The sequence below is a fragment of the Trachypithecus francoisi genome, unplaced genomic scaffold, assembly GCF_009764315.1.
Source record: "Trachypithecus francoisi isolate TF-2019V2 unplaced genomic scaffold, Tfra_2.0 Lachesis_group15, whole genome shotgun sequence".
Lineage (NCBI taxonomy): Eukaryota > Metazoa > Chordata > Mammalia > Primates > Cercopithecidae > Trachypithecus > Trachypithecus francoisi.
Genome location: NW_022681460.1, coordinates 69,952,363 through 70,096,541, shown reverse-complemented (window position 1 = coordinate 70,096,541; position 144,179 = coordinate 69,952,363). Strand labels below are relative to the sequence as shown.

The window sequence follows — 144,179 nt, the reverse complement described above, 5'->3', positions numbered from 1 at the left end:
CCGTCTCTACTAAAAAAAATACAAAAAACTAGCCGGGCGAGGTGGCGGCGCCTGTGGTCCCAGCTACTCGGGAGGCTGAGGCAGGAGAATGGCGTAAACCCGGGAGGCGGAGCTTGCAGTGAGCTGAGATCCCGCCACTGCACTCCAGCCCGGGCGATAGAGCGAGACTCCGTCTCAAAAAAAAAAAAAAAAAAAAAAAAAAAAAAGTAGAGAGTGTAGCATGCTAAGCCCTCCTGTACCATTACCCAGCTTCAATAATTATAACCTCATGAATAATCTTGCTTCATCAGCACTCCTTGCTCTGCCCATCTAGATTATATAGAAGCCAATTCCAGGCATCATATAATTTCCTTATGTATCTCTAGAAGTTATTAACTATTTATGTAAATATACCAATAATACTATCACAGCACCTTGAAAATAATAATTCATTATTATCATAAAACAGGTCGGTGTTCAAAAACTTCGAATTGCCTTGTAAAAATTTTTTAACATTGTAAAATCAGAAACAAAATTAAATCAATGTACAACCAATTGTAATTGGTTGATTTGTCTTCTGAATTTTTTGTGAAATGGAGCTATAATTTATACATGGCACTATTCACCCTTTTAAGTATATGATTGTAAGTGTTGACAAACACAGTCTTGTAATCACCATCTCAACCGAGATACACAATATTTCTATCATTCCAAAAAATTTTCTTGTGTCCCTTCCTTGTCAGTACTTCTCCCTACCCTCAGGCCCTGGGAGGCATTAAGCTTTGTTTTTTTTTTTTTGTTTGTTTGTTTTCCTGTCTCTATAGGTTTGCCTTTTCCCAAATGTCATACAAATGGAATCACACCATATAGCCTTTTGAGTCTGGCTTCTTTCACTTAGTATATTGTGTTCATGATTCACCTATGTAGCTGTATGTATTAGTATTTTCTCCCTTTTTATTGCTGAGTAGTATTCTGTTATGTGGATATAACACAGTTTGCCTCATCATCTACCTATTGAAAGACTTTTGGATGGTTTTCAGTTTTTTGCAATTATGGCTAAAAGCTCTCTAAACATTCATGTATAGGCTTTGTATGAATATAAGTTTTTAATTCATTTAGGGAAATACCTAAGAATATGATTGCTGTGTCCTGCCGGGGTCCAGCCCTAGCGTGGCCAAGGTACCCAAAGGGGAGAGGCAAGGTGGCGAGAGACAATAAAGACACCAGACACAACATGCAAGAAGACACAGACAAGACTGCAGCCCCGTAAGGGGCTGACAGCCCCGAATGATTTTTACTATAGGCTTATATAGTATTTTATAGAACAATTGTCAATCAGTAGAGCATCAGGTGATTACATATTATATAGAACAATTGTCAATCAGCAGAGCATCAGGTGATTACATAATTATATATAGATTATCAGGATATTTTCAGAAGTTCATCAAGAACAGTTCTCTTCATGGATGGTCAGTTTGTTCTTCTTTCCTTGGTTACCTTTTTTGGGAATCTTGATCTTCTTTTATGAAACTAGATAAGCAAGCCTTAATGGTTAACATAACAAAGTCTTATTTCAGACTTGGTGGCTCTTGCGGTTACAGGTGCTAAACAGGACTATTGAAGTAAACCTGTGTGGCTTTGAGGAAAAGATTGCAGGGACAATTACAGCAGCACAATTGTTTATAAGCTTTGAACTGACGCAGCAGTTTCTTAAAGTGTATAGAGTGCAAAGTTATATTTTAACATTGATTGTATAACTATGTACAACAATTTTCCTTTCTTTTGTTTAGGGCACCAAGTTTAACATCCTTGTCTTCTTTTTGTATTCCACAAACTCAAATCTTTTCATGGAATTAACCTTTTATTTATTTACACCATTCTTTCACTATATATATATATATATACAATCCCCTGAATATGAAATAAGATGGGAACTTTACCATGACAAATTGTGCATATAATTTCTGCCTTTAGGGGGATACCATATTTCCCTTTCTCTTATGTGTTCCCATCACCTATCCCCACTGGCCATTAACCCTATTGAAGGGACAGGCCCAGGGCCAAATTTTCTGAGGGTAATGTGGTGAGATTTCTCTTCTATCTTTCCAGCTCATGGGTATTGCCTCGTTTTCCAGGATCTGGAGTGGGGTGGGCAGTACTAATACCGAATGAGTAACACTCCCCAGACCTCACCGTGAATCCCCTCCAATAGTTGTCTGCATATATATGATCAACTGAATGCAAAGCAAAATAGCACAGATTATTCCAGCAATGCAGAAGAGCCCATCAGCACCACCTGCTGCATAGGCCTTGGAAGTGGCCTTGCCAACATCCAGAGGGCTCTGAGCCTTGCTCAGGAGCAGCCTTATGCGATCAGGGTCCGGGCCGTCCCTCTCCTGCATGGCCTGCGCCAGTGTCCCATGGTAAGTACATTTTTAGCTTTATAGGAAACTGCTAATGTTCCATCTTCATTCTCACCAGCAGTGTGAGAGTTTCATTTGCTCTGCATCCTCACCAGTATTATTAAACTCAAATGACTGTAACAGATATAAAGTAGTAACTTGTTGTGGTTGTAACTCACATTTTTTCTAATAAGTGATGATGTTGAGCATCTTTTTATGTGCTTGTTTGCCATTTATATCTGTACTTTGGTCAAGTGTCTGTTTGGTTTACTTGCCCCTGCCCCACTTTCTTTGTAAAGAGATGGGGTCCTGCACTGTTGCCCAGGCTGGAGTGCAGTGTCATGATCATAGCTCACTGCAAACTTGAACTCCTGAGCTCAAGTGATTTTCCAACCTCAGCCCCGAGTAGCTAGATGTGCTCCACCATTCCTAGCTAATACTTTTAGTTTATGTAGAGATGGGGTCTCACTATGTTGCCCAAGCTGGTCTCAAACTCCTGGCCTCAAAGAATTTTCCTGCTTTGGCCTTCCAAAGTGCTGGAATTACAGGCATTATCCACTATGCCTAGCTTATTGCTCATTTTTTAAATGGAGCAGTTTTTCTTAACATTCTTTTGAAAATTCTTCATATGGCCTGGATAAAAGACCACTAGTAGGTGTGTTTTACAAATATTTACTTTGTGGCTTGTCTTTTCATTCCATTAACAATGTCTTTCAAGAGTAAATGTCAGGGCCGGGCGCGGAAGCTCAAGCCTGTAATCCCAGCACTTTGGGAGGCCGAGACGGGCGGATCACGAGGCCAGGAGATCGAGACCATCCTGGCTAACATGGAGAAACCCCGTCTCTACTAAAAACTACAAAAAAAGGCTAGCCGGGCGAGGTGGCGGCGCCTGTAGTCCCAGCTACCCGGGAGGCTGAGGCAGGAGAATGGCATGAACCCGGGAGGCGGAGCTTGCAGTGAGCTGAAGATCCGGCCACAGCACTCCAGCCTGGGTGACAGAGCGAGAGTCCGTCTCAAAAAAAAAAAAAAAAAAAGAGTAAATGTCTTCATTTTGATGAAATCCATTTTAATCTCTAGGTTCTCCCTTTCTCTTTTATAATTCCTAAAAATGTATTTGTTGATGCAACCAAGTCGTGGGCCACATATTGCAGTTAGTTGATGTGTCTCTTAAGTCTCCTTAACCCTTCTTCTTCCATCTTTCTCACTCTCTCTCTTTAATCCCTTGAAATTTATTCATTAAAGAGACCAGGTCATTTGTCTAATAGAATTTCTCTCGGCCGGGTGCGGTGGCTCAAGCCTTTAATCCCAGCACTTTGGGAGGCCGAGACGGGCGGATCACTAGGTCAGGAGATCGAGACCATCCTGGCTAACACGGTGAAACCCCGTCTCTACTAAAAAATACAAAAAAACTAGCCGGGCGAGGTGGCGGGCGCCTGTAGTCCCAGCTACTCGGGAGGCTGAGGCAGGAGAATGGCATAAACCCGGGAGTCGGAGCTTGCAGTGAGCTGAGATCTGGCCACTGCACTCCAGCCTGGGCGACAGAGCGAGACTCTGTCTCAAAAAAAAAAAAAAAAAAAAAAAAGAATTTCTCTTAGTCTGAAGTTTACTGATGCCCACTACTCCCGTATTTCCTGCGAAGTGATAGTTAGATCCAGAGGCTTGATGAGCATCAAGTTCAATTTTGTAGTAAGAATACGCATAGGTATACTTCAGCCAGGAAGCACATATGTCTGATGACTTTTGGGAACATTAGCAGCCATTAAGGATTATGGCTATTTATATATTTTTGTCAAGCAACAACAGCTGTAATCAAATACTGTTTCTTCTTGAGACTTTTATTCATCTCTTACTATAATTTGACAAAAAAGTATTATAGCATCTTATAGTGTAAGAAATACTCTTCATATAGTATTTTGTTTGGCCCTACCAACAACTTATTTAATAGACTTTACTGTTATCTCAGTTTTTCCCATTAAGTTACCACAGTTCTGAGACAATAAATAACTTTTCTGAAATCACATGTAACCAGAAGAAAGGGAATTTTATAAACCTGGATCCCATGTTCTTTACATCAGAAAATATTGCCTCCTTATCAATTATATGCCATGGATTGAATCATTTGAAATTTTTCATTGAGCACCTGTTATCTCTTAAAACACTAAAAGTCAAAGTGGTCAGTAAAACTGATATTGTCCCTATCTGCATAGTGTTTACAGTGTAGTTGGAGAGATAGACTTTAAGTAAATAATAACATAAATAAATACTCAATTATCACCTCCTATGATAAATGCTCTCATATGTTTGTTTTATAGGTATTTCAGAACAGCTATTTTATGAAATATTTTTAAATTGTTATTTAGCCTAATTCTTCATCTCCCTATCACCATTTCAGAAGGCTTACACTATTACTGAAATGAATGTTTCCTGCCCTTTGAAATGGAAGGAAAATACCTTCCCCAACACACATATGACCTCTATTCAACACTGAGAAAGTAGTGGAATCTCACGAAATATATATTTATTGGTTAACCAGTTATTTAACTAGTCTTGTGTATACGTTAGTACTTCATTTCTAGGATACTTAATTGTCTTTAAAATATGCCTACTCAGGAAAGCAGCCAATATCCCAGAAGCCAAAAAGGACTAAAATAGATATAGTAAGAACAATCAAAATATGTAAAAATACTCTGAAACAAAATGCACACTTTTTTTTTTCATAGAGGGATTCCATGTAACCATTTAAAACCTAAATTCTCATAAAAATATGAGAATTTTTTGCATACAGTTTTGAGTGTGACTTTTTAATATCTTAACCTACCACGGAGTAGAGGCCACAAATTGAAATATGACAATAGGATTGAAATAAGCACATATACTAAAACCAAGAAGAAAGAATTGCCTGAGAGTCTGGGGGAAGAGGAGAAGGTAGAAAAATGTAAACAGAAAAGCTTAAAAAAAAAAAAAATCACACATCTGTCTTGTGACTATACTTTTCTATCAGTCCTGAGGGCAGTGCTGTAACTGATGTTTATAATAACATTCTGTAGCACATCAGAAAAAGTTGACATGTCCAATGAATTCTGTTTGAAAAAATAGAAGCATGTATATTTATTAAAATTACTATTTAAAATGGTTAAAATAAAAAACACAGCCAAACCATTTTAAAGCTAAAAGAGTAACCCTTAGTTACCTACATTACTTGACTTTTTAGATTTAATTTTCAGAGGTCTGTGAACAGTCAAGTTTTCACTGGAAATTTATATTAGAATAATTTCTAAATGAAACTAATAATTCTTAGCATTATGGTTAATCAACTTGTATTGACACGGATCCTCGAGGACGCTCTCAATTCAAAGTCAAAACTTACCTCTTTTTGTTTTTGTTTTTGTTTTGAGATGGCGTCTCATGCTGTAGCCCAGGCTGGAGTGCAGTGGCATGACCTCAGCTCACTGCAGCCTCCACCTTCTGGGTTCAAGCAATTCTCCTGCCTCAGCCTCCGGAGTAGCTGGGACTACAGGCGTGTGCCACCACACCCGGCTACTTTTTGTATTTTTCAGCAGAAACGGAGTTTCGCGATGTTGGCCAGGCTGGTCTCGAACTCCCAGCCTCAAGTGATCTCCCCACCTTGGCCTCCCAAAGTGCTGGGATTACAGGTGTGAGTCACTGCACCTGGCCAAAATCATCTTTATTAACTCACCTTTATTTCTTCAGCATTGGCTCAAAATGTAGTTTATCCATTTACAAGACTAAAATCCTTTGACTTCCTATTTAAGAGTGATCTGCTCAGTGTAGTTCATTCAACACAAATTTACTCAGTGACTACTATTTACCAGGCTATGACTATTCCTTTATGAGGAATAAGAAAGCAGGAGGTAAAACTGGTTTACTGTTGGATCACTGCTATATTCTCTTTCACATAAATGACAAAAAAGTTAGAAGCAAATTCTGAATTTTTGCATCATTTCTGATCTATTCTAATCTATTGATTTAATAAGGATGCGTGGGCCAAGCTTTATGATTTCAATATAAATAGCAGGCTTTCAATGTGGATTCAGAGACTTTATCACAACACTGCTTGCTAACATAGAGTGATAGGAGCTGATAGATTAATTTCCACTCCTAATTAGAATTAGTAAATTGTCACAATGATTGTATTGATTAAATGCATGTTTTCTGGCCATAGCAAACAGTAAAGGACACATTCTTACAGGAATGACAGGTGGCTAATACCTTAATCTACTAACTAGTGACAGTAAAATAATAATAACATACACTATTTAATAGTAATTATAATTATTACTTAATAATATTATATAATGAAATATAATGACTATTATGTATAATAATATTCCCTGATGATTACCAATTATACTGCAATCCAAACTGTCATTTTGGTGTCCAATTGATGCTTTATAACCCCACTGTGATGAATAAATTATTTAACATTAGCACATGGTAAGTTCCCTGGGATAATTCTTTCATGGCTACCTTATCCAGCAGGCCCGTCTGCATACAGGCTGCTCAAAAAAGAAGTATTCTACAGGCACCATAGATTTCTCATAAGTATTTTTATAGGCATGCATGATACAACCACAGTGTAGGACGTTTAACAGAAAATTGGTTATATTATTACTTGTCTTTCCCCAAATGAATAACTACTTCAAAATTATCTTTTGGTTGCTATATCTCAACTATTAAATTATTATTAAGAATCAATGTAGCATGATACCTTGTCCACTGATCTTGATGTGTACAAATTGTCCTTCTTGGAGGCTATGCCAGCACGTAGTTCAAGCCTTGTTGTTCTCATGTGTTTTATAGGGCTCTTGTTATGTTGAAACAGGCATTCAGATAGGTCACCTTGTAATTTTTTGTCAGTCAAAATTACTGCAAAATTATCTGGAACAGAAATTTGGGACATGATAACAATTTGTTTTCTAAGGATGGTCTTGGTTCTGCCTAGTGAAATTGCCTCACTCACCTCCAAGAGGAAGGTGGATGGCTTCAGGAAAATGTCTTTATTCATTTATTTTTTTCACAAGTTATTTATTGCAACGCTAGCTCTTCCCTGCAGGAAACTATATAATTGTGTGCGTAATTGGCAACATAGAAGAATTGCTAGCTACTTCCTAGAGAATATACTCTCGAATTCCTTGTCACTCAAGTATCTGTTAAAAACTCAACTGCAGGAAACAATGTCCATGGATGCCTTTGGGAAAATTCACATTTTATCTATTATTTCATCTTTTTTTCTCACTTTGTCAAGTAGTAGGTACCCCACAAAAATTGTTGATTGAATACATGAATAAAATATTTCATTGAATTTAATCTCTTAATAGCTGAAACATGTAACTCTAGAATATACTTTTTGGCCCCCTACTGAATTGTTGCTCCTGAATTCTATTTGGTGTGATGCTCTGGACTTGCACAGATAATTTCTCTTTGCAGCCTTCTATGGAAATCATGTTATTCCATATCTCACTCTCTATAAACTATCTCAAAATTTCTTTTCTGGTGCTAAAGTGAGGAAGATAAGCCAGGCTTATCTTGAGAAGTTGATTTGTTTTCATTTTACGGATATTATGAATTGGGTCATCAATAAAATTTCCCTTTTCCCATTCACTCTCACAGAGCAAAATTTGTAGCTCAAAATGACAGTATGATTTCATCTTTCATTTAACTCATTTCTACTCCTAGTTTTTACCCCCATGTTTGTTTTTCCTTATTTATTCTCATAGAATTTGTAGTTTATGATTTATTGGCATATTTTATTTGTAGCTTATTGCTATATTTTATATTGCCCTTTAAAGATCTTAAATCTCTTTTGAAATAAGATAAGGTATTGATAAATAAAATGTTTAATCCATCAATTAAACAAAATATATTCTATCATATAGAAGAATCTGACAGTTGTTAGTCTGTACTTTTAAAAGCCACTGAGACAAGACAATCTTGAGAAGAATATTTATTATTTGTCTACTAACCACCCCTGCCTCCTTCTGAAAAAAAAAGCAACTCATTCTTCTGGAAACTACCCCTCCTCCCACTGCAATTCTGCCTCCTAGAAAGTGTTGAGGGCTCTAAGGATGGGTAACCAAACCAAGCCATTCAAATCAGGGGCATTCCTTGAGTTGTTTTTGTTGTTTGTTGGGGAGTTGGTGTGGTGTGTGTTAGGCAATCTTGTCCTGTGATTGAATTGAGATGTAAAACTTAGAAACTGTCAGTAATCATGTTTCCTGCCACAAAGAGAAAGACTGACTCAGTGTGAGACAAAGTTGGCACAGAGGGGAGGTGGGGAAGAGAGAGAGAGCAAAAGAGAGAGAGAGAGAGAGAGAATGTAAGTGAGAGAGAGAAAGTAAATGAAAGAGAAATCTGGCATCCTTCAAGTTCCTGACACAGTCAGTTCCTGAGACCCAACTCAGTGCTTTCTTTCACATGGTTTGGATACTCACTACTTGTTTAGATTTTGAGAGATAACAAATTCATCTTTCTCAATATGGGTTCAGATTGGGTTTCTATCACTTTCAAGCAGGAGTCCTTAATGATAGATGCTGCTTTCAAGCTTTATTGTGAAAAATTTTGGCCCTAATCCTCATCAACCCCAGTCTACTTTTGTGCAAGGATATAATTTACTCGTCAACTTGGAAAGTCTGTATCTGGCTCTAATTTTCATTTAAAAGAAAACCAGTTTTTCCTCTTAATGATATGTATATAAAACATCTGAATTTTCTTTTGGAAAATAGTAATATTGCAAGCATTTTTCAGTTAACTTAAACTCAAGTTTTTTGCTCTCTTGGTTGTGTCAAAAGTTGGACTTGGACAGTGGTTTTTGGAGATACAGGAACATGATAACTAGCATTTTCCACATTGTTTTACTCTATCTCCATACCAAATCAATAGAAATCTACATGCCTGGATGAGTAGAATGGAAAGAATGTGACTTTAGACCATGAAGACCCAGATTCATGTCTTAGCTTTACATGATCAAGATCCTCAATCTCTCACAGTTCCCCTAGGAAACTTCTAGAAGAACAGTAGTATGTACCTCCCAACATTGTTATGGAAAATATATGTAAAGCTCTAACACAGTGTCAACATATAATAGTGGGAGTTATTGTCACTTTATTGGCTCTCTATAGAAAGACCTTTGAAAACTTTAACAATTTGCCTTCTGCTTTTATTCAGAATTCATAACCTCCCCAACACCGACACGCTGTATTTATGTATCTTCATCCTTTGTACTATTATTAATTACCTAGTCCTCTTTATAGAAATATCCTTACACTATACTCCCTCTTAGAATTTTGTACCAGAGGAAGAATAAAAATATTTCTAAATTGCTCATTTTCTTTTTATGTTGATAAAAGCATGTGAACTCATCCTGTTCCCCCTCCTTGTCTTTTTTCCTTTTTTCTTTTACTATCAGCAAAAATAGAGCTAAATTTAATGCTCAGTTGCATCAAACTAGATTAAACTACCTACTTATTACCTCCTTAATTATTTTAAAGCATTATTGTATTCTTTCATTGGTTATATTGTATGTACGGACTTCAAGTAAGCTTACATATTCTTGGGAGTAGGCATCAGTGTATAAATAATAAATACAATAAAGGCCTACACTATTTTAGCAACCCTCTGATGAAGAATGACTGAGCCAAGAGTGTGAGGGTGGTAGATCTTGTGTTTGATAATTGTTGGACAAAGTGCTCCAGCTCCCTAAAGATCACCCTTCGGGCACCAGTTCTACATTGGCTGCCTCCTATTCTCCCTTCTAGTCAGGCTTTGTGAGAGGTACCCTGTCTTTCAGACTCCATAGTCCATGTAGCCCATTGCCTGCCAGCTATGAAGGAAAACCACAAGGTAAAAACTTCAACTTGAGTCAAATAGTTCACAGCTAAGGGCAACATCAGACTCAGGGAAGGCTATATCTACTGCTGGACATGCAGTAGACACTGGGATAATTTATATCTTTCATAATGACTTGGACTGTCATTAACCTATTCTCTCTGAAGAAGACTTGACCCCCTTTGTGTCTTGGTTTTTATGACACCTACACTTGTTTACCCACCGTCTTTGTCCATTTGCGTTCTTGTAGCAAAATACCACAGACTGGATAATTGGAAAGAACAGATACTTATTTTTTTTATAGTTATGGAAGTTAAGAAGTCCAAGATCATGGCTCTGGCAGGATTGCTGTCTAGCAAGGGCTGCTGTTTGCCTCCAAGATGGCACCTCGCTGTCATGTACTCCAAAATGGAGGAGTGCTGTGTTCTTATATCATGGAAGGGACTAAAGGAGGGAAAGGGGCAAATTTCCTCTGTCAAGCCATTTTAAAACAGAACCAAACTGCATGAAGGAGGACAGAGCCCTCATGAGTCAGGGACCTCGTAAAGGTCTCACCTCTTAATACTGTTGCATTGAAGATCAAGTTACAACATGAATTTTGGATGGGGAAAAACATTTAACGCACACCACCACCTGCATCTCCAACTAGAACAAGACCTCCTTGAGGTTAGAAGCTGTGTCTTACTCTTCTCAGAATCTCCAGCGTACCCAACAAAGCTAGTACATAGTTTACACAGTATGTTGAAGAAATAAACATATCCTCAGCATCGCAAGTTGAAATGCTTAATCATTTGCCACCAATAATAAAGTGTAAATAGAAATTATTCATTACAATGGTATTTTGTTCTCATTTCCAGAAATCAGATTCATGTCTTTTGCAAAGAACGTGTAGTCTCAGGATAATAAAGTTCTGCACTTAAAGGGAGATAATACCTAGATAATCAAGTTATCTTTGTAGATGTTTTGATATATCTGGAAATATCTCTAATAGGAAAATGAAAGCCAGGAAGCTTTTCTGGAACAGTAGGTTTTATGTTGCTACTTAAAATATTCTGTGCCGTTTTTCAACTATATACCAGCCCAAGAATCTTTGAGTTTTAAATATTTGGTCCCTAGAGAACCACTTGGGTTAGACGCTGTCTGGTCACCATCCCATTCTAAGACTGCCCTTTGGGTTACATACAATAGTGCTACCAAGTACTATCCTCATATAGAATTAGAAAGTACGTTCTAGAGGTGAAACATATATACATATCTTTTTAAAGTAAGGTTGAAGAAAACTATTTTATATTTCCAAATTCCAGAGGCTGTTTCTTAACAATTTCTGAGATAAATACGTCACACATTCTTTTAAGTCAGAAGCAGCAAGTTTGAATTAGTCAATGGAATCTTCACCTACATTATTTATCTACATCTTATCATTATATATGTCAGTTACAAGGAAAGAATTGGTATGATTGTTTTACTAGAAAAGTGGTATCTTCCAAAACATGGGGAAACCTGAGCGAAAGCTCAATGGAATTGATTTCTTTATTGGTGTTCTCCCATTTTAGGAAAGGCTCTTAACATGTTAGTAATTTCAAATAACTCTTCATAGGTGTTTCATTTTTTTAAATTATAAAATACATTCTCTCAGCTCCAAATACTTCCTGGCCTCTGACTATTGATAATTGGGGTTTGAAGGTTCAAACAAGATCAGAATAGCTTACATTGGAGAAAGTGACTATCACAGTTAATTTTATGTGTCAGCTTAGCTGGGCCACACCACCTAGATATTTGATCAAACATTATTTTAGATGTTTCTGTGAAGGTATTTTCTTAGATGAGATCAACATTTAAATCAACAGATTTTGAGTAAAGTAGATTACTCTCCATAATGTGGGTGGGCCTCATCTAATCGGTTGAAGGCCTTAAGAGAAAAAGATGAACTTCCTGGAAGAGGGATTTCTGCCAGCAGACTGTCTTCAGACTTGAACTGCAATACCAGTTCTTCATTGGCTCTTCAGCCCACCAGCCCACCCTGCAGATTTTGAACTTGTCAAGACTCCACAATCATGTAAGCCAATTTATTACAATAACTCTCTCTGTATCTCTCTCATTTCATATATTATATATAATCATATAATATATAATGTTATATAGTATATATAATAGAATTAATATATAAAATTAATTATATATAATGCATACATTGTATATGTAAATAATTATATAAAAAGAATTTTATATATATTTTTAAAATTTTGTATATATTTTTAAAATATATAAATATTACATTAAATCTCTCATTATATTCATAATATATACATTAATTATATAATTATATAACATATTTACATAAATTATATATTAATTATATATATTAATTATATATAAATCACATATTAATTTTATATATTTATATCTAAATAACAGTAATTTATATAAAATTATACATTATTTATATATTTATATAAACTGTAAATATTTATGGATAGTATATTAAATATAACAATATTGTTATAATTATTTAAAATATAATAATTAGATAAATATATAGCATATACATATATAATTTTTATATTAATTATATACAGAATTATATGCTATATATAATGAGAGAGATTTATTATAATATTAATTTATATATTATTTATATATTAAAATATATAACATATTTTATAAATATAATATGTAAATTTTCCATATATGTATTTTAATATATATATCATATATTATATATTTATATATGAGACATATGTTCATATATTATATTTTTTATATATGGCATATATCATATAAATATATAATATAAAAATATGTGGTGTATATACACACACATACATATACTATATATAAATATGTAATGTTCCTGTGCACACACATACACACACACATATGTATATATTCTGTTGATTCTTGTTTCTTTGGAGAACCTTGATTAATACAGTGACCTTTTATCCTATTTGGTCAGTGGAATCTGAACGGCTTCAAAAGGTGATGTCAGGTAGACTCTTCATTTTATTGGTCTGCTTTAGTAATCTGTTACAATATATTACAGTCTTCCAATTATAATTCTATTATGTAACTACAATATATTAAACATTAAGAGAAGCTTATTAAAGCTAGTGTAGGTTTGTTACTAAAACAAAATACCACAGACTGAGAAATTTATAATCAATAGACATTTATTTCTCACAGTCTGGAGGCTGAAAAGTCCAAGATCAAGGTGCTGACAGATTTGGTGCCTAGTGATGGCTGCTCCCTGCTTAAAGTAGGCAGTACTTGCTAAATCCTCACTCAGAGGAAGGAGTGAAAAGGGAACAGAGAATGCTGTCTTCCCATGACAGAAGAGATGGAAAGGCAAAAAGGCGCTAGAACACTCCCAACTTCTTTTATAAGAGCATTAATTCATTTAAGAGGGCAGAGCCCATGTGGCCTAATCAACACCCAAATGACCATTTTCTTAATACCATCACTTTGGGCTTTAAGTTCCAACATGAGAATTTTGGAGGGACACCTACGTTTGAACCACACCAGCTAGGAATAATTTTTAATTTATATGTTTCAAAAATTTGGCATCTTTGTTATGGAGCAGGTAATTGTACTTTTTTTTTAGTTTAACAAGTGTGCATGCTTTCCTGCTCACTGCAATTCAAGCTATGATTTTGGGTTGAAAAGCTCTTGTGGTTTGGGTTGTGACTACACCTCACTGTAATACCGACACAGAAGTGATCCCCTGATCTAACTGTTGTTCTACCAGGAACTTGTTTCCCAGGATTTTTGCTGACAAACTTGCATTTCAGTTGCCTGTTTACTCCTGGAAGTGCAGATATGGACAACTGGAAGTGCTGGAAATGCTGGTCCTGGACAATTGGTTTGATGTCAGGCAGCTTCAGTTCTAGGCTTGACTGAGACAACACAGGTGTTTTTAACTTCCCCACCTCTCGCTGCAGGATGTAGTGAAACTAGCAGGAGCAGAACCAGGCAAAGACAACTTTTTATTTTTTCTCCCCTCTTTCTTACCCATCACCATCATGTTTTAAATGAACTCTCTGTTCCAAAGCACATGAGTTCCTTCCCAGAGGCTGATAATCTCCCAGTTCTTCTGGTTAGTGCAGGCCTTTCCCATGGGTCCCAGCTAGGTATGTCTTCCTCATGTACCATGTGCCCATTGTCCACTGAAGTGGGTCTAGGGGAATGGACAGGCAGGGTAAGTGGAAGGTCTAGACAATGGAACAAACCAATGGAGCTGCATTGCTGCTCTGTGCATTTGCAGCTCTGTGAATAGGTTATTATAGGTTCTTTTTATATCTAAGCAGCCAACTGCCTGTTGTCAGAATCAAAGACAAATGTTATTATCAAAACCCATATGTGCAAAACACCCTATATAGGAAGCAGTGGTGTGCACCAATCATATTTCTGATCCAGAAACCAGTCTTTAATTAGAGAAGCTCAAGTAGAGGGAAATAACACTTCAATATGATCAGGTCTATCCAATGAAGAAGGGGTGGGTGAGAAAGCCCACCCTGAAGGCATCAAATCCTGTCTGGGCAGCTCTCCAACCTCTAGCTCTATGGACCTCACTTTCCCACTCACTTTTTGAGTGGGAAAAGCCCATAGTATGGCCCAATTAAGTCAAAACATGGCATCAAATTGTGTTAAAAAATAAAACTCCTTTTAATTTCATAAGGAAGAGATTCCAAATTACACTTTTAGAATGAATAGGAATGAGAGGGAATGATATGGAATCAACTCATATGAGAAAGATTCAGCCTCAAAGATTCTGAGAATATCTGCCTTAACCAGTTGAGAAAGAAGGTAGATTGTTTCCTTCTTTAGTCTTTGCTCTTTCACAACCATGGCAGTAGGGGAATTGTTTAACTTGAGAAATGCCTTTTATACAATCTGTTTGGAAAGGCATTTTGTTTATAATGTGATAACTGTGCCAGTTTTCAGAATTCCTTTTGTTTTTAAGGTCTAACATGAAACACTGACTGTTCCCTGTCTTCACAGCCTGTTCTCCCTCCTCCTGCTGCCCCTGCCTGCTTCTTCTGTGCCTCCAATCCCATAGTCAGCTATCAAAACAATAGATTACAAGTAAACATCTGTTTTTTGAGCACTCATGGAATAAAGGTTTTTTTTTCCTAAGTTGTGTACAGGGATGAATTTGTCAATATTTTATTAAAAGTATCTGAGGTAAAGAAAATTTCGAATGATACTAAGGATTTTTAGCAATAAGCTTGAGAGCTTGGGGTCATACACACAATGACAGGTTCCAGAAAGAGAGACCTGCTTTTTAATTTAGTTAGTTGCCTAAATGTCATTCTGTTTCTTAATTTGTTTTCTTTGCCAGCTGTGTCAGCTAATTAACTTCCATTAAGATATATTATGAACAAAGTTTTGTTTTTGTTTTCACTGTAGATAATATGTTAACTCATAGTTACTTGAATTTAAAGTAACTGAGTCCATTAAAAATGTATTTTAATAGTTTGGTTACTGGGAAAACATTTTGTGATTTTAAGCAATTTGTGTTGGTAGAAGGGCAAGACAATGTTTTCCCTTCTAATAGCATAATAATATATTCTTCAAATATGTAGAAAATATTGTGAAAAAGTGTTTTCTAAAGATGCTTATCTATTTTGGCTACCAAAAGAGAAATATTTTCTGTATTTGATTTGCCTGTGTAGAAGACATCTGCAAGATATTTATTTATTTATTTTTACTTGCTCTGCACTTTTTTCTTCTGGAGAAGCAACCCATTTCCTACTTCAAGGTCAACTAAATTCAGGGTCAATCAACCAGGTCAGTCAAGTGCTCATTATTCCTCTCCAAACTGTGATCAAGGATGTGCAGGTAGCTCAAATCAGGTTGTAATTCTAATTGCCAGGATGGGCGATGTTTGCTTTCACTGTAATCTGCAGCTATAAGAATAATAGAGCTCAGAGGCACTGTTTTGTCAAGACTTGGAAAATCTATATATTAGTCTGTTTTCACACTGCCATAGCAAACTGCCCAAGACTGGGTAATTTACAAAGGAAAGAGGTTTAACTGACTCCCGTTCAGCATGGCTTGGGAGGCCTCAGGAAACTTACAATAATGGTGGAAGGCAAAGGTAAAGCAAGGCAACTTCTTCACAAGGCAGCAGGAAGGAGAAGTGCTGAGCAAAGTGGGAAGAGCACCTTATAAAACCATCAGATCTTGTGAGAACTCACTATCACAAGAACAGCATGGGGGAACCCACACCCATGATTCAACTACCTCTACCTGATCTCTCTCTTGACACGTAGGGATTATGGGGATTACAATTGAAGATGAGATTTCGGTGGGGACCCAAAACCTAACAATATCAGCCTATGAATGAAGAGCACTTCAAGGCAAACAGATCCAGAGGTGAAGAACAGAGCCTGATGACATTGCATGGTCTCCTCAATCTGTTTGTACCTGACCCGTGACAGACTGCCCACTTACTTAAGATGATAAATTTCCTCCTTTCTGTCTGTTTGCTTAGGCTAATTTGAGATATATTTCTAGCCTAACTTTGAGAAACTTCTAATATGCCCATTAATCTTTAATTAAAATTTAGTATCATATAGTCATATTTTGCCTAATACATAATATGATTTCCAAAACCTTGTCTAGATGGGAAGCATACCAGATTTCCAATAGCAAAACTGTGATATATTTAAACTATGCCATGGAGTACAGATCACTGTAAGAAATCTCAACAAAACTGAATATCTGGATTTGTGTCCTAGATTTTTTTTAACTCGTTATTTTCAATACCGTTTATGCCTCCCAACTTAAGAGTGCCTAGGAAAAATTGAGAAGACATGAAAACATGGATTTTACTTCATCAAAAATTAATAATCCTGCTTTCAACACATATCGACTTTCAATGTCTTGGGTATTGTTTCATCTGGCTGAAAAAATGAATTTTGGACAAATGAGAAATAAATGCTAAGGTCCAGTCAGAGTTCAACTATCAATTTTATATTACTTAAAAGCCTCTTCTATCTAGATTTAGCTTAGTATATGTCACAGCCAGTGACAAGTCACTCATGTGGAGAGGACAGTCAAGTCACCACATTACTCAACTGTTGTACAAATTTTGCTCCTAACACCTTGCCAAGTTGTTGGTGACTGCAATTTATACTCCAGAGAAAAATTTTTTGGTCATTTTTACTTGATTAACTTACCCATGAAATTTGTCATTAATAATTTGAATTCTCTGGATCTAATACCATTAAAAATAGAAGCAAGAATCCCAGGATATTACTTCTGTCCAATGAGTCACTTTTTATTTCTGCCAGCGACCCCCTACAGAATCAGTCTAAGGCTTAAATCCTGTAAAAACCATGGATGAATTTTCTAACGGGTGATGCAAATGGGTGTGGAAGTCTATGACTGAGGAGGAACTTGTGAGTTGCAGAATGAGTGGCAAGAGAACACTTGCTATCAACATTCCTCCTCTAGTCACCTTTTAACATTTTAACATACAGGAGACAGTATTATTAATAGCATATGGAACACATTTGTTAAAGAAATGTCAGCAAATCACTTTACTTTTACAAAAAGTACTTTTATATTTTACTTTTATAAAAATGTCAATATAACCTGGTCAACATAGCAAGACCCTGTCTCTACAAAAAAATAAAATAAAAAAATAAAAATAGCTGGGTGTGATGACACATGCTGGTAGTCCTAGCTACTTGGGAGGCTGAAGTGAGAGGATCTGTCACTGGAACCAAGATTTCTGAGATTACAGTGAGCTATGATCATGTCACTGCACTCCAGCCTGGGTGACAGAATGAGGCCCTGTCTTAAAAAAAATTAAAAAAAGAAAATGACAATATTCTTTCTAAGCATGTTTGTTGTGGAGATAAAATGAAGATTCAGAATATAGGTGAAAAGTGTTTGGAAATGGAGGTTCAACAAACATGTCCTTCCATCATGATCTGGTCCCACTTGCCTTTCCAATCTTTCTATTCATCATTATCTGCTCCCATTCTCCCAAACTCTATACTTAGTCCTAAATACTTTCTAATCTCTTGTGCTTCTGGAACCTTTACAAATACTGTTCTGACCCAGTGTTCTCCCCTTTCCCCTAAACCCCACCAGAATCTAGCTACTCTCCTCGTTTTTCAGGTTCTCATTTATATCTTGCTTTCTTCATCTCCTCAAACTGGATTTTAGGTATTTCTTCTTATGGCACTCCGTTTATTATGTTTCGATTGCCAGTCTTCTTATTTCTTCCCTTCAATAGTATAGCTTTGAACATGTCATCAGACCCAGATTAATGAGAAGGATACTCCCAGCTGTGTTCAAGTTGGATTGTTAAAGGCCTAGAATTTGACAAAAATGAATGTGACATAAAAAGTTTAATCTAGGCTTCTTCAGAAATAATATTCCGCATCTTCAGTATTCCCTATCTTCAATTGCTTTCTTGTATAATGATTGCAACATGGGTTTGACTTTTGAAAATCAGGAGTGTAACTGAGTAGATGCTGTATCAACGATGATAGTGATACATCTTCCAGATTAAAAGAGACCACTATTTTATGTCTTAGAAATGGAAATTTCTGGCCGGGTGCGGTGGCTCAAGCCTGTAATCCCAGCACTTTGGGAGGCCGAGACGGGCGGATCACGAGGTCAGGAGATCGAGACCATCCTGGCTAACACGGTGAAACCCCATCTCTACTAAAAAATACAAAAAACGAGCCGGGCGAGGTGGCGGGCGCCTGTAGTCCCAGCTACTCCGGAGGCTGAGGCAGGAGAATGGCGTAAACCCGGGAGGCGGAGCTTGCAGTGAGCTGAGATCCTCCACTGTACTCCAGCCTGGGCGACAGAGCGAGACTCCGTCTCAAAAAAAAAAAAAAAGAAATGGAAATTTCTATCCTATGTGTTTAAAATAGTAGCTCAGAAGATAAACATTCTGGGTCACACCTGGTGGCTCACATCTATGATCCCAGTACCGTGGGAGGCCGAGGTGGGTGCACCACCTGAGGTCAGGAGTTCGAGACCAGACTGACCAATATGGTGAAACTCCGTCTCTACTAAAAATACAAAAATTAGCTAGGCTAATCATGCACCTGTAGTCCTAGCTACTTGGGAGGCAGACACAGAAGAATCGCTTGAACCCAGGAAGCAGAGGTTGCAGTGAGCTGAGATCATGCCATTGCATCCCAGCCTGGGCAACAGAGCAAGACTATGTCTCAAAAAAAAAAAAAAAAAAAAAAAAAAGAAGAGAAATATTCTGTTTAGTCAAATGGGCTGAATTTATTTGACCAGCATGTGCATGCGAGCATGTTGTAGGGAAAAACTAAGAGCCTTCTTACTAAAAACCTTCTGTTGTAATCCCTAGGTCTTTAATGACCCGTCTGGTGGAGGCCCTGAGCCTGATGTATAAAGGGCAGATTAAAGATTGAGAAGGGTGCAAAGCATCCCAATTTGTGTTCAACTGCTTGCTTCCATTTAATCACACTTGCAGGTTTTATGACTAGTTAAACATCTTTTCATTTGTACATGAAGATTAATTTTTTCTAAATCAATCTTCTGTGAGAAGATGGAGGGAAAGACTGGTTAGGTTTTTCTTTATGCTCCAACTTTACACCTTGGAAATATTTATTGTTCACCCCTGGCTCTTCTTATCCAAGGGAAGTAGCCTTGCTCATTCAGGACTCAACCTTAGACATCCTCAAAACCTGTCCTCTCACAGTCTGAGTGAGAAAATGGCCTGGAAAGTTCAAGAACTTCTCCAAGATGGCAGAGGCAGGTTTAGCACCCAGATGTCCTGGGATCTCTCCCGAGTCCCTCACTTTGACTTTTGATCTTTCACCACTTGACATGGTCATGCTGTGGAACTTTATGTCCTCCAGGTCTGTCTTGGAGTTACTGGTGTGTAATTCATCATTAACAAGTCTTTATAATCTGCCAGGATTTATTTACAGCCTCTTAGGGGTGATAAAGATACATATGATGGATATTTGTTATTTGAGGAGGGATTTTACCTTTAAAAATAAACTAAATAATTTAGAGGTAATTTGTGAGCAATATAGGTAACTCTGTTTTTCATTTTTTCCATTAAATGCTGATAAGTGGCTTTAAAACAATAACGCCAGTATTGGTGGTGGCTTAAAAACAACCTCTAAATGTCCTTTCAGAAAAGGAGTTTCAATAAGTTTAAACCGATTTCTTACTTATTTTAATATGTGAAAAAAATCATATCACTTTATAAGTTTTATAATGTCTTCATAGCATTATGATTTACTACCAAGTATAATCTAAATTTCCACAGGATGGTTAGATTTAATTGAGGCATCATCATTCTACAAAGCCAAACTTCTGAATATCAGGATCTTCTAGTTGTGTCTACAATAAACCAAAGAATTTAAAAAATTCTGCATTTGAATTTAGGGTTTTTCTTATGATTGGCCTAAGCATAAATATTTCATATGTTTTTCAAAAAAGAGGCAATTCTAGAATATTTTTTCCTTTCCAATTTGTGTTTGGTCAAGTGGGAAGCATATACGATAAGAAACAGAATTATAGATATGTTTTAGGCAATAGAAAAATTGTACACATTTATATAGATTTATATTTGTGTATGTTCTTATTGGAAAAAATTGTCTTAATTCATTCTTATTGGCATAGTAAAACTAGATAATCCCACTTTGCCAGTTATAGTGACCTATTACTTCTTTTACTTTATGGATCAAGTAGGGGAAAAAAGTTCTTGGCAGTAGCTGAACCTATTTCTGTTTCTGGAACACAGTTCCACAAAAGACCAACATTTAAAGTAAAAATGAATAAAAACTAGTAAACAATATATTTTCATCTTCCTGATTCAACCTAGAAGCAGATGGAGAGGCCATGGAGGCAAGTCCTGTGCTTCTATAGGCCTGATTCTTGTTTCTAAAATTGGATCTAATTCTATCAGTTTATGTCTCCTGGGAAACAGATACCAAAATGTAATTAGAAGAGCAAGAAATTCATCAAGAGTAATTTCAGTGAAAGACAAAGGGGAAAAGGGAGTAGGAATAGACAGGGAAAGACTCAGATTGTGATGTAAGTCTGACCGTTGTGGAAAGGAGATTAGGAAGGAAGGAGGATTGGGTAGGACTAGCCTCAAACAGCAATAAGTATAGTACTGATAAAATCTCGGCCAAGCAAAAGAGACTTCTGGTGCAAACACTGACAGAGGAGGAGCTCTGCATGAGGGACAGATGGCCAGGCCCTGGTACACCATACCCAGGCATTGGCTGGGAGCTATCCAGTCTTCTGAGGGCACAAGAGCAGGAGGCTCTCAACTGACTGCACTACTCCAGGTGAATAGCAAATTCTTTTTATCTGAGGAGTGCGTCTTGACTTCCCATTAGTAGTGAGAGATATTCAAATTTAATATTTACACTTTTCTTGGAAGGCACCTTTAAAGATTTATTCTGTAGTCTGCCTTATCCTTGCAAACTATGGGGATACCTTGGGCATACTGAATAGCATCAGAGTAAAGTTGGGCTTCTGAAGTCAACTTATTCACAGGAGTCATATCAGTATCCCGTGTGCCATTGCTTTCTACTAAAAAGCCCCAAATTGGAAGTTCTATGTTTTATGCAAGATGATGAGGTGCATTTGTAACACAAATTCTCATTGCTAAACTGGAGGAAAAAGCAACACTGTCAAAAGTAGTATGTACTAATCATCTTTTGAATAATTGGAGCAAAGCTGAGATTGTTACAAAACATGATTGGTTGACATGCTACCAGGGACATTTCATGCCCTGTGCAGTTATGTGAAATCAGTTTGGATTGTGGTCTTCTAGTCTCCATTCTCTTTTTTTTTTTTTTTTTTTTTTTCACTAATCCAGCAATCCATCCTCAGTTGATAAATAATTAATTTTAAATCACAGAGGTCATTTATAGCTAGTGTATTAGAGTTCTCCAGAGAAAGAGAGAGAAATTATGAGGAATTGGCTCCCACAATTATAGAGGCTGAAAAGTCTCATAATCTGCAAGCTGGAGACCCAGTATAGCCAGTGGTATAATTCCAGTCCAATTCTGAAGGCCTAAGAACCAGGGGAGTGGAAGGTGTAAATCTCAGTTCAAGTGCAGGAGAAACTGATAGCTCAGCAAGCATGTAGGAAGCAAAAGGGAAAAATTCCTCCTTCCTTCATTGTTTTTGTTTTTTTGGTTTGTTCTATTTGGGCCTTCAACATGTTGGATGATGCCAACATATACCAGTGACAATCATCTACTTTATTGAGTCCACTGATTGAAATGCTAATCTCATGTGGAAATACCCCAGTGGACACAGCCAGAAATAATGTTTACTCTGAGCACACCATGGCACAGGCGAGTTGAAGTATACAATTAACCATCACACCTAGGAACACAGGAACAATCAATTCTGTTAAGGGGATTCAGGGGACCAAGAAAGGAAAGATGACATTTTGCGAAGGAAGGAGACATTTACAAGGCTAGAGGAGAGGGGCATTTCAGGCAGAGAAAACAACAGTAGCAAGTCCTGGTCAACACGGAAGTCCAGGATATACTACTCAGGAAATAACTATTTTTCTGATGTGATAGAGAGAGAAAGAGAGAGAGAGAGAGAGTCTGTGTCTATGTGTGTTATGCATGTGTTTATGTTGTGTGTGTTTTGTCTGGCAGGAAAGAGGGAAGAGGAAGAGTGGGTGGAATGAAATCATAGAGAGTGGCTAGAAGAGCTTTATTTTGGTTCTCACAGGTTTTAATTAGTATCTTACAAAAGCTTTTTTGTGCTGCCCTTTGTGATGGCAAGTGGAAACTTCTCCATCATAGATCTACTCTGCTCAATACAGTAACCTTTAGCCACCTGTGACTTTTTTATTTAAATTTAACTGAAATTAAACTAAAAATTTCATTTTTCAATTACACTATTCACATTTCAACGGTTCAATACCCACGTATGTCTACTGGTTATTGGATACTACAGATATAAACATTTAGATCATCACAGATCATTTTATTAGACAGCACTAAACGGACAATCCACAACTCAGCATTTTGCAATCATTTCTGTCTTAAAACAGACTAAAGAACTTTGGCAAGAGAACTTAATGACAGAATATTGGGCTATACCCAATATTCTCCCTGCATGCATATATGAGTACTGCTGCAAAAATAGTTCAGAAATTTTCTTTGCATCTTCTGAGAAAAATTGAACTCCCACATGCACAGAGCTGTGATAATCCCGATTTTCATATTTAAACAAATTTAAAGGCTAATTGAGAAGGACTCTGGAATAATACTGCTGGGCTCATATTTGCTTCTGTCATTTACTAAGTGAGAGACCTTGGATAAATAACTTCTTGATGCCGTGGTTACCCCACCTGTAAAATAGAAACACAACATTCCCACAGAGTAATTATAGAGATCATATTAGTAAATATATGTCAAGAATTACAATAATGCCTGATGGATAACATATGTTTTTAGCATTAACTGATATTATTACTAATCAGCCCTTTTTGTCAACTAGGCACTAAATAGCCTAGTCTCTGAGCTGGATTTATGCATCTGATTATATCTCATTATGGCAAGCATTCAATATCCATTTATTATTGTTGCTGTTATTATTATCTTTCAAATGGCAGTGTTGCCAGAAGGCAACTAGTAGTATTCTTACAAGGCCCTTCTCCTGATACCATCACTGTGAGAAAGAGGATTCTAACACATAGATTTGAGGAGTACACAAACATTCACACTGAAGCAATATGTTAAATAGAAAATGCTTCTAAAAATCTAGAAAGGGATAAATAAGATTTCCACAAACAAGATTTTGTTTTGCTTCTGTTTTTAGCTGCAAAATTTTGTGACAGTGATTTCTGCTTTCTGGCAAAAATGGAAAAACATGAATGTATTTATCATGCTGTTTGAAACAAATTTAAAAATCCAGCAAAATATATGAAACAATGGTTTTCTGGACAGTGGCTATCAGGCAATGCAGGACAGTGATACCATAGAGAGAGGAAACAAACAAGATAAACATTATGTTTGCCCCAGATTACTTCCTTAAGAGCATTTTCAGGTCATGACACAAGGGTGGGGATCACTGGTAGATTCCAGCAGATTCCCTAGGTTGAGAACAGGGAACTAAGGATCCAAAGATGCCCAAGTAGCTGGAGTTCACAAGGCAGAGTGTTTACAAAAAGAGAGTTGCACTAAAAAAGAATCCAGGAAATCGGCAGCGAACAAACCCTGACTTACAGCAGAGTACTAGTCAGTGCTCACATGTGAGAAAACTACCTGAGGCCAGGAAAAACATTACCTGAATGAATCAGAAAGAACAGTGACTGACATTTGCAATGGCTGAGAATAGTTCATATTTTCACCAGCCAAAGTGGAAATTTTCATAATTCATAGGGCACTGTGTAGAGTACTCAAGAAGGTCTTGCCTCAGTAGTGGGAAATAATTAGACCCTTATCTAGCACTGCTTCTGACATGTCTATCAAATCATAAAAATGAGATCCCCCAAAATCAAATTGTTTTCACGTTATTTAACTGCACCTCAGAACAATGCTCAATTATATTTATAAGAATATAAAAATGCCCAGCTCCCAAAAAGGTAAGACTCACAATGTCTTCCTCCAACGAAAGATATTCTGGCATGCAAAGAAGCAAGAAAACATGACCCTTAATAAGGAGAATAATCAGTCAATTAAAACTAACACAGAACTGACACGTCAGAAAAAACAGACAAAGGTATTTAAAAGGCATTATAAATATACTCCCTGTAGAATGGCATGAACCTGGGAGGCGGAGCTTGCAGTGAGCCGAGATCGCGCCGCTGCACTCCAGCCTGGGCGACAGAGCAAGATTACATCTAAAAAAAAAATATATATATATATATATATATATGTATGTATGTATATATTTACACACACACACACACATATATATATATATATACACACACACACACACTCCATGTCCTTCAAAATTAAGTGGAGACATAGTACTTATCAAAATATTCAAATTAAAATTTTAGGAATAAAAACTACAATTACTGAAATTAAAAAAACACACTAGATAGGATTAATGATATGTTAGACATTGCAGAAGAAAAGATTAGTGAGTTTATTTATTTATTTATTTAGAGACAGAATCTTGCTCTCTCACCCAGGCTGGAGTGCAGTGGTGTGGTCTCTGCTCACTGCAAGTTGTGCCTCCCAGGTTCACGCCATTCTCCTGCCTCAGCCTCCTTAGCAGCTGGGACTACAGGCGCACACCACCACGTCTAGCTAATTTGTTTTGTATTTTCTTTTTTTTTTTTTTTTTTTTTTTTTTTTTTTTTTTGAGACGGAGTCTTGCTCTGTCGCCCAGGCTGGAGTGCAGTGGCCGGATCTCAGCTCACTGCAAGCTCCGCCTCCCGGGTTCACGCCATTCTCCTGCCTCAGCCTCCCGAGTAGCTGGGACTACAGGCGCCCGCCACCTCACCCGGCTAGTTTTTTTGTATTTTTCAGTAGAGACGGGGTTTCACCGTGTTAGCCAGGATGGTCTCGATCTCCTGACCTCGTGATCCGCCCGTCTCGGCCTCCCAAAGTGCTGGGATTACAGGCTTGAGCCACCGCGCCCGGCCTTGTTTTGTATTTTCAGTACAGACGGGGTTTCACCGTGTTAGCCAAGAAAGTCTCGATCTCCTGACCTCGTGATCCACCCACCTCGGCCTACCAAAGTGCTGGAATTATAGGCGTGAGCCACCGCGTCCGGTCAAAGATTAGTGAATTTAAAGACACAGCAATAGAAATTATCAGAAATGAATCATAGAGACTAAAACAAATTTTAAAAATGTAAACAGAGCATCTGAGAGCTGTGAAACAACTTCGAGTGGCCCAGTACAGACGTAGTTGGAGTTCCTGAGTGCCAAGGGGCAGGGAGAATGGAGAGAAAAATAATGGCCAAAATATTTCCAAATTTGAGACAACTAAAATCTATAAATACAAAAAAATGAAGAAACAACAGACACAGTAAATAAATTGTTCAAGACCAGTGATAAAGAGAAAATCTTAAGAGCAGCTCAAGGAAAAAGAAACACTATCCACAGAGGAATAAAGACATGTATAACACATTTCTCAATAGGAACGATTAAGTGAGCAGACAAGAGAGAAACGTCCTGAAAGTGCTGAAAGGAAAAACACCTTTAAACTGCTAGACCTAGTAAAATAGCTCATTTTTTAAAAAGTGAAATTGGAAGAACTTATAGCTAGCAGATCATCACTACAAGAAATGTTAAAATATGTCCTTCAGTCAGACAAATGATATCACATGGTATTATGGATCTATACAAAGGAATGGTAAGCACCACAAACGATAACCCTAAGAGTAAAAACCTAACATTTTTTCCTTTATAGTTATATCTTCTAAAAAGATAACTGATTGAGTATTAAAACTAATTACAATGCATTCTAAAATTTATAAAATGTAAATAAGTAAAATGTATATCAACAATAACATGAAGACTAGGAGGAGAAAAATGAAATATACTAGTGTAAGGCTCTTGTATTGTACATGAAGTGGTATAATATTGCTTAAAGATAGACAATGGTAAGCTATTAATATGCTGTAAACAACCACTAAAACAGGAGCAATAATAACAATGACACAAACCACATCAAAATAACTACACCTAATAAACAAAGAATTTTAAAAATACAATTAATACAAAAGAAGATGGGAAAAGAGACAAGGGGGAACAAAGGACACATGGGACAGAGCAAAAACAAACAGGAAGGTGATAGATCTAGGCCTTACAATACCACCTATCACATTAAATGTAAATATTCTAACTGCCCCACATAAAAGTCACAGATTGTCAGAGTAGAAATAAAAAAATAAGACTATACTTTGCTTGCAAGAAGTGCACTGTTACTCAACCATAAGAAATCAAACAACCCAATAAAACATGTGTACAATATTTGCATAGACATTTGACCAAAGATAAATGGATGGAAAATAAGCGTATGATATAACACACAATATCATTGGTTATAGGGAAATGCAAATCAAAACCACAATGTGATACCACTGTAGCCCTAGTAGAATGTCTAAAATTAAGGAATGACTATACTAAGTTGGTGAGGATGTGAAGAAACTGAAACATTCATACATTTTTGTCTGTGGAAATTTAAAATGGTACAGAATTTGGAAAACAGTTTAGAAATTTCTTAAAAAGGCCAACACACCTACCATATGACCCAGTCATTCTACTCCTATGAATTTACCTAAGGGGAAAAAAAGCTTATGTTTACACAAAGACTTATTCATGCATGCTCATAGCCATTTTATTTATAATAGTCAGAAACTGAAAATAACATAAACATCAACAGATGAATGAATAAATATATTGTCGTATGGCCATAAACAGAAAGTTACTTAGCAATATAATTTTTAAAAAAGATTTATATGTGAAAAAATTTGGATGAATCTTAAAATAAATATACTTACTGAAAAAAGCCAGACCAAAAAAAGTGCATGTTGTTTGATTCTCTTTACATAGACCTCTAAAATAATCTCCAGTGATAAAAAGCAGATCTGGTTGGGAAGAGGGGAATGAGTAGAGGAAAACAAGGGGGAGAGAGATTACAAAGAAGCATGAGGAAACTCTTTGGGGTAATGAATATGTTCACTATCTTGACTGTGGTGATGGTTTCATGGATGTCAAAACTTATCAAATTTAACATTTTAAATATGTGCTGTTGATTAGATGTAAATTATACCTCAGTAAAACTTAAAACAACAATGGTTTTCTGCCGAGTTTTTCTTCCTCTTCAATATTCAATAAATGTGTCACAGAACTACAGAAACCCTAAAGGTTCAAAATGCTAAAGCTGGATGAAAGAATAACCTGGCATACTTTCAACAGGCATAGAGAACTGGAGTGATGTGGTACTTTAGATTTCATGGCTCTTTATGACTTGGCAGACAGAAATGGACTTACTTGTGGTTGATCTAGACTTTGCTTTTCTCATTAGTCTGCATTTTTATGTAATTCATGTCACATTAAAATGATAGTTTGATATTAACAAATATGCTTTTGACTATTATGGACTAAGTATTCTGGATAGTATAAAAAATACGATGCATGCAAAACAACCCAAAATTTTTCCTTGGGAGATCTTTGTATGTACATGTACTTGTAGATGATCAGATAAAAACAAAATGTATGTCTAACCAATTTTGAAGAAATGTATCCCAATTTTAAATTGAGTAGAATGCTAATAACTCAATCTCACCCAATTAACCTGTGATATTAATTGTAATTTTCTGTGAAAGTTTAGTTGTTACATGTCTCTAATTGATCTATATTTATTTTAGAAAGTGTTAAACAGTTCAAATGTTCAAATGATTGAAAAAATCATTGATTTTTATTTAATGTGGCACTGGACATCATTTAGATTTTATAGTTCAATTGCACATTGAACTATACATCATTATTATGTTCAGAATAACTTGTCCATGTAGACAAATCAATGAGTGGAGATACTGACAGCAAATCAGAAATAAAATTGTGTGCTTTACAAAAGGTAATGTTAGAATGCATCAATTTCAAATAATAAAATAAATTTGTAATGCAAAACAAATAAATAAAACAGCAACCATTGTAAAAGATCACAGATCAAGCAGCAGCAAGACTTCAGTTAGAATGAGTAAATGATAGTGAAAATTTACTGAATTTGCTTCTAAATTATGTTGTTTCTGATTCCAAGCCAACGTAAAAAGTTGTGAAGTTGTTGTAACAATGCCCAAGCAGCTTTGTGGCCTGTAGATACCAAGATGAAAAAGAGTGGCAGAATGTGTTGGAATGGCAAGAAGAGGAGAAAGTGCTTTGGGGTCTTGAATTGAATTCTATCTCTGTTCTTTCTGAGTGGCAAATGTGAGTATGTTTTACAGATACATTAATAGTGTCTAAGATGGGTTTTTGTTTAACCTATATTAATCTCTAGACAACAATTAGATTTTTATAATCTAAATTCAAATTTTATATGAATAGAATTGCCTATACTGCTAAAATTATTTTGAAACAGGCATTTATAGTTAATGAATTAAAAGTGTATTTCTTACAACTACCATACTCAGTGGTAAAAACCTGAAAGTTTTTCCTCTAAGACCTGGAAAAAGGCAAGGATGTCCACTCTCACCACATCTATTCAATATAGTATTGAAAGCCCTAGCAAGAGCAATTCAGAAAGGAAAAGTAAAACTATCTTATGTCATGCACATGACATGACCTTACGTGTAGAAAATCCTAAAGATGCCACAAGAAACTGTTAGAACTAATAACTGAACTCAGTAAAATTACATTACAGAATACAAAATTAATATGCAAAAATGTGCTGTGTTTCTATACACTAAGCAATCTATCCATAAAGGAAATTTTAAAAATATTTATAATAGCATCTAAGCATCTACTTAGAAATAAACTTAGCCAAGTAAGTGAAAGACTTGTACGTTGAAAACTACAAAACATTGATGAAATAAAATTTAAAAGATACAAATAAATAGAAGGACATTCTATGTTCATGGATTTGAAGAACTGATATTGTTAAAATGTCTACGGAGTCTCGCTCTGTCGCCCAGGCTGGAGTGCAGTGGCCGGATCTCAGCTCACTGCAAGCTCCGCCTCCCGGGTTTACGCCATTCTCTCGCCTCAGCCTCCCGAGTAGCTGGGACTACAGGCGCCCGCCATCTCGCCCGGCTAATTTTTTGTATTTTTTTAGTAGAGACGGGGTTTCACTGTGTTAGCCAGGATGGTCTCGATCTCCTGACCTCGTGATCCGCCCGTCTCGGCCTCCCAAAGTGCTGGGATTACAGGCTTGAGCCACCGCGCCCGGCCAGGCCAACTGATCTTTGACAAGGATGCCAAGAATACACAATGAGGAAAAGATAATCTATTCAGTAAATAGTGTGGGGAAAATTTAATATCCATATGTAAAGCATGAAAGTGGGACCCATATACAAAAACTAATTCAAAATGAATTAAATACTTACATGTAGAACTGGAAACAATAATAGTCTCAAAATAGAGGAAAAAGCTTGCAGACATTGGACTGGGCAATGATTTCTGGGATATCACACCAAAAACACAGGCAAAAACCAAAAAATGAACAAGTAGGATTACATAAAATGTAAAGCTTTTGCTTAGTAAAGAAAACAATTTAAAAAATGAAAAGGCAACCTAGCGAATGGGGGAAAAATGTTTGTAGACTTTAATACCTACAACTCAATAGAAAACCATAACAAATAACTTGATTTAAAAATGGGCAAATACTTATCTAAAGAAGACATACAAAATGATCAAGAGGTATGTGAAAATGTGTACAATATTACTAGTCGTTAGTGAGATGTAAATGAAAACTACAGTGAGATATCACCTCATACACTCTAGACTGGCTATTACAAAAAAAAAAAAAAGGACATCAAGTGTTGGTGTAGAGAAAAGGAATTCTGTACACTGTTGGTGGGAATGTAAATTGGTACAGCCACTATGGAAAACAATATGGAGATTTATCAAAAAATTAAAAATAGAATTGCCATTTGATCCAGCAATCCCACTTCCAGGTGTATATCCAAAGTAAATAAAATCAGTATCTTGAAGAGATATCTATCCTCCCATATTCGTTGCAGCATTATTCACAGTAGCCAAGATATGGAAACAACCTGTGTCCATTGACAAATGAATGGACAAAGAAAACATTATATATGTGTGTGTGTGTGTATATACACACACAGACACACACACGTATATATAGATGTAGATATAGATACATACACATACACACATTGGGATATTATTCATCCCATAAAAAGGAGGAAATTCTCCCATCTGTGGTAATATGGATGAACCTGGAAGACAGTGTGTTAAGTGAAATAAGCCAGACGCAGAAAGACAAACATGGTATGATCTCACTTATATGTAAAATGTAAAATAGTCGAACTAATAGAAGCAGAGAGTAGAATGGCAATTGTCAGGGACTGGGGGTGGGAGAATGGGGTGATGTTGGTCAAAGGTTGCAAAGTTTCATTTATGTAGGATGAGTAGATTTTGGAGATCTACTGTACAAAATGGGGCCTATGAATAACAATACTGTATTGCATATTTTAAAATTTGCTAAGATGGTAGAGCATATGTTACATGCTCTTACCAAAAAGGAAAAACAAAACAAAACAATAAGAATGGAGGAGGAAGAAACTTTTGGAGGTGTTGGTTAAGTTTATGGCATTGATTGTGGTAACAGTTTCATGGGTGTATACTTTTCCCCAAACATATCAAGTTTACATAATGGCAAATATTGTGTCTTGTTTTTACATTCACAGCATTTTGCATAGAGCTTGGCAGTTACATAGTAGATGTTGAACAATTTCTTCTGTGTTTCAGCTGTCAAACTCTGTTCTGAATGTATGAGGTACTGTATTTATCTTTGAAACAGTATTTTCATGTCTGTGAAGTGCAGTTTCCTGTGTTAGACTAATAAAGAAGTACAACCCTTATTTTCCTATTTTTTAAATCAAATTCTCCTGAGTGTCTTAGAAAACCCTCTCACATGCAAGGTATAAGATTACTTCTTTTTTTTCTGGATTTTAGAACTAGGTAGGTACGATGTATTATTAGTCTTTGTATTCCCAATGTCTGGCATAGTATGCACTCAGTTTATTTTAGTTGAAAGATTAAATGAATGATTAAGAGCAAATTGTGTAGTGTCCAGTGTCACTGGACAGGAGTTTGAATATAAGGATGTCATGTATTGAACAACAATTATGTATGAGACTCTGTGTTAGAGCTGAGGATACAAAGGCGAATACAGGAATCTCCATCCAGCCTGAAAAAGGCACATATGCAAACAGATCAATTATATATCTTATTGCAAGTGCTGTATCCCAAGTATGAATGAACATCTATGGAATTACTAGTAAAGGAGACTAGATGATTCTTGTGGTGAGACTTGAAAATGAGAGACTTGATTGCAATAATTTGATTTAAGCTAATCAAGGACAAAAAATCTTTATGAACTTAACCAAGCCTCCCTGTAAAAGGGTAAATAAATAAGACCAGAATTCCAAAGGAATGGATGGATAAATGCAGATATATTGCCATACCTTTCCTGAGTTTAAGTTGTATAATTCCTTCAACAAACAACTATTTTAAGCGATGTGGATAAGATTGACAGTAGTAAGTTATCATTTTGCGATAGCCCATGTTATTAAGAAGACAAAGAGAAAGGAGAGCATTCTGAGTAAAGACAATAGCTTATGCAAAGGTGCATAGGAGTTGAGAGGACAGCGAGCTTAATGTGACCAGAGGTTTTAGGGGAGAGTGTCTGAGATGGACTGGGCTAGTTAATAAAGGACAAATTTTTCCCTCTTTAGGAGTTCAGGACGTTGTCAGTGTCAAAGAGGAGCCAGTAAAGGTTTGTAATTAGGGAACAGACATAATCAAAGTGTTTTCAGGAAAGTAAATTTCACAAGCAGCATCTTTTGGCAGCAGCTTTCTGCTGTCCTTAGTAATTCATTAAGGAGCTGGCTGAGCTCCTTAATGTCCTGAGAAAACAGGACTGAGACTTGGTAGAATACAAGTCAATGAAGAATTATGATTATTTATAGTGTATTACTAGCAAATTGTTGCTAAATAGGTTTTGTTAAAATCTCTTGTGATATGTGCATATCTATTATTTATCCACATAAGTAATTTGCATCATGTGAGTGTCTGGCTTGTGCTGTGGTCCCAGCAAACCCGCAAAGCAAATCATTGTATGTAAACTTACACTTCTTTATGTGAGTGCTTTATTCTTTCATCTTGTTGACAAATTAGATCACCTGCCCTCTCCTTGTAGTATGACCATAACTTAAGACAAATCTCTTAGGTCTATCATCTATATTCTCACTTCCTCATTTCTTTATTCTTCATGTTTCACCTTTCCTTAATTTAGACCCTAATTTGGGTGTCTAACTGTTTATTCCTTAGAGACATTTATTATTGAAGAAGCCCTGTTATTTTCACTTGTGCCAAACATCTGTAAACTGAGAACGATTCTAAAAAAGAAATCAAACATTTTTTAAAGTAAATAAAAAAGAAACTCACAAATCACCAAATCTCTCAACTGTAGAATGGCAGTTGTCAGGGACCAGGGGTGGGAGGATGGGGTGATGTCACAAAAATGAAATACCACCCGTTCCTCAAAAATCCTATGAAAATAAAAAATTTAAAAAGAAAAGTAAAAACAGTAACAACAAAACAATAAAGCCTCTTGGAAAGATACAAATCTGGTACGATCTGGTACAAAGAAAGAATTTTTTTTTTTTTTTGGTAAGTCACTTAGCTTATGAACAAAATAATAGCCCATGAATGAAATTTTAAAATGTTTGGAGAATAAAGCTAATGTTAAAAAAAGAGAGAGACTGCATTCTTTCCAAGCAAAAAGCCCAAAGGGACCAAAGTTTGATGATGCCCTAGATTCTGTGACAGTCTACACTGAAATAATTATTTGTTCCTTTTGAATTGCCAAGTTTTAGGTCATTAGTAGTGAGCAAATGTATTAATGCCACTATCATTTTTTTTGCTAATGTTCTTCTTCCTTCAGCCTAGTAAGTCCAAACTATCAAATAAAATGTATACACACACACACACACACACACACACACACACACTTTGAGACCATGGTGCCTTTCTATTTATTTCTAGTATGGAACATTCAGAAACATAAATTGTAACATTTTTGTAAACTGCTATAATTTCATTATTTTGGATTGAACATCTTCTTGTCCGTAATTGTGACCATCTCAGGTCCCCAGCTTAAGCACGTTAGTTAGTTCACATATTGGCATTGCTATAGACGGAATTATTTCCCCATGCAAATTCAACTATTGAAGTCCTAACTCCTAACGTTATGACATTTAGAGATGGGGCCTTTCGGAGATATTAGATTTCAATGAGATTATGAAGGTGGGGCCCTCATGGTGAGATTAGTGCCATTATAAAAAGAGATACCAGAGAGGTTTCACTTTCTCTTTCCCATGTGAGGACATAGGAAGTAGATGAAAAGATGGTTGCTAAAAAGAGTTCTCACCGGACCTAACCATGCGACATCCTGATCTTGGACTTCCAGCCTCCAGAACCGCTGAAAATGGATGAATAAATGAATGAATGAATAAAATCTGTTGTTTCCACTGAGTCTATGGTATTTTGTTATGGCAGCCTGAGCTGACTAAGACAGATGGCCTTTGATCCTGCTTAGGAGATTCCTGTTAGGATTTAGAAGCAGACTTTTAATTTCCATCCCAGTTCAAGCTACTATTCCAACTGCAATGAGAAACAACATGCATTTCAGCAGTTCTGAAGCTGGCTTCATTTCAGGAGTTGTGCCTCAGTATGGGCAGAGGCCTGGGCAATCTCTCCAAGAGTCGGGTTCAGCTGCATCTTGGCTTACTGGCTCCCTCAGTGAGCATTTCTAAACAAAGCAGAATAGCAGGAAACCTCTGACCAGTTTACCTTTTATGCTTTCATTTCCTATTTTTTTTTTTTTTCTTTTTGGTAACTTTCTTTGACTTAAGGTGACAAAAGAGTACCTTTTTCAGAAGCTAGGACAATGTGGTAGAGTGAAACAAACCTGAATTTGGTGTCAGAAAATCTGAGATTCACATCCAGGCCCTATTTGGAAATCTATGCATTTATACATCCTTCCTCTGGTGATCTGATTCCATGGAGCTATTTCACAACTCTTTGTTGAACTTACCTGATAGTCACACAAATTCTGTCCTGTGTGCCACAAGCTGTATTGACTTCCCTCTTCCTCACCTTTATCCCCAAGGGGGAAAAACAGTTGCTTTCATTCCCCATTAATTTCAACATTCTTTTATGACATATAAATTTGTGCCTCTTGACTTCTTTTTTGAAATGGTTATAACATCTGTCTGCTTCCCTCACTGAATGTGTTAAACAAAATCTTTAACATCTATTCATTTTTATATCTGTATGAAAGTCACACTTTAACCTTTTTCTGAAAAATGTTTTTAACACCCATCTTCCTCATTTGGAAAATGAGGATAATAATAACTCTCTTATCCTCCTTTCTACATTTCTGGGATTAAAAGAGTTATAATTAACTGGATTGAAATGATCCGTAAGGGTGTAATATGTGTCTTATCTACTTTTGTTTTCCTAACACCTTGGAAAGAGAATCTGCACATCAAAGTGCTCTTTATGATAAAATACCAGACAATTAGGACATGGTTTTATCATTATCAGACATTATTAGCAGCATGAGAGCCAGCAACCTCTGACCTCATTTTGAAAGTGGCCAGAGAGTTCATGTCAGGTATCATTCAAAGAGCCAAAGGTGCAGAAGTCTCATGCTGGACCAACGGGGACGTGGATACTCAACAGTGGTTTCATTCTAGGGAGGAGGCCACTTATGAAAGAGAAGGCTTAAAGGAGACTAGAAGATTTGCTTCTTGATTTCTGGGTCCTTTGTCACCAGAGATTTGTGGGGCAAAAGTGCTTTCTCCTTCTCCACACATACGTTGACTTGTCTAGCACACAATCACTTGTCACTTTTTCTGGCCTTTGACAGAGAGGGGACAGGGGTAACATTTTTGGTATGCAAAAATCTTACAGTGAATATAAAGATTTGTCAACACCCTTCAAGGTTGCCAACAGATTGGCCAGATCTGTATTCTATGTTTTTTTATATTCAAAGCACTTATTTCAGTTCCAACATACAAAATCTAAAACTTTTAAATGAGAAGTTAAAGCTCAAATTTGAGGTCACTATGGGGGAAATATTCTGTGCTATTTTTACTGTTTCAGTATTTTAGTTTCACTTTTCTACTCTTCGTCACTCCCTGATCTCAAAATGAACAGGTGCACTAAACATCTTGTTCATGAACATTAACAACTCACAGGAACGCAACTTCCATTCATTAGATGAGTATCCAAATTCATCCCTCTATCACACCGTAGTAGACTGATTAATGACTCCAGAGATATCAGGTCTTAATCCCTCCCTGTACATATTATCTTATATGGAAAAATGACTCTTACAAAAGGAATTAAGCAAAGAATTTGAAATGGGGGGAAATTACGCTGGATTAACCTGGTGGACCCTCCATGCAGTCACAGGTGTCACTATAAGAGAGAGGCAAAATGAAACAGGAGGATCACTTGAGTCCGGGAGGTTGAAGCTGCTGTAGGCTGTGATTGCACTGCTGCACCTGAACCTGAGCAACAGGGTCACACTCTGTCTTTAAAAAAAAAAAAAAAAAAAAAGATAGAGGTGAAGGAAGATTTGACACAGACAGAAGAGGTAACCACAGAGGTAGTTTGGAGTATGTCACCATCAGCACCAGAAGCTGCCCTGGCAGCACTTTGATTTTATCCCAGAAAAACTGATTTCAGACTGCTACTCTCCGGAACTGAGAGAATTAATTCCCGCTGTTCTAAGCCACTCAGTTCATGGGAATTTGTTACAACACCCACAGGAATTAAATACAGATACCTCCACAAAAACTCTCTTGTAGACTAAAAACAAAACAAAACAACTTTGCCAAGTATATTAGTTTGCTAGGGCTGCCATAACAAAATACCACAAACTGGGTGGCTTAAACAACAGAAATTGTTTTTCTCACAATTCTAGAGGCTAGAAGTTTGAGGTCAAGTTGATTTATTTTAGGTTGATTTCTTCTGAGGCCTGTTTCCTTACCTTATAGATGATGCCTTCTTCCTGTGTTCTGACATAGTTTTCTCTCTGTACCTGTCTGTGTCCAAAGCTCCTCTTCTTGTAAGAATGGCAGTCCAACTGGATTAGGGTCCACCAATATGACCTCATTATACCTAAAATACCTCTTTAAAGGCCTTGTCTCAAAACATAGTCATATTCTAAGACCCTGGGGGTTAGGACCTCAACATACAAATTTTTTGAAGAGGAGATACAATTCATCCCATAACGCCAAGTAACATCATCTCTGTTGTTACCCATGAGGAATGACCAAAGCCCACAACTTTGCTTAACATCACGCAGCTGATAAGTTGTGAAGCTTGGATTTAAACCCAAGTTGTTCTGACTTCATACCTGAGTTCTAAAAAAGAATATTTGGGGGTAGAATTAACTTTTGTTGAATGTTATTTTTTATTAGGAAGTTTTAATGGGTCACTTGTTTTCAGTCCAGCTAAGAGGAGGTTATCAGCATTAAGGTAGGATACAGGAAGAGAGTCAGTGAAAATTAAAGAATCAAGAGAAGATAATCTAGCTTTCTTAGAAGAATATTGTTTTTTATACTTCACCCCTCTAGTCTTTTGCTTAGTATATTCAATCTAAAGCTGAAGAAGGATGTACAGCCTCAGCAGTCAATTGTTGCAATATAAAAAGAAGTCCACTGTGAAACAATCATTCTAATAGTTGATTTCTTGAAATATCATTTTTGGGACAAATATAAACATCTACAATGAACCATTTTTTATTTTTAGGAAAAAGTTAAAAATATTGAATTATAATAGTTTGCTTTATTATTCTTAACTAATAATGTCTCTCATATTTATTTCAAGAGGTATGAGTATGTTTAGTTTCGTAAGAAACTGCTAGACTGGCTTCCAAAGTGGAGGTACCATTTTGCATTCCCACCAACAATGAGTGCTTTACATCCTCACCAGCGTTTATTGTTGTCAGTGTTTTAGATTTTGGCCATTCCAATAGGTGTGTATCAATATCTTGTTTCAATTTGCATTTCCCTGATGCATTCGCCATCTATTTCCTTTTTTGAGATACTTGTTAAGGTCTTTGGCTCATTTTAAATCAAGTTGTCTGTTTTCTTATTGTTGAGTTTTAAGTATTCTTTATGTATTTGGATAACAGTTCCCTATCAGATATGTGTTTTGAAAATTTTTTCTCCATTCTGTAGCTTGTCTTTTCATTCACTTGACAGTGGCATTTGCAGAGCAGAAATTAATCTGAATGAAGTATAGCTTATCATTTGTGTTTTGGATTGTGTCTTGGGTATTGTAGTCAAAAAGTCATTGCCAAACCCAAGGCTATCTAGATTTTCTTCTATGCTATTTTCAAGGAGTGTTATAATTATGCATTTTAAATTTAAGACTGATTCATTTTGAGTAAATTTTTGTGAAGGGTACAGATTCAGTGATTTCTGTGTGGATGTCCAGCTGTTCCAGAACCATTCTTTGAGATGATAATCTTTGCTTCGTTGTATTGCCTTTGCTCTTTTATCAAAGATTAGTTGGCTATATTTATGTGGATCTATTTATGGGTTTTCTATTCCTTCCATTGATCTAGTTGTCCTTTCCTTTACCAATACCACACTGTCTTGATTACTATAGCTTTATAGTAAGTCTTGAAGTTAGATACTATCAGTCTTCTGAGTTTGTTCTTCTCTTTCAATATTGTTTTGGCTATCTTGGTTTTTTTTTTTTCTTTTTTTCTTGCCTCTCCATATAAACTTTAAAATTAGTTTGTTCATAGTCACAAAATAATAGGTTGGGATTTTACTAAGGATTACAGTGAGCCTATAGATCAGGTTGGGAAGAACTAACATCTTGATAATATTGAGCCTTGCTATCCACAAACGTGGTCTATCTCTCCATTTATTTAGTTATTCTTTGATTTTTCTTCAGTGTTTTGTAGTTTTTCTCATGAAGATATTGTACATATTTTGCTAGGCTTATACCTAAGTATTTCATTTTTGGGGGGTGCTAAGGTAAATGGTATTACATTTTTTATTTTAAATTCTACTTGTTCATTGCTGTTATATAGAAAAGCAATAGACTTTTATATATTAGTCTTCTCTTATAACCTTTCTATAATCTCTTATTAGTTCCAGAAGGGTTTTTTTTGTCAATTGTTTCAGATTTTCTACATACATGATCGTGTCATCTGTGAACAAAGACAGTTTCATTTCTTTTTTCCCCAATCTGTATACCTTTTATTTCCTTTTGTTGTAGAGCATTAGCTAGGACTTCAAAAACAATGTTGAAAAGGACTGGTAAGAGGGGATATCCTTGCTTTTGTCCTGATCTTAGTGGGAAAGTTCCAAGTTTCTCACCATTAAATATGATGTTAGCTGTAGGGTTTTTGTAGATATCCTTTATCAGGTTGAGGAAGTTCCTCTTTATTTGTAATTTACTAAGAGTTTTTATGAAGAATGGGTGTTGGATTTTGTAAAATGCTTTCTTTTTGCACCTACTGATACGTTCGTGGAATTTTTTTCTTCTTAGGCTCTTCATTTCATGGACAAAAACCACATGATTATCTAAATAGATGCAGAAAAGGCCTTGGATAAAAATCCTCATTCCTTCATGTTAAAAACTCTCAATAAACTATGTATTGAGGGAACATACCTCAAAACAATAAGAGCCATTTATGACAAACTCACAGCCAGTGTCCTTACTGAATGGGCAAAAGCTGAAAGCATTCCCCTTGAAAACCAGCACAAGTTTGCCCTCTCTCCCAACTCCTATTCAACATAGTATTGGAAGTTATGGCCAAGGCAATTGAGCAAGAGAAAAAAATGAAGAGTATTTAAATTGGAAAAGAGGAAGTCAAACTATCTTTATATCTAGAAAACCCATCGTCTCAACTCAAAAGCTTCTTAAGCTGATAAGCAACTTCAGCAAAGTCTCAGGATAGAAAATCAAAGTGTAAAATTTGCTGTACACGGACAACAGACAACAGGCAAGCCAAGAGCCAAATCATGAATGAGCTCTGATTCACAATTGCCACAAAAAGAATAAAATATCTAGGAATACAGCTAACAAGGGAAGTGAAGGACCTCTTCAAGGAGAACTACAAAGCACCGCTCAAAGAAATCAGAGATGATGCAAACAAATGGAAAAACATTCCATGCTCATGGATAGGAAGAATCAATATTATGTAAATGGTCATACTGCCCAAAGCAACTTATAAATTCAATATAAAGCCATTAAATTACCATTGACTTTCTTCACAGAATTGGCAAAAATTATTTTAAATGTATATGGAACCAAAAAAGAGCCTGAATACTGAAAGCAATCCTAAGCAAAAAGAACACAGGTGGAGGCATCAGGCTAGCTAACTTCAAACTATACTGCAGGGCTACAAAATAGCATGGTACTGGTACAAAAACAGACAGATAGACCAATGGAAAAGAACAGAGAATCCAGAAGTAAGACTGTACACCTACAACTGTCTCATATTTGACAAACCTGACAAAAACAAGCAATGGAGAAAGGATTCCCTATTTAATAAATGGTGCTGGGAGAACTGGCTAGTCATATGCAGGACGTTGAAACTGGAATCTTCCTTATGCCTTATACAAAAATCAACTCAAGATGGATTAAAGACTTAAATGTAAAACCCCAAACTATGAAAACACTAGAAGAAAACCTGGGCAATACCATTTAGGATATAGACATTGGCAAAGAGTTCATGATGAAAACACCAAAAGCAATTGCAACAAAAGCAAAAATTAGCAAATGGGTCTAATTAAACTAAAGAGCTTCTGCACAGCAAAATAACTATCAACAGAGTAAATAGACAACCTACAGAATGGGCAAAAATTGCAATCTATGCATCTGACAAAGGCCTAATATCCAGAATCTATAAGGAACTTAAACAAATGTACAAAAAAAAGCAATCCCATTAAAAAGTGGGCAAAGGACATGAACAGACACTTCTCAAAAGAAGACATACATGTGGCTAACAAACATGAAAAAAGCCTTCACATCACTAATTATTAGATAAATGCAAATCAAAATCACAATGAGATATCATCTCACATAATTCATGATGGTGATTATTAAAAAGTCAAAAAATGATGGATGCTGATGAGATTGTGAAGAAAATGGAACACTTTAATACTGTTGGTGGGAGTATAAATTAGTTCAACCACTGTGGAAAACAGTGTGGTGATTCCTCAAAGACAAAGAGGCAGAAATACCATTCTACCCAGCAATCTCATTACTGGGTACGTACTCAAAGGAATATAAATCATTTTCTTATAAAGACACATGCAGACACATGTTTATTGCAGCACTATTCATAATAGCAGACATAGAATCAACCTAAATGCCCATCAGTGATACACTGGATAAAGAAAATGTACATATACAACATGGAATACTATGCAGCCATAAAAAGGATCAGATCGGCCGGGCGCTGTGGCTCAAGCCTGTAATCCCAGCACTTTGGGAGGCCGAGACGGGCGGATCACGAGGTCAGGAGATCGAGACCATCCTGGCTAACACGGTGAAACCCCGTCTCTACTAAAAAAAAAATACAAAAAACGAGCCGGGCGAGGTGGCGGGCACCTGTAGTCCCAGCTACTTGGGAGGCTGAGGCAGGAGAATGGCGTAAACCCAGGAGGCGGAGCTTGCAGTGAGCTGAGATCCGGCCACTGCACTCCAGCCTGGGCGACAGAGCTAGACTCCGTCTCAAAAAAAAAAAAAAAACAAAGAAAAAAAACAAAAACAAACAAACAAACAAAAAGGATCAGATCATGTCCTTTTGCAGGGATATGGATGGAGCTGGAGGCTGTCATCCTTAGCAAACTTACACAGGAACAGAAAACCAAATACTGCATGTTCTCACTTATAAGTGGGAGCTAAATGATGAGAATAAATGGACACATGGCAGGGAACAACACACACTGGGGCCTGTTGGAGAGTAGGGGTAGGGGAAGGGAGAGGATCAGGAAGAATAGCTATTGGATAATGGGCTTAATACATGGATGATCTGTGTAGCAAGCCACCATGGCACATATTTACCTGTGTAACAAACCTGCATATCCTGCACATGTATCCCTGAACTTAAAATAAAAGTTGAAAATTAAAAAAAAAAAGAGTGATTATGTCAGGGACTATGTGGTAGCTGCGGAGATGATGAAAAGTGTTCAGAGTCTAGATGCATTTTGAGGGTAGGCTTGATTAGCTGGTGGATTAGATGTGAAAGATGAGAGAAGAAAAAGGCACTAGGATGACTCCAGAGTTTTTGCCTTGAGAAAAAAAAAAAAAAGGAAGAATGCCATTTACCGAGATTATAGAAAATAGCCAGTCTGTTTATTCTTACACTATTAATTGACACAATGTCCAGTTAACAAGTTTATTTTATTTTCTGAAAGTTACAGGAGAAGACTTTACTGGTTATGACCTTATATTGCTTTAATGGTCATCTGTAGCCAAAATCATGGACATAAATTCTGGGGAGGGTTCTTGGTAAGCCTCCCATTCCTGCTATGAGAGGAAACCAGCATGCTCATGCTTCCCAGCAGCATACTGTAATTGCTAAGTGTCAGTGGGGATGTCAGTTTTAGTGTCTCATTAACAGTTGTTAGAGGAAAGAAGGAAGGAAGGAAGGAAGGAAGGAAGGAAGGAAGGAAGGAAGGAAGGAAAGAAGGGAGGGAGGGAGGGAGGGGATGAAAAAAAGAACGAAAAATTAGAAACTACGTAGTCCCAGCCTCTAGAAGGCAGAGGCATGAGGTCTACTTAGGGTCCTCTTGAGACAGGTGAAGACTTCTCAGTGTCACAAAATTAATATCACAAAGTGATGTTATGTTAGTATTATGACATCAAAATGTGTGGGCAGGCTGGGCGGAGTGGCTCATGCCTGTAATCCCAGCACTTTGGGAGGCTGAGGCAGGTGGATCACCTGAGGTCAGGAGTTCAAAATCAGCCTGGCCAACATGGGGAAACCCCATCTCTACTAAAAATACAAAATGAGCAGGACATGGTGGAGTAAGCCTGTAGTCCCAGCTACTTGGGAGGCTGAGGCAGGAGAATCACTTGAATCCAGGAGGCGGAGGTTGCAGTGAGCCAAGATCGTGCCATTGCACTCCAGTCTGGGCAACAAGAGTGAAATTCCATCTCAATAATAATAATAATAATGTGTGGGCCGATGTCATCTACATCATAGTTTCAGAGTACAATAAATTCACATTTAAAAACTTTGAAGTACACTGTATCAAAACTTTACTTCATCTTTCATTTTTATGTGATTCAGTTGATAGTCTGGAAGGACAATGAAAGTGAGTTCTATCATGCCACCTGGTGTCCTTAATGATAAAGACTTAGAGTGTATTTGCAAACCCTCAGTTAATGACAGTATTTTTTTTTTAATTCTGAGCTTTATTGAGGTATAAGTGACATACAAAAAAAGTACATATTTAAGGTGTATAATGTAATGTTTTGATATACATATACATTCTGAAATGATTGCCAAAATCAAGATAATTAACACATCCATCACCTCATAGTGATCCATTTAGCAAATCCTTTAGTAGGTGGCAAAATTGATTTTAAAATCACATTTTTGTCCCCTTGAAATTATTTCATCTGTAAATGTTCAAGGGCAGTCTTTTAATAGAATACAAACAGCTCATTCCTTCTGTGGCTCCAAGCTGGCATTTCAGCATTGGGTTTAAACTTTAGAGCAACATATGAAAATCTCCTGAATAAAGTTGTCAAAGATTATGGTCATCAAAACGTAGTATGATCAAGGAAACTGGTTTTTACATAATATTCTGAATATTTAAACTCCACAGAGCTTTAATAAATGATGTATAAATTAAACATATCAATTTTTTTCTTTTGGTACATGGTGTATGTTATTGCAGATTAGCATCCCAAACCCAAAATCACAAGTTTGAAATACTTCAAACTCTGAAACATTTTGAGCACTGATATAAGGCTCAAAGGATATGCATTTTGGATTTAAGATGCTTAACCAGTAAGCATATAAAGCAAATATTCAAAAATCTGAAAACCAAGACACTTCTGGTTCCAAGCATTTTGGATATGGGATACTCAACCTGTACCATGGTAAATGGTTAGTTCTTCCGTGGCTTATGCCAGTGGTTCTTGATTTAAGCCCCAGGAGATATTGGAAATATCTGGAAACATTTTTGGTTGTCAAAGCTTGGGGATGGAGTGTGTTTCTGGCATCTAATGGGTAGAGGCCAGGGATGCTGCTCAATCTTATAATGCATAGGACAGGCCCCAGAAGAAAGAATTGCCTGGCCCAAAATATCAATCAGTAGTGCTGAGGTTGAGAATTCTTCACTTAGGCCATAGCCATTCCACAGCTCAAATCACAGTTGCATTCCTTTAGTTGAACCTTACAGTTCAGTTGTTTTACTCAATATTTGAATGCTGAAGGAAGATTGGCCCTCTAGGGTTGTATTTCTAGAACAGGGAGAATGTACTACTTTGAGGTTGCATGCTTTAGAATTAGTCATTATGTGAGTTGGAAGACCATATGATTCTTTATTAGAAGTTGGCAAGTGTGCCAGATTAGACTTTCACCCAAGAATATCATGAGGGTTAATGAGAGGTTTTTTGTTTTTGTTTTTGTTTTTTTTTGTTTTTATTATACTTTAAGTTCTAGGATACATGTGCATAACGTGCAGGTTTGTTAGATATGCATACTTGTGCCATGTTGGTGTCCTGCACCCATCAACTCGTCAGCATCCATCAATTCATCATTTATATCAGGTATAACTCCCAAAGCAATCCCTCCCCCCTCCCCCCTCCCCATGATAGGCCCCAGTGTGTGATGTTCCCCTTCCTGAGTCCAAGGGATCTCATTGTTCAGTTCCCACCTATGAGTGAGAACATGCGGTGTGTGGTTTTCTGTTCTTGTGATAGTTTGCTAAGAATGATGGTTTCCAGCTGCATCCATGTCCCTACAAAGGACGCAAACTCATCCTTTTTTATGGCTGCATAGTATTCCATGGTGTATATGTGCCACATTTTCTTAATCCAGTCTGTCACAGATGGACATTTGGGTTGATTCCAAGTCTTTGCTATTGTGAATAGTGCCGCAATAAACATACGTGTGCGTGTGTCTTTGTAGTAGAATAATTTATAATCCTTTGGGTATATACCCAGTAGTGGGATGGCTGGGTCATATGGTACATCTAGTTCTAGATCCTTGAGGAATTGCCATACTGTTTTCCATAATGGTTGAACTAGTTTACAATCCCACCAACAGTGTAAAAGTGTTCCTATTTCAATGAGAGGTTTTTAAAAGATAATAGTTATCTTTGTTTCATATTTAACAACTTTATGCATTCTCTGGTCATTCCAGCTCCATGGAGAGCTCTTCAGTTGAGTTTCAATTACAGCCCACAATTCCAGATGCTACAACATTTTAACTATGGCTGCCAGCTATCAGTAAGATTCACAGACCTGGAGTACAACATTCTTTACAACGTGTGCTTCATATTTTGAAGACCATCTGTCTCATTTTCATCTACAATTGGCTCTGCCAAAGTTTTGCATGCTAAATGATATTTTTCAAAATAAGCTTTTGTGCTACTTTAAAAATATTTCAAAAATATCTTTGAGACACAATTCATATACCATAAAATCCAGCCATTTAAAGTGTACAAGTCAATGGTTTTTAGTAGATTCACAAGTTTGTGCAACTATCACTACAGTCTAAATTTAGAACATTTTCATTACTCCATAAAGAAACCCCATGTCCCTTAGCAGTCACTCCAGTTCCTCTCCTAGTCCTAAGCAACTACTAATGTAATTTCTGTCTCTAAAGATTTGCCTGTTCTCACCAGGAGTGGTGATGTATACGTGTAGTCCCAGCTACTTGAGGAGGCCAAGGCAGGAGGATCGCTTAAGTCCCAGAGTTTGAGGCTGCGGTGAACTATGATACTGCTACTGCACTCCCATCTGGGTGACAGAGTGAGAACCCATCTCTAATAAATAAATACATAAATAAATAAGTAAATAAATAAAGATTTGTCTATTCTAGACATTTCATATAAACAGAAATATACAGTATTTTGGGACTGTTTTTTTCCACTTAGCATAATGTTTTTAAGGTTCATCCATTTTTTTTTTGTACAAATCATATTCCATTAGAAGTATAACCATATGTGGTTTGTCCATTTATCAATTGATGGGCATTTGGGTTGTTTCCACATTTGCCTACTATATATGATGCTGCTATAAATACTCACATATAAGTTTTTCTATGAAGACATGTTTTCATTTCTCTCCGTTATTATTATAGGCTGAACTGTGGCTCCAAAATGAATTCCTTTGACTCTATGCCTCACATCCAACTTCACGCTCTGCCCTTGTGGCTTTGTAGGACACAACCCCCTTTCTAGATGCTTTCATGGGCCTGTATTGAGTGCCTGTGGCATGATGCAAGTTGTTAGTGGATCCACCATTCTGCACTCTGGAGGATGGTGGGCCCTCTACTCACAGCTCCACTAGGCATTGCCTCAGTGGGAACTCTGTGTGGGGGCTTCCACATATTTCTCTTCTGCACTGCCTTAGCAGAGGTACTCCATGAGGGCTCTGCCCTGCAACACATCTCTGACTGGACATCCAGGTGTTTCCATACATCCTCTGAAATCTAGGAGGAGGTTCCCAATCCTCAGTTCTTGACTTTCGTGCACCTGCAGGGCCAACACCATGTGTAAGCTGCCAACACTTGGGGTTTGCATGGGGTCTGTAGCCCCATCGTTTTGGTCAATTTCTTTCATTTGGAATGGGTGTATTTACCCATTGCCTCTGAAACAATGGCCTGAGCTGTGTGTTGGCCCCTTTTGCCATGCCTGTGACATAGGGCACCAAGTCCTGAGATTGCACAAAGCAGCAAGGCCCTGGGCCTAGCCCGTGAAAACATTTTTTTCTCCTAAGCCTCCAGGCCTGTGATGGGAGGGGCTGCCATGAAGATGTCTGTCATGTCCTGAAGACATTTTCCCTATTGTCTTGGTGAGTAACATTTGGCTCCTCATTACTCATGTAAATTTCTGCAGCCAGCTTGAATTTCTCCACAGAGGTTTTTCTTTTCTATTGCATCATCAGGCTGCAAATTTTCCAAATGTTATACTCTTTAAAACATAAGTTCCAATTCCAAACCATATCTTTGTGAATGAATAAAACTGAATGCTTTTAAGAGCACTCAAGTCACATCTTGAATGCTTTGCTGCTTAGAAATTTCTTCCATCAGATACCCTAAATCATTTCTCTCAAGTTCAAAGTTCTGCAGATCTCTAGGGCAGGGACAAAATGCAGCCAGTCTCTTTGTTAAAGCATAGTAGGAATCACCTTTGCTCCAGTTCCCAATAAGTTCTTCATCTCCCTCTGAGACCACTTCAGCCTGGACTTCATTGTCCATATCACTATTAACATTTTGGTCAAAACCATTCAACAAGTCTCTAGGAAGCTCCAAACTTTCCCATATCTTCATGTCTTCCTCTGAGTCCTCCAAACTGTTTCAACCTCTGCCTATTATCCAGTTCCAAAGTTGCTTCCAAATTTTTTGGTATCTTAATAGCAGTACCCCACTCTACTGGTACCAATTTACTGTATTAATCCATTTTCATACGGCTATGAAGAAATACCTAAGACTGGGTAATTTATAAAGAAAAAGAGGTTTAATGGACTCACAGTTCCACATGGCTAGAGAGGCCTCATAGTCATGGCAGAAGGTGAGTGAAGAGCAAAGGCACATCTTACATGGTGGCAGTCAAGAGGGCATGTGCAGGGGAACTGCCCTTTATAAAACTATCAGAATGAGACTTATTCACTATCATGAGAACAGCATGGGAAAACCTGACTCCATGATTCAATTACCTCCCTCTAGGTCCCTCCCATGATATGTGGGGATTATGGGAGCTACAATTCAAGATGAAATTTGGATGGGGACACAGCCAAACCACATTATTGTTCTTCAGCACTTTGTCAAATGGCAAATGTTGACTTGATTCTAAGTTCAGTGTATTTTGAAATTCTCTTTTATGGGCTGTCACAGTGCAAAGATATATCTGACTGAAACATAATAGGTGATATGGTTTGGGTGTGCCTCACCCAAATTCCATCTTGAATTCTAGTTCCCATAATAATCTCCATGTGTCATGGGAGGGACCTGGTGGGAGGTAACTGAATCACGGGGGCAGCTTTTTGAATAAGTCTCAGGATATCTGATGGTTTTAAGGGCAGTTCCCCTTCACAGCTCTCTTGTCTGCTGCCATGTAAGAGGTACCTTTGCTCCTCCTTCACCTTCCCAGCCATATGGAACTTTCAGTCCATTAGAGCTCTTTTTCTTTATCAATTATCCAATCTGGGTATGTCTTTATTAGCAGTGTGGGAATGGATAAATAAAATAGGAATGTAGTTATTAATAATGGGTGTAAATTTATATTTCAGATTTTCTTGATAATCCAGAATTTTCATTGTATGACAGCTTGACAGATCTGATCAGTCTTCATTGTTTTTACCTAGTCACATAGCTAACAGAACTCAGTAGTCAGTTGTAAAAGTATTAGCTGTGCTATTATTTTGTTGTTTTCTGGCATTATTACTATTATCTTTGATACAAGGATTCTTTGTAGGAGCAATCTTTTAATGTCACTTGTTCGAGAAAGTGAGTTTAAAGCTAGAGAGTATAATCTGCAATTACTCATGTAATCATGCACATGGAAACAACAATACACTCGGAGTAAATAAATGAGAGTCCAATTACTCTCCTTTCTTAGTGATTAGCTCCCGTCTCCATTTATAGGTGACATGTGACTGATAAGTGGATGAGAATAAGGGTATTGATCTGCAGATTTCATAAGAAAAAGCTCATGAAAGGCATCACATGGCAGCAAAAAGCAGAAAGCAAGAGATGGAGAGAGAGAGAGGAGGAAAGTGCCAGATTGTTTATACAAGCAGTTCTCATGGGAAATAACAGAGTAAGAACTCACTCATTATCACACATACGGTAACAAGTCATTCATGAGGGTTCCAACCCCATAACCAAAATCCTTCCACCAGGCACCACTTCCAATATTGGGGATCGAATTTCAACGTGAGATTTGGAAAGGACAAATATCCAAACTATATCACCCACCCAAGGTTTTTTTTTTTTTTTTTTTTTTTTTTTTTTTTTTTTTTTTTTTTTTTTTTTGAGACAATCTTGCTCTGCAGCCCAGGCTGGAGTGCAGTGGCATGATCTAGCTCACTGCAGCCTCCTCCTCTCGGGTCCAAGCAATTCTTGTGTCTCAGCATCTGGACTACAGACATGGGCCACCATTCCCAGCTAATTTTTGTATTTTTAATAGAGAAAGGGTTTTCACATGTTGGCCAGACTAATCTCAAACTCTTGGCCTCAAGCAATCTGCCCACTTGGGCCTCCCAAGGTTCTGGGATTCCAGGTGTGATGTGAGCCATCACGCCTAGCCAACCTCTCTTTCTCTCTCTTTTTATTTTCACAACCTTTATTCTTTACGTGTTTAGGTCATGGCTAAACATTTTTGGGTATTTTTTTTTAGAAACATTATAGTGCTGTTTAAAAGTGGCAGCATAAACAGTATCACCATTTGCTGAGCAAAAATCTGGTAGTTTGGGTACCTTCTTTTGTACATTTGAAAGTCTTCCCCAAGGGTGGTGTACCGGTCACAATTCAGAGAAAAAAAAAAAAAACCAGTAGCTGCAATAAATTAAGGGATCTATCCCAAAGAATTGGCTTACATAATTGTAGGAGTTGGCTAGACAAGTCTGAAATCTGGAGGGCCAGCCATCAGGGAGGGCAGGCTGGCACACAGAGGAATGAGCTGAAGCTGCTGTCCATGGGCAGCATTTCTTCTGGGAAGCTCCACTCTGTTACTAAACCCTTCCAATGACTGAATAAAATCCTCCAGGTTATCTAGGATTATCTCTCTTATTTAAAATAGGCTGATTAAGGATGTTAATCACATCTACAAAATATTTTCTCAGCAACACAGAGATTAGTGTTTGATTGAACAAATGGATTACAGCCTTACCAAGTTGATAGATAAAACTGACCATTACAGGTGACAATTATCTCTTTGGTCACAAAGCACAGAACATCACTGTCCACTTTACGTTCATATGGAGACAGGGTTTGGTTTAAAAAGCTACCATACGCAACCTTAACCATTTAATTTTTTTTTTCAAACAAAGCATAAGGCGCAAAATTAAATCAAACTCCTTGTTATACTAAGTCCACCAGATTTCCCCTCCCTTCCTCCCTCCCTCTCTTCCTCCTTCCCTCCTCCTAAAATGAAGTGATCCTCCCACCTCAGCCTCCTGGTAGCTGTGATTACAGGCATCCGCCACCATGCCCAGCTAATTTTCTTATTTTTACTAGAGATGGGGTTTCACCATGTTACCCAGATTGGTCTTGAGCTCCTGGCCTCAAGTGATTCACCCACCTTAGCCTCTCAAAGGGGTGGAATTACAGGTGTGAGCCAATGCACCTGCTGTGGGTAGATTTCTTTCTACAAATGTGCATATAGCACCTTGATACAAACTTGGCTGGAAAAAATTATGCCAATTCCTTGCCTTGTTCTTGATGGAGAGAAACTGAAGATGATACAAGCGATCAATGTTTCTCAAACTTTTGGGGCTCAAGAATACTTTATATGCTCCAAAATGATTAAGGACTCTATTAAGACTTTGCTTTTGTTTATATGGGTTATATCCACAATTATTTACCTTATTAGAAATTAAAACTAAGCAATATAAAAATATTAACTAGAAATAATAAACCTATTACATGTTAACATATAATAACACATTGTGAAATGAAAAATAACTATTTTCTAAAATAAAACAAAGACTTAAGTGAAAAGAATGGCATTGTTGTACAATTTTGCAAATCTCTTTAAAGTTCCCAACTGAAGGCAACCAGCTTTCATATATCAGCTTTGTTAATAAATGTGTTGAGTATGTTGTTTTCGTTGACACATATGAAGAAAATCCTAGGGCCTTTCAGACTGCTTAGTCTTGGAGATCCCTAAGGATCACACTTGGAAACTGATGGTCTATGGCAATGGGTCCTTTTAGGCCTTGAATCCCTTTAAGAATCTGACAGACAATATGAAACTCTGTCTCTAGGAAGCTGCTGGACGGTACACAATGTTGGGAGTTTGCCCTTTGAAGCTCACCTGTGGACCTTCTTTCCCTCCATAAGTCCACTGACTCCAGTTAGGAATGCTTGGGCAGTGGTCTGTTAAGTGTCCTTTTTATGTAATGGTGGATAAATTGCTTTTTCCAATGTCTACACATACAGTTTCAAAACCAAAGAGGAAATAAGATTGAAGAAAAGGAAATAAGGAATAATGGAAGAAAGGAAGGGAAAAAGAGAGAGAATTAAAAGGTGGTTTATTGTAATCCCAGCATGTTGGGAGGCCGAGGCAGGTGGATTGCTAGAACCCAGTAGTTCGAGACCAGCCTGGGCAACATGGCAAAACCCTGTCTCTACAAAAAGATAAACAGGTGTGGTGGTGCATGTCTGTAGTCCCAGCTACCCGGGAGGCTGAGGTGGGGACATCACCTGAGCCTGAGAAGTTGAGGCTGCAGTGAGCTGTCATGACACTTCACCCTGGACAACACAGACTGTGTCTCAAAAATAATAATAATAATAATAATAATAATAAAATAAAAAATAAAAAAGGTGGTTTACTCAGTAGAGATCTTTATCTTGCTTGAAAGGCCAAAGCCATTTTAAGAAGGAAACTTGCTATATCTTCTGCTGTATGCGTAAAGAGTAATCCCTTAAAAATAAATCACTGCGTAAACGAGATGACTGCTTGAGTCATCATTAACAACTTATTAAAAAGACAGAAGTGCCTCTTACAGAGGTGTAAAGTTTTACTTGCACCCTATCATGCTGGTAGAAAACCTGGGAAGGCAAATCTGAGTGCAGGGTAGAAAATGGTCAGTTGCAGAATATAAACATTAACATGATTATAATTATGGACTTGAGAAGTGAAAAGCACTGGGGAAGTTTTAGGTAAATACAACATTCCACACTGATGCTTTCACAGTTTAATAGCGGAATCACTTATAAACATTCTGATAAAGATCAGAAACTAAAATGCATTCCTGTTTAAAACACAGATTTGCATTTACTAAAGAAGACATGATTCTGGAACAAAGGAAAAATACACTCAACGTTATCAACAGGCAATGATGCTCTCAGTCAATGGAAATTTTTACAAAGGCTCTGGAAAAATAACTGGAGATAGCAGTTGTTTGATTATGGGAAGTCAAGAGAACAGAAGAGGCATGAGGTGCCTTACGAATCTGGGTAAAGAATTAGGGACATGATGCGGTAAATGTTAAATAGTCTTGGCAGAAAATGACCACAGGTAACTTCAGTAAGTATATCCTAAATAAATAATAAAATGTACAGAAATGATTTCTAAGGAAATTTGAGCACAAATGTTTGCTCCTTAGAACACTGGAAGGGTCAGTGATCAGAACTGTGCGCACATACAAATCACAGGTCTGGAAAGACCCCATAGATCAAAAATGTGTCTTTGGACAAGTCACTCCTCTAATATGCTCTCTAGGCAGGTGTGGAGCATTAAAAACAAGTTTATTGGAGAGACAAAGATAACAATAGGGTTTGGAAAGGCAGACCATTTAAAAAAGGCTGATTTTTTGATAGGGAGAGAAAAAGTTATTGATTTAATAATAGTAGTCACCTATACAAAGATCATTATACAGATAATGGAGGCTGTTTTTTTTTTTTTAATTTCTGTTTTGCAGGAAAAGAAGCATAAGCTGCAATAAAAATTTGGTTTCAAGATAACAAAGTCAGTCCCCAAAAATCAGTATTGAGAGTCACTGCCATTAAATGAAGAAGATACAAGGATGGTGTGGGGACTTTCACACTGACATTAAATGAAGAAGATACAAGGATGGTGTGGGGACCTTCACTCTTCAAAGATGAGCTATACATGCCCCTGAAAGGCTGTCTGAGGGCAGGAGAAGGCTGGAGATGACAACTCTGGCCTCTGCCAAGTACTTGTGCTATTTTCTGGATGTGATACTATCTGTTTTGTAACTTAGAGGCAACACCACATACCTAGCACAAGGCTCGAACCCCCTTTGGGATTATCAATTATTTACATAGCCTTCCTCTAAGGGAAGGCTTGCAAATGGTTCATATTCAACCCTTACATGTGATAAGCATTCATGTGGGCTTCACAATGTAACAGGTACACAGGGATTCTTGTAAACAGAAAATTTTATAAACAGTTAACTGATCTCACTTTGAAGAAGTCTTAATGACTAGATGTCCTTTATCAGAGTAGACAGGCTTAAAATGCATTGCTTGTAGTATTCTGTTGTAATGCCTTTTTTTTTGTTTTTGCATTGGTTTTTAATTCATGTAATTGGTTTAAATTCTTTTTTTTACATTTCATTTTTGCATTTGTATGCCAGTTAAAAAGTATGAAATGGCACACTGTGGGATTTTGTTTACCTAAATTCTAGAAAGATTGAAAGACACCTTTTATTTGAATTAAGTAAGCCTGAGGTTATTCAGCATGAGTGATCTCTGCATTTCTGAAAGGTTATCTTGTCGTTTAATAAACACAAATAACTTAAGCACACTGGAAGAGCTATTAAATGAGAGCAGGAGATTAAAACGACATGATTTCTTACTTTGTCCACCTGAAAGGAGAGCTTGCGTTGGTGATTAATCTTGCACTGTTAAATTCAGTTCCTAAATATTCAGATAAATAGTTGGTCTGATCATTAGTTGTAAAGTATTAGTAGTTGCATGTTGAATTATCATGTTAAGATTTTTAGTTTGTTGTTCATGTGACATGAAAGATAACAATTCCTAAAACTGAATGCATGGCTTATTCAGCTCAGGTCACATACAAAGAGAAACACTGATGCTGCAATAAACACAGTAAAGTTATCCTGGTTTGAAGCAAAATGGATGTGAAGTAAGGTATATATACTTTACGTTGTATATATCTTTTCAGTTCTAGTAAACTCATCTGGAATCATGTAACAGAAAATGATTCTCCAGGTCCAAACACATTTAAGTTTAATGACTGGGGCTATTCTAACAATTGTGGCTATCTCATTTTTTCTCACTAGTTCATTAGCACAGCACCCATTTAAGAACAACTACTTATAAACATAGTAATGTTTCAGAGGCTATAAAATAATAGAGGAAGAAAACTTAAAAAATCCTTTGTTTGTAGCCAAGAAAATGTGAGGATCAGATTTGTATTTGTTTTGAACAACTGGAAACTGTCACAATTGTTTTTAAGATGTAACAAATGTATATAAAATATGGGATTCTGTAGTATTAGCCATTTTGATATATATTGTTGAAAGAAAAAATCAAAAAACCCTATATGTTCTAAGGCTCAGAAATCAAAGAATTCCACAATTTTCATTTCCACTAAAATATTTATTTAATTGATATCTTACAGAAATAAATAAAAACAGTTTTTGTCTAATACAGATAATTTTTATATATATATGTAATTTGTTTTTACAAAATTGAAGCATATCAAATTGTTTTCTCTAAAACATAGCTCAGAAAGGAATAGTAGAAAATAAACACAAAGGAATACTGAAGTAGTCTCATTTTTAAATTATAAGCATGGGCCTTCTGAATCTCAGTATGACATGTTATTAGTAAAAGAATGTAAGATATGGAGTCAGGGTACCTGGGCTCCACTGTTTACTTGCTACATGTCCTAAGAAAGTTTCAATGTATCTGAACTTCAGTTCTCTACCTTTAAAACAGGAATGATATTAATTGTATCAACTTCACAAGATTGTTGGGCAAATTAAACATGTAAATGTACAGGAAAGCTCTTTTTAATATGTAAAGAGCTATAAAAATAAGTTTGATTTAATTTCATATAAAAGAATCAATGCATACCTCCTTTTAACTGAAGAATAAGCACCAAAAGCATGTGTGTGTTTTCTTCAGTTGAATTACATCACGCTATAAACCTAGAGTAAGAAAATGCACCTTAACTGAGCACCAAAGCCTCTCGGACAAATGGGATCCAGGGGGATGGTTCTATGAGTTTGCCAGGCAGCTAACTAGGAGCTAATAAGTCCTGAGGGTCAAAAAAGGTCCTTTAAAACTCTGAAGGCTCAAAGAAAAGGAAGCCAAACAAGAACATTTGTATTACATTAAATGGCTAGGATATAACAAGCTACTCCTTATTCAGCAATTTCAAAGTCCATTAATTCCTCACAGAAGAAGAACACTTGGTTATTAGCACTTGCAACGATTCGCTTTTGTGAACATGGCATTCTCTTGTTCAAAAGGTCAAAGACTCGTGCTTTGGGAGGAACTTATTGTGCTTAAGGGAGGAACAACTGGAGTGAAATAACAACTCTACCATGAATTCAGATATCACTGGCTAAAAAGTTCTAGTTACACAAGAACATGGGAGAGAAAAAGAATCCAAGACATCAGTATAATAATGATTGAAACAAAACCCTGCCATATTTCCATGTTATAATAAAACAAAATCATAAAAACTGCAATATTTACAGATACATCAACCTTACAACATATAAAAACTTTAACAATAAGAAAAATTAAGAGTAGAGAAAGCAGATAATTTTAAGGTAATCATTAATACATTAAAAAAATCTATTTGGAGTTAACTGTCTACACTAACACCACTTTACACATAATAGAAATATGAATATTTTCATTGTTTTTGTTTTCAGTAGCAAGATGCAGAAGAAAGAAATAACTGTCTAACATTAACTTATTCTAAGGAGTTGTATTATTGCAAAATTACTAGTTGTAAAGTTATGGTATAAGCCTACTCAAAAAATGAGTTAATGTAATTCACCATCTACTTAAAATATTACTAACAAGATACTGGTGAATCATGTGCTAAAGATACTGAAGGCCCTTCCAAAAACTGAGATCTATGTTGGTTGAATATACCAGGTCATATAAAACTAGACTAGTTTACTTTCTTATTCCAACTCTTTTTATGACTGATCTTATCATAAGAAAAGTACACATTACCTCTCTTAATTCCCTTGCATCGTCAGATATAGATATTATTTGGGACAAAAAATAAATATTTTATTAGGAGTGTAAAATTAAAAATCTTTATAGATCTTCTGAAAACAGTATATTGAAAAGGACTCAGTAAGTACTAGGCCACTGTATAACCAGAACAAGAAACAAATTCATTCAACTAGAAACAGTGGTAACTGTTATCTACTGGGTTTTTAAAACTTGTAACTTTGCTCTACAGCTATGAAAGTTTATTAATACACTAAAGTCCATGGAATGAATCAAGTGTAGTTCATTCAAGCTCTTCAGTTTCTTTGGTAAACAGGTCTGCCAGGTCAGCCACGGTCAAGACGGAAGCCTCTGAATGCTTCACTGATGAGTTCGTGTGACTGCAAGGTTTTCCAAATGAGCACAGTGAGTAAGAAACCCCAAGCCATCAGCGATTGTATTTGTAGTAATACGAACTAGACACATATTTTTTCTTAAGTTTTTGTAACTGGGTTATAAGAAACTCCCAGAGGAAAGCAAGTGATAAGATCATTGTTATACCTTGTCAAAACTAGTGAAGACTTCTATATATTATGTTTAGGGTTTGTCAAAATGTTTTTTTCTCTGTGCAATTAACAGAACAAAGAACAAAACTCTTGACAACTGCTACTAAGGCTCTCACCTTACAAATTACCTTCTTACCACCTAAAGTTAAATTGTTTCAAGAGAATTTCAAACAACTCATAATTGCTATTTTATTAAAACAACCTAAATAAAAATCACTGAAGTCTGATACACAAGGAAACAAGAACTTTAAAAAGCTTTCATGTTTTAGGTAAAAAGGCTCCTGTGGAAGCCTCTTTCCTTCCCAGAAACCATCAATGGAAGAAAATTTGTGGTTTCAGATTGCTTCTTTGCTATGTGACAATCCCTTCTAAGGCAATCATCTTTTCCCTGGGTACCTTCCAATCCTACCTACCTCCTAAAGATGTAGAAAGATTTATGTTTTCAAAAATATTTAAATAAATTATAGCATAAATATTAGAGTGTTCTATGATTCCAGAGTCAAGCCTTTAAAATTAAGACTGGTTTGGTCTCTCTGCTTTTGTTCTGTCTTTGGATTGACACCACAATTAACCTTAACCAATCAAGTTTTTTTTTTTTTTTTTCCAGGGACACAGTCTTGCTCTGTTGCCCAGGCTGGAGTGCAGTGGCATGATCTTGGCTCACTGCAACCTCCACCTCCTGGGTTCAAGCGATTCTCCTGCCTCAGCCTCCCAAGTAGCTCAGACTATGGCGCGTGCCACCACGCCTGGCTAACTTTTGTGTTTTTAATAGAGACGGGGTTTCGCCATGTTGGCCAGGCTGGTTTCGAACTCACGACCTCCGGTTATTCACCTGCCTCAGACTCCCAAATTTTAAATTTTACAGTCAAATTTTAAAGTTCAGATATTTATACCTGCACATGACTAACAAGTGTGATGTAGAAAGTAGCAATAAGAGTTTAGTTTACACATATGAGACTAAGGCTTATGTCAGGCATAAAGATATATTTTGTTTAGAAAGCGATCCAATGTGGCAAAGAAATGTAGTATAGTTTGTATTTATGTTACGATTAATACATTAATTCAAATATACAAAGTCTGGAACACTGACTGGGAAACAGTGAAAAGGCAAAACGTCAGACCTTGCTTTTAAAAAGTATTTGTGTTGTATTTTTTGTCGTCATCTAAGTGAAGAAGTTCCAAAGATACAAACTTTTAACAGGAAAACCTTCCCCCTTCTACTTGTCATAAATTATTACCTACCTCCTCTCAGCAGTTTTCAGCATTGCCTGCATTCTTTCTTCTATTGTTGCTTTAATTAAGAATCTGTGTACAATAGTAGGTCTAAAAGGTACAGAAAAATTTGAAGCTTAAAAACACAGTAAAACAAATCAGTACAAACTGACTTCACATTTTACATGCTATATTCATCAGTCAGTTGGTGCCCACTTGTGGCAGGTGCTAGGAGGGGTTGAGCAGCAAATAAAATGAACTATTTAATCTCCTGACGGCATTCTAATGAGAGACAGACAATAAACACATGAAGGAGTAAGACAGTTTCAGGTAAATATAATGCTGGGAGGAGGCTGACACGCAAACTGAAACAACAGTGATGGGAATGAGGCCAGTAGGCAAAGGAGGAGTAGGAAGAACATCCAAACGGAAGAAACAGCACATTCCCCGGGAAGGGAACATGCCTGGAACAAGTCTAACATGTTCAAGAGGCCAAAAGAAGGCTAGCACGGCAGAAGCATCCTGTAAGCAAGAGAGAGAGGTGAAAATAAGGGTGGAGAAGTGTGCAGGGGCCAGGTCACACAGGGCCTTCCAGGATGTGACCAAGCATTTGAATTGTATTGTGGTTATAATGGGAAGCCCTTGGTGAGTTTGTATGCATGATTTGATGTATACCTGACCGTACTTTAGAAATCCCTTTGGCGACTGTGTGGAGGATGTACTTCTTGTTCAGCAAGAAGAGCACCAGAGAAGTCAGTTAAGTTCTGTAGTCATTTGGGTAAGTAAGGGTGAATGCACTATGGTTGTGTCAGTGGAGATAGCAGTCAAGTAGAATTGGAGCATCTTTTGGCGGCAGAACTGACAAAACTTAAAAGATGACTGGGATGTGAGATGAGAAAACAAAAATATAGAAGAGTCCTAGATTTCTGATCCGGGCAGGAACAGATGACAATGCCAGATTATAAGATGGGGAAAGCTCAGGGTGGGAGTGAGAGTGCAGATGCAACACAGTTTTGTTTTGTCCATGTGAAACCTATCAGATAACTATTAGACAGGTATCCAAGGTGAGTCCAGAGAAATGTGTGCAGAGCTAGAACTGGATATATGCACCTGGGACAGGAGTTATATGGGCATGTCTGGGCTGGGGAATATATACCTGAGAGTCATCAATCCGTAAAAGCTACCTAAAGCCCTAAGACTAGAAAAATTCATCGAAGGGGTGTAGACAAAGAACCCTCAGACTACTGGCAAGAAGTAGGTCACTAAAAAATGTTATAAGCCTCACTTCAGTGATATGGTGGAGAGAAAAATAAACCAGACAGTTTGACAGAGAATGGGGGATAAAAAAGTAGAGATGGAGGTAGGATATATCGGAGTGTTTTTTTCTTTTTAAAGATGGATAATATTAAGACATATTTATGGGGTAATATATGACAGGTTGAGTATCCCTAATCCAAAAACCCAAAATCCAAAATGCTCCAAAATCCAAAAGTTTTTGAATGCCAACGTGACATGTGGAGAATTCAACACCTGACTTCATGTGATGAGTCACAGTGAAAACACAGTAAAAACTTGCTTTCGTGAACAAAATTATTTAAAATATTACATAAAATCACCTTCAGGCTATGTGTAGAAGTTGTATATGAAACATAAATAAATTTCATGTTTAGACTGGGGTTTCATTCCTAAGATATCTCACCATGTATATGCAAATATTCTAAAATCTGAAAAAATTCTAAAGGCAAAACACTTAAAGCATTTCAGTTAAGGGATACTCAATCTGTACAAGGGAAATGTATACCTGTCCTTGAAAATACGAGAAAGAATGGAGTCCAGGACAAATGAATGAGTGGCTTTTGAAAGAAAAGGGATACTTCTGCTGTAATAAAAGGGAAGGCATATGAGGTACTTTCCTGCTTATTACTGGATGACATATCCATGCTCCTCCCTCCACTTCAGTGTTCCATCCCGTATCCTCTTGGCTACTCAAGGACACTGTCAAGCATTCTCCCTGTTCTCCTCCTTCACTAGTTTTTGTTGTCTCTAATGAATCATTCTCTAATTCTCCCATTTGAAAGGAAAAACAAATACTTCTCTTGATCTCATTCTCTTCCTTTTCTCTGCAGCAAAACTCCTCAAATACTAGCTGTACCAGCCACACAGAAGCAGCAGTGCACTGTGGTTAAAGCTTGTACTGTGAAGGCAGAATGGCTGTGCCTGAAATCTGCAACTGCTTCTACTAGTTGTCTGACCATGGGCAAGTTACCTAACCTCTCTTTGTTATATAAGTATTTGTTAAATAAGAAACACACAAAATCCCATTTTCTCCAAAACTGAAGTCAGACTGTCACCTCTACCACTTAACCTGATTTTGATCTCCATGTTGCTAAATCTAATGATCAGTTCTCAATCCTTATCTTCCTTGACATTTTTCACAGCACTTGCAACAGGTGATCATATCCTCTTCTTTGAGGTACATTTTTTACGTGGCTCCTAGGACACCCGTCTTCTGGTTTTCTTCTAACTCACTGCTTGATCTTTGTTACCTTTGTTGGTTTCTTCTCCTCTCCTACAATAGTTGAAATTTGGTGTCCTGGAGTTCAGTCCATGGTCCTCTATCTAAATTCTATCACTATCTAAACTCACCCCTAGGTAATCTCATTCAGTCTCGTGACTTAATGGACTTGTACATCTAGTTACAGAATAGAAATCTCCATTTGAATGTCAGTTCTTCTCTTACCAAATCTGTTCTACCCTGTAGACTGCTCCAGCTCAGCTAAAGGTTACTTCATCCTTCTAGTTGTCCAAGCCAAAACCCATGGTGTTATCCTTGACCCTCTCACACCCCATGTCTAGTCTGTCCAAAAGTACTATCAGTTCTATCTTCAAAACATATCCAGAACCTGACCACTCCTTACCATGTGCACTGCTACCGCCATGGTCAGGTCACCTTCAGCTCTCACCAGGATGACTGCAATAGCCTCCAAGACTCTGCCTGCTTCTACTCTCCCTTGTTCCCCTTCACTCCCACCCCATCATAGCACTCAGAATGATTCTTTTAAAACTTAAGATATGCCAGGCCTCTGCTCAAAGCCTTCCAATGGCTCCCGATTTCACACAGGGCAAAAGCACTGTCCTCACAGTGGCTTCCTGGGCCCAATATAATCCCTCTCTCCACTGAGCGCGCTCACTTCAACTCCTGCTTCTCTCCCCTTTAGCAACTGTGGTTCCTTGCTATTCTTCTAACATACCATACTTCTGACTTAGGGCCTTTGCACCAAATGCACTGTTTACTTGAACGTTCTTTTGCAAGACAGCTGTATGACTAACTTTCCCATTTTCCCATTTCTTTCAAGTCCTTGCTCAGACCTTCTCAATAAGGCCTTGCATGCCTTCCTGCCCAAACACTGCACTCTTACTTCCTCACCCTGCTCTACTTTTCCAGCTCTGAACATAGTCTAGATTGTACTTATGTTTATTGTTTACCACCTTTCTGTCTACCAACCCCGTTACAGCTAGAATTGCGCTCCATGAGGACATCTCATGTTCCTAGAACAGTACCTGGCACACAGAAGATACTCAATAAAAATCTACCAAAAAGCATGTGAGTACTGATGCAGGCAGACTGTTCAAGTTGATGATGGAAAGATGAGGTACTTCTAATCTGATTGTATATGTTTCCCCTGTATGAGGCAAGATTGCAATGGTGAGAAAGAAGACAGACTTAAGACAGACTCCTCAGAAGGTAGAAAAAAACAGATTCACTTGGGAGGCATAGTAAGATTGTTGGGTAATGCTGAATGGCCATTTGGACTTGTGGTTTTAAATATGAGACTAGTCCAGCCTATGCTTTAAAAGAACACTGGTAGGACAAAATATCAGTATTTAAAAACACAGAAGAAAACCAACAAAAAACAAGTAAAGACGTGACTGCATTTTAAATGACACTTGGTGGTAAGTTAGAAGAAGCCTGCATTTATTACAGTTACTTTGCCCTATTTGTTAAGGGGTTTAATAAACATGTCTCTTCCCTGTTTACAAGTAAACCCTTTATTTTCTCTCCCGCTACTACTTACAGGACAGTCTACATTTCTGAGTATGACACAGAAGACTTCATTTCCTGCCCCTGATCCCTTTCTCATACTTTCACTGCAATAGTTCCAAACTCCTTACAGTCCCTAGAAATGTCATGTCATTTTCCACCACTGTATTTTTGCATCTCTAACTCTCTTTGGCTGTGTGACTACCCTTTTCCAGCCAACTTTGAAACAATTATTCCTTCAAGACTCAACATCATAAAGCCTTTCCTGACCCTGTAGGGCTCGAGTGATCATTACCTTCTTTTGTTAACACAGTCCTTTTATTATTATACTTTTGCACATTCTACCCAACACTTTAAATCATGCTTCCTGTACTACACAGTGACCTACTTGGGGAAACAAATTATGTATCATTCAATTTGAATCTTCAGTATTTAGAATAATGCCTGACATACAGTAGGTACTCAATAAATATTGATTTAATAAGTGCTTATTACCGATGTGTGTTTTTTTTTCTTTTTTAAACATCGAAGATATTTAACATTTCTAAATAAAAAAGATACTTCTTTTTTAAACATCCAGAAGGTAACACATTTAGCAGGCCTTATCAAAGATAACTGTCTATTCTGATATATGAATAAAGCTAATACATGCCATATAATAATATTCACTATTAGGTTTGCTTTGGGCCTTAAACTGAATCTAATGATCTCTTGGAGCTGACCTAGGAGGTGTCTTTTCTTAAGGTTAAGAATTTTAAAAGGAGTCATTTATTTTCAGTCACGTACAAGGTATGTCTTCTTTTAAACACGGGACTACTTTAGACAAAACTCCATTCTCCTCAAAGGCATGATGGATGCCTTCAACTTTGTAGCTGTCTTAAGCATTTTTAACAATTTTTTTTTGGATAAAGTGATAAGGTTTTTGTGGGAGGGAAAAGAAAAATTTGGGACAATTTGGGGGTTTGCTTCTTGGAGAGAAGGGAGGGTTGGAAATCTCATGCCTTTTAATTAAATAATTAAAAAGTTATAAATAAATTATAAAATAAATAAAAAATGTAGTATCTAAGGAAGTAATTAAAAACAAGTAGGATATGATGAACATAAATGAAGAGTCTAAAGACTGATTTGGTTTCTCAGAAAACTGAAGCAAATGTGACTGATTCTAATTTTAGTCCTTACTTTGTCTGTCCAATTCGGTGCACCCTCCCTATGGCCTGAAGCTCATGGGCAGGGTTCAATATGGGCTCCACCAAGAGAACATGAGTTGCTTCAATGATAGTTAATCCATTAGAACCTGTGTGCAGGGGCAGCAGCAAAATATTGATTTGGGGATCACGTTTAAATGCTGAAAGGTTCTCCTAAAAAAGAAAGGTACATTTTAATTTTAGCTGGATCAGTTAAAATAAGAGCAGTATGTAATAGCTCACTTTAAAGACGTCTAATGCTATCTATTACTATTGTGAAAGGTAACAGCTAAGAAACTTAAATGCAAAATAACCAACTTTAGAAAATGTAAACTTGTCGCTTGATTTTAATTATGAAGAAATGTATCATATAAGCTCTCTTGTTCTTCGTAATATCTAGAGGAATCACAAGACAGATGCATGTGATGCATGCAAATTAAACTATTGAGGTTAGAGGAAAAAGAGAGAAAGAGAAAGAATGTGCTAGAGTGAATGTGAGGTAAGAGACATGAATCTGTTAAATTTTCATTTGGTCTCTGTGTGTGCTTCAGGTCATACGTCTGTCACTATGCTGAGCATGATGTAAGGATAATTGTGACCACATGCAGTTCTGCCTGACAGTGACTTTAGAACTTAATCCTTGCAATGCGAGGACCCTGTCCATTCAACAGGTATATCATAGGTAATCTTTTCCTGTACTAAAAAAAAAAAAAAAAAAAAAAAAAAAAAAAAAAAAAAAAAAAAAGAACCTTAAGTTGGGAGATCTTTAAAAAGCCAATGGTCTTGTTATATACAGGTATCATTACATAGACTGAAAATACCTAGAGTTTCTCTGCTTCTAAATGTTCACTTAATAATTAATCAAGAAATCAGATGCTGTTTATGTGGCTTATGTGACACCAGACAATAAATGTAACTAAGCTAGTTAACAGCAGTTTCAATTTGCAACTGTATCTACTACAAAAACCAGGGGTAAAATCTTAACATACCTGAAATGTCTTAACACGACTGATTTGTGCAAATTCCATGTTGTTGTCAGTGAGAGCTTTTGAAATAATATCTAATACATCTTGCCACTAGAACACATAAAACAATTAGAAAACCAATATTTATATGTAGCGTTTATCTAAGGGTATCTGAAAAGTAATTAAATCAAAATGACTTTTATACTGGAGTTAAGCAAATAAAACCAAAACCAAAGCCCTCAAATGTAGTACTATCAATATTATTTAGCTCTATCTGAAACAGTATTTTTTTTTTGCATCAAATGCTGGTTTTGAAAATGGAATTAAGAGAAACAAACAGTAGAAAATACATAATGGAGTGCACACTGGAATATAGTTACTTAGTTTTCTAAAATGAAAACTAGGGGTTTTACTCAACACTTTATTCAGTAGATTTTCTTTTTTTAACCCAAATTCTTGTGAAATGAGACTTTCAAGGTCAGAAATTCCAATTTTAAAAATATTAAACTAAGAAAATCCTTAAATGAAACTAATAAAAAATCATGAAATGTAGCATACAAATTGCCTTGTGAAGCATCATCACATTTCTCTAAAAATAATTCTATCTTATGGATTTGGGAAAAAAATCAAAGAGTAAACATTAAAAATTAGTTCTCAGCTGCAAACTGATTAGTGAGGGAAAATCAGTTCGAGTTAATATTGAGGATGAAAATGTTGATTATACCGTTGAGAAAACGAGTGCTTTGGCCCCTGGATCTCTAAGCTGTATTTTCATCAGAGTTCTGATCACAGCTTCCACTTTTGTAGAATGGCTGCCCTTTGAACACACACAAAAATTACACATTACTACTAAATAAAATCTAGTTAAGAATAGAAAGGAAAAGCAATATAAAATACTTTTTATTATCAAAGCTACAAATGCATCAAAACAAATTATCAGGTGTGTTTACTCTTTTCCATTTTGTGTTTGCTGGAAATGTTCTTTAGCTTTGAAATGTAGAAGTCATTAAATTTACACCCAGACATTTGAATGTAAAAGAATGTCAGAAAGTCATTCAGTGCTATGACCCTGAAGATAATATCTTTTAGTTAAGTAGTCAGGTTTTATAGTTACAAAATTTTGTTACATTAGATTAGCAGAAATGATATTTTAAAACACTCTTCATTTATTCTTCCTTTCTTCAGATATCATGTCATTAGAAATGTTAAGAATACAATGAATCAAAACTCCCAACTTAAGCAGTGAAGGATCCAACCAACGGAGAACGTTTTCTTGCAAGGGTATTACCAAAAACAATGACAGAGGTACAAATGATGCTCTCTTAGAATGAGACAGATTCATACAAAGCTAGACACTTAAAACTGTGGTTTTTTTTTTTTTTTTTTTTTTTGCATCTTCCATAACCATTTCTATCAGACGAGGATGAAAGTGAAAAAATGATTTTTAAAATGGAGAAATAAGAAAGTGAGGAAAATAGTGCACGTATTTCTGCAGCCCTCAATGAGAAAGTTTTCCTTCTGAGGTACTCTCAGAGATGGTATGACAGAGAAATTAAGGTTATGAGATTTTGAATGAGACAAATTTAAGTTGAACTCATAGTTCTGCAACTCACTAGTTACAGTTTCTAACCCTTTGTTTCCTCATCTGTCAAACAGGGCTGAATGATAATTATATCTCTTTCCAAAGGTAGCTGTGATGATTAAATGAGCAAATGTATACAAAGTATTTAGCCTAACATCTGGTAAAGAGTAAACACTCAAGAACTTACTATCTTTCTGAGATATTAAATATGAGCACTATAATGACCTAGATTATACCACGAGGGCAGATTTAACCAAAAAGAAAGAAAAATATTTCCACAGCAGCATAACCCTCTCCCTCAATCCTCTCAACACACTTTTACATGAAGACACATTCAAAGGTAAAAATACAAACAAAACAAGAAAGAAAGCTATACTAATTTTAAGTCAGCAAGATAGAATAATAGAAAAAGTTTTAAAATCCTCATGCTAAAATCATGATTCTACACTTATTTTCTCTGGATACGCAGACTTTCAAGTATACTTGCAAGATTAGAAATGTACTACAAAGAACCTATTTCAGTCTAATAATTATCTCAAATAAGAGCGAAGAGAAAATAGGAAATTAGTGTAAAGGTGATCATTTCAGAATTTAGACAAAAACATCCATGTTCCTTGCAAGTGCTTACTTTCAAAAATATTTCAAGTGAAATACCAGGATAACTATGAATCCTTCCACCAATTAATGTTTCTTACTAAAAGTTCAAAAAAAAAAAAAGTACAATAATTTTTTTATAACCAACATTCCTAGCACTGTAGTGCTATCTCTATGGAGGAAAAGAACAGAGCATTCACTTTTATCAATGACTGGCCAGTTCAGTGGTAGCGCTCAATGATCCCTTCCAAATGCTACAGTTCTGAACCATTTCGTCCTAGTCTAGTTACTTCCTACTTTCCTAGCAGAAAATGTTAGGTTACAAAACAAGTCTTGAAAACAAATTCAGACTGAAATTACGTCAAGTATCTTCTCTGACAATCGAATGAAACTAGAAATCCACAATAGGAGGAATTTTGGAAAAATAAAAATGTAGAAATTAAATAACATGCTCTTGAACATTCAATGGATCAATGAAGCAATTAAAAGGAAAAATTAAAAATATCTTGAGACAAATGAAAATGGAAATACAACATAATAAAAGGTATGGGAATTCAGCAAAAGCAGTTCTAATAATGAAGCTTATAGAAATAAACAACTACATAAAAAAAGAGAAATGTTCCAAATAAACAACTTAATGTTGCACCACAAGGAACTGGAAAAAGAAGAGCAAAGTAAGCCGAAAGTCAGCAGAAGGAAGGATATAATAAAAATCAGAGCAGAAATAAATGAAACAGAGAACGGAAAAAAAAATACAGAAAAGACTAATGAAATTCTTAGTTGGTTATTTGAAAACATAAACACAATGAACAACCCTTCAGGCACACTAAGAAAAAATAAGAGTGAAATTAAAAAAATTATAAATGAAAGAAGAGACATTAAAACTGATACCACAGAAATACAGAAAATCATAAGAGGCTTAGGAAAAACTATATGCCAACAAATCAGGAAATCTACAAGAAATGGATAAATTCCCAGAAACATACAATCTACCAAGACTGAATCACAAAGAAATAGAAAATCTGAATAGACCAGTATGTAGTAAGGAGATTGAGTTGGTAATAAAAAGTCTCCCATCAAAGAAAAGCATAGGAACTAGTGGTTTCACTGGTAAAGTTGAACAATCATTTAAAGAAGAACTAATACCAATCTTTCTTGAACTTTTCTAAAAAACTGAAGAGAGAATATTCTTAATTCATTTTACAAGACCAGAAGTACTCTGATATCAAAGTCAGACAAGAATACTATAAGAAAATTACAGACCAGAATCTCTGATGAAAACATGCAAAAATCCTCAACAAAATACTAGGAAGCCAAATCCCACAACACATTAGAAGGGAGCACTCAACATGATCAACAGGGATTCATCTCTGGCATGCAAGGATGGTTTAACATATGCAAAACAATAAATGAGATACACCACAGAATAAAGGAAAAAAATGATCATCTCAGTATTTGCAGAAAAAATATCTGATAAAATTCAACATACTTTAATAAACTCTCAACAACTTACGTATAGAAGGAACGTACCTCAAAACAATAAAGGCCATAAATGACAAGCCTACCAGCCAGCAACATACTCAGTGGTGAAAAGCTGAAAGCTTTTCCTCTAAGATCAGCAAAACACAAATGCCCACTCTTGCCACTGCTAATCAACATAGTATCGGAAGTCTTAGCTAGAGTAATTAGGCAAGGAAAATAAATAAAAGGCATTCAAATTTCAAAGAAGGAAGTTAAACTGTTTGCAGATGACATGATCTTATATATACAAATTTCTAAAGATTCCACCAAAAACCTGTTAAAAGAAATGAATTTAGTAAAGTTTCAGGATACAAAAGAAACTCAAAAATCAGTATCATTTCTATAACTAACAATGAATGATCCAAAAAGGACATCAATAAAAAATTCCCATTTATAATACCGTAAAAAAAAAAAAAAAAAGTTTAGGAGTAAATTTAATCAAGGTGAGAGATTTGTACACTGAAAACTATGAAACATTGAAACAATAAAAAAATTAAGAGAACACAAATAAATGGAAAGACATATGTTCATGAACTGAAATAATTAATACTGTTACATAAATATTAATACAATCTATAGATTCAATGCAATCCCTATTAAAATTCCAATGACATTTTTCATGGAAATAGTGCTATGATTTGAGTTTGTCCTCAGCGATATTCATGCTGAAATTTGATACCCAGCATGGAGGTGTTGGGAAGTCGGGCCTAGTGGCAGGTGTTTTGAGTCATGGGGGTGGATCCTTCATGAATGACTTGGTGCCATTCTCTTGGTAGTGACTAAATTCTTTCTTGTGCAAGAAGAATTAGCTCCTGTGAGGGTGGGCTGTTATAATGTAAGTTTCCTCCTCCTGTTTGTTGCTCTCTCTTTGTACCCGTCTGCTATCCCTGTAACTTACGCCGTGTTATCATGTAACAAGGAAGCCCTCACCAGAAGGGCAATCTCCTTCAACTTCCCTGCCTACAGAAAAAGGAGTACACTTTCTCTTTTCTTTTCTTCTTTTTCTTTTTGAGACAGGGTCTTGTGCTGTCACCCTGGTTGGAGTGCAGTGGTATAATTACAGCTCACTGCAACCCTGAACTCCTGTGCTCAAGTGATCCTCCCACCTCAGTCTCCTGGGTAGCTGGGACTACAGGTGTGCACCACCATGCCTGGCTAATTTGAAATTTTTGTTTTCATAGAGATAGAGTCTTATTATGTTGCCCAGGCTGGTCTTGAACTCCTGGCCTCGAGTGATCTTCCTGCCTCGGCCTCCCAAGGCACTGAGATTATAGGCATGAGTCACCATATCTGGCCATAACTCCTTTTCTTTATAAATTACCCAGTCTCAAATATTCTGCTATGGCAACATAAAACAGACAAAGATAAATAGAAAAAAACAATTCTAAAATTCATATGGAACCATGAAAGACCTTGGATAACAAAAGCAATCTTGAGCAAAAAGCTAGAGATATCACATTCCCTGATTCTAAAACACATTATAAAACTATAGTAATAAAAACAGTATGCTACTGAAATAAAAACAGACATACAGACCAATGGAACAGGAGAGACAGCCCAGAAATAAACCCACACATACACAGTCAACCAATCTTTAACAAACATAAGAAGATCACACAATGGGGAAAACACAGTCTCTTCAATAAACTGTGCTGAAAAAACCAGTTATCCACATGCAGAAGAATAAAACTGGACCCTTATCTCACCCCATATATAAAAATCAACTCAAAATGGATTAAAGACTTAAATGTAAGACCCAAAACTACAAACTACTTGACAATGATCTTGGTAAAGCCTTTTTGGATACGACCCAAAAAACACAAGCAAGAAAAGCAAAAAGATAAATAGGATTGCATTAAAGTAACAATCTTCTGCACAGCAGAGGAAATAATTAACAAAGGCAATCTACAGCAAAGGAGAAAATATCTGCAAACCACACATGTGATAAGGAGTTATTATCCAAAATATATGAGAAACTCAAAAAACTCAAGAGCAAGAAAACAACCTGAGTAAAAAATCGGCAAAGGACCTGAAAAGATATTACTCAAAAGAAGACATACAAATAGGTAACAGGTATAGGAAAAGGTGCTCAACAACACTAATCATCAGGGAAATACAAATTAAAACCACACCGAGATACACACCTCATTCCTGTTAGAACGACAATTATAAAAAACACAAGAGATAAGCATTGGTGAGAAGGTGGAGAAAAAGGAAACCCCTGTACACTACTGGTACGAATACAAATTAGTAGGGCCATTTTGGAAAACAGTAAAGAGGTTTCTCAATACATTAAAAATAGAACTATCACATGATCCAGCAATTCTATTTCTGGGTATATATGCAGGGGAAATTAAATCAGCATGTGGAAGAGATATCTGCATTCTCCAGTTAATTTCAGCATTATTCACAGTAGCAAAGACATGGAATCAATGTAAGTGTCCATCCACTGATGAATAAATTTTAAAACAGGGTATATATACACAATGGAATATGTTTTTACCCAAAAGTAAATCAATCCTGTCTGGTGAGATAACACCTATGTACCTGAAAGACACTATGCTAACTGAAATAAACCAGGCACAGAAATGACAGATACTGCATGATCTCACTTACATGTGGTATCTAAAACATTGAACTCACAGAAGCAGAGAGCACAACGGTGGTTACCAGAGGCTGGAGTTTGTTGGGGAAGGGAGTGGGTTAAACGGTACAAAGTTTTAGTTAGACAGAAGGAACAGATCTAAAGATCTACTGTACAGCATGATGACTATAGTACACAATAATGTATTGTTTACAGCTGTCCCTTGGTATCCATGGGGAGTTCTAGGATTCCCACTGGATATCAAGATCTGCAGATGCTAAGTGCTTTACATAAAATGGCAGTGTTTACATAATAGCCTACACACATCCTTCTGTATACTTTAAAATCATCTCCGTATTACTTACAATACTTAATACAATGTAACTCTTATGTAAATAATTATAGTGTCTTTTAAAAATTTGTTTTTTAAATATGTTGTATCGTGATTTTTTATTGTTGCTGGGTTTTTCTTGAGTATTTTTTATCTGCGGTTAACTGAAACTGCTGATGCAGAGTCTGCAAATATGGGAGGCCAACTGTACTTGAAAACTGCTAAGAAGGCAGATTTTAAATGTTCTTACCACAAAAATTGGTTAAGTATGTGAAGTGATGGATATGTTAATTAGTTTGATTCAATCCTTCCATAATATCTACATATATTAAAACATGTTGTATACTACCACAAATATATACAATTTTTCACTCGGAGTTAACAAAGAACTATATGAGGAACTGGATGAAAAAACACACTCCCTTGTCTCCAAATACATAATAGTCTAACGCGTGTTACAGAATATGGAGAAAAACATATAATAATGGTTTATCTGTTGGTTTGGCAATTGAAATGAATGCTTTATACTGCCTCAATGAGCACTACACACATTCTACTGCTCTTTCTCATGTTTCTTCTATCTTAAATATGTAAATAAACTTGGGTTCAAATCTGCCAGCTTCTGAGAAGACTACTCAATGCGGTTACTGCTACAGAAAGTAAATATTCACATTGCTAAAAAAAAGTAAGATTAACACAGGAAAAAGGGAATGGGTTACATACAGGCAAGGTTGCTTGCAAAAAAGCAAAAAAGTAACAAAAGGAAATGTGGATACCAATCTATTCCTGTATAAGCTGTTAACACAGTATGAACATTCTCAAGACAGGTAAACTGGTAGCCTCAGGCACACTCAGTATTTAGCTACAGCAGTAAACAGATGCAAAGTTAAGCTTTGCTTATGCATTAGGGATGCATACTATGTTATGCATTAGGGAATGTCATGCATTAGGGAAGAGTGTACATGGGAAGAGAAATCCCACAAACCTGCTAGATAATCTCTTAATATATTAGGCTGATAAAGCTGTACTTAACTATAAGCACCTCTGTCCTCTTCTGACATTATTGTCCCTTTCCTTACTCCCATCCTTTCTTCTTAGTCTCTTCAGCACACACACATACCTCCTAATCCTAACTTTGTGCTTAATGTTTGGTTTTCCTTCATGTTTCCGAAACATTAATGACCAAGGCCCAGTTCTGGAGTAAGGACACAGCTTCTCTCCTGTACCCTCACTGACTGTATCTTTGTCATTCTTCTCTCCAAGGCACTAATTCTCTCTAAGGTCAACTAGAAAACTGGGATGGGAGACATACAAAGTGTTCCCAGTCAGCTCAAGGCTGTTATCTCTCCTGGTTTTCTACTCAAGACACAAAGTCAGCAGCCAGGAGAACTAAAATGTTTAAAAATAAAGAAGTGAAGTAAAGTGAAGTCTTTCACTTTCTGGAAAATAAAGTGCAAAGTTAAAGCTCCAGAATTTGGGGCAGGAAGTCAACACACTGAAAAAACAGTAGAGACGCAATAGCACCAAAGGCCAATAAAGAATCTTTCCAATGAAGTTTGGCCTGGAAGTCACTTAGTAACACAACTCAAGATCAGAAATGTCATGCGGCTTCTTATCTGCTCTAACAGGTGCTACTAACTTGTTTTTATCAGAGTTAAGTCTCATTGGAATAAGGTGTTCTATAGTTGCAGCCTCCTGTTGTAAAATGTGGAGAACGTAACCTTTGAATTACAAGTTGTTAAATGTGTTAAAATGACAGAAAATTCAGTTTTGTTTCTTTGCCGTATGTTCAGTAGACTGAAAAAATTCTTCTAATAAAGTAATCAAGTAGCATCTGATCTAGATTTTAATCCTCTCCCCTCCAGAATGAGATGAACTATTTTACTGATGCAATTTCAAAGGGATGAAGTGCTTTTCATGCACTGAAGACTTATTATTGGGGAAAAAAGAGGGTGCAACATTAATAGTGAAAATCTGAGTACTGGTGTAGAAAGATACACTGTAGCTTAGCTTTACTCTATTTCGATTCATGTCCATAACCTATCTACTGAGATTCCTTACTTAAGGGAGAAAGGAAAGGAATGAGAACACATATGAGAGTTCTCTGCTGCAGCAGCAAAGGGCTACTTGCACTTGATTTACACATATAAAAGAAAAATAACGCTCAGTGACTAGGAAGGTATTGTTGCTTTGTATTTCGCTTCAATGACTCTATAAGAAAAGTGAATACTGGAGCACTATCTGAAACAGGGCTTGGCAATCCATCACCCTGAATCAAGAGCTTGTCACTCAATATATCCCTTTGTCACCAATCTAGTTCTTCCTTTTCCTTTGCCATTTTCTATTTTTTCTATTTACCTCATCTGCCCACATCTTTCTGCCACCTCTTTTTCTGTGCAGGAACTGTGGATTCCCATGGTCATGCTTAGCTCCACTTGTAAAATTAAGAGCTAAAGTCACTGCTGACTCCTCAAGAATATCAGAGTAAAGTCAATGCAATGAAGATGATGAATACACTCAGTCTTATTTTATTTATTTATTTATTTTTTGAGACGGAGTCTCGCTCTGTCGCCCAGACTGGAGTGCAGTGGCCGGATCTCAGCTCACTGCAAGCTCCGCCTCCCGGGTTCACGCCATTTTCCTGCCTCAGCCTCCCGAGTAGCTGGGACTACAGGCGCCCGCCACCACGCCCGGCTAGTTTTTTGTATTTTTTTAGTAGAGACGGGGTTTCACCGTGTTAGCCAGGATGGTCTCGATCTCCTGACCTCGTGATATGCCCGTCTCAGTCTCCCAAAGTGCTGGCATTACAGGCTGGAACCACTGCATCTGGCCCAGGCTTATTTTTTTAATCAAACAAAAGAGAGAACATTCTTGTTTGGAGACTACTTTATGTCAACAAGCAGGCTGTATCTTTAGAGATTTTATATATATTAATTAATATATGTATTCATACATATGAAATACACACAAATATATAGGAAAAACTTCCAAAAAAGTTTCCTATTGAGAGGACTGTTAGTTAAGTTATTTCCTATTTTGGTATTGTCTGACTTCTGTTACTTTTATTCTGGACTTTTCTTTTTGAAATAGAGCTAACTCCTTCAATGTGTGTGTGTTGTCCATAGTAGGTTCAGCTGAGTTAAGATCAGTTAACATTGTTTTATTTCTGTCTGCACCTGTTGACCATGCTAAAAACCTATACTGGTGGCCACAGATACAATTGAGTGCAGTTATGAAGCTTGTATGATTGGTGCTACAAAGGGGAAATACTTTTCAAGCACATGCGTAGGGCAGGTACTGGGTTCTTCAAGCATTCACATGATATTTGAATAAAGCTCAATGGAAATTATGTCTAGGCTATGGAAAATCTTACAAGTGTATTAGGCCACAAAAATATTATCCTGTTATTTTAAACATTTTGCATAATTATTTCAAAGATGTAAGTTAGCAATGGAAAAAAAGTTAAGAATTTTATTTGGATACAAAGGCTCTTAGGGTTACCAGGTATAGACTATTCAATTGTTATCCATCCATGCATTCAAATACTTACTGAGTGTCTATTATATGCCAGGTATTGTTCCAAATGCCTCATATAAAATAGTAAATAAAACAACATCCCTACCTCATGAAAAGTCCTCTACCTTTTAATGGAGTTTACACTCTACAAATGATGTTTTCATAAAGATAATTTCATAAAGATAACTTTTAGTTTATATCTTAGAAGTCTCTACTGTGTGTTCAATTTATTGAAAGCTATAGATAACTTTAACATGAGGCTAACAGTTCAGAATTACAAGTATTAACTTGGCCAGTGAACAGAAAGAGAAATGGTATTTCTTTTTTGTAATTATATTTAGTCATAACATATTTTAACAAAAAATATACAACTGCATTCCAAATTTACCAGTTAATGTTCATGTTATATAAAACTTGTCTTATATAAGAATATTTAGATAAATATATTTAAATATAATCACTTCTGGATTATATTTACCAAATTATTTTATTCCTATTTTAAACTCAGTCAGAATTTCATAATCCGTTTTTTTCCACTCAGATGTTTATTTTAATTATATTTTAAAAGTGTGAGACAGATGTCACAAATGATCTTTAAATTAACTGAACAAAAATTCAAATTAAAAAAGAACAGAACAGGATTCCACATGTAGAATTCTACACATAGTATGGCCAGGCTTCTCTGTGAGTTGGAATGTAGAGATACAGTTTTTTTTCTACAAACAGGCCATATAAGATATCTCTATTATTAAGATATTTGCTTGCTAAAAATGCAGATTTCTGGACCACATCTCAGGTCTAATGAGTCAAAGTTTATGGAGGTAGAGAATGAACAAAAATATTTATTTTAAAAAGCAAGCCAGTTGATGGTCAGATACTTAAAAGTTTGACAAGAGAAGCAATTGTGTAGTATGTGGTGGGTGGAGAGGGTGCTGTATTGCTGTCACTGTATCTACATAGTGGTTATGTCTATTTTCTCCCGGACAGAAATTTCTTATTATTTAAGACTCTTGTTCATTATAGGGTCAGGGTTTCCACTGGCAAAACGCTTTGTATGAAACCTAGCCAAACATAGGACACAGGGAACAAGACACATGGGCCATATGTTCTGCCAGGAGGCCCACTTCACCATCCAAAATGCCTAGCAGTTGTCAGAACTTGCAAGGGGAATTTTGTTTACTTTGTGAGATGCCCACTAGGTTCCAAAGGTCATTTAGGAATACTGTCACACTGTTGCTGGGGAAGAAATGGTCTTCAACTTAAGTGTATCCACCAAACAGGACATTTGTGATCCTAGTATTCATTTTGTATCTATGGTCAATCAACAGCATTCCTTACATTGTAAAATCTCTTCTTTCCAAGAAATACTATTTAAAAATGTCTACTACTAATAAATAGTAGTTTTATGTTTTCCAAATATCTTTTATCCACAAAACAGCTATATGATTAAGCATTATGCATGATATATGGTTTGCTATGTCTGAGAATCTTGACATAAATACAGTGAAATAACCATTTCAGAAATAAATTTCATATTTCAGAAAATATAAACATTTCAATTAAATAAAAATTACTTCTCAGTATTGTTTGTTAAAGCTCAGGGATTTAAATAGTTTAGAAATAATTAGAACCAGTAGTTCTAAAATTTGAAAATAATGCCTTAATTATTTACACACAGCCATCTTTATTTACATACAAATCCAAAATAGGCAATATGACCTTTTATGTGGAAGTTTCAAAGAGTCACAAGAGAGGGGTGAATTCTCAGAATATAATAAGCAGATGTTTCAAGGAGGACATGACAGACAGCAGGGCAGAAATGTGACAGAAGTCAGAAGAAGAGACAGGAAGCACAAGGCAAATGTGGCAGACACAAATGGTAACAGAAACAGCAGCGAAGAGCCAACCTAAACATGGCATGAAGCAATGTGAGGACGTCGAGGAGGGATAAAACTTGCCCGCACAATGATACAATATTCAGTCTTATGTTCAACAAAAGAAAATGTAATTACATGTGCATCTTTTTATCAAAGGGAAATTATCTTTAGTAAATTCTATAATCTTAATTTTTTTTAAAGATGCTTCAGTTAATTCACATGTTCATCAATACCCATGAAAGACAGCAAGAAGTGAGAGCACAATAAACAGTATTTATACACTGATATCCCTGCTCTAACAGCACGGCACATGTAACTGTGCCAGTCTCTATCCTGAGTGTCTAGGAAAGTTGCCATAAAATGAACAGGTGTTTGGATTTGATGGGCTCAATGACTCAGTTTCATAGAGGTTGTGCTGTTTACTGGTAGCTAGAGCAATCACTTCTTTAACCTCTCTGCACAAAACCTGACACAGCAGTTCTTTCTTATGCCAGTTCCTTGTACTGTGATGCATGCTTTTACCTAAGGGTGAGCCATCTCTTCTTAGCCACAAAGGCCATCTGTGGCCCTTGAGATGCTGTGGCCAGAGGAAGAGAATGAAGAGAAAAAAGGAAGGGCTAAGAAAGACTATCTTTATGGGAAGGAAAGGAGAAACTATAGGAGTGGGAAGAAAGGCGGAGAGAGGGACTGGGAAGGAGCGTAGCTCTCAGTGTTGCAGGCAGGATAAAGAGTAACTGTCAAATGCCTCAGGGCTGCACCGTAAGTCACCTACTTCTTCATTCAGTAACTCTTAGGCATTTGCTTTAAAAATACAGTCCTCCCTCAGTATCTGTGAGGGACTGACTGCTTCCAAAACCCCTGTGGATATCAAAATCCCAGGATGCTCAAGGCCCTTGTATAAAATAATGTCGTACTTACATATAACATACACACATCCTCCTGTATACTTTAAATCATCTCCAGATTACCTCATGTAATCCCTACACATCATTTCATTTGCGTGGATTCAACGTAAACTCAGCATGCTGCAAATTCAAGTTCTCCTCTTTAGAACTTCATGGAATTTTTCCTTTTCTAAATATTTTTGATCTATGGTTGGCTATATCCACAGACACACAGGGCTGACTGTAAAATGTATTCAGGGGATTCACCGACGGGGAACAGGACTAGATGATCCTTAGGTCATGATGCTCTCATGACGTATCCTTGCCTATTCTGTTCCTCCCATACTGTCCTGCACTTCCTTCCTGTTTGTTCACCCTCTCACTTTTCTTCTTTCACTGCTGGACCTTTCGCTGGCGCCCCCTGGAACTTGTATATCATGAAACAAATTGTTTCATATTTTCTACCTCTTGTAGAAATATTGCTTTTCACTTCCCTGCTCTAATTAGAACCTGGCTATCCTCTAAACATACTGGTCTCTCAGCAGCCCTTTTGAAAGAAGGATTTGAGTGTTACATTTGACTGCTGGTACGCAAACGCAGGCTTCAGAGCATTAGTTCTCATTGGTATAACAACTTCCATTTTTTGAGCCTCCTGAAGCCCAGTTATCCCAACTGTACTCTTTGCTATAATTTACTGAACCCTATCCTACATTCACTAAGAACTTTGGTGCCTAATTTACTCTATACCTCAACTCTAGATATTACATACCATCTGTCTGGACAACTCATCCAAAATTCAGGTCTCACTTTAATCTTCTAGCATCTTTTCTTCTCCACCTCACTTGAGTTACCTAACTTCTACAGTCACATCTGGCAGACCTGTCCTCTCTGGAATGACTATGATTTCCCATTCTCAGATAAGAACATTTATGTTTATATCTTTTGTGCTCAATAGATATTTGACTTCAAAGAAACCTCTACTTTCTATACATCAACATTCTCCTTTTCAAGAAACTTGTATTACAAATTATCCTTTCTCCTATATCTTCAGTCTATCCTTTTTTTTCACGGGAGATTAAACACGCTCAAGAATCTTTTGTCTTAAACAAAACAACCAAAAAAAAGTGATGTCTTTCTGTACTCATATCTTCTGGTTACAATTCTGCTTCTATTTCACAGTTAAATTTATGAAATAGTTGGGCATTTTTTGTACTTGTTGACTTCCTGCTCATCCCTCAATCCCTCCCCATCTGCTTTCTGCCTCTACATTTTTGTTAAAAGAGCTCCTTCTAAAGTCATCAGTGACCTCATTAGACAAACTAGTCCACACTGTAGTTGATCCACCTTCAGAACTACCGCCTCCTTACCGAAGCAGAGCTTCCCTGTGGCCTTTGTTGCCAGCATACCCCACTGGATTGCCTGTCCCTGGTTACTCCTTCTCATTTTCCAGCCCTCCCAACTTGATTCAATCTTTTAAAATTAAGGACTTCATAGGATGCGATCTGAAGTAAACTTTTCTGTTAGTGACTCTGAATTTTGTATCTCCAGCTCCACATATCAACACTTTCCTGGATAGTTCTACTTGGATGTCTTAGGCACCTTAAATATGGTATGTCTAAATGTATCTTCTTCCAAATGCCTTATATCACCCACCTGCTTATTCACATCAGAAACCAGGGGTGATCTACGAAATCTCCTTCACTAATGCTGCCAACATTCTCTTACTATCTTTACTTTAAACACGTCTAGAATATACGCACGTCTCTCCATTTCTACTGCCATCACCCAAATCATTGGCTGCCATCCGCCAAATCATCTGCTCCATTGGCCTATATGTCTGTTTTGGTACCAGTACCATTCTGTTTTGGTTACTGTAGTCTTGTAGTACAGTTTGAAATCAGGTAGTGTGATGCCTCCAGCTTTGTTCTTTTGTAGTGCTTATCACAATTATAACATATTAATTATTTGTTAACATCTGTGCTTCTTGCCCTAATTAAAACTCCTTCACCAATCTCCACAAGAGTAGTAACCATATCTGTTTTATTTATGTGTATGCTGCGTCTATGAGGCCTAGCACACCGCGTGTGTGCTAGTGTGTGTCCAATATATATGTGTGGAATGAATGGATGAAAGCTTATTCTAACTGGGATTCTGCTTATCCCAATAGACTAAAGAGCAGTATGACTGATATTTTCAGGTTTTACTCAAATAACAGTGAAAAAGAGCAATTAAAAGTTCTTTAATGCAACTACAGTTTTCTTGGGAGAAGGGTACCCTAATAACTGCCTAACTACTGGTAGTGAATTTCAACTTATAGCTGATTCTGCTTACAAAACACATTACTTAAAAGTGAAAAGAGAGTATCAAAAACTCAGAAGAAGGAATAAAGAATACTTCATCTTGCTTAAGAGTCAACCCCACCATTCTCTAATTCTCATTCTCTAATTATTCCTTAAAGCCTATATTTGCTACTACATTTAGATACTGATGTGTCTTTTGTTTAAGTCTGGTTAGAAAAAAAATATTAAAAAAGCATATTTAAGGAAAAGAAAGAACAAAATAGTCTTGACTTTTTATTAAATACCATAAAAGCAGTAAATCCAATTACAGATCTCGTCTGGATATCAAATTATAGTAATTTTCTTAAAATTCTGAATGAAACATGGAAAAAAATTAGGAAAATAAAGCCAAAATTTGGCTTTACCCTGAAATAGCAATCCATGCTGTTTAAAAAGCACATTACATCTATCTTGTAGTTGTTTTCATTAGCCAATTTATTTTATCCTTCTGTTTAGACACATCCTTTTTTCCTTAGATCCAGGGCTGAGTAAAAGAATGAGGAAAACTCTTACTTTAAATAAATCTCTAATGTAACCAGACCTCTATCTACTTGTGGTGGATAGTAATATTATAGAGGATGATAGGAAACTGGAATTTTAGCTGTTACATTTTAGCTACAGTGTACATGACTATCGCTATTATGTTTGAATAAGCGTTCTGTGTTCCTCCCACAATAAAAAATTAGATGGTTAAGCTGACGCTTTCAGGCAGTATATCTATGGACAACAGTGGCATCTACCTATTCACTGTCATGCTTGTTCTGATGTTCATGCTTTCTTAATCAGATACTGCTTCCTATATTATATTGCCTTACCTATGCTTCTACGTGTTCCTGACCTACTTTACCTTCACAGGGATGTCCTCCTCCTGGTTTGCTTTCTCTGAGGTGAAGACATATGAGATTTCTTTGTGAGATGTGGTCTGGCGGCAGATTGCACACTTAATGGAGCTTCTGTGAGATCCCACGCTGTATTGTTCAATAATTATAGAAATGCATTCATTACAGAAACAGTGACCACAGGTCAGTACTGCCCACTAAAAAGAAAACAGAACAAGCCTTAGTGCTATCAAAGATGCCTTACAACTTAGAAGTATATCAAAAGGAGAAGAGAATCACAATTTTTCTTCCCAAAGATTTTATGACATTAATATTCTTTGTCATAAAGCCAAGTTGTGCCTTTAATTTTTTATTCCAAAGTAAGCTTTCATAATCTTCAGTTGTGTTCATCCTAAAAGTGAGCATGATAGTCACTGTAGAAAGGTGGTGTTCTCATTTCTGTATTTGGGAAGAACGTAAATCAGTCCTTCAGCACTCTAACAACAGATATAACAGAGGGACTCAGAATATTAATTTGGAGATAATATCATACTCGACATATTCTATTTAGTTTAAAAAATAGATTTATATTTTCACAATTAAAGCACTTATATAGAAAATAATTATGGGTTAGTTAGTATCTCACATTTATTTTGAAAGTGGTTCTGGTTATTTTTTTAAAAATACAACCAAAAAGAAATTATTATTATTTTTTAGACAGTCTCGGTCTGTCACCCAGGCTGGAGTGCAAATGACGCAGTCTTGGCTCACTGCAACCTTGCAACCTCCACCTCCAGGGTTCAAGCGATTTTCCTCCCTCAGCCTCCCGAGTAGCTGGGATTACAAGTGCTCGCTGCCACGACTGGCTAATTTTTGTATTTTTAGTAGACAGGGGTTTCACCACGTTGACCAGACTGGTCTTGAACTCCTGACCCCGTGATCCACCTGTCTTGGCATGGGATTACAGGTGTGAGCCACCACACTTGGCCAAAAAGAAATTTTTAAGAAACCCCTTGTCCTATCTGGGAAAAATAAAATAATCCTCTCTGAATCTTTGTAACATACCATGGAGACTTTTGCCCTCTTTGGCAATGAGAGATGTAAAAGAGCAATAGATTTAGTCTAGGTGTAAGTTCTAAAAGCTATGGCATCTTAGAAATGTAGATTTAACTTTTTTTATCTGGTAAAAACAATAAGAAAAACTGACTGTCTTTTGAGTGACAAAACTTTTAAATACTTAAGCTAACTTTTTTTTTTTTTTAGGATTTGCACATGTATGGAAAGAAAGTATGAGGCTGGCCCACTTGAGGTTCTTTGCTGAATCAACTAAGATGCTCTTAGGAAAAGAATTCACATTGAAAGAAGAGAAAATTGAGGTATATAAGCTTGGTTTTAAAACCACTATTTTGCCTATTATCAGCTAATACTATTCCTACTGTTCTCTAGCTGCACCTCTGCCAGAGTCCATAGGAGTTAAGACTAATGAAACCGAAGAGCTGTTTTACTAGCATTTTTGTATGACACAGAGCAGCACTATATCATACTTTATGTACCTCTAGCGCCACTGGGGTACTCTATTAGAAAGGAGTTTTGTGACTCAATGGAGCTCAAAATGGACCAACTAAATGTCAAGACAGGTCCACCTACATGTGCAATGGAGAAGAAGCAATGAGATACCTGGCACCTGAGCATTAGGAGTGACAGGAAGCTGACTGACCCAAACAGAAGAGACAAATGGCAATGCCTCCAGGGGCATCAGCTGGTATATATGAGTCATCTCTGATAGATTCTAATTTAATAGCTCTAAATTAGAAGAAGGGGAGAACTGGGGAGCCAAAAAGGAAAAAAATATACAGCTACTCTACATTGTGAGTATGAACAGGGCTTGAAAAGTAGTTTTGTTACTATTATTGAAATCCAATATGGTCTTCTAGGTTATGCTAGAATTAAATGAACTAATGTATATGAAAGAACTTTAAAAACTGAAAATGTTTAAGACAAAATGAAATAAAATGTCTGAGACAGTCTAGTTGCATAAATCTTATCAAAACTAAAAGCAAAAAAGACTACTTTATGTCATGATTTCTTCCATTTTTATCACAACTTTTATCACAGTTTCATCACTGACTTTTGTCAGAAGTCAGCATTTGTACACTACTATTTGCTCAGTTTCCAATGTAGCATCTTTCCTTTTAAGATGTATTACCACATATTCCTGTGATCTCACCTTCTCCACCAATCTTGGAAACTAAAAGGTACTTTCTTCTTGATTATTACTGGTCAGAATATGGAATGCATATATTTACCTTTCAACTCTCGGTTCCATAGAAAAAACCAGCCAAGAATATCTCTACTTCTTCAACAATAATAGGCTTATCTTTCAAATTTTCAAGGGCAAAGAATATTCTGATATAGATATACAGATTTATCATAGAAAGCAGAAACTTGTATTTTCATAAATTGCAGTTCTCCTAGAGGAGAATATGTTTATGAACATTATGTATACTAATATTCACAAAGAAATCTATTTAAGTGGTCTACCAAAATCACATCTAAATTTCCGTAGGGGAGATTAATTTGTACTCTAAAGTACAAGTATTACGAGATATTAATACTGGCAAGTAAGAACTATATTCTATACTAATGTAATACCTTAAGTAAATCTATGTGCGTTATATTACATTTCTGTATAATTACTGAATAACTATATTAACCTGACAAAGTCAAATTACCAGACACAACCTTGTGACTGGAAACAATGTTCGAAACTATGCATCTTTAATGAAAAAGATGGGGTCATTCTAGAAATATTTTTTCACTTCCCATTTCAGAAAAGCATTGCTCAAATATCTAACCCTAAGCATGTCACCTAACCTCTAGTGCTATCTTTAAGATGACGGTAATACTTGCCTTTCATAGAAACTGTGGTGGGAAAAACGAGAGAGAGCGAAAGAAAAATTTTATGTAGAAACCTTGGAAAACCATAAGGTATTTTATAAATGCATCTGATGTTTATTATAATTTTACCTGTTTTCCCAGCTGTCGAGCACAGATTGGACAAGGTTCTGGATTAATACCTCCTGATGTTTTGTCTTGAGACTATTCAAAAAAGAATTTAAAAATACATTAGTTACATTTTTACATATAAAATCTGATCCATGTTTTGTAACTCATTTATGGAAATGAATACCGGCAATTACAATTTACATAATCTAACAATGTAGATGACCCATCAATATATTACCTAACATTATTATTCCTGAGACTTACTTACAAATATCATTTATTCAAGGAGTGGAAAAAAAAAGAAAACAATTTTAAACATACAGATTGAATAACCCTAATCCAAAATCCGAAATCTGATGCTCCAAAATCCAAACTATTTGAGTGCTGACATGACAATCAAGGTAAACGCTCATCGGAGCATTTCAGGTAACAGATTTTCAGATAAGGCATCTAAACAAATTGAATCAATGAATTATTCTTTTCCTCTATTAATTATTGATTTTTATAAGTAAATCAATAATGTATGTATATATTTTACAGTTCCATAATGTTCATTTGATCTTACCATATAGAGTCCGTTTCGTTTTACTATGTTGTCCAGTTTTCCTTTTTACATATAATAAATCACCTACAAATTTAGTGACTTAAAACAAACATGTTTCCCATGATACTACAGGTGATTTGGGGATGGGCTGAGTTGGCTGGGGTTGGATGGTCTATGAAGGCCTCATGCTCATGTTTGGCAGTTGGTAGGCTATCTGTTCTGCAGGGAGGGCTGAGCTGAGGGTTCTGCTGCTCAAGAAGGTAAACTAGGCTTTTTCAGATAGTCTCACCGAGTTCCAAAGGGCAACAAGAATGGAAGGGTCATTGCTGTAGCACTTTGTAAATAATCTACTATAATTCACAATAGCTATTCTTTTCCAATATATCAATAAAGAGTTGACATTTATATAAACGGTGAGATTATAAATATTTTAGGCCTTGTGGGCCATATGATCTGTGTTGTAACTACTCAATTCTGCTACTGTGGCATGAATGCAGCCACAGACAATAGGTAAATGAATGAGTGTGGCTGTATTCCGATAAAACTTTACTTACGAAAAAAGGTAGTGGGATGAATTTTTCCCATGCATGATAATTTGCAGATCCTTAAGTTAAACAAGTTATAAATTTTCCTCTAAGCACTGTCATATATTTTTACTTTCACTCAGTTCAGAGCATTCTCTAACCTCCATTTTGACTTCTTCTTTGACCCATGGGTTATTCGGAAGTATCCTGTCAATTTCTAAACTTTTAGGGATTTATCTAGTTACTTTTCCATTACTGATTTCTGGTTTAAATTCCTCTTCAGTCAGAAAACATGCTCTCACATACTTTTAAGAGCTGCTTTTTGAATTAGCATAAGGTCTATTTTGATAAATGTTTCATGTACACCTAAAAAATATGCATTCTGAAGTTGTTGGGTGTAGTGGTCTGTGTCAATTGGGTCATATTTGTTCATTAGTGTTCAAACGATCAATAGCCTTATGGACTTTTTTGACCATTCCTCTGGAGCAATCTTATAATAGTTTACCTCTGCTTACCTCCTTCCTTTGTGCTACTGACAAATATTTTAGTTCTATATATGTTGTATAACCCATAAGACAGCATTGTTGCTTTTAAATAGTCAATATCCTTGCATATTTATCCACGTATTTAAGCTTTTGCTCTTCATTCCTTACTGTAATTGCATCCTTCAATCTGAAATAATTTTCCTTCAATCCAAAGAAGCTCCTTTAATACTTATTGTGATGTGGGTTTATTGGAGATGACTTCTTCCAGTTTATGTTTGTCTGAAAATATCTTCATTTCACTTTTTTTAAAAAAGGAAATTTTCATTAAGTATAGAACTTTAGTTTGGCTGTTTTTTTTCTTTTAGCAGTTTGAAGATGTTCCAATGTCAACTGGTTAAACTATGGAAACACTGAAACATCTCTAAAGGTGAAAAAAAAATATCTCTATGTAGTCACCAGTTTTATTAGTGCTCCTTTGTTAAGTATTAACTGTTTTATCTCTCAACTTTTTTTATTTCTATTTTTCATTATTTTTGGTTTCCAGCAGTTTGACTATGATGTACCTAAGGCAGTATTTTGTTGTCTTCTTTACTTATTCTGCTTAGTGTTTCTTAACTTCTTGAATCTTTAAGTCATTTCTCATACTTTTATCAGTTTTAGAAAATTCTCAGCCATTATCTCTTCAAGCTCCTGTCCTATTCTCTTCCTCTTGAACTTCAATTACAAGTATGCTAGATCTATGAAATTACAAGTATGCTAGATCAAATAACTGTGTCTCAAATCTCTTTTGCCCTATTTTGCTTTTTCTATCTATGCTACTTCAAATTGGGTATTTTCTATTGTACTGTACCTGAGTTCATGAATCCTGTTTTTTTCTGTGTCTGGTTTCCATTCAAAGAGTTTTTGATTTCAGATACTGTATTTTTACAGTTCTATAATGTCCATTTAATCCTACCGTGTAGACTCCAGTTCATTTTATCTATGTTGTCCAGTTTTCCTTTTCCTTTCCTTCATATACAGGTTGAGCATTCCAAATCCAAAAATCTGTAATCTAGAACACCCTAAAATCATAAACTTTTTGAGTGCTGATACAATACTCAAAGGAAATGCTCACTGGAGCATTTCAAGTTTTGGATTTGAGATGTTCAACCTACATAAAATTGTTGATAGATATTGTTAAAATGCTTTTAGGAAAAGCTTATATAAATTTATATTTCCATTGGTAATGCATAAAATGCATCCATTCCCTGCCCTTTTTCATCACTGGGGTGTGTAATCATTTAAAATATCTGTGCCTACTTATTGGCAGAAAATAGCACCCGTGTAATTTGATTTTTCCATCATTATAGGTTAAATGTTTTTTTCTTTTATTAATAGCCAAATGGATTTTCTTAGGTAGATTATTTATATCCTTAAAATTCTAGGTTTTAAAAAATATTTTAACATATAAACAATGACATACAAGATAACTCTTTTTATTTTGACTATTATATTTAAAGTATAGAAATCTTACATTTAAAAAACTTATGCCCAGGAATGTTGAGACATTTTTCCTTAGTGTTATCTTTTTTTTTTTTTTTTTTTTTTGAGATGGAGTCTCGCTCTGTCCCCTAGGCTGGAGTGCAATGGCGCGATCTCAACTCACTGCAACCTCTGCTTCCCAGGTTTAAGTGATTCTCCTGCCTCAGCCTCCCGAGTAGCTGGGATTACAGGTGTGTGCTACCATGCCAGTAATTTTTTGTATCTTTAGTAGAGACGGGGTTTCACCATGTTGGTCAGCATGGTCTCAAACTCCTTGGCCTCCCAAAGTGCTGAGCCACCACGCCCAGCCTAAGTGTTATCTTCTTAATGTTAGCAATTTGCATGAAACTTTAAAATTTTTTTCTTCTTTTTACCTTTCAGAATAAGTGTTGGTAATCATAACAATAATAAGGATCTAAATAATATTAATAGCAGCAAAAACCGAGAAAGTGCTTAACAGAGCAGAAACTACTCTGGCATTTTACATATATTAATTCACATAATCCTCAAGACAGCCCTATACTATAAAGTAGTGTTGATATCATTCTCATTTTACTGATGATGTCAGGAAAAGTGAATAACTTAAATAAAGTCACATATCTAGAAAAAGGTGGAGTCACGATTCAAAATTGGGCTGTCCAGATCCAAAGTCTATCTTCTTAGTCACCATGTTATATCTATAATGAACGTCTAACTTTTCATTTTGTCTGAGATTTACTGATTCACTTTAAATATATGTTACGCCAGTTTTCAGAAGAATTCAAATCTATAGCTTGTCCTCACTTGCCCTATCCAAATATTTACTACCCTATCTTGCCCCTAGAAGGTTCTCTGTCAACTAGCAAAATATGAATGCCTGCAATAAAATGAAATTATATTTAATCAATGACCCACCAATTCATCAGTGTCCAATATAATACTTAGATCACAACTCAGAACATGTTTTGAATTATACTTAATATTTGAAGTCTACCTTTATTACCATGTACTCTGATCTAGTAGCTTTCCAAACACACTTCACAGTTTCAAATAACAAATTACAAAATATTTTTGTATTTACAAATGAATGCATGTGTATAAATTGTATTATGCTATTTTCACCAAGAGATACGTTGTAATACTTTTACTATTCAAGGCTTTGAACTATAGTCCATTTACATTGTTCTCTACTATACAGTGCATGCCTTCTACATCATCTGCATAATATAATTTCTATAGATACAATATTCTTCTGTGATCTCTGTAGCTATTGTAGAGACACAGTGTTCGGACTCATATAACACAAAATATTAATTTAAAAAAATTGCACCATTATGAAAGGAGTCACTAAAATCATTTATGATAATACAGCATAGGAAAAAGTAGCATGTCTTAAAAACAATACCTTCTCCAAATTAGTTAGGTAAAGAAGCTGCCCAAGTTTTTTCTGAAGCTGTGATGTAGCAACAGCTTTATCATTTAGTAGTTTTATTCGGTTTTGTTCTACCTAAAGAAAATAAAAATAAAAACTTCTTTATTCTTTCAGAAAGACAGTTAAATTATATTAAATATGAACAATTCTCAATTCTCCAGTAATACAAATGTATTTTGTTTTTTAAAAAAACCCATTTACATTCTAATTAACAAGTTTTCAAAATAGATACTAGATAATATATTTCAAATGACTTTTTTTTCCTTTCAAATAGGAAATGTCCCTATGTACCTGAAGTTAGATAAAAACAAACTCAAATTCTATTATGTACCATTTTTTTCAGTAATACATCCATGGAATAAAGAAAAGTTAAGTGATTTGTTGCTCTGGCCTCAGTGATTTCATGAAATCCAGGAAAGAATTTCTCTGCCCTTCTTTCCTTTGTCCCCCTGGTAGAATACAGCAGAGAAGGAACACTCAAACAAGAATTTATTTTCTCAGAAAAACTTATTCAGAATTCACATTTAAGTGAGATAGTATATAATGAATATATCTAAATTTTTCCAAGTTACAGTCTCCAAGCTGTACAGAAAGACTTAAAGCACTAAACAAATAAGAAATAATAATGAATTATAAAGGAAATAATATATTTTAATGGAGAATAAAAAAGATTGGTGGAGTAATGTTTTTAAACCTGAGTTACAAAGACAAATTTATTAGAAGGTAAAGTTGTTAATATTAGTTCATCATTAGCAAAAGAAACACTGCAAAAGAAAAGGTTTCAGTTGTTTTTAAGGAAGATTTTTCTACTTCTGATAAAACTAAGGTAACAGAAAATGTCTACAAAGTGACTGAGAATATCTATTGGTCTTAATAGCACATACAAGGTTTTAAACTCAAAAACAGATGAACGTGCAACCTGGAGAGAAACAAGATGCACCAAAATGCTAAGCATGTATGAGATACGAAATTGCTCATCTTCGACCATTTTTTATCTACAAATATAATTTTCTATGGGTCAAATTAAAAATGGAGATTAAATACACACTTACAGTAGAGCTCAGTGCCCTGATTCTGCCTCTTCTATGGGTCTCTGATATCTGTGATATCTGCTTGCTGTTCCCTATTCTGTGATTTACTTGCCAATTACCTCGTGTGGTTCAATGATATGTAGAACAGGCGGATTAGGCTTTGGCTCCCTAGGATCACGCACTCTTAGTCGTTCTGTAGCCATTGCAAGTTCATCAACAGCAGACACACGATTCCTCAGAGCCATCCAATATTCATGAAGCAACTGAACAGAAAAGACAAACACAGTGGTAAAGCATGTAATTAAAACTGGTTAAAACCACCAAGATGTGCCTTAAGCAAACATCTTCAATGACATCTCACATTTTTTCGCTATGTGTCTAAAATAAGTAGTTCCTGGGGTCATTGTTAGAATGAAATGTGAATGAAAAAATCTCTATAGGACACCGCCTCTTTAGATTCTCAGGAACAGAATACAAAGATTTCTTGGTAGGACCAAAAATCTTTATAAAGTCCAATTGTAGGCTGCCAGAATCTCTTCTCTGTTTCATTTTTTAAAAATGTTTTTATTATAACATATTTCACATATTCAACTATGTATAAATGGTATGAAGAATACTAAAATACACAATCAAGTACCCACCATCTAATTTAAGAAAGAATAAATATGAATTCCTTAGAAAGGCTCTGCATGTTCTTTCTCAATTGTATCACTCTTTCCTCACATATCCCTCCTTCAATACCCAACCATGGAGCAACCACTATTCTGAATTGTACTTATCCTGCTACACTTTTCACTGAACTTATAGTGTATGAAACGTATTCTTAATAATTCAGTTATATATGTTTCTGAAATTCACAGAAATGGTATCAATCAGTATGCATTTTTTGACAGGCTCTCTTCACTGACTTTACATTTTCAGGTAGATCTGGTGGATATGTATAGCGGGACTTCATTCAAGTAGCTCTTCAGTGAAAAGGTCTATCAAGTTATGCACAAAAAAAATGTACCAAGACCTGGGAGAACTGCACAATAAGCTCTCTTCTGGACAAAGGGCATGTGGCCAAACTGATTCGAAAGGAAGAATACAAGGGAAACTGCACATCGTACCTAACACTTCTTCCAAGGCTTACTGTAATTAAGTGTGTTAATCTGCTTTGCATTCACAAGAGTAATGTGTGAGAAAAAAATTATTATAAACCAATGATTTCAATGCTATAAAAGTATTCCCCAATTTATGACATATGAACTGAGAGTACAAATAACTACCTTTCTGCATAAAAATTTTTATCCTACTTTAAAAAAGTAAAACTTTAAAAAAAAGAAATTGAATAAAAATATGTCATTATAAATAAAACACTTATTTCCTTCCTTTACCTATCTCACCTGCAAAGCAGTACAATGGATAACTAATCCAAATAAAACAATAATTGAAAATTAATGAATTATGAAATCTCAAGTACAGAGTTTTAATATGATGGAATCATTAAAGTACAAATATGAAAGGGCATATTGGTCTTTATTCATTGGAATGGTTTCCAGACTTAAAGGATGAGAAGTATTTACTATGTTCCCCAGTCTTTAAGGTAGTTGGTGCCTGCTTCTTATTCACAGAATGAAAACAAAGCTCTAATTTCATAAAATAGCAGTGGAAGATCAAGCTAATAATAGAATGAAAACTTTCATGGCTAAACAAAAAGTTTCATATAAGTTCCAGTTTAATAATGATTTTCTTATAGTAGTTTAATAAATAGAATGTCTTTGAGTATTATGGTATTTGCTATCCTTTATTACAACAACTACATTTTAGGCAAAGAGAAATTATGCCACTCCAATCCAAAAAGAAGATTTTAAAAAACTAGAGAGAGAGAAAAAGTAGCAGTCAAAATTGATGTAAAAAAGAGGAATTTTTAATTTTGGAAGGAAGTTTTAAAATACTATACCTTATATTCCTTCTTCCATGCTTCAAAGAGATCCATTGAAGTGCTTCCTTCATCAACAAATTCAATATCAAACCTATGCGATTTTGCAAATGATAGTATTGCTTTCATAGATCGCTCCGTCTCACTTATTGCCCAGAGACCCCGGGTGGTGGTAGGTGCTCGATCATCCACCAGTCCTTCTTCATCTTCTATCATCTCCTCAAATATTGCAGTCTGGCCTTTGACTCTGAAAACATAACAGAACAAAACAACAGTAACTGCTATCAGTGAGTGAAAAGCACTGTAAATGAGCTATATTAGCAAAGCAAACACAGAAGCAGGGTCAGTAACTTTTCAACAACAACTTTCAATGTGAGTTCTAAAAGAACATGTTTGGAAGTCTTTGGAAAAAACAAAGCAACCTTGGAAAAGCTGAAAACATCATAAATTTGGCCAGTTTTTTTTTTTTTTTTAATTCTATCATGTAGACTGTAATAAACAAAAAGACTACTGATTCATTTGCCATAACACAACACAAAAATCTTGTTTTCTTCCTTCACATGCAGAAGTGAATGCTTGGCAAGGAAACATGTGGGGAAAATTTCTATTTTAGAGAAGTTATATCTGTTGGAGATGAATGAACAGAATTTGGATAGAAACATGAAGAAATGTATTATTTACTTCAGTAATTACAGAAACAGATTTGACCTAAAACAGAATAGTAACATACCTGGATGAAAGTGGACACATTTATTATTCTAACAAGCTTCCCTCTGAGAATCCAAGTGTTTGTGACAATGTTTACTTATGGTTTTATTAAAGTAATAACATATTTGATTGTGTCATTCTTTATTCTTGAAGAAGTTATGCCAGATACTATAAGTTCTACCTTGAATAGCAGTAAAATGCTAGTAAAATCTGTATAATTCAAACCCATTGGACTCTAGAGTCTGGGATTTTACCACTCCCCAAAACTGCACCTCAATTAATTATATATTACTACACTATGAACATTTAGGGGGTAACTTCTGGATAGGTAAAACTGGGCATATTAAACAATCAAAATGCCAAAGGTGTACTAATCAATTTAATTAAAGAAACAATATAATAAAGGTTACTGTGGGGGAAAATATAGCCATATAAAATACTGAGTCTTGAAAAATGTTTCATTTTCTTGACGGGTAATAATCAAATAGAGAACTTACGTGTTGGAAAATAGCTTTGATTCATACTCTGTGAACAATTCATCAGCTTTACAAAAGACACAGCTGAAAAAAAAAGATTAACAGAGAAATATTCACAAACATAACCAGCAATCTGATAATTTTAAGGAGAAGCTTAGTATTTTAATTTCATATCTCTTTCTACTAGAAACGTCATTTTAGAAAAAAAAAAATTACATGGTTTTTCACACCTTGTCCTTGAGACTTTATTTTTTTTAAATTAGATTGATAATCTCTTTCTACTTCTGTCTCAATTAAAACGAAAAAACCTTTACTATATGAGTCAATTGTTTCTTCTCTAAGAAATCTAACTTAAAGAAATGGTATCATTTCATTGTATGATTTCTTCCATTACCTACCAGTTGAGAGGAAGTCTGGCTGGTCGGAGGTGGCAGACTGTTGCAGACTCAATAACATTACGAGATGGAGGTCCCTCCAGGTTTTTTACAGCCTCTCTTACTAGCTTCTGGCATTTATTTAGCTCTTCCATTTGTGTTGTAAGTAAGAACTGAAGACCTCTGCAGTCACGGAACCTGATTCCCACATCAGCACCACACACAACACAAAGAAAAGAATAATAGGTCAATTTCCTCAAATTCAGAAAATGGTTGCCAAACAAAGTGTTAAAGAAACTGTTTGTTGTTTGTTTGTTTGTTTGTTTGTTTAACCAGCAACATTTGACTGAGTTTTCATACAGTGTATTCAAAGTATAATATTGGGCTGTCTACTGTAAAAGACACCAAAAAAATTTGATAGTCCTGTGATCAGGAACTGAAAAAGAGCAGGAAAAATGTATGTCTCTGTCTCAGATATCTTTGAAAGTGTACGACTGCCACATTCTTCCGTTTTAAGCCTGACTACAGATAGCCCTCCTGACATCCTTCCTCTATATGAGGAGGTGCCTGCAGGATGAAACATAAAAGCAGAAAATTGGGAAGAAAGAAGAAAAATGGCTAAGAGTTATATTCCTTGGTTGAATATATATATGTATATACATTTAATTAAATCTGTAATTACACACTATACACGAGGCACTTTGCCAAGCACTTTTCCTGTATAATTTCTTTCTTTCTTTTTTTTTTTTTTTTTGAGACGGAGTCTGGCTCTGTCGCTCGGGCTGGAGTACAGTGGCCGGATCTCAGCTCATTGCAAGCTCTGCCTCCTGGGTTCATGCCATCCTCCTGCCTCAGCCTCCCGAGTAGCTGGGACTACAGGCGCCCGCCACTTCGCCTGGCTAGTTTTTTGTATCTTTAGTAGAGACGAGGTTTCACTGTGTTAGCCAGGATGGTCTCGATCTCCTGACCTCGTGATCCGCCCGTCTCGGCCTCCCAAAGCGCTGGGATTACAGGCTTGAGCCACCGCGCCCGGCCTTCCTGTATAATTTCAATAGTTACTAATGTGCTCACATTATGAAGTGTAAAATATTAAAGTAACTAAAGTAACAAAGGTATGTGGCAGTTGTGAGTTAAACCCAATTATGGTACCCATAAAAAAAGGCTGCAAAAAAGAAGTATGAATGTGTGTGTATAAGTTTATGAATGGAGAAAAAAAGTCAGTAATAATGAAAAATTAGAAACTAAAAAATACAAGGATTTCTTTGCTTTCAAAGTTATGATAGACACTTTTTCTTCCTGTTTTCTTACTTCTCTGACATAGAAAGCTTGCCAGTTTGTTGCTTGTAGTTGCTGGTTATTTCATTTAGCACTCGCTGAACAAGCTCCTCATCAATAGTAAATTCTATTGCTCTGTGGATCACATTTAGCCACCAAGGAGAATTAGAATGAATCTGTAAAAAAGGTAGCAGTTAATCAATTATTATTTTTTTTTTAGTACTCACAAAGCTTCCATCAATGGGCAGGGTGGTGTCAAAATTCAAAGAAAGTAATAAATGCTATTCTCAAAGGGACTATCACAGAGGGGAGATGAGTATACATATTCTATGTACAATGCTCGCTTCCTCTTTTGAAAATATAATTAAAGAGAAACCCCTATTTCCTAGCTACTCTGCATAAATGAGAATTTGTTGTATGCATTTACATAACAAGGCTGTAACTAAAAAAATTATTTACACCAAATGAAAATTCAATAATGGCTAATGTGAAAAGGTCACAGGTCTCTTTATCAGCGTAAGAAAGCCTTCATTCTAATCTTTAACTAATTGAACTAGATTCTACTTAATGAATAATCTACAATAACTAACAAAATTATATCCCAGAATACTAATTAATAAATCAGAAAGACAAAAATTTGCAACACCTGATTTAAACATTGAAAATAAAAGTGTATTTGTGTAACCTCTTTAGATTTTGCTACTGATTTCATAAAAGTGAAATTTTAGAAATGACAAATGGTATAAATTCTGCAGGAAAAATACCTGTGGTTCTAATGTTTTAACATTTTAAAACATCTCAGAAACAAGATAAAAAGGAGGGTATAGAAGTCTTTACTTTCTTCAAAAGACAACTGCTATATACACAAGGTCAGAGAAAACCCATGAGTTCAAAAGAAAGAGAACTCAAATAGTTGACTTATTTATGCATCTGTTCATTCAACCAATAATCATTGCTAACAGTTAAATAAACTTGTATTGTGGATCAGGCAATGTACTAGGTGCTAGGAATTCCAAGATGTAAAAAAATTCAAGTTTTTCCCCACAAAAAAACCAAAACCCAAAATGATATCTGGAGACAAATACAAGTAAGAAATACTGCATTTTGGCATACCTTTCTTTGAAGCTCATGAATAGTCTGCTGCACAGGATATAAAGCTTGCTGGGCTTCAGCAACTTCTGTATTACACTTGCTCATATAGTGCTCTCGCAGCTGTTTGGCCTGTGTTGAAACAGAGAATATAAACTGTCACTCCCAATCCAGAATATAATTCAGTATGATGTTTCAAGAAGAATGGCTCATTTTATATATTTAAAGCTACTTAACTGCATTTAAACATGTTAAGTGCAACTACACTGTAGAGAACATAAAAGTCACGCTAAAAATTCCTTATATATGGAAGTTAACAAAATGTACCTGTGCAAGTAACAAAATTTAAGAAACACCAAAGACTTGTCTGCCAAATTTTTATTTAAATTATTTTTTTAGTTAGAATAAGCAAAGAGGGGAGAAAAAGAACAGTAATATTTCAAATGATAGGCAAAGCAAAGACACCTTTCTAAAACTTGGCTAATTGAGTTATTAAAATTTCTTAGAGTTACTGTGGTTTAAAAATAATCCTTGAGAATATATAGTAATATAGGTGTTAGGGACTAAATTTTGTTTCCCCAAAATTCATATGCTGAAGTCCTAAGAAAGTAGATTTTAAATGTTCTCACTACACACACACACACACACACACACAAACACACAAATAAAAATAGGTAATTGACATGTTAATTAGTTTGACTTAGCCATTCTTTTTTTTTTTTTTTAATTACAAATTAAGTTCTAGGCTACATGTGCACTACGTGCAGGTTTGTTACATATGTATACATGTGCCATGTTGGTGTGCTGCACCCATTAACTTGTCATTTACATTAGGTATATCTCCTAATACTATCCCTCCCCCCACCCCACAATAGGCCCCAGTGCGTGATGTTCCCCTTCCTGTGTCCAAATGATCTCACTGTTCATTTCCCACCTATGAGTGAGAACATGTGGTGATTGGTTTTCTGTTCTTGCAATAGTTTGTTGAGAATGATGGTTTCCAGCTGCATCCATGTCCCTACAAAAGACACGAACTCATCTTTTTTTATGGATGCATAGTATTCCATGGTGTATATGTGCCACATTTTCTTAATCCAGTCTGTCACTGATGGACATTTGGGTTGATTCCAAGTCTTTGCTATTGTGAATAGTGCCGCAATAAACATACACGTGCATGTGTCTTTATAGCAGCATGATTTATAATCCTTTGGGTATATACCCAGTAATGGGATGGCTGGGTCAAATGGTATTTCTACACTGTTTTCCACAATGGTTGAACTAGTTTCCAGTACCACCAACAGTGTAAAAGTGTTCCTATTTCTCCACATCCTCTCCAGCACCTGTTGTTTCCTAACTTTTTAAAGATTGCCATTCTAACTGGTGTGAGATGGTATCTCATTGTGGTTTTGATTCGCATTTCTCTGATGGCTAGTGATGATGAGCATTTTTTCATGTGTCTGTTGGCTGCATAAATGTCTTCTTTTGAGAAGTGTCTGTTCATATCCTTTGCCCACTTTTTGATGAGGCTGTTTTTTTTCTTGTAAATTTGTTTGAGTTCTTTATAGGTTCTGGATATTAGCCCTTTGTCAGATGAGTAGATTGCAAAAATTTTCTCCCATTCTATAGGTTGCCTGTTCACTCTGATGGTAGTTTCTTTTGCTGTGCAGACGCTCTTTAGTTTAATTAGATCCCATTTGTCAATTTTGGCTTTTGTTGCTGTTGCTTTTGGTGTATTAGACATGAAGTCCTTGCCCATGCCTATGTCCTGAATGGTATTACCTAGGTTTTCTTCTAGATTTAGCCATTCTAGTATCTACATATATCAAAATATCACTCTCTACTCATAAATATATAAAATATTTGTTAATTAAAATAGTTTACCAGGGCCCCTCCATCCCCAAAACCACCAGTTTTAAAAAGGCTGTGCATATCTCATTTTTTATCTTGTTGACACAAATAAAGGCTCCATTTATAGGCTCAATACATTTCAAACATACCTCTTTTGATTTAGCTCTTTAATGTTTAACAACAGCAAAAATCCCTGGAAGAATGTGCATAATAAGCTATTAACAATTTATAGTAAAATAATTTATAATATCACTCTTCGATGTCATTCTTTTCAAAAACAGGCAACACTTTTTGTAGAGGAAACTTCTTTGAGAGAACTACCACCAAAAATTTGACTTTATTTACCCCCTTAAAAAATACAGAGAAAGGTGGAGAGAGTGCAAAAGTTTGTATATTTACTAAGCTACATCTTTTGTAGATCTGCCATGAGATCAAAGTTTCCTTTTTAAAACTCATTTATTTACCTCCCATTCTGTTGGCTACCAACAGCCATATCTACAACAAACATTTATCACATAATTGCAGGTAGATCAGCAGAGAAGCCAAATAATACGTACTGCTGCCATTCTCTGCTACCCAAAATCACGACAAAATTTGAAACATCAAAGTAACAGGAAAACGTGATTACACTTATTCATACGTTGTATGTCCTAGGATATATCAACTATATGGAGCATAAAGTTTGAAGAAAATATACTTTCATAGAAAGAATGAAAAAAATAATAATTACCTCTTCCTCAAGTTGGCCATCACGCAAGGTAGGCGGTATCCCTGGATGCTTGGCTATCAACAATTCCATCAAGTTATGGGTAGCATGAAGTCTCTACAAACACATCAAAGGCAATAATAATGACAGTCAATGAAGAAGACTCTGAAGAGAACCTAATATTTATATGGCACACAGAACACTAACACCACATTAAGATCATATCACTGAATACTTTTCCTATAAAACAATCTGAGTACTACTACTTTGTTTTCTTTACTCAAGAGCAGGGTGTTAAGGTCTAGGACCTACCTGCCTTTTGTAACCTTTATCCATGCAGAATATAAGATTTATATTTAATTTTTCCTCTCCCTCCACTTTTTCATACGTTCCTCTAAATATCCACTCTGTGTACTTGTGAACATGTTAGTCAGTCCCAAGGTCAATATTCCGAATGGTAATGACATCTTATCTGGGACTCAAACCTGAACTTGCCAAAATTAATAAACCCATGCTCACTTCCTATTTAGCTACAGAGCCTTGTTTATATGAGTCAATGACAGATCCAAGAAGTCAATGACAGATCCAAGGGAAGTGTTATAATTAATATATCCAAATCTCCCTAATGACCTCTAAAAATTATCATTAGATAGGTTTTATTGCTTAGTTCCTTTTCTTTTTAATGAAAACCATGTGAATATGTTGATATTCATATGCAAAAGTGATAAAACTGACCTACTCTTGGAAGTACAAGTACTCTGAGCTATTTTTAAATGTAGCTTATATAGACTTACCTTGTCAGGCTTGTGTCCAAAACATCCCTGAATGGAATAGAATAGTAGTGATTCTCAAATAGTGTACACACAAATCACCTAAAATGCTTATTGAGAAGACTGAATCCCAAGTTTCATCCAGTGATTATGACTGTTTGTTACCATTTATCCTCTTAAACGTTCAGAAAAATTATTTTGTTAAAAAAACAAACAGAATACATATGAAACTGTTTAGTCTTTACTTACTTGAAGTGAATCAGTTTTGAGTTTTCCTTTGTGTTCCTCCGAGGAGCGCAACACTTCTCTGTACAATTCTGCTGCCAAGGCATACTCACCTAAAGAATTAAAATGTATTTAAAGTATGAGAGTCGGCCGGGCGCGGTGGCTCAAGCCTGTAATCCCAGCACTTTGGGAGGCCGAGACGGGCGGATCACGAGGTCAGGAGATCGAGACCATCCTGGCTAATACGCTGAAACCCCGTCTCTACTAAAAATACAAAAACTAGCCGGGCGAGGTGGCTGGCGCCTGTAGTCCCAGCTACTCGGGAGGCTGAGGCAGGAGAATGGCGTAAACCCAGGAGGCAGAGCTTGCAGTGAGCTGAGATCTGGCCACTGCACTCCAGTCCGGGCGACAGAGCGAGACTCCGTCTCAAAAAAAAAAAATAAAAATAAAAAAAAATAAAGTATGAGAGTCACATATTTAGCTCCCAATGTCATCTAGTTGTCCATTATTTAAGAATACTGTAAAAATAAAATGTAATGATTATAACTATTTTAATAAAGAAATCTGACTTGGTATTAATATGATTGCCCAAGTTTTAAAAAAGGCTGAGTACAGTTCCTTTTTTAATTCCATGGAATATAATGTTCTTATATTACATTTGAAATATATAAAATTATACTGAAATATGTTTATAATCAAACCTGTCTGTAATGTTTTGAGATTATGCTACTGGATAAACTTTTAATTTAGACAAAAAAATCTCCTCTTGCTGAAGTTAAAGGGTGTCAATCACTAGTCATTATGATGTTTGAAATTAAGGAAAAACTTAAGGTAATTATAGACTATTTATAAAAAAATTTAAGACACTCCGACCAACCTACACATAATGATCAGAAAAATATACTATTCTTGGTAGTTATTATTGTTCTTGGTATTAGGCCAAATAATTTGCAATTAAAAACTTCATGTCAGAAACTTAGGGATCTCACCTCTACTTCTGGTCACACAAATCAGTTAGTCTGAGATGTACGCTGTTTTCTACTATTAATAATTAGCACCTCATTCAAATAAAGCAATTCAAAAAGTATCGATCAAAGCACAGGCTGGCAAACTATGGCCCACGGGTCATTTCTACCCTCTGCCTATCTGTTGGGCCCACCAGCTTAGAATGAATTTTACATTTTTAATAGTTGAAAAATATTTTTAAAAAATTTGTGACATGTGAAAATTAAATTTCAAGGTCCATAAATAGTTTTATTAGAACCCAGCTCTGTTCATTTGTTTTTGTACTGCCTGTGGCTGCTGTTGTACTACAACAGTCAAGCTGATAGTTGTGCAGAGATCTTATGGCTTGCAATGCCTATGTATTATCTACTTCTTTACATAGGAAGTTTGACGATACCTCAATAAAATAAGAGATGAACATTTTTAATGGCTTGAATAATAGAATCTATCTTAATTGCTGCTTGGAAAATAAAAAACAGGTAAATTATAAACACTATTAAAGCAAAAATCTAACAGTGGCAAAACCATGCAATCAAATACCAAAAAAAGGTACACAGATGTTCTAGCTCTTATTTGCTGAGCAAGTTTTTTTCCTAAGTATCACACATACTCCTTTTTAAAAAAAACTTCAAGTTGGTTTGATGAATATCATGTAATTAGGACCATGTTCATAGTTACAATGAGATATATATATATATGCAAACCTTTGTAAATTTTGAAGTCGTGTCTTTTTTTAGCTCATATATAAGTTTATACACATATCTTAATTTTGGTAAAACATATATAACATTTACCATCTCAGCCCTTTCTAAAGTGTGTAGTTCAGTGGCATTATGCATATTCAGTGTTGTGCAAAATACCTAATTTAAAAGAAATTTTTGGAATAGCTCTTATACTACTGCTTTACATCTAGTTCTATTAGTTAGCTAATACAAAGCTTTCTAAAACACACATTATCAAAGAACTGTAGTCAGCCAATTTCTATTCCCTTTAAATAAGCGAGAAGATTATTTTCACAATAATAAAGTTACATTATAACGCAGGCATTAACATTCAATTATCTTCACGGTGAGTTCTTTTTTAGTTAAGAGTCTTGATTAAAGCTTTTCAAAGGACATTATGAATTCTATCAGTGTTTATACTATCATTTATAGAGAATAATTCATTTAACAATTTTCTCTTCATAATTACCACACCTTTTAAAGAAGGTATAGTGATTAGACTATAGTGTGAAGCAGCTGAATTTGACCTATTCACTATAATACCCGGTTTTTCACGTTTATTTTAAAAAAGACATGCTTTCTGAGGAAGACACAAAAATACCCATATTCAAAGTTACAAAGGTTTAAGTCAAATTTGGAAATACCCATTCTTAGCCACTTGATGGCACTAACATTTCTGAGTAAACTGCAGTGGATTTGATATTGTCAAGTTAATTTTCTCCAAAAATCATCTGCAGAAAATACAATGTTCAAAATTGGAATAATAAAATGTGTTTAATACCAGTCAAGGAGAATCTCAGAATATGAATTAATGTATCACATGTATTTATTTACATATAATATAAGCAAATATTTTTAGAGTTTGAAATTAATTTTAGATTTCTTTGAGAAGTCAGACCTTCACTGTCCGATCTTCACATTAGAAGAATCTAATTTATGTAAGTTATATATGTAATGTTACTTTAAAAAATGAATATTGTTTAACACATCACTATGAACTTAATAAAAACTAAAAGCAGCAAATCTATTAAAATTAAGTAGAAAATTACAATTAGGCCAGGCGCGGTGGCTCAAGCCTGTAATCCTAGCACTTTGGGAGGCCGAGATGGGTGGCTCATGAGGTCAGGAGATCGAGACCATCCTGGCTAACACGGTGAAACCCCGTCTCTACTAAAAAAATACAAAAAACTAGCCGGGCGAGGTGGCGGGCGCCTGTAGTCCCAGCTACTCGGGAGGCTGAGGCAGAAGAATTGTGTAAACCCGGGAGGCGGAGTTTGCAGTGAGCTGAGATCCGGCCACAGAACTCCAGCCTGGGCGACAGAGCGAGACTCCGTCTCAAAAAAAAAAAAAAAAAAAGAAAATTAAATTACAATTAAATCAGAAGGAATATATCCTTTATTAATGGACTTTCTGGTAGGGGATTTCTCTTAATAATAAACAATACACTGCTAGCTAAATTGAGGACTTTCTAGGGAATACTCTAGAGGGGAGATTTGTCCACCAAGTTACATGCACTATATGTGAACAATTTAATAGGAATATATAATAATATGCCTTTTTCTATTAGATATTGATAACAGAATTTACATTGTGAGTAGGTTGAAAGTGGTAAGAATCTGAGGTAACCTTCATATTACCATAATCAATAACATCATTCTTCATCTCTATGTTTTTATAAAGTTTTCAATGTGCTTCCACATTTTGTATTAAGAACAATAGTTGAGGTAAGTAAAGCACCTGTATATTTTATTGACAAAGACACTGAAGTTCGGAAATCTTGACCAATATACACTATTTCATAGGTTCCAACTGCAGCATATAAGAAGGCCCATCCTATTCAGTTCTTGTCCAGAGCTATTTCTACTAAGCTTCTGAGAATCCTTATAACTCTACCCAAGTATCTAGCACAATAAGAGATACTTGCCATTTCTGGTTCTATTGTGCTAAAGAGCTAACCACTACAGATAGGCTTCTCAAAGAGGCTTAATGTAAGAGTATTTCCTTATATTCTATAAAAAGCAAACATTTCTTTGAGCAACTGATTTCTTTGTACTTCATTTGCTCTTGTTTTAAATTTCTTAAGGTAGCAGTTGAAGTCTCCGATATGAAACTTTTTTCTTTTCTAGTACATGTTTAATGCTATGAATTTCTTTTTAATAACTGATTTGCTGCACTCCACAAATTTTGGTATTTCATTTTTATTCACTTCAAAGTATCTCCTACTTTCCCTTTTATTTTTTAACCCAAAGGTTTAGAAGTGTGTTTTAATTTCAAAGTATTTGGGGACTTTCTAATTATCCTTCTGCTATTGGCATCTACCACTGTGGCCACAGAATATACTCTGTAGGCATGAATCCTCTGAAATTTACTGCCTTGTTTCACAGACCAGAATATGCCATATCTGCATACACATTTAACATGTACTTGAAAACAATGTATATTCCTCTTTGGTTGGGTAGTCAATAAACACTGATTTGGTCAACTGGTTGACAGTGGTGTCTGAGCTATGTATGCCCTCACTTATTTTTTACTTATTCTATATATAACTGAGAGAGGGATGTAGAAATCTCTGACATTACACACTTGTTTATTTCTCCTTATAATTCTATCAGTTTTTAGTATTTATTTTGAAACTCTTATTTCAGATACATTTAGAATTTTTTTCTCTAGTGATAAAGTAACACCCTTTATCCTTGGTAATATTCTTTGCTCTGAAATCTACTTTAGAAGCTCCAGTGGTACAATCAGTTAGTAGGCAGTATTAATAAGAAATCTATTTTACGTGACAGAAATATAGTGGCTTTATCTTTTGATTAGTGTTAATGTATCTTTTTTCATCCTCTTACATTTGCATCTTTAAATATAAAGTGGGTTTCTTATAGAGAACATATTGATGGTTATTGTTTGTTTTTAATCCAGTCTGACAATCCAGGCCTCTTAATTGGGATATTCAGACCATTACAGTTTACGTGATCACTGATAAGCTTGTGTTTAAATTTACCATCTTGCTGTTTGTTTTCTAATCATCTCATTTGTTTTTTGAACCTTTTTTACTTTTTGCTTTTTTTTTGATAGAAGATTTATTTATTATTATTATTTATTTTTTTGAGACGGAGTCCCGCTCTGTAGCCCAGGCTGGGGTGCACTGGTACAATTTCGGCTCACTGCAACCTCCACCCCCAGGGTTCAAGCGATTTTCCTGTCTCAGCCTCCCAAGTAGCTGGGACTACAGGCGCCTGCCATCACGCCCAGCTAATTTTCGTACTTTTAGTAGAGACGGGGTTTCACCATGTTGGCCAGGATAGTCTCTATCTCCTAACCTTGTGATCTGCCTGCCTCGGCTTCCCAAAGTGCTGGGATTATAGGCACGAACCACCGCGCCTGGCTGATTTTTAATTTTTTTACTTTTATCTACTCTTTTGGATTATTACCTCTAACTCCTTGTTGTATTTTGAAGTGGTGGCTGTGGGGTGCACATTCTTTGCCTTGTCACAATCTACCTTCATATAATATTATACCTCTTTATATACAGGATAATAATCTTACAATATTATACATCTGTGTCTTCCCACACAGACTTTGTATTATTGCTTTTGTACATTGTACAATTACATGATATAAAACCCACAATATATTTCTTCCTGTGTTTTTCTTTTTTTTTCTTTTTTCCTTTGGGTACTCCACACATTTATATCAGACCATGTGAAGTAGTCCACAACCTCACTGGTGCTCTTTTCAAAATTTTCAGTCTTCTTCATTTGTTTTTCATGTTGGATAGTTTCTATCACTATTCTATACTTTAGACTTTATTGATTTTTTTCTTAGGCCGTGTCTAATTTATTAAGTCAATTTTCTATATTAGACATTGAAATTTTGATTTCCAGAAGTTTGAATGTTTTCAGTGTTTCTACTTAACATGTTTCATCTTTACTCTTGAACCTACGGAATACAGTTTTAATGTTTCTCATCTTTATATGGAAAGGTGTGTCCACATGGAGCTTATTAAAAGTGCCAGTTATATAACTTTGCTTCCAGCCAAGGTAGAGTAACAGAGAATGGATTTACTCTCTTTCCTGTAAAAACTAGAGTAACAGGCAAAATACATGAAATGACAGTTTGTAAGATATTAGACCTAACGCAAAAAGAGTGATCCATGACAGATGGAGAAGTCACTAATATTCATCCATGTAAATATGTAAATATAAGATGCTCTTTCTAACCTGCTTTAATTTTGTGCATAATATAGAACACTGTAACTTTACACATATACATTTTGTGTCTGTGTGGGAGGATGTGTGTGTACTTGTCACCCTCTGTAAGAATTTAAGGTCTGCAAGATCAGAGAGTTACTTTATTTACCATATCATCGTTACCTAGATGAGGTGTGGCACACAAATATTTGCTGAAAAAATGATCCTACAAATAATACTATTTTTAAATCAATGAACAATATCCCTTTAATGTGTCAAAATTTAACCATTTTTCTATTTCTAATTATTTTGACTACTTGTTTACTATTAAACTATTAAAGACTAAGATTAACAACTTAAATACAAATCTGTGTATCCTCATTTCCTCAAAAAAGAACTAAAAATGGAAATGTTTGGTTAAATCATATGTAAACTTCAAAGGTTTTTGAGACGTTCTATGAAACTGCTCTCTATTAAGTTGAACCTATTTAAACTATATCCAGTAGTGTGTGAGAGTATCTTTTCGGGAGGGATTTTGATTTTTTCTATAATAAACTTTACTCGGGAAGTGTTTGGAAGAATCAGAGATAACAAAGCAATCACCTTCTACCTTTAATAATATGAATGCCTGCTAAGCCATTGAGAGCACAAACTAGCTGTCGATGTGCTTCTTCACATTCAGTTCCACATTTCTTCTGCAGAGATGTCAGCAGCTCTTCCATTGTCATGGTGCTAAAAGAAAAGGTAGAGTGTGAAAACTACAAAGAAAATCCCAAGTGTTACTCCAGTTGGGAGTGTTATATCACAAATGATCAAGAGTATGAGACTCTTGCAGTTTTTGTGATATCTCTAGCATTTGTTTTTTGCTTCCATTTTTACCATTATTTTTTCCCATGTAAGTACCTTTATTTGATCACATCATTCTTTAAGTTTTTCCCATTTCAGTAAAGGTAGAACGAAACTAGAAAAATCTTCCTCAAGAACAAAGTACAACATGATATATTTAAACATTACAAATATTAAAATGTAAGACTGACTCTGAATCCCAGCACTGCAACTTAATTAGAAAACCTCTTTGAGCCTGAATATTTTTTTAATCAGTAAAAAATGAAGATCCTCAAAGGTTAAATGCCATTCCACCGAAAGGTTGTCTAACCTTAACCATTCACATATAAATTGTTTTTGGACTCTAACTGTACATAGCAATTTGTACATATACCTTTTGAAATTTACCATGTTCACTTCATAGTTTAGAAATCTGTAATTTTCATCATTTCCCTTATTTGTCTACAACCTGCTTAAAAGCAAAGACAAAATTGAATCCTCTTTCTATCTCTTATAGCCAAAGGCCAATTCCTGAGTTGCAGTCTGATTCACAAAAACTTTCTGGGACAACAGAGTATTATGAACACAAATTTCTTAATGTTCTCAGAATGAATAATGGGAGAGATAGAAAATATTTAATGGTAATCTAATTCCTTGATGTGGGAACTATGAAATAAAGTAAGAGCAAAAGCCTTTCATATCTGGTGTACAGCCAAAACCCTAAATAACAAAATAATAATTTTTAAAAAACCTCAACAATAATCCTAATTTTAAAAGAAATGTTCAAGGCCAGGTGTGGTGGTTCACGCCTGTCATCCCAACAGTTTGGGAGGTTGAGACAGGAGGACTGCTTGGGGCCAGGTGTTCAGGATCAGCTCAGGCAACATAGCAAGGCCCTGTCTCTACAAAAACATAAAACAGGTGGGGCGTGGTGGCTCATGCCTGTAATCTCAGCACTTTGGGAGGCTGAGCGGGGTGGATTACCTGGAGATCAGAAGTTCAAGACCAGCCTGACCAACATGATGAAACCCCACGTCTACTAAAAATACAAAATTAGCTGGGTGTGGTGGCACATGTCTGTAATCCCTGATACTTGCAAGGGTGGGGCAGGAGAATCGCTGGAACCCAGGAAGCAGAGATTGCAGTAAGCTGAGATTGTGCCACTGCACTCTAGCCTGGGCAACAAGAGTGAAACTCCATCTCAAAAAAAAAACAAAATAAAATAATATAAAATAAAATAATTAGCTGGCTGTAGTAGTGTGCACTTGTAGTCTTAGCTACTTGAGAGGCTGGGGCAGGAGGATCACTTGAGCCCAGGAATTTGAGGCTGCCACTGTGAGCTATGATCACATCACTGCACTCCAGCCTGGGAAAGAGAGTGAGACGCTGTCTCAAAAAAAAAAAAAAAAAAAAAACCAAACCCACTGCAAAAGAGAAAAGCTGAAAACCATGAAAATAATTTTGATATAATTCTCTGTTGCAAATGAGGTTCCACACCAAAGAAAATCCTCCACACCATTAAAAATAACTGACAACTCAGTTACACATCTCTGAATGAAACTATGGGCTAGAAATATTGTCTATTATGATATAGCAACTGCAATATTAAAAAGTTGATAATAAAACCTTTTTTGGAGTGGCAAGAACTCCCCACGAACAGCCTGTGGGTGACAGCAGGCCTGTCTGAGCCTCAGCAATGGATACAGGATAGAGGTGACAGTCCTTCTGTCCAGCCTGCTGAGCTTCAGAGCCCAGTCAGAAATCTTCCTGAGTTTTACCACCACATCCTGGCAGCACACCTCATGCTGACGGTGATAGAAATGCCTTTCCACTGGAGAAAAGTGGAGCCAGTGTATTTCTTCGGTTTGTGGTGGTATTTGGATCTGTAAAAAGGAGCAGAAAAAAAAAAAAAAGATGTCACCTAAAAATTTAACTTTCTATCCCAGTTGTTTCTTTTCTCTTATAGTAGCTTTATCAATAAAAACTTATTGTACTGACTTGGTCAATCACATCTTTCTTTGCAGACCTCCACAGTATCTTGGCAATAAAGCTGTAGAGATGCTGAGGATTATTCTTGCAGTAAGGCCGATAGAGAAGTCGAACCCACCAGTGTTTGACACAGTAAGGTTCAATACCAAGAAAGACCACTAACCCAAAAAGATCTGAAAAGAAAAAAATAAAGTACATTGAGAATAACTCTATTACTTCATTACTAGTTTGCAGAAGCGTTTCTACAGACATTACACGCACATAGAACTTTCCACGAATTAAAATACAGGCCATATAGGCTCTTAAATCTGAAATTCAATTCCAATTCCATTTATATTTATTGAGCATCTATTCTGCCCTAGGTTTTGTGCTAGGTGCTAAAATAATGTTAGGTTTATGGAATCATTCATTACACAAAGCTTATACTTAATTCAAAAATCTGAAATTTCTATCAGAAGTTAAACCAAAAAACCACTCAACTGAATGTACTTGGTAAGACATACGTAAGAAATACCATGCTCTGAAACCAAAAGACGCAAGATTTGCTGGATTGGAAAAAAGAATTTCTAATCACACAGATGACATGAAGAATATTCTCTGATGCAGTATTCCTCATATCCTTTATCTAATAATTCTCCTAGAAAAGGCTAAGAGAGTAATAAAAATATATAGATAAGATTTACTTACACAGTGATATTCACAGCAACAATATGTTGAAAAATGACTCAAATAAATAAATTATGGTAATCCCATAAAATAGAACTATTTTTCATTTCTGATTCAGCATGCCTTGTATCTGTTAGCTTTAGAGCATGGGACTTCTTGTGTATCTCTTTACTGGGCACACTCAATTTTATATTCTATTCCCCTCCACCCGCCCACTTAACATATCCTAAACAGTTTTCCATATATTTATCTGTAAGGAGTTAAGAAAAACTGCTTTGGATATGATGCTAAGTGGAAAAAAATAAAGGAATATAAAATTGTGCAGGCAGAATAAGCTCAAATATATAAACATCTACATAGAAAAGATTCGATGTGGTTTTGTCTTCAAATGAAGACTATGAGTGTAATTTTGTAATTTTTTTTTTTTTTTTTGAGACAAAGTCTTGCTGTTGCCCAGGCTGGACTGCAGTGGCACCATCTTAGCTCACTGCAGCCTCAACCTCCTGGGCTCAGTGATCCCACCTTAGCCTCCTGAGTAGCTGAGATCATAGGTGTGTGCTACCATGCCTGGCTACTTTTTTTATTTTCTGTAGAGACAGGGTTTCCCTATGTTGCCCAGACTGATCTCGAACTCCTGGGCTCAAGTGATCCTCCCACCTCAGCCTCCCAAAGTGCTGGAATTGCAGGTGTGAGCCACTATGTCCAGCTTGTAATTTTATTTATACTTTTATGTACAGTTCAAACTTTTTCACAATGGGCATATATTCTCTTCAGAAGCCATAAAATAATAATACAAATATCCTTCCCACACCTACAACACTTATTCTGAAGATGATCAACAAATATTTAGATTGAATTAAGTTACCTTGATGGTTGCTGGGAGTTAGCAACATCTGAAAGAACCAATGCATCATTGCTATACAAAGGTTCACGGATTTATATTTTCAGCTCAAATAAATTCAATTGCTATATGCTACCTCTTCTTTGAGGTCCCAAAGCCATCTCAAACTCAACTTGCCAACATCTCAAATTCATAATCTTTTTGCACACGTGCTTCTTTTTTTTTTCTTTTGAGAAAGAGTCTTGCTCTGTCGCCCAGGCTGGAGGGCAATGGTGCAATCTCGGCTCCACTGCAACTTCCACCTCCCAGGTCTCAGTCTCCCGACCAGCTGGGATTATAGGCGCCCACCACCACATCCAGCTAATTTGTATATTTTTAGTAGAGACGAGGCTTCCCCATGTTGGCCGGCTGGTCTCGAACTCCTGACCTCAGATGATCCACCCGTCTCAGCCTCCCAAAGTGCTGGGATTACAAGTGTGAGCCACCGCGCCTGGCCCATGTTTCTTTTCTGGTAGTATTCACTGGGGAAACCAGTCACCATTCACGGATTTATGCAAGTCAGAAATCTTGGTATCTCCTGATCTGTCCCTGAGGCTTGTTAATTTTGCCTTATCCACTTTTTTCTGTACCTTTAGGACAAACCTAGTCCAAATCAAGTGTCAGCACCACTTGCCTAGATTACTTCTTATAGACAACCAATTGATATCCTAACACCCACTCTTCTAAACCACTCTCCACACTGCAACTTGAGTGATCTTTTGAAATACAAATCTAACCACAAAATGACCCCCAACCACTGTGTTTAAATTGTTTCAATAGCTCCTACTACTCTTAAGAAAAAAAACAAAATTCTTTAACATGGGGAATAACATCCTCCATGGTCCCATCTCTACTCACCTAGTCTCTCCATCTACCATCATCTCCCTAGCTCTTTATATTCTAGCCACACTATTTCTGCCACATGATCTATTTATATTAATATTTTCTGTTTCCTCTACAATAGAGGATTTTTCTTTCCTCTTTACCTAGCTTATGTTAATGTTTCAGATCACAGCTCAGTTGTCAGTTCCTTCTGCATCCCAATTGTATGATGTTACAGAATAGGATTTTTTTTAATGAAACCTGTTATAGTTAGAATTTTCCATTTTTTTCATTTGTGAAAGTTATCTCAATTGCAATTTTGATATTTATCTAAGTATTTAAGAAATATTTTAAGAAATATATGTTCTCCTCTAAGCTGTAAGCTCAACAGATCAGGGATCGTATGTACTTTTGCTTATCATCTGTTATGGTTTGAATATATCCCCCAAAAGTTCATGTGTTAGAAGCTTAAACTTCAATGAAAAATGTTAGGCAGTAGGGCCTAATAATATGTGACTCGTTCATGAGGGTGGAACCCTCATGAGTGGATTAATGTCATTATTGCGGGAGTGGGTTAGTTATCTCAAGGGCTGGTTATCACAAAGTGAGTCCAGCCCCTGATGCTTTTCTCTATCTTATGTACTCCCTTCCACCTTCCACCATGGGATGATCCTCGCCAGTTGCCAGTGTCATGCTCTTAGATGTCCCAGCCTCTAGAATTGTGAGTTAAATAGACTTCTCTTTTTTGTAGTTATCCAGTCTGTGGTTTCCTAACAGCAAAAATCTGACTAAGATTCTATCCTACCTCACAAAGAAATAAACGAAACACATAAATAATAATAAATGAAATAATAAATGCATCACAAAGTATTTGTTATTTTAAAGTCAACACTTTCAAAGACACTAAAATACATAAATGACTACATAAATGGAAAATAAAAACAACAAATGCAGAGGTAGAAGCAACTATCATTCACTGAATATTTAATATTTGCTAGGTACTGTGCTAAATCCTTTGTATACTTCATCATAATTCACCTTTAAAACACCTTATTTTACAGATAAGAAAAATAAGGACTTAAATGTTTAAGGAATTTGTTTATGGACAAACAACTAATAAGTCAGGATGTAAACCCCGGTTTTTATATTCCCCAAAGCCAATGATTTCTATATACAAATGAATACATTATGTAGACATACAGTGTAGGGGATGGAAAGTGTTAGGAAGCGTTCTTCCATATTTGACATTCCAAGTAGATGACATTATTTTCAGGCTGGCAATTTCTGAAGACATTTCTGGGTGTCAGAATTGTAGGAGTGCTACCAGCATCTAGTGGGTAGAAGCTAAACATCCTAAAACATACAGGACAGTTCCCAAAGAACTGGCCCCAAATGTCAATATGGTCAAAGTTGAGAAACCCTAGTTTAGCACAAAAAGAAAAGAAATGAGACTTCCATGTCCAAATACAACACAGTAAGTCATGAGTAGGCTAACATTCCTAGTGTGACAACTAGAAAAAAACCATTTAATTGCAAGAATCATATTGCAATCAATTGCAAGAAAAAAAACATTTAATTGCAAGATACCAGAGAGATATGGAGGCAAGGAGGAAAGACAAAATTCTAGAAAGTCTGGAAAAGTTCTTTTGGAGCTGACACGGAACATGAGGAAACTTGCCTTATTGCGCAAATATATTCATGGCTATACATACATGTCAAAACTTTTCAAATGTGGTAATTTGGTTATATTCTACGTCATTCATACCTCAATGAAGTTCAAAGATATAAATAAAATAAAGCTGGTTTTTAAAAAATTACTCAAGAATTTGTTGAATGGTGACAGGTGCTCAAAACACTTGCCAACATCTTATATCTCCAAAAAAACCTACCCAGGAACTAAGAAATTATTGCTCATATTCTCTCAATATTAAAATGAGAAAGAGTAACTCTGATAATCATGTACTCTTTTCTATATCCTCTCAGCTAACTTTTGAGCTGAGTAAGATCTTAGACCTTATTAATGCCTATTTACAATTTCGACAGTTTCCAAACATGAAAGGAGACCACTAAATGTGGTCCTTTACTGAACCTGATATGATTCTATAAATATGTATCTAAACGTAACATTTAAGTTATGCAAATATTTAAATATATACTAGAAAATATTACTAGAAAACCTTTTCTTCCTAAAAATAATCATTGGAAAACATTGCTTTTAAAGGTCAAAGTAACAGATGCTGAGATTTCTGTTTTAGCGGGGTAAGTTATGCTGCTGAACACAAACACACGAAAACTTGGGTTTTCAGAAAGATAAGTTTTGAAGATGAGTATTTACTACAGAACTCCAAGTATGTTTAAATTTTGTAATTTAACTACACTTTAATAACAGTTTTTAGGGAAATACATAAAACAAGATTTAGTTAAACTTTTCATTTTAGATATTCACAACTTGAATAAAGGTTTTAGAAATGCAGTGTCTGTTCTACAGAAAAAGTGATATTGAATAAGATTAACGTAGAAGGATAATTTCAATGTATGTGTGGAGAGGAGGAAAAAACTAGACATAATCTAAATGTTCAAGAAAAGGAATGGTACAAGGAATAATGGTATATACATATAGTGTGACATTATGAGGCTATTAACTTCTATAATTACTAAAATTATGGCCCTAGTATTCATGGGTTCACACAATAAAAACTATAGTCTCCATTTTCACAGACACAGTCAATTGAAATTAACTCCCTTTCTCTCTTTTTCTGCCTCTCCTCCTCCCTGCCTCTACCCTTTGTTTCTTTTGGGTTAGATTCTTTCTGTTTTCTACCTATGACTTTGGAACTCTAATTTTAATTCAGACATATCTATGCTGTTTAGGCAGGTACAATAATTGTTCAACTTAAGGCAAAGAGACCTCTTAATATATATCTGTCCTCATATACATAAACAGAAAAATCACCTGAGTCCCATTTAAAAAGATAAACGCTTGAAACTATTAGGAGTCAACTATAAAGATATGAATCATCACGTCAATAAGGACTTCAGCAAAGGTTAAGCATAACAATACTTTTCTCTCTAAAAAATGTAGCTTTCCAAGTGCATGCAATATGTGAGGAAACCATACATTACCCTCTAATCCTCTCTGTACTGGAGTGCCACTGATACACCACCGATTAATCCCGCTCAAACGCTGGGCCATTTCTGCAGCCTGATGAGAGAGAAAAATGAAATAAAAACAAAATCCAGAAAACCAGAGAAAGAACACAGAAGTCAGTCATACTCATGAAAAATAGCCCATTAAAAGCTACACTTCCGGTGAGATGTACCTGCTTTTATTTAACAGTTATCACACTTAATGTTGAATGTCATATTCAATGGACCATCTTCCAGTACAGTGGTTCTCACTAGTGGGAAGCTGCCACGCAGTCCCCTAAAACAGAGGGGTAGTTCAAATACAGAATGAAAAAGCCCCCTGAATAACTGATCCATGTCCTACATCACTCTATCCTCCAGATATACTAATAGACATGATTCATATATTCAGTTCAGGTTATAGACTGGCCAAAGACAAAAGAAAAAAGACATATGACATTCAAAGGCTGAATCAAAATTCTGTCTCTAAAGTAGTATTTTCTGCTACCATTTGGTCTCTGATTTAAAAGACTGTCAAAGTCAACTTTGGTTCAAAGCTATCTGAGGCTACATGACGAGCTCCCAGTTAGCAGAAATGCTTATAGAAGTTCCTAAACACAGTTTACTTTGATTTGCATTATATATCAATTGACATCTTACTGAGAAATATATATTTCACATAGAGCAAAGATTCACAGAGTATAAAATTAATTTCAAAGGGTTATGTAGTTAAAAGCACAAGAGAAAAGCACAAGTAGTGTTTAATAACAAACTTTTGACCAATATCAGTACTACATGTTAACTATGCTTAAACTATTAAACTACTCAAGTTCCCCTAATTCCATTTACCACTTCTTCCCCAGTCCTCAAAAGATTTTGCAGAAACTCTCACTTTTACTGCGGGACATTCAACCATCTGAGCTTCATCAAGGCAGATCCTCCACCACTCCACAGCTACTAGGGGGCTCGGGATAGCCATATAGCGCTTCTGGTTCCGTAGTCGACGCCCATCCTCACTATTGCTATGTGGGATATCGACATAATTTAATTCTGAACGAAGTACATCATAGGTGATAATAACTATATCCTGTTCTGCCAAAAAATGAGGTTGTAAAAAGCCATCTTTCTTCACTCCTTGATATACCTAGGAAATAATACAGGCAGTTACTGCAAAAAGGCTCACTAAAGGCAATGAAATATTCACTCACTTATACCTTTACTAAGTCCTCTCTATTTTCTTAGGAGCATTCATGCTATGAGACAGATCCCATACCTGTTTAGAGAAAGATATGTTTTAGTGTGAAAGATGAATTACATAATTGATGTGCAACAAACTGTAATAAATGTAAACATGACAGCATCACAGTGGAAAGACCAATTCTGTAGCAGAGAAGGTGAAATCACAGAGGAGTTAAAACCTGAGGTATATCTTAAAGGTTCTCATAGGTGGCAAAAAGAGAAAAGGGCTATATGTAGGTAGGAGGACGGAATCAATAGCATATGTGAAAGCACAATGGTATGAAAAAGTAGAAAAATAAGAGCTATTATTTATGAAATGTCTTTTATATTTCAGATACTGTGCTAAGCATTATCTCCAAACTTCAACAATAATTCTGTTGGTAGTTAACATTCCTATCCCACACATAAGAAAAATAAAGTGACTTGCTCAAAACTGATAGAACTAAGACTCAAAGCTTTGCCTACCCACACAGAACAGAGCTTCTTAACAGCAAAAATTGTTTTACTTATTACGGTATTCTCCATGCCTATGTAGAGTGGATGAAATATAAAAACCTTCAGTAACACTTGCATGGAAAGAAGGAAGAATGAAATTAGTGATGGGTATTAATATTAGGAAACAATAATATTACTATGTGCCCAGTACTTGATGAAATCATATAATCTTCACAAATGACTGGATACCATTTTTAAAACTCAGCACAGTTCCTGGCACATAATAAGTGGTCAATAAAGATTTGCTGTATAAGTAAATTCTTATTTTACAGCTGAGGTAACTGAAGCTTTAGAGGATGATTCTGGAGCTAAGAGATGGCAGGTCAGATAAGTAGCTCCTATAACACAGTGCTGCCTTTGAATTGCATTTCTCTCTGAAGACTATAAATGCTTATACCAAGATTTTTTCATTTACATACTCAAGAATTTTAAAAAAGTGTTCACATCTTTATATTCAGAATGCTTAAACTGCTGAAATTCTGATGTTAGAAAAGAATAACACTGTACTGTTCTAGTTCTTAGTCTCAATTTTTTTCTTTAAGCTTTAACATTACTATTAACTCATTCAGTTAGTTTTGAGGGTAAACAACAAAGAAACAAAGATTAGGAAACTATCATGAAGAAGAAAAACTTCACCTTTTCCTCTCCCTCTAGTCCAAGTGGCCTTACCAAGACTCGAAGAGATGATGACCTCACGTGCCTGTTGATCTCATCCACCCACTGGTGACAGATGGAACTTGGAGAGATGATCAGAGTTGCTCTTGTTGACACTGGCTCCATTGCAACAAGGCAGTGGGGGCAATAAAAAGGCTTGATCTTCAGATTTTTCTCATCATAATTCACGCACGTTGCATGCTGCCACAGGTGACACTTCAGGCACTGAACACGAGGCTTACGATCTATCTGATCAAGTTCACCACATATGCACTCAAAGCGATAATCAGAGGTGTTAAAGGGACTCATGGTATTAGAAGGTGGTACATCACTAACAGCAGGATTTAGAGATTCAGCACAGTCCTCTGTTTCATTTTCTTGGTTGAATTCAGAGATACATGTACTTTTAGACATAGCAACATCAGTTATTCCAGAGTTGCTAGTAGCTGGACAGAGACCTTGTGAATGGGGATTGATAAATGGTTGACTTTTTCCTTTTTTTGTGGATGGAACAGGCTTTTTCCTCAATTTACTACGATTTCTCCTGGACTTATAATAATAATAGTAAGGATCATCATCATCATCAGAGGTGTTTGATGGCAAGTATTCAGAATCTGTGTCCTTATTCCCTGATTTTCTAGATTCTTTCTGAATTTTCCTTGGACTCCCTACTGCCTATGAAAAAAAATATTTAATTAATTGATTTCAACATAGATGCACTTCTGAAATTAAACTCCTGACTTTATGTAAGTACTTCATATAAAAATCTACCCTTTGCTACCTTTTTCCCTGAGGAGAATCACTCTTGATAAGTGGCTTCCAATCTGCCCTCTGTAAGGACCCTCGCTTTACCTCAAAACAAAAGGAAGGCTCTACAAGTGTAAGATTTGAAGTGATGAAAAATCAGGAAGATAAAGGAAGCTACTGATATTTTGTTATTAACCTACTATGATTTAGTCTGCCTAAATCAATACAAGACTAGTACTTTCAAGTACATAAATACACAAATTGAGGCAACTACAAAAATACCAAGTACTAAAATATTGCATCCAAAGAAAGTAAAAGATAATCCACTGGTTACTGCAATTAGCAAATTGATTGCTTCTTTCCTTCCCTTTTCTACATGTGTCCTCTCTTACAATTACTTATTAAATGCCAGTTCTGTGCCAGTAGTTGTGTTAGACGCTAGGGACACAAATATGAACAATACTTGGCCCCGGTCTCAAAGGGGTCTACTGGAAAAGTGAGAACAGTAAAAAGTAAAATGATGCTATAGGAATACCTAAGAGGGTTGTACAACATAGTGGGAGTATGATAGGCAGGTAGGTAACAGGGACAGCTTCCTCCAAGTGATATCAGGGCTGAGGTTGAACAGGGGAGTTAAGACACAACATGTATTCAATGGCATTAACTGAGGGAAATTTTCTAGTTTTGGTGGTAGCAGGATTACCAAAAGCACAGTTGATTGCTGTCTTCAATGCTACCCAAGGACAATACCAGACTTCCTACTCCAGGAAATAATTTTTTTTTCTTGGTGGTCAAGCTGCTAGTTCCACATCTTGACTTGTTGTCATTAGTCTTTATTTATGATTGCAAATATTTTAACTATTTTCCTAAAAGCAAACTGAAATTACTGGCCCAACAGAAGCAGTTTTCTAACAAAAAGCAGAAATTTTATAAGATAATAATATAAAGAAAATAAGAATTTAGTAGTTCCAGACCTGCCTGGGCAACACAGTGAGAACCCCATCTCTACAAAAAATAAGAAAAATTAACCAGGCATGGTAGCATGAGCCTGTACTCATAATTACTTGGGAGGCTAAGGCAAGATGATAGCTTGGCACAGGAGTTCAAGGCTGCAGTTAGCTATGACCACTGCATTCTAGCCAGGGCAATAGACAGATGCCTTGTCTCTTAAAAAAAAAAATACTAAAAATAAATAATACAGAAGATGCTTTAGACTCTATAATAGGCTTAGCCAACTAATTTTATAATTCATTCAATAAATATCTGAGTATTTGTTATGTGCCAAGCATTATCCTCTGGGTTTAATGATAGCCAAAATAAAGTTATTCTCATGGAGTTTATATCCACAAAGTAGAAAATATAAGTTACAGACATAAGTACTCTTCCTATTCTGTTTTTTATCTTCAGATTGTAAGAGTTTCAGTGTCAAGGTGGGATCTGTCAATGTACTCGGTAAGGTATCACATAAGTGTACTTAATATGCAGCTTAACTTAAGCTCTGTTACCTGCTTTTTTGTTTTATCACATATATCCTCTTCCTTATAATTCTTTCCTAATGTAAAAGTCCCAGAAAAACCATGGCCTTTGATCTGTTTCACGAGACCTTCAAAAATTAAACATTTCAGCATCCGTTTCAAAAGACTCCTGTTCCGTTGAACATCGTATCTATATATAGAACTGACATACTTATAGATGGAAAGGATGGACACTCCTTTTTTTCCATTCATTTCCTTCACAGCTGTCAGGATCATCACACGTGTAGCTAAATGTAAAAGGATACGCTAATTCAGTCAAAATAATTAAAATGAAAAGAAAGTAAAACTTGGTTAATCTTAATCTGCATGAGGACTGAGTTAAGAAAAAAATAAATCAAAGATTTATTACAACATAGTGTCATTTTGAAAAAATATGTAATAAAAATGTATCTCAGCATATTAAGAAACAAATTAGTGTAATACAAATAATTGAAGGAAGAATTACTTATATTGAATTGTTAATGTTATAAAACAACAATCATTCAGAATTATAAAAGAAAACTCTCACAATTATTTAAGTATACGCTACGATTAGTATGCGAAACGTTCATTTCCTAAAAGATAAATAAAGCCTGGTTTAAACTGCAAGCTAAAGAGATTTAAATACAACAGACTGAGCAAGAACTACCTGGGCCAAGTCAAACAAAAGAATACATCTTTACTTTTGTTAAGATATTATGACTTGTAATTGAATTTATGAAAAGCATACATAACTGTAAAAACAATTATTTATAACAATTACAAGATATCTCTAAGGATTGCAAGAACTTTAGCAGAGATCACTACAAAAAGGTATTTCCTTTAAGAGATGTCATACTTACGAGGGCACTGAACTTTTTCTTTTGGTTCAAATTCGATATTCTGGATTTCTGTCTCTTTCAGTTTTCCTCCAAAATAATGTGACGGAATAAAGTAATTCACCACTTTTCCCTGATACAAACAACAGTCAGTAGTTACACAGTGTTTTGCTCTCAGTATTCTGAATTGTTGATTGAAATTAACTTTCCTTCTTTATGGAAATGCAAAACAGTTATAAAAAACTTGCAAGAGAAAGGGCCAAATAGCTGTAGATACATACATTGTTTTATTTCTGAGTTTACAGCTAGCTATCACTTAAAAAAAATTGCATATTATCTTAAATTACTTAAATGTTATGTGTGGAACCTCTGAAATTAACTTTTTTTTTTTTTTTTTTTTGAGTCTCGCTCTGTCACCCAGGCTGGAGTGCAGTGGCGTAACCTCGGCTCAGTGCAAGCTCTGCCTCCCGGGTTCACGCCATTCTCCTGCCTCAGCCTCCCAAGTAGCTGGGACTACAGGCGCCCGCCACCACGCCTGGCTAATTTTTTGTATTTTTAGTAGAGACGGGGTTTCACCATGTTAGCCAGGATACTCTCGATCTCCTGACCTTGTGATCCGTCTGCCTCAGCCTCCCAAAGTGCTGGGAATTACAGGCGTGAGCCACCGTGCCCGGCCTGAAATTAACTTTTAAAGGTATATTTAAATATAAAATTAACCCATTGAATTTATAATAATATGAAAATAACTTGGAATTAAAAGAGTAATGAGTAGGAAATCTCAGAAAGAAGTTACTGAGCTAAATCAACATATTCCAAGTCACATTTCTACAAAGAAAACATATTTTTTTCTATTTCCTACTCAAATCTAAAAGGCTAATTCTGCAAACTTGACCCTACTGAAAGATAACATAATGCTAAAGCTGTGAGACTGGTGAATCCTAGACATAATTAATTATAATTACACCTTTAACTACTGACTTCATTTCAGCAAGATTTAATGTAAACGCTGATTTTGGATTTCATTACTAGAAAATATGAGCTATATACTATATTTGCCTTAGTGGATTTTGTTTCTGTAACTCTAAAATTTATATTTTTATACACAATTATGTATTTTGGGACAAGGACTTGAAATTTGTTTCATTTAGCAATCTATTTACTAAGCTACCTGTTCTTTAACAAAGTTCTAATTATTTAGTTCTAACATTTATATATCTGAGATTTATACAATATTTTTAAATAGCTCTTAAAAATATTTAGTAGTAATATGGAGACTTTATTAGTGACAAAACATTTGAGGAGTCAACAGTACTTTTGTAAAGGAGTTTCTCTGCCAACTAGAAGGAAGTTTAGTAAGTGACTGCAAATTCTCTTCCAGGTTGGCCAACATTACTTAAAAAATAAACTTTCTGGGTCACAAACACCCCATTCTCTCTGCCCACTTGAAGTTAACTAACCACTAATATAAATCATTACCCACAGAGTGAACAGAAAGTGTTGACTTAAGTGCCAAGCAAATGTTTAACATATGATGCTTTTCGAGAACATATGTCCCCTGCTTTTGCAAGCCCTACTGTACCCCTCCTACCTCAGGAAGAGTGAGAGCATCTTGTTTGACATCTTGTCGAGTATGTGTCAGAATCAGAGCCAAAACCTCCACTGTCTTTCCAAGACCCATCTCATCTGCTAAAATTCCACCAAGTAACTGCAGCCCAGAATTTGGGTACTCACGAATGATGCTAAGGAAAAATAAAAAATAAAAAGATAAATCACATCACAAGAATGTGAATACAAATTATACTTTTCCTAAAGAGAACTGGAAGCAATGCATAAAGTCTAAGTTTACTGAAACTATATTTTAGAGCAAAATAATTCAAATCTTAGATTACGAACATAAGAAATGTGATAACCAAAAAAACTGCCTGAGCTGACAAGTAACTCCGCAGAAATGAGTGGTAGTCAAAAGAGAACATGTCTGCCTTCTTTCTATGACCTTTATGAATCTATGAATAAAAAGAAAAATACAAAGGGCAATAACTACTGATTCATTCATGATGTTTAATGATTACTAAGAAAAAAAAAAAAAAACTGGCCCTATAATAAATAAGATAACATTTTTACTTAGAATAATAATCTCTTTAAATCTTGATAACTAAGCACCTTATGTCTATTATTCCAAATTCATTCACTGAAAAATGACAAGTGCTATTAAATCTAAATCTATCCTATCCATAGAGATGTCTAATAAGACTTCACCTTTGACTCCTTCATGAGGTAAAGCCAAAGTTACAGACATGCTAACAATCTCAGACAGTTTTTCATTATATTTATTTTTTAAATCAAGCATATAAGTAAAATTTTGCCTTACCAGCCTGTATATGGATTATAGTAGAGTTTCAGACCCTCAGATGTAACAATCTCTCGCCATAAGAAGTGCAGGGCACTTTCTAAAGAAAAATATAATCATAATAACAAATTTTTGTTTTACCTTCAGTCAGATAATCACATTAAAATAAGAATAGGTTAACTGTGAGGATACTCTGACATAGTGATACCCATATTCTTGTGAAATCTCATTTTGGAAAAGCCACATACTTAACATGTGAGTAAAAAGCTAAAGGTCCCTCAATTTCCTTTCTTCTGGTATTACTCTTTAGCTCTCTTTGTTTTGGGCACAAATCCACATCAGCAAATAATGGGACAGAGAAGCAAACTGTAGCTGATTACAGAGAATTAACAGGAAAACTAATACATATAACCAGTTCCTACCTGATAAATTAGTCTTTTTTAATAAATCTTGCAATAAATTATATGAAGTCTTTGAATAACTCAATAGACATATGCCAGCTGGTTAACACATTTACCCAAATCAGACCTGACCTCTTCTATGGGTCTGAGAGTGAGAAGAAAGGCTTACTTAACTGGGAAAAAATATCAAAAACCGTAACTCAGAAGTGCTGAGTTTGTTTCTACCAGAATCTTCCACTATCCTTCCCCTTAATATTTTAACTTATTTAAACCAAATGCCAAATAAGTAGCATGTCTCTACCCACCAATGAAACAGCAAGTAATTTTTAGTTGGCTTCTTTAGAGATTAATAGGTATTTTACATTTTTATCTTCTAGAATAAAATGGCCATTAAAAATTCAAAAATCTATAGATGTTGGCACGAAGGCAGTAAAAAGGGAATGCTTTTACACTACTGATGGGAATGCAAATTAGTACAATCTCTATGGAAAACAGCATGGAGATTTCTCAAAGAACTAAAAGTAGATCTATCATTCACTCCAGAACACTACTGGAACTTGTTCACCAAAGGGAAACAAGTCACTATATCAAAAAGACACCCCTGCTCACATGTTTATTGCAGTACAAATTCACAACTGCAAAGATATGGAACCAACTTAAGTGTCCATCAATCAATGAGTGGATAAAGAAAATGTGTGAGTCTCCAACTCCCAGCGTGAGCGACACAGAAGACCGGTGATTTCTGCATTTTCAACTGAGGTACTGGGGTCATCTCACTAGGGAGTGCCGGACAATCGGTGCTGGTCAGCTGCTGCAGCCTGACCAGGGAGAGCTGAAGCAGGGCGAGGCATCGCCTCACCTGGAAGCGCAAGGGGGAAGGAAATCCCTTTTCCTAGCCAGGGTAACTGAGACACACAACACCTGGAAAATCGGGTAACTCCCACCCCAATACTGCGCTTTAAGGAAACAGGCACACCAGGAGAATATATCCCACACCTGGCCGGGAGGGTCCCACGCCCACGGAGCCTCCCTCACTGCTAACACAGCAGTCTGCGGCAATCTATCAGCAAGGCAGCAGCTAGGCTGGGGGAGGGGCGCCCGCCATTGCTGAGGCTTAAGTAGGTAAACAAAGCCACTGGGAAGCTCGAACTGGGTGGAGCTCACAGCAGCTCAAGGCAGCCTGCCTGTCTATGTAGACTCCACGTCTGGGGACAGCACACAGCTGAAGTCCAATAGGGGAAGCAGCGGGGGCCGGTGCAGACGCGAACGACTCTGTCTGACAGCTTTGGGGAGAGCCTTGGATCTCCCAACGCGGACGCTGAGATCTGAGAACGGACAGACTGCCTGCTCAGGTGGGTCCCTGACCCCTGAGTAACCTAGCTGGGAGACATCCCTCACTAGGGGCAGTCTGACACTCCACACCTCACAGGGTGGAGTCACCCCTGAGAGGAAACTTCCAAAGGAAGAATCAGACAGGTATACTCGCTGTTCAGCAATATTCTATCTTCTGCAACCTCTGCTGCTGATACCCAGGCAAACAGGGTCTGGAGTGGAACTCAAGCAATCTCCAACAGACCAACAGACAGTCCTTCTGACCGTCAGACGGAAAACTATCAAACAGGAAGGACACCTATACCAAAACCCCATCAGTACGTCACCATCATCAAAGACCAGAGACAGATAAAACGACAAAGATGGGGAAGAAGCAGGGCAAAAAAGCTGGAAATTCAAAAAATAAGAGCGCATCTCCCCCTGCAAAAGAGCGCAGCCCATCTCCAGCAACGGATCAAAGCTGCCCAGAGAATGACTTTGACGAGATGAGAGAAGAAGGCTTCAGTCCATCAAACTTCTCAGAGCTAAAGGAGGAATTACGTACCCAGCGCAAAGAAACTAAAAATCTTGAAAAAAGAGTGGAAGAATTGACAGCTAGACTAATTAATGCAGAGAAGATCATAAACGAAATGACAAGAGATGAAAACCATGACATGAGAAATACGTGACAAATGCACAAGCTTCAGTAACCGACTCGATCAACTGGAAGAAAGAGTATCAGCAATTGAGGATCAAATGAATGAAATGAAGCGAGAAGAGAAACCAAAAGAAAAAAGAAGAAAAAGAAATGAACAAAGCCTGCAAGAAGTATGGGATTATGTAAAAAGACCAAATCTACGTCTGATTGGGATGCCTGAAAGCGAGGGGGAAAATGGAACCAAGTTGGAAAACACTCTTCAGGATATCATCCAGGAGAACTTCCCCAACCTAGTAGGGCAGGCCAACATTCAAATTCAGGAAATACAGAGAACGCCACAAAGATACTCCTCCAGAAGAGCAACTCCAAGACACATAATTGCCAGATTCACTAAAGTTGAAATGAAGGAAAAAATCTTAAGGGCAGCCAGAGAGAAAGGTCGGGTTACCCACAAAGGGAAGCCCATCAGAATAACAGCAGATATCTCGGCAGAAACTCTACAAGCCAGAAGAGAGTGGGGGCCAATATTCAATGTTCTTAAAGAAAAGAATTTTCAACCCAGAATTTCATATCCAGCCAAACTAAGTTTCATCAGTGAAGGAGAAATAAAATCCTTTACAGATAAGCAAATGCTTAGAGATTTTGTCACCACCAGGCCTGCCTTACAAGAGACCCTGAAGGAAGCCCTAAACATGGAAAGGAACAACCGGTACCAGCCATTGCAAAAACATGCCAAAATGTAAAGACCATCGAGGCTAGGAAGAAACTGCATCAACTAACGAGCAAAATAATCAGTTAATATCATAATGGCAGGATCAAGTTCACATATAACAATATTAACCTTAAATGTAAATGGACTAAATGGTCCAATTAAAAGACACAGACTGGCAAACGGGATAAAGAGTCAAGACCCATCAGTCTGCTGTATTCAGGAGACCCATTTCACATGCAGAGACATACATAGGCTCAAAATAAAGGGATGGAGGAAGATCTACCAAGCAAATGGAGAACAAAAAAAAGCAGGGGTTGCAATCCTAGTCTCTGATAAAACAGACTTTAAACCATCAAAGATCAAAAGAGACAAAGAAGGCCATTACATAATGGTAAAGGGATCAATTCAACAGGAAGAGCTAACTCTCCTAAATATATATGCACCAATACAGGAGCACCCAGATTCATAAAGCAAGTCCTTAGAGACCTACAAAGAGACTTAGACTCCCATACAATAATAATGGGAGACTTCAACACTCCACTGTCAACATTAGACAGATCAACGAGACAGAAAGTTAAGAAGGATATCCAGGAATTGAACTCATCTCTGCACCAAGCAGACCTAATAGACATCTATAGAACTCTCCACCTCAACTCAACAGAATATACATTCTTCTCAGCACCACATCGCACTTATTCCAAAATTGACCACATAATTGGAAGTAAAGCACTCCTCAGCACATGTAAAAGAACAGAAATTATAACAAACTGTCTCTCAGACCACAGTGCAATCAAACTAGAACTCAGGACTAAGAAACTCAATCAAAACCGCTCAACTACATGGAAACTGAACAACCTGCTCCTGAATGACTACTGGGTACATAACGAAATGAAGGCAGAAATAAAGATGTTCTTTGAAACCAATGAGAACAAAGATACAACATACCAGAATCTTTGGGACACGTTTAAAGCAGTGTCTAGACGGAAATTTATAGCACTAAATGCCCAGAAGAGAAAGCAGGAAAGATCTAAAATTGACACTCTAACATCACAATTAAAAGAACTAGAGAGGCAAGAGCAAACACATTCAAAAGCTAGCAGAAGGCAAGAAATAACTAAGATCAGAGCAGAACTGAAGGAGATAGAGACACAAAAAACCCTCCAAAAAATCAATGAATCCAGGAGTTGGTTTTTTGAAAAGATCAACAAAATTGACAGACCGCTAGCAAGACTAATGAAGAAAAGACAGAGGAATCAAATAGAAGCAATAAAAAATGATAAAGGGGATATCACCACTGACCCCACAGAAATACAAACAACCATCAGAGAATACTATAAATGCCTCTATGCAAATCAACTAGAAAATCTAGAAGAAATGGATAATTTCCTGGACACTTACACTCTCCCAAGACTAAACCAGGAAGAAGTTGAATCCCTGAATAGACCAATAGCAGGCTCTGAAATCCAGGCAACAATTAACAGCCTACCCACCAAAAAAAGTCCAGGACCAGATGGATTCACAGCTGAATTCTACCAGAGGTACAAGGAGGAGCTGGTACCATTCCTTCTGAAACTATTCCAATCAATAGAAAAAGAGGGAATCCTCCCTAACTCATTTTATGAGGCCAACATCATCCTGATACCAAAGCCTGGCAGAGACACAACAAAAAAAAGAGAATGTCAGACCAATATCCCTGATGAACATCGATGCAAAAATTCTCAATAAAATACTGGCAAACCGGATTCAGCAGCACATCAAAAAGCTTATCCACCATGATCAAGTGGGCTTCATCCCTGGCATGCAAGGCTGGTTCAACATTTGCAAATCAATAAACGTAATCCAGCATATAAACAGAACCAAACACAAGAACCACATGATTATCTCAATAGATGCAGAAAAGGCTTTTGACAAAATTCAACAGCCCTTCATGCTAAAAACGCTCAATAAATTTGGTATTGTTGGAACGTACCTCAAAATAATAAGAGCTATTTATGACAAACCCACAGCTAATATCATACTGAATGGGCAAAAACTGGAAAAATTCCCTTTGAAAACTGGCACAAGACAGGGATGCCCTCTCTCACCACTCCTATTCAACATAGTGTTGGAAGTTCTGGCTAGGGCAATCAGGCAAGAGAAAGAAATCAAGGGTATCCAGTTAGGAAAAGAAGAAGTCAAATTGTCCCTGTTTGCAGATGACATGATTGTATATTTAGAAAACCCCATCGTCTCAGCCCAAAATCTCCTTAAGCTGATAAGCAACTTCAGCAAAGTCTCAGGATACAAAATTAATGTGCAAAAATCACAAGCATTCTTATACACCAGTAACAGACAAGCAGAGAGCCAAATCAGGAATGAACTTCCATTCACAATTGCTTCAAAGAGAATAAAATACCTAGGAATCCAGCTTACAACGGATGTAAAGGACCTCTTCAAGGAGAACTACAAACCGCTGCTCAGTGAAATAAAAGAGGACACAAACAAATGGAAGAACATACCATGCTCATGGATAGGAAGAATCAATATCGTGAAAATGGCCATACTGCCCAAGGTTATTTATAGATTCAATGCCATCCCCATCAAGCTACCAATGACTTTCTTCACAGAATTGGAAAAAACTGCTTTAAAGTTCATATGGAACCAAAAAAGAGCCCGCATTGCCAAGACAATCCTAAGTCAAAAGGACAAAGCTGGAGGCGTCACGCTATCTGACTTCAAACTATACTACAAGGCTACAGTAACCAAAACAGCATGGTACTGGTACCACAACAGAGATATAGACCAATGGAACAGAACAGAGTCCTCAGAAATAATACCACACATCTACAGCCATCTGGTCTTTGACAAACCTGAGAGAAACAAGAAATGAGGAAAGGATTCCCTATTTAATAAATGGTGCTGGGAAAATTGGCTAGCCAGAAGTAGAAAGCTGAAACTGGATCCTTTCCTTACCCCTTATACGAAGATTAATTCAAGATGGATTAGAGACTTAAATGTTAGACCTAATACCATAAAAACCTTAGAAGAAAATCTAGGTAGTACCATTCAGGACATAGGCATGGGCAAGGACTTCATGTCTAAAACACCAAAAGCAACGGCAGCAAAAGCCAAAATTGACAAATGGGATCTAATTAAACTAAAGAGCGTCTGCACAGCAAAAGAAACTACCATCAGAGTGAACAGGCAATCTACAGAATGGGAGAACATTTTTGCAACCTACTCATCTGACAAAGGGCTAATATCCAGAATCTACAAAGAACTCAAACAAATATACAAGAAAAAAACAAACAACCCCATCAAAAAGTGGGGAAAGGATATGAACAGACATTTCTCAAAAGAAGACATCCATACAGCCAACAGACACATGAAAAAATGTTCATCATCACTCGCCATCAGAGAAATGCAAATCAAAACCACAATGAGATACCATCTCACACCAGTTAGAATGGCAATCATTAAGAAGTCAGGAAACAACAGGTGTTGGAGAGAATGTGGAGAAATAGGAACACTTTTACACTGTTGGTGGGATTGTAAACTAGTTCAACCATTATGGAAAACAGTATGGCCAATTCCTCAAGGATCTAGAACTAGATGTACCATATGACCCAGCCATCCCACTACTGGGTATATACCCAAAGGATTATAAATTACTCTACTACAAAGACACACGCACACGTATGTTTATTGCGGCACTGTTCACAATAGCAAAGACTTGGAATCAACCCAAATGTCCATCTGTGACAGACTGGATTAAGAAAATATGGCATATATACACCATGGAATACTATGCAGCCATAAAAAAGGATGAGTTTGCGTCCTTTGTAGGGACATGGATGCAGCTGGAAACCATCATTCTTAGCAAACTATCACAAGAAGAGAAAACCAAACACCGCATGTTCTCACTCATAGGTGGGAAGTGAACAATGAGATCACTTGGACTCGGGAAGGGGAACATCACACACTGGGGCCTATCATGGGGAGGGGGGAGGAGGGACGGATTGCATTGGGGAGTTATACATGATGTAAATGATGAATTGATGGGTGCTGACGAGTTGATGGGTGCAGCACACCAACATGGCATAAGTATACATATGTAACAAACCTGCACGTTATGCACATGTACCCTAGAACTTAAAGTATAATAAAAAAAATAATAAAAAGAAAAGAAAAAAAAAAAAAAGAAAATGTGTGTGGAGGGGAGCAGGTGTGCATACACACCATGGAAACCATGGAATACTATACAGCCATAAAAAAGAATGAAGTAATGTTTTTTGCAGCAACTTGGATGAAAATGGAGGCCATTATCCCAAGTGAAGTAACTCTGGAACAGAAAAACAAATACTACATGTTCTTATTTACAACTGTGAGCTAAGCTATAAGTACATGGGGGCATATATATTAGTACAATGGATACTGGAGACTCAGAAGGGAAGTAAGGGATGAAAAAATACATAGTGGTACAATACACACTATTCAGGTGATGGGTACACTAAAAGTCCAGACTTCACCACTACACAATTCCTCCATGTAACCAAAAACCACTTTTACCCCCACAAAGTTAATGAAAAAAGACAGCAATAAAGGAGTGGCATAAAAGCCTCCCGTAAAACTACTACTTTCATAAAAAAACAGATGACATTATTGTAAAGAAAAAAATGCAAAATCTAGGAAAATTAGTCACACATAAGTCTCCTACTTTTGTAAATTTGCTTTCTGTCACTAACATTCACCATTACATTATGAGTTTCTTACAGATGATCAGTAAGATTCCCACTGGACTAGATTCTGAACAGTAATTCTTTGTTTGAAAGGAATGTAAAAAAAATTTCTTGGTTTTCAAAAATTCCAATTGAGGCAGCCTTTGATTTCCTTTTGGCAGGAAAAACCAGTTCAAACTTTTCTGAATGAAGAAACCCACAAATTCATTTTTCTAGGTTTCAATTTTAAAGAATTTCTTAGAAAATAATTTTGTTCATAGCACCCATTCTATCTTATATTTTCAGGATGTTTATTTTAATGATTAATTTCCCCCTGCCCTAATTGTCTCTGATGTAATCTCTCTAATCAATTTTTCTTTAAACATCTTATTCTTACCAGTAGCAGGACTGCTTCTGAAACACTCTTGTTGTAGCATCCAATTGACAGCCTCTCTTTGGTAGGGTCTCAACACAGGGATCAATGCAGGATGCTGGACATCCACTTGGATGGATCGTGTTTCTTGCTGATGTGTTTGTTTCACAAAGTGATACAGCTCGTCAATGTCTTGTCCCTCTGGCTCATTCTCTGGATCATCTTCATCCTCTTCCAACACATCTGTACATCACACAACAAATGTACTCAAAAATTGACATGACTTTTCTAACTATAAGCAATTCTTATTCTAAGAGCATATGATGAACTTGCCCAACTCTGGGGTCTTGCTCAGTGTGTTTTGTCACTGAAAGGCCCTATCTTTAATTCTTCATTAATCAAAAATCTACTCATCCATTATTCAAGAAAGTTTAACTGCTACTTTTTCCATGGCATTTTCTTTTGCCTTCCCTGGCTGGAATTATGTTCTCCTCTGTTGTGCAATACTTTTATATTCTGGATATAGTAATACTACATTGTAATCTACTGCAGTACCAACTGCAATCATTTATGTCCATTGGTCCCTTCCCCAGTGAGACAAAGGCAAAGTTTTTCATTTTTGTAGCCCCTCAGAGAAGCTCAGAGAAGCCCCTCAGAGAATGGCCACGTGTATTGGCCATTGCGGATATTTTACAAACATTTGAGGAACTCAGTGTGAATACTGTTTGAAGTTTATACAGGAACAACTTATTTTACTTTTACAATTTTAACATACAAAATCCATATGGAGACATAACTGTTCTATGCCCAATAAGAAACGGGTTCTCATTTTATTTCTTATGCTAAAAAAGGATAGGCATTTGGTAGCAGTAGCAGCCAACTGGAAGACAAGTGATTATTAAGTTATTAATGCAAATTTGTAAAATAGTAAAAATACTAATTTCATTTGGTGGGCACAATTGTTCTGTGGAAGTAGATTTATGCTTATTATAACATGAAAAAATAAAAACCTTGAACATATTTACAAACTCCTTTCAGTTAATGGTTCTTTATTAAAAACATAACTCTTTCAAGGTGAAAAAGTCTATCATTTATTTCTGAATTGCTTTGAAAGAGGCCTATATACTTCTACAGGACACACCTCATAACTTCTAAAACTAAAAGATCACACCAAAAAATTCATGACTTATTTTTTGCCAATAAAAAATATGGCATGTAAAATTTCCAAAACTTCACAATTAATGTATAGCTTTATGCTTGGTTCTTTTATACTTTTACTAAAATTATATAATCTAAGATTAATAGTTAAATTTGAAGTTTTCCTTAGATACCAGGCTTTAAAATGTACAAATTGTAATATTTTTAAAAGGCCATAACTTTAAAAACTCTAGATGTACTTAAATTCATTCCTTCTAATCCCAAAACCAGAGGTTTCCTCATTTAAAGTACCTAACTTGCAAAATGATTTACTATTACTGATATTATAAAGCATTGCAAAAAATGTACTAGAGAAATAACAATCAAAGTTAGAAACTGATTTTCAAATACTCCAGTATGACAATGTTCTATAATTTGCACCTGAAATAATGCTGACCCACCATGAGCAGAACTTGGAGAATTTGGGCTGTTTTTCCAGTAGTGTTGATGAGCTGCACCAAGCCATCCACACTCTCCCGTGGTGACCAATGGCAGACAACTCTGAATCTGCAGTCCTGACCAAAGATGCAACGTCTTGCCAAGAAACAGAGCAAAGTTATCTGGTCTTTATGGGAACCAAGCTTTTGAAATTATTTGTCAGACTGCAAAGGAGAGGTGGAATAAATGCCAGCCAAGAATTTCTGGCCATGACAAAATAAAAGCACAGGAATAATGCAAAAATCCCAACCAGCTCAGATCCCTTTAGACTCTGCCTTTTGACTTGCATATTGACTCTGCAAATAATCCTTTAATATTTACAATAAAGTAAACACAGAGTTAACCAAAGAAACAAATTATATTAGTGGGTGCATTTCAAATAAGTATAATTTGCCATATAATCATTTAATTTTTATTATGACTTTATTAGCTGTTTTTCTGATTGTTATGTCCAGCGCTTAGAGAAAAAAACTCACAACTCCTAAGTAATAGCAATTTTTAAGTTTACTGTAAATATTACCTGGAATAATATAATTGTGTAACTTTTCCATTACTTTCTTCATAACCTGATTGAACTTTTTCATTCTTGAATTTGCATCACTCAAGAAGTCTAGTTTTGCTAGGCCAGCTTCCAAAAGATAAATTCCAACCTACAAATAATTAATCAAAATAAAAGTAGTTTCATTTGAAATACACCATTCTTTAAGAAGACATAAGAAAGAAAAAATTAGCATCACTATTTTTAAAGGTATTCATAGCATTTGTGCCACAAATAATAAATACATTCCTACCAAATTTCCCCCACGTGTTTCATTTTCACTAACAAATTACAAATGTAAGTGCCTACAATGTACAATTCGAGTTGCTGGAAAAAAATATTTCCCTAACTGAAATCGAACCTGGGAGAATGTGATAAGAACACCTAGTTCTATCTACTAATAAAATGATTCCCAAAACTAATGAATTAATCAGTCAAGTTTGTTAAAAATGCAGATTTCCCCAGAAGATTATGATATACATGCTAGGAGTCTTCTACACTGTTAGGTTTGGGCATCCTTATTGCTGAATCAAACACTAAAACGTGTAAAAAAACAGACTTTGATTAATGTTAATATTTTTACCCTAGTGAAGCAATGTAGTATGAAGTTTTACAGTTGAAAGACTTGATTTTGAATCCTGGCATTGATACTTAGAAGCTAACTGAATTGGAGAAAAAATAACCCATTTATTTTGACCCAAGTGTTCTCACTTACAAAATGGAGAGATGTCTAGCTTAAATAATATAACTATAAAAGTTTCTACTGGTAGACACTCAATAAATGTTAGTTCCCTTTACTTCATGTTGACTATGTTGTACCTGAGTCCCTAATCACTGAGAATCTCATATTCTTTCACTAAAGAACAGGAATCCACCAGCCTTACACAGAAATGAATGACAAAGTGTATTTCATTACTGTTTGTATTCTGTCTTGGCTTGCTTGGAGATGTCTTACTACAGCAGCAATAAATGTTTAAATATTTGTAAAATTCAGGATCAGGAAAAACAGAATAGATTAAGACTTGGTTTGCAGGGAACATAGAGAGAACACAGATATGTGAGTCATAAATTGTTACATACTTGCTATCACTGAGCCACAATTTTGGCAAAATCAGGAAACAGAGGGAATGTCTGGTTACATAGTTTCACTGTACAGGGAAAAATTAATTGCAATCTAATAATTCTAAATTTTCTCCTTCCCTTCTGACAATTCTAAAACTATAATTAAGGTTATTGATGCAAGAAATATATGAAACAGTTTTCGGTTAAACAACATGAAATTAACGTTTTAAATCTTCAAGTTTAACATAAAAGCATATTAATTTGCTTCACAGTTTGCAAAGTATACTTTCTTACATTATCTGACCTCGTTTTAAATACAATTTTATGCTGTAAGAAGAATGGGTATTACTGACATTTCATAAAGAAACTGAAATTAGAGCATTTAAATGATTCACATAAAGTTATTTGGCCATTGAATGGCAGAGACTGAAATAAATTACAAATTTATTCATTCATCTACTGAAAATTTAGGTACCAGGTACTTTACTAGGCTGTAAAGATGAAAGGCTTCATAGTTTACCAAAGGGGAATGATATAAAATGTTAAGTACATGACAAGTCGCCAAGGCCGAAAAAAAAAAAAAATCTACCAGAGATTCTGAGGAGAGGGCACACAGTATTATGTGAAACGATCTCCTCAGAAACGATCTCCCTGGGTGAATTAATGCTATACTAAATATTAAAAAATAACCAGAAATTATCAGGGAAAGGGAACAACTGAAGCAGAGGGAACTATAAGAGCAAAAGCAAAGATGCAGACAGTCAGTATGGTATATGGAGGAAATAAATCAATTTGGAGTTTCTGGGACAAAATAAAAAGCAGAGTAATAAAGGGTAAGTAAGGCTCAAGGGCCTGTCAAGGGAGGAACTTCTGTGCCAGATTAGAAAGACTATACTTAATTCTGTAGGCAGTAACAAACAGAATTTCATTTGCATTCACATCATACAATTCCAGAGACAAAATCGAAGCATTTGAAAACACAAAATAGCAAACAGAGAAATGGTTAAATGACTGCCGCAGTAAGAGGAACAGATGATGAGGACCAAAACAAGTCACTGAAAGTAGAGATGGAAGATCTTGAAAAAGTGTAGCCTGAAAATGATTAGTTGTAACATACTTTTAGTAGTTATTAAAAGCTTAAAGTGTACTTTGAAACTTAACAATGAAAGGCTGGCTTTGCTGGCTTTTCAAACTTCTCTCACAAGTTAATTTAAAAGTGGACTGCCACTGTAGAAGAGCCTCAAAAGACACCACAAAAAATTGAGTACCTTGATAATGTGATTTCCTTCTGGTTTGTGATAAAGTTTTATTCTTCTCTTCTTTTGCAGCCAACCCAAATCTTCTAACATTTCACCACTGAAGGATGACTCCACTAGAATACCCTTGTCACAAATACTCATTGGTTCTTTCTTTTGTTTCTCTACATCTTCACCTTTTGAATGAATATAAATCAGGAACTGATTGCTTGACTCTGAACTCATCAATGTAATACTCCTTTCGGAAAAATTTTCAGTTAAACTCTGCTCAGGAAGAAGCTGAAGAGTTAATTCTCCTAGAAATGCTTTCCAGGAATTATCAAAGTGATAGGGAGAAATCACAATATTCAACTTTACAGACAAAGGGGAAAAAATACCAACAGTCTCTTCTTTTTCAATTGGTTTTGAGAAGCTCACTACTTTTGAACACTTCTTGTCTCTGTGAGCCACTTCTTCCTTTAGACTATCACTTAGAATGATGCAATGAGCAGAAGAGGTATGGGAACCTGGGCAGGGCTGCTCATCATCATCACTTATGGTGATAGGCTCATTCCTTCTGTCCTCATGCATATTCCAATGAAGCTGCTGCCTCTTTTCCTCATCTACCCTCACTGGAGGAGCACGTTTCCTCCGGCTGCTCATTTTCAAGTTTTCTTGGCTGGTAACTGTGAACTCTAGAGGACAAATGAAACAACAGGAGGTATACCGAGAGATGATTTAGTACTTAAGGGTTACCAGATGAGAAATTCAGCATAAATTCATAGCCCATAAACATAATACGAAATCTTCAGTGAGATATAAAGCAATGAGTAATTTTTTACCAGGTCAATATGACTAGGGAATGAACATATTAACCATAATCTCATACATCAAATAAATTCTAATGGTTTTATTAGTCTTTAATAGATAAATTTAGTAAAGGCAATTTGTCGTATAAAATAAAATAAATTGTAGAAATAATTTAATGAGCAATATAATAGGAAGGTGAATCTCTCAATTAATCCCAAGTAATTTAACTGCCCCTCAGAACAAAGCCCAACAATACTTTAAAAGTGTGAAACAAAATCTAACACAAACGTCTGGCATCAAATCTAAAATTATCAGGTACATAAAAAAAAAAAATAAATAAAATAAAATAAAAATGAAAATAAAACAGAAAAATAAGACCCATGACAAGAAAAAAATCAAAAAGCCCCAGAAATGACACAGATGATATAATTAGCAGAAACAAACATTCAAACAGCTACTATAAATATTCTCAATATGTTCAAGAAGGTAGAGGAAAACATGAATATGACAAAAAAATTATAGACATACAAATGACTCCTACAGAATTTATTGATGGAAATGCAACATCTGAAATGAAAAACACATTATATGAGATTACCAGCACATTAGAAATGGCAAAGAAAAAAAAAAGGAGAATAAGCTTAAACAATGGAAACAACAGTAACAACAGAAACTGTCAAAAATGAAGCCGAGGTAAACAAAGACTGAAAAAAACAATAAATGGAACATCAGAAACCTACTGGACAATGTTAAGGGTCAAACATGCATAAAACTGAAATGTCAACAGAATAGAAAGGATACAAAAAACTTCTTGAAAAAATCATACATGAAAATTTTCCAAATTCTATAAAAACCATCAACTCAGAAAACCAAGAAGCTCAATGAAACCCAATCAGGGCAAACATAAAGAACAATCACAATAAGGTATGCCATGATTAAATTATCGAAAAGTGAGGACTTCTCTCCAGATTTGCCCTATTTTTCTAGTTTAGCCACTGCTCCCACCCTACAGCTCTAAACCCAGCAAAATATCTTTCAAAAATGAAGGTGAAAAAAAGATCGACAAAAGCAAAAGGACTTATCACTTGTATACCTAAAATCTAAGTAATGTTAGAAGCGCTTGGGTAGAAGAAATACAACATCAGATTGAAATCTGGATCCACACACAAGGAAATAAAAAGCAAAAATTAAAAATATGTGCATAAATACAGTAAACTTTTTTGATTTTTAAATTTCTCCAAAAGATAACTTACTATATTTTTATTCTGAAAATTTTCAAGCATACATAAAAATTTAGAAAATAGTATAATAGTATATAATTATAGATCTACACAATGTACTATGTCCATAGACTAGAAGACTCAAAATATTCAGATGTCAATTTCTTAGTATTAACTTATAGAAAAGCAATCCCATTCAAAATTCCAACAGGTTTCTTTAGTAGAAACTGACAATCTGATGTTAACATTTATATTAAAATGCCTACAATACAGGAAAGTCAATATAATTTTAGAAAATAAAAATAAAGTTGAATGATTTACACTGATTCCAAGACGTATGTCAAAAGAAATAAAAATGGCGTAGCAATGGTGTAAAGACAAACATATAGATCAATGGAACACAATAAAATGTCCTGCAGTAGACCCACACATGTATGGTCAATTGATTTCTGAAAGAAGTTCAGAGGCAGTCAATGGGAAAGGTATCCTTTTAGTAAATGGATACCAATATGCAACAAAATGAAACTTTACCTCATAAAATATAAGAGTTCACTAAAAATAGATAATAAAAATAAAAGCTAAAACTGAAACTTCTCAAAGAAAACAGAGGAGAAAACCTAAATGACATTGGATTCGCCCAAAAAAAGGCACAAAAATTTTTAAGCAGGAAACAAAAACCACAGACTATGTAAGAAAATGATAAATTAAGTTTCATCAAAAATAAACATTTTGGTTCTTCAAAAGATACTGTCATCAAAATATGAAAGCAAATCATAGATGGGAGAAAATATTAGCAAATCAAGTATCTGATGAAGGATATGTTTGCAGACTATGTAAAGAACTCTCACAAATCAATAGTAAGATAAACATTTAAAAAACAGTCAAAAATTTTGAACAGACATTTCACCAAAGATGACCCATAAGTGTAAAATAAGCACATGAAAATATTTTCACCAGCATCAGTCATTAAAGCAATGCAAATTTCAACTCAGAAATCACAATGAGATGCCACTATTCATACATTAGAATAGTCAAAAATTTAAAACACTGCGAGTATGGCTCAAAGAGAAATGAACTCTCCAACATTCGAACACAGCACAGTCATTTTGGAAAAGTTTATCAGTTTCTAATAAAATTGAATATAACTTAATATGCAGCCTAGCAATCCCTCTCTTAGGTATTTATCCAAGAGAAATCAAAACATAAATCCACAAAAATTTAAACTTGAACGTTAACAGCTTTACTACTAAAAGCCTCAAACTGGAAGAAAAACCAAATGTCCAACAACTGGTGAATGGACATGTTGTGGCATATTCATACAATGGAATACTAATCTGTGATAAAAAGAGACTTCTGTAAAATAACATGAATGAACTGTTAGAGTATTATGCTAAATTGAAGGAAGCTAGATGTGAAAGATTATATACTATATGCTTCTATTTACATGAAATTCTAGAAATGGCAAAAACCTAAGTGCAGAAAGCAGATTAGTGGTTATCAGGGGCAAGGAAATAGAAGAGGTGACTGACAGCAAAGGAACAGGAAGGCAGGCTTTGGAACATAAATGTTCAACACATGATTGCAGAGTATACATCTGTCAAAACTCATCAAATTATATACTTTAAATTGAATTTTCTTATATATAAACCATATCTTAAAGTTGATTTAAAGAGCAGAAACAAAAACTAGATGCACAAGATTTAGACATTTTAATATTAAATTTAACTTTATTCAATAAACCTGAAAAATCTGGATAAAATGATAAATGATAAAATTTTGCTAACAAAATACAAATGAACAAAACTGGCCCAAGAAAGAAAATATGAATAGACCAATAACCATAAAGAAACTAAAGTGACATTATTTACCTGCCTAAGGTCTATTCTCCTTCCCTGATGATTGAATCTTTATTTAGGAACAAGGTGGCCCTGTGATTCAAAGGAAGGTGGTTTCCTTGGCAGCTCCAAGTAAGTAGTTTCTGTCTACTATTGGCCAAAGCAAATCCAATAAGGTAGTTATTGGCTGCATATGACTATTTAACTTTCAATACAGTTATGCATTGCATAATGACATTTTGATCAATGAGGGACCAAATATTAGAGTGGTTCCATAAAGGAGCTGAAACATTTCTATGGACTAGTGACATCAGAGCCATTGTAACATCATAACGCATTACTTTTTTTTTTATTTTTTATTTTTTTGAGACGGAGTCTCGCTCTGTTGCCCAGGCTAGAGTGCAGTGGCTCGATCTCCGCTCACTGCAAGCTCCACCTCTTGGGTTCATGCCATTCTCCTGCCTCAGCCTCCCGAATAGCTGGGACTACAGGCGCCCGCCACTATGCCCAGCTAATTTTTTTTTTTTGTATTTTTAGTAGAGACGGGGTTTCACTGTGTTAGCCAGGATGGTCTCGATCTCCTGACCTCATGATTCGCCCGCCTCGGCCTCCCAAAGTGCTGGGATTACAGGCGTGAGCCACTGCGCCTAACTGCATTACTTTATTTTTTACTGAATTTTGTGTAGCACAAGTGTGCAGTGTTTACAAAGTCTACAGAATTGTACAGTATTGTCCCAGGCCTTCACATTCACTCCCTGACTAACCCAGAGTAACCTTCAGTGTTGTAAGCTGCATTCATGCTAAGCACCCCACAAAGCTGTACTATTTTTTATCTTTTATACCATATCTTTACTGTACATTTCCCATATTTAAATATGTTTAAATATACAAATACTACTGTATGACAACTGCCTACAGTAGCCAGTACAGAATATACTGTACAGGTTTGTAGCCTAAGAGCAGTAGGCTGTACCATAGAGCCTAGGTGTGTAGTAGGCCGGCGGTACCACCTAGGTTTGTGTAAGTATACTCTAAGATGTTCACATAACAAACTTGTCTATGATGCATTCCTCAAAACACAGCCCCATCATTAAGTGATGTGTGACTGTAAATAAAATTAAATGTTATAAACTCAGCTCTTCAGTCTCACTAGCCCCACTTCAAGTGCTCAATAGCCCTATGTGACTAGTGGCTACTGTACTGAACAGCACAAATATACAGCATTCACATAATTGCAAAAAGTCTATATATCAGACAGTACATAAGTCAATCATAAGAATTCTATTCTCTTAGCCAGTGCTTCACTTAATCCTTGGCTATGGTTAACTACTTTTAAAGCATCTTATCCTTTCTTATCTTGGAGGAATAATATAGTAAGCTCTTAATTTCCTAAGTGTTTATGTTTGTCCAGTTTTCTTCAAAGCATAAGATGGAATACTGAAAGTGGGTCAGATCACTGCAGGAACTTTAAAATGTTAGGCTATACCAGCTTATCAGTTAACTACTGCCACAAACATGCTGTATAACACACTACCCCAAAGCTCAATACCTTGATACAGCAATTATTTATTTTCATAGATCTGCACATTAGCTGAAGGAGGTTAATCTAGGCTAGGTTTCTGGAAAAGTAGTTTGGCTCTACTTAATACAGTTCTTATCCTCTCTCCTTGGATCAGCAAAGTAACTCAGGAATGTTCTTTATGGCAATGGTTGAGGTGTATTAGTGCAAATCCAATCACACAAGTAGTTTTCTAAGTGTTTAAAAACCACTAAGGTGCCACAGACCAAAGCAAGACATATCCATGGACCCAATGTTAAGTAGTGGAAAAATATACTACACTTCTTTACTGGGTGAAACTGCACATGGCAAAAAGCATGGATATGGGGGGGTGAAGGGGTAGAGGGAGTGCAGAAAGGGAATTGGGCCAGTTACAAAATGTATCACACTTACCATAATAATATTAATAACATGGTTCTTGTGGAATCATTAACTCTGAAAACTCCAAAAGCAACTCTCTAGCAGAGTCTCACATTAGCAAAGCAATGTGGCTTAAAGGTGAGAACGCGATGCTTTGAAGTCTTACATTCATTCTAATTCCAGCTTTGGCATTTACTAACTGTGTGGCACTGGAATAGTTATCCAGTCTTCTGTGCCAATTTTCTCATCTCTAAAACGGGGATGATAGCAGGATTGTGGTTAGAAATAGTTTAAGTACAACAGCACAGTACCGGAAATTTGGCCTGCATTCCATAAATGGTAGTTGCTATTTATCGTCATCCTGAGAATACTCTAAACCAGCAGTTCCCAACCTTTTTGGTACCATAAACAGGTTTCATGGAAGACAATTTTTCCATGGACTGGAGGAGAGGGGTGGGGTAGGGAGGGGGTGGTTTAGGGATGAAACTGTTCCACCTTAGATCATCAGGCATTAGATTTTAATAAGAAGTGTACAACCTAGATCCTGTGCATATGCAGTTCACGATAGGGTCCACGCTCTTATGATAATCTACTGACTGTTGATCTGACAGGAGGCAGAGCTCAGGTGGTAATGCTCGCTTGCCCGCAGCCCACCTCCTGCAGTGCAGCCCGGTTCTAACACGCCACGGCCTGGCACCGGTCCGTAGCCTGGGGGTTGGGGACCCCTGCTCTAAATTACATTTCACAATAACCAAACTTTAATGTCGCAGGATGGGGGACCACAGATCAGTACTTCTCAAATTTGACTGCACATTAGAATCACCAGGGAAATTTTAAAAAATCCTGATGCCTAGCCAACTAAGTCAGAATGTCTCGGGCAAACACCCAGGCACTACTCCCTTTATTTTTTAGAATCCCTACAAAAAACCTTGTTATGGATAACCAGCTGCCTACTAAAATCCACTTATTTCCACTCAAAGTATAGAGTAGTTGAGAAATGGCTGTCCAGCTTAGTATGGTCCTGTGCCAGTCCTAGCCAATGGAATGTGAGAAGTAACATGTGCCATGTTTCCTACAATAATTTTGTAACAGACACATTACCAAACCAGAAAACATTACTTCAACTATTTATTCTGTTCTCTGGTAAAACCTATCCAGTATCTTTTAAATTATGTACACCATTATAATTTGCACATTCCTTCAGATGTTTTCTTTCAACCTGATTCTTCCAATATTAGTCCCTCAAGGCACTTATCAGTGATAATGATACACTGCAGAAAAGTCAATACCAGAATTTCTAGCAATGCTCTGCCTTCGTCCAGTTCTTAGCTGAGTAAACATGCATGATCAAAAAAATCAACCAATCAAACAAAAAGCTCCTGGTTTTGACTGAGTCTTTACTTAAGGAAATCTCTATTCAGGGTTAACTTCTCGCACCAAAGAAAATAGTATTTGGTCAAAAATACTTATGACTAAAATGCAATATGGCAACTAGTAAGTCAAGTACTGGTGAAATTCTGTACCTAACCACATCCCATATTTTTCTAGTTTTCTTCATACCTTATCAGTCACAACTACTTCCTCCTCCTTAATTAGCAGTGTTTGGGTAAAATGTAATTATGTGAAGTTTTCTATATGGACCACACTTTTACTGTCTTGTATTTAAATGTAAAAGCCTTTTGCTTGAATTGCTTTTATGCCTGTTTCCATCCCAATCTTCCCTGGAAAGGCTTCCATGACCAGAGAAGCTGAGTTAAGGTCCTCTCTCTCCTCGATCCCAACTGCTACAATGTTCACTTTGAAAGATGGGCAGGAGTAGTATCCCATTCAGTGCTCCCAATGCCAGGTCAGTACTAGGAAGTAAACACATACAAAAAGGGTGAAACAAAGATCTCTAATTCTGTGGATATATTCCCTCCTTTTGAGGACCTAACTGTACTTTACTCATATTTCTTTTTGGAGAAGTCTCTCTTATCCACATTCTAGAAGACTATAGGTAATATGAAACTATTCTTTAGTAATTCTGAGAAAAATGAAATACTAGAACAAGGCAGGGAAACTGACTGAACTTTACCTTCAACAGAAAACAAGGATGGAATGATAGAAAAATAAACATAAAATGTTAAATTACTAAGACAATCCAACAAATGAATAACACAACTTAAATTCACATTTTTCCCCCAAAAATATTATTTCATGTTTATAAGATACATACAAATCCTGAATTACAACAAATCCATGGTAGATCTGGGTTTAGGCTATTAAGGGCAAAAAGGATTATACACTTGCCATATTCCTGTCCACAATGTTGTCTTATGGAAACGAAGCCCACTCATTACTAAGTACTAGGAAGCTCTTAATGACCCAGGGTTAACATAATCTCTTCCTTTTCTGTAGAAATAATTCCAGCAAGGTGAGAGCATTTTCATCTACTAAATGCTAAAATATGTTAGTTACATAAACTTGAAAAATGCCCTCATAAGAAGCTTTTTCACTACCAAATTGTTTCCCCTAAATCTTACTAGCCTAAACTCTTAATAATAAAAGCTTTAATAATTCTGTAAGTCCAGTTCCTTTCGGGTGGACAAAGAGGATATACAATAGCATCTCTCAAAAGTAAACTATTGTATTCTCAATTGCCAGCTTACTAGTTAACTGGTCCTTCAAAGCTCTAGAAAGTGCAGGTTTGTGAGCACGGACATAATTATCACAATACTGCTCAGGACTGCTCTGTCTCAAGCATGTTTACTAATCATAAACTAAATAGTCTTTTTGGTGACAATAGAGATATCATGGATCGTTTTTATTCAAGAGTTTCATCATTCCTACTAATGCCCACTGGAATAATTTAAAATAACAGTAATAACTTTAAAATTATCTTATTTTGTTCAGAAAAAGCCCGAAGTTCCTTAAGTACACGTTGGAAGGCATCAAACATCTAGGATTTCTACCTCGTGATAATGTCCAACTACCTGGAAAAACTGTAAAGCTTCTTGGTCAGTATTTAATAATACTGTATTTATTATACAGTGATCATCAATCATCAAACAACACCCTATCTTCGTTCATAAACCTAGCAACTACCAAACTGTACAATGTGGAAGAGTGGTTCTGAATTCGAATGTAATTAATCTGGCTCCAGAGGTAACGGAGAACTTTGAGTCGGACTGAGAAGGCTCTGCCTCCCCTTTTACTAACACAATACCGCGCACAAAGAAGGGAGGCGGCCGCCCAGTTCCAGCCTTTGGGGGCAGATCTGCGGCGCACGGTGATACCCACTCAGTTATCTTCCGAAAGACCCACAAGCGGCTCCCGAAGTCTGAGCGGGGCTGTCAGCGCCGGATCGCTCCCAGCAGGCCAAGCAAACAAGCGACCGCGAGGCCGAGGAGCCTGACGACGGACTCCCGGATCCTAGGGTGGTGGACGCTCGAGACAAACACCGCAGGCCCCAATGCATGAGGAGAAGCATACCCTCCTTTCCCACGACCCCACTTTATCCCCGGAGGGACATGGTGGTCCGGGATTCGCTAATCCGGTATGGCGAAGGGGGGTGGGGAAGACTCGCGCAGCGGCTCCCTCTCAGCCCTAGAGCTTCCCCGGCTCCAGGACAACCAGCGTCCTCCCTCCCTGGTACCGGAGGCCAGAGACCACCTCCCTCCCTCCCGACCTCTGACCCCTGACCCTCTATCACCCAAGCGCCTACCCAAGCTGGTTCTCCGAGCCTCTTGAGTCTCTTTGCACCAGGCCTGCGCTCCTCTACCGACTCCGCAGATCACGGGCACGCATTCGCCACCCACCGAACATCGGCTTGAGGTGGGCACAAGCCCTTTTTGCGGGATAGTGTAGGGGTTCCCCGGGAGACCCAGAAACCACAGCGCCTAGCTGCCGGGCGCGCGCTGTAGCGTGGGGGTCAAGGCGAACGCGCTCGTCGGAGCACCCCGCCCCCTTTCTCCTGAACTGGCTTCAAGAGTCTCTTCTGCGCAAGTCCACGCTGTTAAAGACTTGCTGAGGAGACAGTGGAGTCTCGCGATAGCTCTGCCCCACGCCATTAGAGAATACGGGATGGCTGGATGCCTGAAGTAGGGGGCGGGGCTCCCCTGTGAAGCGAAGTGTGTGTGATTTGTAGCTTTAATAAAAGGCAGGGGCGGGCGCGGTGGCTCAGGTCTGTAATCCCACCTCTTTGGGAAGCCGAGGCGGGCGGATTTCCTGAGGTCAGGAGGTGGAGAATAGCCTGGCCAAGATAGCGAAACCCCGTCTCTACTAAAAATAGAAAAATTAGCCGGGCGTTGTGGTGCGCGCCTGTAGTCGCAGCTGCTTGGGAGGCTGAAGCAGGAGAGGAGAATCGCTTGAACCCACGAGACAGAGATTGAGTAAGCCGAGGTCTCCCCACTTGGGGATAGAGTGAGACTCTGTCTCACCAAAAAAAAAAAAAAAAAAAGCAGAAAAGAATTCTGCAAAAGCGTCTATTTTACTGTTATAAAGCAGCCACTAAGTAGGTACGAATAAAGCTTCTCTCCCTCAAAAACAGACATTAAAGGGAAATGTGAATATATCGTATAAGATGAGAGAAACTATTAAGTACATGTATTGCGCTGAAGCTGGCCTTCCACTATTGGTCTTTTTTCCTCTCACCTCTTTCTCATAGAAATGAGCTTAACGTTGGAATAACTTTGAGAGGCTTCAGAGTCAGACGGAGCCTGTGAAATAACCCTCAGGGAACACTGGGGACTCAATGATTAGTTAGTGAGTACCTAATAGCAGCATTTCTGCTGTGGAGGCCTTTTGGGTTGTGTGACCACAGAAGCACTTGAACTAAGTTCTTGCCCAAGTGATCATCGGTTGTAGTTGTGGAGACAGTCCAGGGTAGTCCATATTTTACTTAGTATATTCCTTTATCACAGATACGAAGCTGTTTGCATAAGCAAATCCACGCATCCTTTTATTTTGCTTCCCTTTATTGTGCTTTGCAGATAATGTGTTTTTCTATAAATTGAAGTTTTTTGGCAACCCTGACTCAAGCAAGTCTGTCAGCATCGTTTTTCAAGCAGCATGTGTTCACTTGCTGTTCATCTGTTGTGGTAATCTACGATTAGTTATCTTTGATGTTACTATTGTAGTTTTTTGGGAGCACCACAAACTCTGCTCATAGAAGATGCTAAACTTAATAAATGTTGTGTGTGTTCTGACAGCTTCACCAATGGCCCTTCTCTCTTCCTCTCTTCAGGCCTCCCAATTCTTTGAGACAGAACAATATTGAAATTAGGCCAATTAATAACCCTACAATGGACTCTTAAGTGTTCAAGTGAAAGGAAGGGTGGCACATCTCTCACTTTAAATCGAAAACTAGATGGAATTGAGTGAGGAAGCCATGTCGAAAGCTGAGATAAGCTGAAAAAAGGCCTCCTGTACCAAAGTTAGCTAAGTTGTGAATGCAAAAGAAAAGTTCTAGAAGGGAATTAAAAGTGCTACTCCAATGAAAATACAAATGATAAGAAAATGAAACAGCCTCATGCTGATACGGAAAAAGTTTTAGTGGCCTGAATAAAAGATGAAACCAGTCTCAACATTCCCTTAAGCCAAAGCCTAATCCAGAGCAAGGCCCTAACTCTTTTCAGTTCTGTGAAGGCTGAGAGAGGTGATGAAGCTGTAGCAGAAAAATGTGAAGCGAGCAGAGGTTGGTTCATGAGGTTTAAGAAAAGAAGCCATCTCCATAGCATCAAAGTACAAGGTGAAGGAGCAAGTCCTGTTGTAGAAGCTGTGGCAAGTTTTTCAGAAGATGTAGCTAAAATAATTGAAGCATGTGGACACACAAAACA

At 36.3% G+C, this 144,179-nt stretch overlaps 1 protein-coding gene across 6 annotated transcripts; it reads right to left on the bottom strand.

Annotated features, from left to right (window-relative positions):
• Positions 1-54,388: 54,388 nt before the first annotated feature.
• SHPRH (SNF2 histone linker PHD RING helicase) lies at positions 54,389-142,302 on the bottom strand. Of its 6 annotated transcripts, none has more exons than XM_033235146.1 (30): positions 141,643-142,302; positions 132,614-133,275; positions 130,266-130,395; positions 128,135-128,353; positions 119,980-120,058; positions 119,200-119,350; positions 117,636-117,744; positions 116,785-117,041; positions 114,548-115,207; positions 113,037-113,288; positions 112,142-112,220; positions 106,660-106,823; positions 106,288-106,544; positions 104,447-104,568; positions 97,944-98,032; positions 96,949-97,041; positions 94,395-94,502; positions 93,315-93,457; positions 92,031-92,204; positions 91,654-91,716; positions 90,470-90,695; positions 88,647-88,790; positions 87,470-87,571; positions 83,033-83,104; positions 80,035-80,223; positions 64,684-64,776; positions 63,984-64,070; positions 62,990-63,168; positions 57,799-57,879; positions 54,389-56,391 (listed from the first exon to the last, which is right to left on the bottom strand). In XM_033235146.1, the coding sequence occupies exons 2-30, from the start codon at positions 133,241-133,243 to the stop codon at positions 56,295-56,297; spliced, it is 5,049 nt and encodes a 1,682-aa protein (XP_033091037.1). In that variant the 5' UTR covers positions 133,244-133,275; positions 141,643-142,302; the 3' UTR covers positions 54,389-56,294. The 6 variants fall into 6 exon arrangements, 5 of the variants coding, with proteins under 5 accessions (XP_033091037.1, XP_033091036.1, XP_033091039.1 ...); XM_033235145.1 differs by having other exon boundaries at positions 142,067-142,302; XM_033235148.1 differs by lacking the exon at positions 141,643-142,302 and adding an exon at positions 138,397-141,631.
• Between the last annotated feature and the right edge of the window lie 1,877 nt (positions 142,303-144,179).

Excerpts from the sequence above, each read along its gene's own strand:
- SHPRH (XM_033235146.1), bottom strand. The coding sequence starts at position 133,243 with ATGAGCAGCCGGAGGAAACGTGCTCCTCCAGTGAGGGTAGATGAGGAA. Across the intron at positions 117,042-117,635 it reads AGAAAAAGTTCAGTGCCCTC|CTACACGTGTGATGATCCTG; the intron begins GTAAGTATGACA and ends TTTTACATTTAG. Across the intron at positions 106,824-112,141 it reads AGTACAGAGAGGATTAGAGG|ATCTTTTTGGGTTAGTGGTC; the intron begins GTAATGTATGGT and ends TTTTCTTTTCAG.